The sequence below is a fragment of the Phyllobates terribilis genome, unplaced genomic scaffold, assembly GCF_046119375.1.
Source record: "Phyllobates terribilis strain yellow unplaced genomic scaffold, ASM4611937v1 Scaffold_4__5_contigs__length_816908805, whole genome shotgun sequence".
Taxonomy (NCBI): Eukaryota; Metazoa; Chordata; class Amphibia; order Anura; family Dendrobatidae; genus Phyllobates; species Phyllobates terribilis.
Window position 1 is genome coordinate 795,963,394 of NW_027362764.1, and position 133,155 is coordinate 796,096,548.

Sequence of the window (133,155 nt, forward strand, 5' to 3'; positions counted from 1 at the left end):
CCCGGGTAAGGATGGAGTGTGGACTGGGGCTCGGTAGGCTGCATGCACCACAACACACCCCATTTCCGAGGAACAGACCAACGGTGCTCCCACTAGACAGAGTGCAGGCACGACAGCATCTGTCCCTGGCTGGAGTGGGGAGGGGAAAGTACACCCAGTGGTGTAGGAGCAGATAGGGGTGGGTCTCTGGGCATAGATAGGAGCCCATTGGTTGCTAGTCACCTGGGCTCACACATAGAGGGAGGTATATAAGGTGGGCACCATCTTAGAACAGGGTTCAGTTCAGGCAGGAGGAGAAGAAGACAGGAGCTCAGCCAGAGAGGGCTGACAGGGAGCTGTGGCTCAGTCTGGGCCCAGCTCCAGAGGCAGGCCTGGAGTGGAGGCCAGAAGCAGCAGAGAGAGAGAGGAGGAGAAACAGAAAGGAAAATAAGAAAGGAACTGGAACAGAGGAGAAAGGAAGCAAGGAACACAGAGAAAGGCCCAGAGACACGAAGGCAGAAGGAACCCCATATGCCCAGAGGAGATACTGGGTGAAGGGTTGGCAGAATAGGGTACCGGAACCCAAATTGGTGGAGGCGACTAATCCTCAGCCAAAACCGGAGGTTGTTACCACATCTTGGTGTGGCCCCTCACTACATCCACCAGAAAGGCATACCGCATAGGGTCAGGGAAACCGGGAGAGGTTTCGCCAACAGAAGGCCCGAGGAAGCTGGACAAAGGTGGGTCACTAGTGGGGACGGCCAGTAGAAAGGAAGAGAGGGGAGCTCTGAGCCACGCTCTGGAATTGCCTGGGAGTTGACCGAGTCCCTCACCTGGTGGACGCAGCACGGCTTGGGCAGTCATCGCCTGCAGCATTGACCTGAATAACAACCGTGAGTAAAGCTTTGGAAACTGCAATTACAAGTCTTTGTGTTTCATCGCCGCACCAGCACCATCAGTACTGGGACACTCACACCATCACTCCCATCATCTCTCTCACATTAGCTGCCCTGAGGCAATACTCCTCCCGTGGGGAGTTATCCCATACTCGGCTGCGCAACCAACATCAGCCTCAGCGGTCGGCAGCGCAGCGGCGGTCCCCACTGACCGCAATCCATGGGTGGCGTAGTCGGACACTTATTACAATACAAATAGACTGCCACTGGTTTGACCACCCTGGGCACGGACCGGGTCACCGCCACACGGAGACTACAACCCCCAGCATCTCAGCGATCCGGTTCCGGGTATTCCCCCTGCACAGTAACTGCAGCACAGGCCCAGTGGGCGCGTCACACCCTACTGGGTTCTGTGGCACCTGTGTGTAGCATTGCGCCACATTCCCCCCTAGTACAATTCAGTACTCCAGGACTGAAGCATTTTGTAACAGGTTAACAAATAACAATTTTAGCAATTATAATAACAATAGAGTTATAGTAAGTCCCATAACCTGGTGTCCATTTCACCGAAGAATGAACATGAGTAATATGAGGAACCCGCCTGAAAACCCTCAAGGTAGGCCCTGGGCGTGGCTACAGGACACAAGTGATCCAGGTGCTGGACCACGTCTTCGGCCACGCCAAATGGGTTTTTGTTCTGTGGCCACTTACGGGGCACTCCAGGGAGTGCAACTATGTATATGGACAGTTTTTGGGCTGCTCACAATCCTCAGCCTACAAGTCTTTATACCCTGACTGGTAACTAAATAAACACATTATTGACAGTTTATATAATAAACAATACGCAATACCCTACTGGGTAACTATTTACACTGCAGGTATTTCTAACTTATTCCTTGTACCTAGCAGGGACCTGGTCTTTTGTACTGTGTGTTGACCTACGTAGTACTGGGGTGCTGTTGATGTTTGTGTTTGCACTGTCTGCTACCCAGTCAGATCTACGTGTGGGCAAATTGTAGAACTGTCTTAACCTCTCGATGGGACTGGCAAGTACACTGGTTGCTGGGCCTACTGGCTCTGCTTCTACCAGTGATCCTTCTTCCGGGGATTCTTCCTGAGCAGGCTCTTCTGGGGCACTTACAGGTCTTATTTGCAGTGGAGAGTCTTCTGGCTGCTAGTAGAAGTGCATCACGGGTATTATTACAGCTCCATCCAGGTGAGGCCAATCTGCCGGGAAATCTCCTAAGACAGTATGGAGTACACCTTCTTTGGGTTCTTCAGTCACTATAAGAGGTACTTCTTCCTGTGGCTTCAATAGACATGGGCACAACTTCAAGCGGTCTCTTGAGACTGTTACAGCTGTCTTACCTCCATCTTTACTGATTAGACAGGTTTTTCTATTGTTGAACCTGGAATCCAACACAGTGTAAGGCTCTCTTTCCCACTGGTCGTCAAGCTTGTGGTTTCTCCTCTTTCGCTTCAGCACAACTTCTCCAGGTGTCAAGGGTTCTGCGGGTGCACTCTTGTTATACTATGCTTCCTGCTTATCTCTCACCCTATTTAGACTGTCTTCGACACAGGCCTGTACTCTCTTGTACTGCTCCTGTCGGGTCGTATCCCAGTCTTCAGTGGACATATCGGCTTCTGGCTCTACCACTCCAAGCTCCAGGTCCATGTGCAACTTTCCGGGTCTTGCTCTCATGAGGTATGCTGGAGTACAACTGGTGGAACTCACAGGTTTGTGATTGTACAGATCTACCAGGTCAGGTAGTTTGTCTAGCCACTGATGCCTTTCTTCTAGAGGTAAGGTCTTCAGCAGGTCTATGACGATATTGTTCATCTTTTCACATAGACCATTAGTTTGAGGGTGGTACGGTGTAGTCCGAATCTTCTTACACCCGTACAGATGGCAAAACTCTTTGAACAGCTCGGCTTCAAAGGCAGGGCCTTGATCCGTCAGCACCTTATCCGGGTATCCATGGGGCCTGCAGAAGTATGCTTGAAATGTCCTTGCTGCAGTTTCTGCCATCAGATCCTTGACGGGGGCTACCACCAGGAACCAGGAGTAGTAATCCACCATGGTCAGGGCATAGGAGTAGTCTGACCTGCTGGGTGACAGCTTGACGTGATCCAGAGCGAGATCTCCAGGGGCTGGGTTGTCTTGATGGACTGCAAGGGTGCTTTCTGGCTGCTGTAGTCTTTTCTTCTGAGGCTACAGGGTCCACAATCTCGGCACCACCTCTCTATGGAACTCCGCTTTCCAACCCAATAAAACCGACTCTTCAGGAGGGTTTCCAGTTTCTTCCAGCCAAAGTGCCCGGCTTGATCGTGGTAGGCCTCCAACACCATCTGGATGTCTGTCCTGGGCACTACGATCTGACATACCATCTCATGGGTCCTAGGGTTAACATACCTTCGGCACAGCTTCTCCCTATAGATGAGCAGCCGACTTCTCTCATTCCACAGTTGCTTGGCTTGTGGAGGTGCGTCTTTCTCCAGGGAGGAACCTTCCTGGGTTATCAGTTCCTTGATACGGCTGACAACCGGGTCGCTGTCCTGGGTCTCCTTCCAACTCTGATGAGGTAAAGGGTTTAGTGTCTTACCATGATACCTCCTGGAGGTGCGCTGCTCGTGGACCATCCCATTTCTATGGAAGGCAGGTAGCTCAATATCCTCCAGGTCATCAACTTCTCCTTCAGTGTCCGACTGGTGAGGCATTCTGGATAGGGCATCGGCATTGGCGTTTTTGTGGCTTGCCCGATATTTGATGGTGAACTGATAGTTTGACAGTCGGGCCATCCAACGCTGTTCCTGGCTCCCAACTTGGCTGTCTCTAAATGTGTCAGGGGGTTGTTGTCAGTATAGGCCGTGAACTTAGTGGAGGCCAGGTAGTGCTTGAATCGTTCAATGATGGCCCAGACCAAGGCCAGGAGCTCCAACTTGAAGGAGCTATAGTTTTCTGGATTCTTCTCGGTAAGATGGAGTTTCCTGCTGGCATAGGCAATCACCTTCTCTTTGCCATACTGCTTCTGGCTTAACAAAGTTCCCAGTCCCTCATTGCTGGCATCAGTGTACAGCAGGAAAGGTTGGCTGTAGTCAGGGTAGGCCAGAATTTCTTTGCCAGTCAGTATCTCTTTCATCACTGCAAAGGACTCAGCCTGCTCTTTACCCCACTGTTAGGGTGGGTTTTGCCTCTGTTGGACTGTCCTACCAGGAGATTTTGCAAAGGCGCTGCCTTCTTGGTGTAGTCCTTTACAAATCTACGGTAATACCCAACCAGTCCCAGGAACTGACGTACCTCCTTGAGATTCTTTGGTTCCGGCCATTTCTGGATGGCAATGACCTTCTCTGGGTCTTGTGCTACTCCTTCTGGAGTGACGATGTGCCCCAGGTACTGAACCTTCTGTTTGAGCAGGTGGCACTTGGAAGGCTTCAATTTCATCCCATACCAGGACAATGCTTCAAATACCTCCGCCAGATGCTTCAGATAGTCCTCATACGTCTTGGAGTACACTATCATGTCATCCAGGTATAGCAACACGGTCTCAAAGTTACAGTGTCCCAAACAGCACTCCATCAATCTCTGGAACGTTCCAGAGGCGTTGCAGAGTCCGAACGGCATACTGTTGAACTCGTAGAGTCCCATCGGGGTGGTGAAGGCCGTCTTCTCCAGGTCCTCCTCAGCAACTGTTACTTGCCAGTACCCACGAGTGAGGTCAAGGGTAGAGAAGTAATTTGCAGACTTTAGTGCAGCCAGGGATTCCTCTATACGGGGCAAAGGGTATGCATCTTTACGTGTTATGAGGTTTACCTGTCTGTAATCTACACACATCCTCATGCTTCCATCTTTTTTCCTGACCAGGACCAGGGGAGCTGCCCAGGGGCTACAGCTATCTCTTATTATCCCTGCTTTCTTCATGTCATGCAACATTTCCTTCGCTTTCTGGTAGTGTGCTGGTGGTATGGGCCTGTAACGTTCTTTGATGGGTGGATGGTCACCTGTAGGTATATGGTGTTGTACCCCTTTAATCCTCCCAAAATCAAGTGGGTGTTTGCTGTATACCTGTTTGTATTCCTGGACCACCCTGTGTACACCTTGTTTTTGATGGACAGGAGTGGCGTCAGTCCCAACATGGAGCTGTTGACACCAATCCTCCAGCTGAGCTTCTGAGTCATTGTCCTCCACTGTATCTGGTGGGGTCAAGGATTCCACTGCATGTATGGCATCATCATTCACAGTACACAACCTGGCAACAGTGGCGTATCTTGGTAATTTAACTTCCTCCTCCCCACAATTTAGGAGACGTATGGGTACCCTCCCATTGCGTACATCAACTACCCCTCTAGCAGTCAAGAGTGTAGGTCTGTGCTCCAAGCTAATGTGCTCCACTACCAACCTGTAGTTCTGTCCCTTGAGACCTATTGCTGCCCTACACCAAATCAGCATTTCACTCATCAGGGGAATCACAATGGGTATCAGGTCTGTCACGCGTACATTACCAATCTCACCACCTGTTAGCTTTACCTGTTGCTGGTACAGGAGGACTCGAATCTCTCTCTGGAGCACCTTCCTCTGCCCTGGTTTGGCAGTGACAGCAATCTGTTGGAGCAAAAACAACACTTCTCCCAAACAGTTACCAACAATATTCGTACCAAGTATCATATACAAGTCTGTATCACCAGGGTTAGATTCAACTACAATCAGTCCTTGGTCCTTTAGTTCCTCTCTCCCCACCTTCACTGTCACGTCCTTAACCCCGACTAGGTTAAGAGGAAGGCCGTTAGAGGCATACACAGAGAGGTTCGGGGCTGGCGGGCGGAGTTCATCTACGGACCAGTACCTTTTGTAGAGGACATCAGGTATGATGGTTACCTGTGAGCCGGTGTCCAGTAATGCAGGTGTTGCTATCCCATCCATCACGATGGACAGGAAAGGCCTTCCTCCTACAAACCGATGGTACCAGCTTGATGGGCCTGGTTGGTTTACTCCTGGGTGTCGGCCCTCGGCCCCAGGGTTTGCTCGTTTAAAGGACAGTTCCACGCTGTGTGGCCTGCCTTGTGGCAACGGTAGCAGATGAAGTCTCCTGGAGGGCGACGTTGGTCGTTGGTCCTCCCACTAGGTGGCGTTGTCCTCCTCCGGGGTGGCGTTGTCCTCCTACGGGGTGGTTTTGTCCTCCTTCTTCTCCTGATCAGCGAGTAGAATCCTTCATTCCGGCTCGGGCTCCTCCTGTAACTGCAGGGTGCTCAGGACAGTGGCCAGGGTTTTACTTAGCTGACGCACTTCAGAGCGCAGGCTGTCCAGCTCGCTAGGGGGCATTGTTTGCATCTTTGTTTCAGCCGTCAATGAAGGAGCGATGGGTGCTGCGGGCACTGGGGTGACCCCACCCTGGTAGCGCTGGATAGCAGTCCCTGATGTTTCCAGGGGCTGAAACCCTTAATAGCCATGTCAAAGGTGGCGTCTGGATGATCTAAAGCCCAACACCAAACAGTTCTGCTCTCCTTCTGGGACCTCAACCCCCAGATGAACTGTTCCATCAGCATTTTATTTTCATCTTGTATGCTGGCTGGACTAACCTGTTTCAGGGCCTGCAGGGCTTCCTGAAAGCGTCAGGCGTAGTCCCGAATACTGTCCTCAGGTTGCTGGACACAGTGGTAGAACCTCATCTGGAGATCTGTCTCAGTGCGGTTTTCAAACACAGTTTGCAGTCTCTTAAAGATAGGGAATATTGATTCCTGGTCTGCGGCTGGCCAGGTTTCAACTTCCCGCTCTGCGGCACCAGTCAATTGTCCCAGCACAACAGCGGCTCTCTGCTTACCTGTCATAGAATACATTTCCAGTACACTGCATATTTTTCTCTTGAACCCGGACAGGGTGTCCGGTTTGCCATCATACTGGGGAAGCCATTTTGCTCCTGGGATATACGGCAGGGCCATGGGTATCAAAGGAGTCACGACCCCTGCTGGTGGGGCGGCCGCTCTGGCCTGTCCAGCGCCGGGCGCAAGTTGGGCAACAGGAGCATTAACCGGTGTTCCGGTAGCTTGCTGGTCGTCAGCCATGGTTGCGCCCCCCTAGTAAACCATAGCCTACCTTCTTCACCTCTTATCAAGTAGGGTGCAGCTCCACGGGCGACGGTCTTCTTCCAGGACCTTGCGTCACTCACGTCTGACGTCAGAGCATCCTCTGGGCTCCTTCCAGGACCTGACACTTCCTAGTTCGACGTCAGGGGCGGGACGTGTCCTGGGCTTCGCGTGCTTCCAGCGGTTACGCCCCTCTTCTTCCCGCGTGGCTAAAGGGAGCCGCCGTGGCGGAGCAGTCCTCTGAGGCAGATGGTAGGGCAGCTTGTGATGGAACGGCTCCCCACTGGAGGCCTCAGGGCAGTGTAGAAAGCGAAGGGTTGTGCTGGGCGTTGTAATACAGGGAGGGAAAGATGGCGCAGCCGAAATAATGGACAGAGGCAGTACGGTGCAGTCATCCGAGTCTTTACTCACAGTTCTTACGAAAGTTCCACTGGTGCCCTGTACGGGTGCCAGCCTCCCACGTCACACTGTGCTCACCAGGCAGGGGTTCAGCTCTTCCTCAGGCAGATTAGGAGCACCTGACGGAACCCCGCTTTCTCGTGTTCCTAGCTAGACCGCCTTCACGCTTGGTCTTCTCCCTCCTGCCCTGTGCTTCCCCACTCTCAATCCTGCTCGGGTGCTCTGAAGTCCCTCCTATCTTACTGGAGTTCCCGGACCTGCTTGACCCTCACGGGGATTAGAATAAGGCTGCGGCAACTGGTCTATGAAAGCCAGAAGCCTACGGTTTTTCTAGCCGAGACTTGAAGTTACATGACTGGTCCAGGGGCCTGTCCCCTTCTTGGTCTATGAAAGCCAGAAGCCTACAATCCCTCTGTCTTCTGACAGATTCGGGGCATACGGGTGCTGTCCTGCACTCACCGTACCCCCTGGGATCCCTTCTGTAAATTGGAGCCTTCTCCTCTGCTCCCCTCCTGGGCCTCTAGGACTGGGCCCTTCTTGTGGAGCAGAGCTCCTAAAGAGACTCTGCTCCCAGACTGTCTTCACTCTCTCCTCTCACTGACTGAACTAACTTTGGACTGAGCTGCCTGACTCCACCCTCCATATATATATCCCTAACAGGCTCCCTCTGCTGGTCTGAGGTGGTAGGGTGGAGTTGTGTGAATGTAATGAGGGCCTCTTGTGGAGAAGTCCATCCATGCACCCTACTGGGTTCTGTGGCACCTGTGCGTAGCAGGGCGCCACAGTTGATATTACCCTCTACAGTATTTACTCTTATTGCTCCCAAAGTCATTATCTACATCCTTGTTGCGTGTCGCTCATGCTTTTCTAGCCATGGCATTTCATTAGCACTTCCCTAATATCATAACAACTTTAATGTCATTTGTCCTCTGGCACCAACATGAGACTGGCACAATGATTGGTGAAGTCACTAACCACAAGTAGGTGAGATACCTGCTCAAGTATCATTTGTGCACACATTGGCAAGCATGGGAAATATGTCTGGGAGATGAAAATGAAAGAGCCACTTTATTATAGACACCAGATTTTATTATTGGATCTCTGTGGGTTTTTCTTTTGAAACTGTGTCAAGAGTAGACAAAGAATGTTGTGAAAAAGGAAGGACATCCAACAAAAGGAAATCTTGTGTGTGTAAAGAAATTTCTAAAGAAAGGGGTCCAAGAAAAAAGTCAAGAAACATCCTGAACAAACAAGAAAATTGCAGAGTACAACGCTGGTGCTCAAAAGAAGAAGAATTGTCTCGTCTATTAGAGGCGCAAACAAGCCAAAAAAAAGAAGCAAATGGGTTAACTTACTCATCTACCATATTTCTCCATTTTAACTCAAGTTTTGTAATTTTTAAAGAATTTGACTGAAATTCTGCCAATAAATTTGACACAATGTGAATGAATTAGGGTTTTCCCAATTTTTCCCTGTAAATTCTAATTCTTTAAAAAAAATTTTCATCAGTGTCTTTTTGTCACATTTTCTGGATTATTTTCTTATATTCTCATCCATATTGGGTGGCTGGATGGCAGTCGGTCACTTGGATAAGGCTCGAGGTACAGCACATATCTGGGAAGATGCAATGATTTCCACCTTGTTAAGGTTAGGATATTTCGAGTTCTGACGTTCTGTCCCCGGGGGGAGGGTGAAGGTGAATTTCTGGAGCAAAGCGGAGAAGAACATGAAGAGCTCCATGCGGTCCAGGTTCTGTCCAGGACAAGCTCTCTTCCCTAGAAGACAAAATAAAACGTATGTAATAAGGAATTATCTTATTCCTGCAGTCACTCTGTGCTTTAGTTTCCCACCATCTAAAGACCACTGCTTGCTGTCCATTTATTTATATTTTCTGGTATATTTTCAGCTGTTTGAGCAGTAGCATGCTATGATTTAATCCTTCAAAGGGAACCTGTCATGTCCCCAAACGCTATTAACCTGCAATTATAGTCTTAATTTGCAATAGTATTCCAAAGCTACCCAGCCGCCGCACTAAAAGAGCCGATACCGGGAGGAAATTAATTAAATTCCTCCCGGCAGCCTTTGGATTTCAGTCATAAAGGCAGGCCGATGCAGGTTTAGTCACTACTCCTTACTTAGTGAATGGTTGCGGCACATAAACTGCAGAGATGGCTGTCAGTCACTGTACCGCAGCGTGCTTACAGCTGCTCACGAAGTAAGGAGTAGAGACTAAAGCCACATTGGCACAACTCTATAACTGAAATCTGCAGGCTGCCGGGAGGAATACAATTAATTTCCTCTTGGTACCCGGGCTTTCAGAGTTGTGGCTGCACGGTTTTGGAAACCTGCAGATTAACCCTATATCTATAGGTGAAAAGCACATCAGGACATGACAGGTTCCCTTCACATTTATTGCTGAGACCTAGAAGATATTTTCTATGAGAATTGGCAATACCTTACACAAAAGAAAAGAATTGTAACTAAGAAAGGAGGCGGCAGTCACCACTGACATATCCAAAAATGTTTATTCGGTCATGGATGTTACAGAGACACAAACTTTAACCTGGTTTGCGTGTGTTCACACTTCTTTCGGCCCTGACAATAAACCCTCCCATGCTTAGCACGTATAATTAATTATATCCAAAAATATTTAGGGCAGACATAATATAATATAATACAATATATAGGGCAGACATAATATAATATAATACAATATATAGGGCAGACATAATAACCCAAATAAATAAAACCATTTCAAAAATATTAGTGATAGTTACAGAAAATTGCTCAAATCACTTAATTCATTTAGGCATAAGGGACCAAATGCCTCAACTTTAATTAGAGAAGAGTGGATCAGGCAAAATCAAATTCGTCTGTTCATGGGGTTTTTCCTGAGAAATTTGATTAATTGATAAGTCATTCTCTGCAAATTTAATATTCATTATTATGGTTTGGTCTCTCTAGACCCTATAGCAGAGTGCATCTTCTTACAGACACCGCTGTACTTACGAGAGCTTCAATCAGCAAGATATCTTGAGTAAACAGTATTTACTTCATACTGGTTAAACATGAGATACAATTCAGTGTCACACAGTCCGTGTGCTGCTTACATAACACATCCAGGAAAAAAAGAAAAACACAGGAAGTAAAAACAACCAACAATTGAGAGCTTTCCTCCCACACATTACAGCAAGCATATAACTTTACACACTATCGCCATCTGCAGTCTGGTTAGTATAAAGTCCTCCTTTCACTTATAATAAGTCCTAATCTGTTGTATATGCCAACACCCTTACTCAACAGTGAGGACTTATTCAATCAAACCTAACTTTTTTATTAGTCTCTGGTGTTTATCAGCATTCCACGCCTTTGTGAATATGTCTGCTGTCATTTCTTCAGTAGGACAATACTCTAACTTCAAGACTTCTTGTTCCTGATGATCTCTCAAGAAATGATATTTCACATCAATATGCTTGGTTCTTGGATTGACTCTTTCCATCTGAGCAAGAACAAGACATCCTTGATTGTCCTCTTTCAGTTTTGTTGGTTCCAACTGTGGTTGTCCTAATTCTGTCAACAATTGTCTTAACCACAGTACATCTTGACTCGCATGTGCTGCAGCAACATATTCTGCTTCTGTTGAAGACAGTGTCACAATTTACTGTTTCTTACTTGTCCAACTTATTGGTCCACCTGAGAGAAAAAAAATATGTCTGACTCGCCCCCTGGGCCGTGGGGCACTCGGAACCGGGCAGTAGTGAGACGATGGGGGTAGTAGTGGCGACCCGGTCCCACGGCTCAGGGTGGTCAGACCAGTGGTAGTCTTTCAGATGTTTTAGATAATGTCCGACTATGCCACCAGTGGATTGTGGTTATTAGGAACCGCCGCTGCAAGGCAGTCCGCTGGGGCTGATGACGTGTGCAGCTGGGATGGTGTGACTCCCCACGGGAAGAGTGCGGCCCCAGGGCAGTGTAGTGGATGTTGGGAGTGATGGTAGTGAGAGTCCCAGTGCTGATAGTGCTGGAGGAGCGAAAGAGCACACAGACAACGCACTGCAGTCCAATGTCGTTTACTCACAGTTCAGGTACTCCAGGTCACTTCTGTACATGTAGTGACCGCCCGAGCCGTGCTGCGTCCACCAGGTGTGAGGCTCGGTCAACTCCCAGGCAGTTCAGGAGCATGGCACAGGACCCCCTTTAATCCTTCCTCTGGCCTGCCTCACCAGTGACCCACTTTTGTCCAACTGCCGCGGACTAGTGCGGTTAAACGTGGGCCCCGTCCTCCGCTGTCCTATATGGTGCCTTCCTAGCAGGTTTGATGAGGTGTCGCACCAATAGATGATCACGACGACCGGTCTATGGCTGAGGGTAGTTTCTCCTCCACCAACTTGGGATCCGGTACCCTTAATCTGCCTGACCCTTCACCCTGGATTCTCGTGGGTTCTTAGGGTCCCTTCCACCTTCTTGTTCCTGAGCCCTTCTGTTTCTCTGTCTCTTCTTCTACCTTTCCGTTCCTTCCTGTTCCTTTCTGTTCCGTTCTCTTGGAGCTGAGATGAGCCAAAATCTCAGCTCCCCTTCACCTCCTCCTCGGCCTCTCACTAGGCCCTTCTGGAGTAGAGCTCCTACAGAGCCTCTACTCCCTGTCTTCTCCTCTCTGGACAGAACTGAACTTCTCCTCGAGCTAAGATGGTGCCCACCTTTTATACCTCCCTCTAACCATGAGCCCAGGTGACCAGCAACCAATGAGCTCCTATCCACACTCAGGAACCAACCCCTATCTGCTCCTACAGCACTGGGTGTTCCACCCCCCTCCCCACTCCAGGCAGGGACATAGTCGGTCGTGCCTGCACTTCTGTCTAGTGGGAGCACCGTTGAGCTGTCCCTCGGAAATGGGGTGTGTGTGCTGTATGCAGCTGACTGAGCCCTGGTCCATACTCCATCCTTACCTGGGAGTGGAATATCACACCTCTGGGCTGAGGAGCAATACCCCTGTAGCGGCCGAACCCTCGGGGCGCTACATGTCCACTGGTAGATCTTCTATCTGTTGGATCTCCAGCCCAATCTGCATCAACATATCCTGTTAAAATGCAATTATCACTTGTGGGTAATTTCAGGTTAACATTGCTAGTTCCTTTCTAATAATGCATTACTCTCTTCACGGCATTCCAATCAGCATTATTTGGTTTTGATACCTTTCTACTCAGGATTCCTACTGCTGCTGCGATGTCTGGTCTTGTAACGGTCGCTAGATACAGTAGTTTTCCCCTTGCTGTTCTGTATTCTTCATAATTTAGTAGCATATTTTTTTCACTGTTCATCTCTTTGAGATAATTAGTTTCCATTAGAGACTTTACTGTTTCTGCATCCTTTAATCCAAATTTTTCTGTTATTTCTTGAATCATGTGATTTTGATTCAGTAGGAAACTTCCGACTTCTTCTCTTTCTACCTGTATTCCTAGGTACTGTTTCACATTTCCCAAGTCTTTGATTTTGAAATGTTGCTTCAGGATTTTTAGAATGTTTTCTTTATCCCTTTCTTGTTTAAAACAAATCAAAATGTCGTCTACATATATGAGTACATAAATCCATCTATTAATCAGCCTTTTTGTGTACAAGCATGGATCAGCTTTGCTTCTTTGAAATTTTTCATTTGTAAGTACCTCCGTGATTTTGTCATTCCACGCTTTAGCTGTTTGCTTTAAACCATATATGCTTTTCTGTACTTTGCAAACTTTGTTTTAATTTCTTTCATCTTTGAATCCTGGAGGTTGTTCCATGTAAATGTCTTTTGTTAAATCTCCATTCAGAAAAGCTGTCTTATATCCAGATGTCTCAGTTCCATCTGTTTCATTGCTGCAACTGTAAGTAAAGTTCTTATTGTCGTGTGTTTGACAACTGGAGCAAATGTCTCATCATAGTCTTCTCCATATTTTTGAGAATACCCTTTAGCTACGAGTCTTGCTCGGTATCTTTCAGCTGTGCCATCTGTTTGGTATTTTACTTTAAAAATCCATTTACATCCTATGGCTTTTCTTCATTCTGGCAAATCTGTTAGTGTCCATGTATTTGAATCATGCATGGAGTTAATTTTTGTTTCTGTTGCTTCTATCCATTTATTAGCTTCTTCTTCAGGAAGTTTAGATATGTCTTCCCAAGAGGTAGGCTCATAGATTTTTCTTATGCTTGTCTTGTATGAGAGACGTTTTGGTGGTTTTCCTTTGTTCTCTCTCATTGAACGTCTTGGTTCTGTGTCTGTTTGTAGTTGTGATTTTTCACTTTCAGTATTTTTTTCTTCATTGATTTCTACTTCTTTCTCATCAGATATTTCTTCAGTTAAGTCACTATTGTTTTTCTCATTTTTTGTTTCAACAGAAATCATAATGTCTTCATTTAAATCTTCAATGAATGTCACACTGTTACTCACCGTAACTCTGTCTGTTTTGGGATCTAGGATTCTATATCCTTCGCAATTTTCACTATAACTAACGAATATTCCTTCCATGGATCTGTTTTGAAGTTTGGAACATTTTTCTGTTGGAATGAATATAAAAACTTTACATCCAAAAACTTTTAAATGATTGACACTTGGTTTCATACCTTGCCACAGTTCATATGGAGCTTTCGTCAGTTTTCTAGAAAAAAGTCAGTTCTGTAGATATGTAGCTGTCATTGCTGCCTCACCCCAATATTTCTCTGGTAGTTTGGAATCCGTCATCATACATCTTATCATTTCTGTTAGAGTTCTGTTTTTCCTTTCTGCTACTCCATTTTGTTCAGGTGTGTATGGAACAGTTTTCTGGTGTTCTATTCCATTTTGTCTTAAGTATTCTTCTATTCTGTGACCTGTAAATTCACCTCCATTATCACTTCTGATGACAATTGGCTTCCTTTGAGATTTGTTACTTGATCTTGTTACATAGTCTACAAGTTTATCAAAAACTTCACTTTTGTTCTTAATTAAGTATGTGACTGTGTATCTTAAATAGTCGTCTATAAAAGTCAACATGTATCTATTGCCTCCTGATGTAGTCACTTTCATGGGTCCACATACGTCAGTATGCACCAAATCAAGTGGTCTTTCGCTTTTCATCTCACTTTCCTTTGGAATAGATATCCTTGTGGCTTTGGATTTTATACAACATTCACATCTTACGGTAATTGAGCAATCTGATATCTTTAAATCTTTTGTCAATTCCTTTCTCTGTAGTTCCCTTATACTGTCAGGGTGTCTATGTCCTAGACGTCTATGCCACATGTGAATACAGTTTTTGTGATCATGTGTACATACCTTCATCTGTTCCTTTGGTGTGTCAAAATGATATAATTGTTCATCTGCCTTGACTTTGGTGATCACCTTGTTTCCTGCAATAATTGCACACTCATTGTCTTTGAATTTTACTGTAAGTCCTTTTGCTGTTAAACGTTTCACAGATAATAATCCGCCTTCCAATTTTGGAACATACAATACATCCTGTACAAGTATCTTTGAATCTTGTCCGAACTTGTTTGAACAATTTAGCATACCTTGTCCGATACCCTCTGTGGTTATTTTGCTTCCATCTGCAAGATAAATGGCTTCTTTCTTATCTAAATCAAGATCAGTAAAGAAATTCTTGTCACTTGTCATATGACTCGTTGCTCCTGAATCAATAAACCAACCAAGTGATGATTTCTTGTCTGTTACTTTAAATGTGCCATTCCAATTATTCTCACATGAATCGGAAAATGTGTTTTTTACTTTCTGTGTATGCTTTTTATGTTGTAATTTTTGTTGTTCTGCTTTCCATATGGTACAGTCTTTCTTTAAATGACCTTTTTTCTTACATATGAAGCATTCTCTTGTCTCTTTATTATAGGGTTTTTTTAAATTCTGTAGCTTTAAGAGCGTTTTCACTGTCCTTTTCAGTAGAAGAATCATTTCTTTGTTCTTTTCTTCTCTGATATTCATCTCTTAGTCTTGTTTTCACAAAATCTAATGTAATGTCAGTTTCTGGTCTCGTCTCAAGGGCATTTATCAAGGCTGTATACGAATCTGGTAAACTGCACAATAATATAGCTGCTACATGACTATCTTTAATGTCTTCACCAATAGATCTTAGCTGTGATATCACTTCCATCATTGAGAATATGTTCTTCTGCATGTCGTCATTTGCACTCAATCTCATGCAGTAAAGCTTTCTTAATAAAAATAACTTGTGATTCAAGCTAGGTCTTTCATACAGTTTTCTTAATTCTTCCCACATTCCTTTAGCTGTTTCTTCATTTCTTATATGTATTAATTAAGCATCATCCACTAATAAGCTAATGGTGGCTATCGCTTGTCTATTCTTCTTATCCCATGTCTGATTATATGGATCTGGTCTTTCTGTAACAATTACTTCCCATAAATCATCCTTAGATAACAACATCTCTACTTTGAATTTCCATAACTGATAATTTTCACTATTCAGTTTAGCTACTGACAATTTTAGCTCTGTGTTACTCATCATCTTTATATAGTCTTACTTGTTTAGAGAGTTGTTCTGAAGATATTCTCCTGTTTTTATCTTCTTGCTGATAGTTCCTGTATGTCCTGCTTGTGTTGAATTCTCTGTAATTATATCCAGCTCCTGGGATCATGAATTCCTCTGTCACTCTGTATCTGGATTTATTTCCTTCTGTTTACAGAGCTTATCTGTGTGCTCCGTTATCTGGGGTTATAAACCAGGATCCTCTTGTAATGCAGGCCTGTAGTGTCTGGGCTTTAGTGTCTGGGTTCCGGCCTGGGCCCATAACCTGTCGCAGAGTGCATCTTCTTACAGTCACCACGGTAATTACGAGAGCTTCAATCAGCAAGATATCTTGAGTAAATAGTATTTACTTCATACTGGTTAAACATGAGATACAATTCAGTGTCACACAGTCCGTGTGCTGCTTACATAACACATCCAGGAAAAAAAGAAAAACACAGGAAGTAAAAACAACCAACAATTGAGAACTTTCCTCCCACTCATTACAGCAAGCATATAACTTTACACACTATCGCCATCTGCTGTCTGGTTAGTATAAAGTCCTTCTTTCACTTATAATAAGTCCTAATCTGTTGTATATGCCAACAGACCCCAATTCTTCACTTTGCCCAGAATCTCAGAAGATTGCTTACTCTCCGATATTTCCATCTTTGGTTCTTACCTGCCGAGAACGGCATGAACGCCAACCTGGTGCGAAACTGCCCATCCTCATCCAGAAAATGTTGAGGGTTAAACACTTCAGGAGTTTCCCACTGAGATGGGTCTTGTAGGACTGATTTGAGGAAGGGGACCACAGTCGTTCCCTGATATCAAGAAACATTAGGTGTTACATGAATGTGTATAGATCATGAAGATCACAGTAGACCTAGAATTTCCTAACTATGTATCAATGGTCAGATATAGAGATGAGCGGATCGGTTCACAGGACTCTGGTCTATCGGCCACATCAGTAGTCGTGCCTGGCTAATCAAATGCTGTGCCTGGAAGGTCCCAGAAGGTAAGAGACTCTAGATCCTCCTGTCCAGTGGCCGGAGACTACTGACCTGGTCGATGGTGCTAATGATTGTGAATTCTGAGTGGCATCAGCTGTCTACAAGAATAGGTGGTACAAAATATTTTTGTTTATATATTTTAATTTGCTTGTATCAAAATTTGTCCCAAAACTTTTTGCGTAAGAAAATCTAGAAATTGTACATTGTAAGAAAATGCTCCGTACCTTCGGGATGGTATAACCTCTGAACTTGATGTCTTCAGTGACGGCATGGGAAAGAGCAGTTGGCGCCAGGTCAAAAACTCGCTGTGCTTCATGGATGACAGCATTGGTATATGCCAGCTGGGGCTTGTCCATGATCTCAGGGGATCGCAGGGACTAGGTCATCTCATCTATCTCCTGCTGAACTTTAGCTGTAAGACAAAGATCAGATTATTATTACCGGTGGTTATTTTAGGGCACCATCCAGAGTGCTGTATAAACGAAAAGGGATTACAGACATATAATACAATTAAAAAGCACACACAACTACAAAACCATAAATGGGCTGGTACATGGGGAACAGTACCTTAAAATCTGTAGGGTACTAGAAAAGGACACCGAAGAAGGAGGAAAGGGCAATGTTGTTATAAGCTGCAATGAGGTGATACTGGGGTCATTGCAGGCTGCAGACCTTTACAGAAGAGATGAGTTTTGAAGGTTCCAAATGTTGAAGACAATCAGATGTATTTGGGCACTGTATTCCAGAGAACGAAAGACTCAGGGAAAATCTTGGAGGTAATTGGATGAGGAACATAGGAGAGAAGAGGAGGTCTTGTGAAGAGCGGAGCTTACTTGTGGGAAGGTATTGGGAGATTAGTTTGGAGATACACAATACAGATGAGACACATTATGGATGGATTTGTTGGTCAGTGTTATGTTGAGCTAGATATGCTGGGGAATTGTGAGCCAATGAAGGGATTTGCAGAGGGGAGAAGCAGAGGAGTAGCGAGGAGATATACAGTGGGTATAAAGTACACTCTGCACCCCATCTTTACTGAAAAAAAACAGAAATGTAAAAATTTTTGAGTAGTATTGAGTAAAAGCCCCTTTTGAGCTAGTACAGCCATGAGTCTTCTTGGGAATGATGCAACAAGTTTTTCACACCTGGATTTGGGGATCCTCTGCCATTCTTCCTTGCAGATCCTCTCCAGCCATTTTCAGGTCTCTCCAGAGATGTTTAATTGGGTTTAGATCAGGGCTCTGACTGGGCCGGTCAAGAATGGTCACAGATTTGTTCTGAAGCCACTCCTTTGTTATTTTAGCTGTGTGCTTAGGGTAATTGTCTTGTTGGAAGGTGAACCTTCAGCCAAGTCTGAGGTCCAGAGTAGTGTTGAGCCACCCCCGTAGTGTTCGAGTTCGGTTCGGTTCGTCGAACACCCGTGTGTTCGCCGAACTGTTCGTCGAACTGTTCGTCGAACACCTTCGAACACCGTTAAAACCAATGGCAGGCAAACAAAAACACATAGAAACACATAGAAAACACCTTCAAAGGTGTCCAAAAGCTGACAAACTGCTCAGAAGACACAACTAACACATGGAAAAGTGACAAGTACATATAGTCATGCGAAAAGAAAAGAGGTGGAGGAGTAAAAGGAGGGGGAGACACAGATATAGGCATGTCATGCCCTTCTAAAATCCAAAAAGTGAGAAGCCGAGACGGCCAGTCCGCTCCTGCCCGTGCCACCTCCGTGTCGCCGGGTTTGTGCCAGAGCCGCGGTGAACCCTGACGGCCAGCCCCCCTCTCCCAATACTGGTGCCTGTCCGCTGGTGGGTCGAGAGAGCCCCCCTGTGGTGGAGGCAGCTCTAAGCTTTTTAATTTAAATTGTCCCTCTAATTTAAATGAATACACTTTAAATCCATTTACAAGGATCTATTGGAGGGCAAGTCTCATGCCAGCAGCCGCGTAATTCCAGCTCCAGTAGCGTCCACTAAAGCTGCTGCAGTTAAAAAGCTTTTATAAGGATCGAGCTCGGCTGTCCACCGCAAGGCATCCTAGTGCCAGTCCCAGCCCCTATGCCTTGGGGTGCCTCCTGATGCTCTTCACTAAGTATCCCGTGGTCCCGAAGCATTTCCTTTGAAAAAATTAAGTGTCCAAACTACAGGTGGTGTAGCTTGCTTAACAGCCGGGATAATCCGCTGACTAGCAGACACTGCTACTAGGCACAAAGTATTTCCTGGGCTAGATGTAGTTAAAAATTTGTAAGTAGATACTCTCGTTGGATGCTGAGAAAGCATTCCATAGAGTCTCCTGGCACGCCATATATGATTCTCTTAAAAAGCTTGGGGTAGGGGTCTAGGGGACCCTTTTATAGCCAAAATCACGGCCCTGTATCAAAATACGTCACCTAGGCTGAAGATAAATGGAACTGTAGCACCGAGGGCTCGGTTGCTACAGACGTATTGCACCTCACCCAGAGGTGTGATATCTCACTCTCAGATAAGGATGGAGTGTGGATCAGGACCCGACACCTGCATGCATTACACCACATTGCCGTGGGGCAGGGCGACCAATATGCCCCTGAGATGGGCACGACAGTCCCTGTCCCTGGCTGGAGTGGGGGGAGGGAACACTGAGGAAGGGGAACCCTGCAGTGCAGGAGCAGGGAGGAAGCAGTTGATGGGTGCATTGAGAAGGGAGTATAAAAGGTGGGCACCATCTTAGTTCAGTGCAGAGAAGTCTGAGCAGAAGTGGCAGGGAGCAGGGGCTCTGCATGAGCTCTGCTCCGGAGGCGGGCCTAGTAACAGAGGCCCAGGCCTGCAAGAGGGAGAAGGAAGGAAGAGGAGCGGAGAAGGCTCCAGGAACGAGGAATGAAGGGATCCCAGGGGTGCGGACGGGCGAGTCGCCACCGCACGCCCGAATCCACCTGCGTGGAGGGGTCAGGCCAAAGGGGGAGACCGGTCCCCGAACTAGTGGAGGCAGGAAACGACCCTCAGCTAGAAACCGGAGGCTCTGACATTTTATGTGGCGCAGCCCCTTGCTCCACCCGCTAGGAAGGCACCACATAGGGTCAGGGAAACTGGCGCCAAGTTTACCAAGAGGAGGCCCGAGGCAGCCGGACAGAAGTGTTGGTAAGAAAGGCCAGACAAAGGACACACAAAGGGGGTCCTGTGAAGCGCTCCAAAGTTATCTGGGAGTTGTCTGAGCCCCTCACCTGGTGAGCACAGTACGACGTGGGCAGCCGTTACCTGCAGACGTGGTCTGGATAATAAGAACTGTGAGTAAAGGCCCTGAACTGCATCACTGACTCCGTGTCGTTACTGCTGCTGCCCTGCACCATCACCCCCATCCTCCGCATACACTGCCCTGAGGCTATACTCCTCCGGTGGGGAGTTATGCTACGCTCTGCTGCACCCACAACACCAGCCTTAGCGGTCTGCCCTGTAGCGGCGGTTCACTCTGACCGCAATCCACGGGTGGCGTAGTCAGACATTTAAACATCAAAACCACATAAATAGTTCCGCCACTGGTTTGACCGCCCTGAGCCACGGAACCGGATCGCCGCCACGAAGACTACAACCACCAGCATCCACCAAAAAGGGTCCGGCTCTGGGTGTCCCAAGGCCCAGGGGGTGCGTCAGAACATTTTCATTACCTTTCACAATCACCAATGGGACAAGGCAGGGATGTCCTCTGTCCCCTCTCTTATACATCCTAGTGACGGAGCACCTGCTCTCATCAATTCGCCATAACCCCAATATTAGGTGGATTGAGGTGGGAGGCACCGAGTACAAGTGCTCTCTATTTGCTGATGATGTCCTAGTATATATCACTCAATCACATATATCCATCCCTGCTGTTATGGCTGAAATAGATCACTTTGTTACATGGTAAAATTTTAAAATCAATGCAGCGAAGTCTGAGGCCCTCGATGTCTCCCTCCCTAAATCCATATAGGATTCCATCCAGTCCAACTTTCCCTTTGCCTGGCCCTCACAGGGTATCAAATACTTAGGAATTCCTATTCATAGAGACCTCTCCCATCTATGTTATCTTAATTTTGGGCCCTTTATTGAACAATTCCATACAGACCACGGTTGGCAAGTTAGAACTGTAAGATTCACTACATGAACCACTGGTGTTTTGTGGAAAAGCACATGTACACCGCGTTCCAAATTATTATGCAAAAAGTGTTTAGGAGTGATAAGGGAAGAATTTGTTTGTTTGTCAGTTAAACTCATTGATGGTGATGTGTGTCAGGGCTCTTTATATCACTGTAAGCAATTGCAGACACCTGTGCTAATTAGTTTGGCAGGTGTGTCCAATGAAAGGCAAGACTACTTAAGAAGGCTCTCTCACATTATTAAGCAGCCTACATTTTCTGCCAAAATGGGAAAGAAAAAGGATGTGTCGGCTGCTGAGAAGCAACAAATTGTGGAGTGTTTAGGTCAAGGCATGACTACAATCAACATTGTGCGATGATCAGGATGAAGTGTCTTGGCAATCAAGAAGTATGTAGCTGATTCACAGTACACACGTGTGCGTGCTGATAAGGGCAAATTGAGGACTCTTTCCTACAGGCAATTACGTCAGGTTGAAACAGCAGCGGCAAAAAAGCCTTGTCATAGCAGCAGACAAGTTTTTGAAGCTGCTTGTGCCTCCAACGTCCCCCGAACAACAAGATGCAGGGTCCTTCAGAGGTTTGCAGCTGTGCATATGCCATCCTGTCGACCTCCTCTATCCACTTCACACAAGCAGAAACGGCTCCAGTGGGCCAAACATTACATGAAGACTGATTTCAAAACTGTTTTGTTCACGGATGAGTGCCGTGCAGCGCTCGATGGTCCAGATGAATGGAGTGGAGGATGGCTGGTTGATGGACACCCCACGCAAACACGGCTACAGCGCCAACAAGGAGGAGGTGGAGTAATGTTTTGGGCTGGAATCATGGGGAGAGAGATTGTCGGCCCCTTTAGGATCCCTGAAGACGCTAAAGATGAACTCCATAATGTATGTGGATTTTCTCAAACAGAACTTCCTGCCATGGTTCAAGAAGAAGAACCGTGTATTTCACAGCAAGATCATTTTTCTGCATGATAATGCACCATCTCATGCTGCACATAAAACATCTGCATCTCTGGCTGATATGGGCATAAAAGGGGACAAACTTATGGTGTGACCCCCATGCTCCCCTGACCTCTACCCCATTCAGAACCTTTGGAGCATCATTAAAAGGAGTGTCTATGATGGCGGGAGGCAGTTCACATCTAAGCAACAGCTCTGGGAGGGTATTCTGTCCTCATGCAAAACAATTGAAGCAGAAACCATCCAAAACCTGACAAATTCAATGGACGAGAGAGTTCAGAAGCTCCTTTCGAACAAGGGGTCCTATGTGAAAATGTAACATCACCTAGAATAAAGTTTTGAGTTGAAAACTGTTTGATTTCAGTTTCTAACAACCTGCTAATGCTTATAATTTCAAAAATGACCATTTTTTTGGTCTTTATTAAAATGAAAAGGTTGATCGAAAAGTTTGGGGGATCTAAGAGTGTGGCAACCCAGTAGTCATGATTACTTCGAATTCTGACAATATGAGGGTCATGCTGCAGGTAGTGCAGCAAGAAGGCACTTATGTGTCTTGCGCATCTCGGAGCCCCAAAATTATTTTCCGGGCTAGATGCAGCTAAAAATTATTTTTAATTTTAAATCTGGTGAAGCTTATTATAGATCGCCTAATAGGATCAGTGCTGCACACTGCTACAAAGCCCAAATTATTTTCCAGTCAAGATACAGATAAACATGATTAGTAATTTGAAAGCTTAAAACGGTTGGTAGGGTGATTTTAACCAATCATCAAGCTTTTACTCTCCCCAGGATGACACAGGGGTAGAAAAGTCGTTTCGGATCCATGATTTGTTCATCTTTATGAACGTGAGTCTGTCTACATTATCAGTGGAGAGCCGCGTGCGCTTATCTGTCAGCACACCACCAGCAGCGCTGAACACACGTTCAGACAGAACGCTGGCTGCGGGGCATGACAAGATCTCCAAGGCGTAAGTGGCTAGCTCCGGCCATTTATCCAGATTGGAAGCCCAAAAAGAGCAAGGGTCCAGTGACACAGTCGTGGCTTCAATGTTTACTTGGAGATACTCCTGTACCATCGTCTCTAGGCGTTGACTATGTGTCAGACTTCTTGTCTCCTGTGGCCTTGCAAAGGATGGTTCTGTTACGGTTTGAGTGCTGAACACTTGACGGTCCCACGGTTGGCAAGTTGGAACTGTGAGATTCACTACGTGCGCCACTGGTATTTTGTGGAAAAGCACATGTAAGATTCTGCAACAGTGTCTGCTGATACTCCTGCATGCGTGCATCCCTTTCTATGGCAGGAATAATTTCTGCAAATTTACTTTTGTACCGGGGATCTAACAGTGTGGCAACCCAGTAGTCAGGATTATTTCTAATTCTCACAATTCGAGGGTCATGTTGCAGGTAGTGCAGCAAGAAGGCACTCATGTGTGTTGCGCATCCAGGAGCACCAAGTCCCTGTTGTGTTGGTGGCGAGGTAGCAATCATGCTTCCTTCCTCTGTCCTCTCCCCCCAACCTCGCACAACAGAAATGTGATCAAGGTCTCCCTCATCTGATGAGTCTTCCATCAGTTCGTCCTCCACTTCTTCCTGGGCTCCTGCACCTTCCTCACTAGTTTGGCTGCTACCATGCGCCCTGGTAAAATCATCTCCCCCACCCTCACATGCCTGCCGCCTTGGTGCTGCCGACCGTATGGACCTTGCAGATGTTAGCCCTTCCGCATACAACTCCTCCTCCTCTACTTCCTCCACCTCCTCTTGTGCCACCACCTGACTCCGAATTCTGTTTAACATGTGCTCCAGCATGTAAATCACCGGAATAGTCATGCTGATAATGGCATCGTCAGCACTAAACATCTTCGTCGCCATTTCAAAACTGTGCAGAAGGGTGCATAGGTCCCTGATCTGAGACCACTCCTCCAGCGTGATTTGCCCCACCTCTGAATCTCGTTGGCCCAGGCTATACGTCAGAACGTATTGCACCAGGGCTTGTCGGTGCTGCCACAGTCGCTGCAACATGTGCAGAGTTGAATTCCACCGGGTAGGCACATCGCATTTTAGCCGGTGAAGTGGCAGGCCCAACGACTTCTGTAGAGATGTAAGTCGCTGAGCTGCGGGATGCGAACGGCGGAAGTGAGCACACAGCGACCGTGCCCTCTGCAGAAGGCCATCTAGTCTGGGATAGTGGGCTAAAAATTGCTGGACAACCAGGTTCAACACGTGAGCCATACAAGGCACGTGTGTGACATTGCCCCGGCGAAGGGCCGCACCCAGGTTTGCAGCATTGTCGCACACGGCCTTCCCTGGTTTCAGGTCCAGTGGAGACAACCATTCATGAAATTGGTTCTCCAGAGCTGACCACAACTCCTCAGCTGTGTGACTCACATTTCCCAGACATTTCAATGTAAAAACCGCCTGATGACGTTGAGCCCTACTGCCAGCATAGTAAGGAGGTGTGCAGGATCCCTTCTGCGCAGTTAGAAAGCTTGTGGCATGACCAGACAGGCTTTGGGTGCAGGTGGAAGACCGAGAGGAGGTTGAGGAGGCAGAAGCAGTGGAGGAAAAATGACATAAAGAGGATTGACGCACAACTCGTGGGGACGGCAAGACTTGGACAGCAGCCCCTTGTCCTGCTGTCACCATAGTTACCCAGTGCCCAGTCAGCGACATGTAACGCCCCTGTCCATGCCTACTCGTCCAAGTGTCTGTGGTGAAATGCACCCTGTCACACACAGAGTTTCTCAAAGAAGCGGTGATGTTGTGTGCGACATGCTGGTGGAGCGCAGGCACACCTTTCTTTGAGAAGTAGTGCCGACTGGGCATCTGGTACTGGGGCACTGCGACGGACATAAGGTCTCGAAATTCCTCTGTGTCCACCAGGCGGAAAGGCAGCATTTCTGTAGCCAAGAGCTTGCAGATGGTGAAATTCAACCTCTTAGCTTTCTCATGGCTAGGAGGAAATGGTCTTTTACTTGTCCACATCTGAGGGACCGAGGGCTGGCTATTGTGCTTAGACGGGGTTGATAAGGGTGTCCCCGGCAAACTGACGGTCTGTGAGGAAGATGCAGGCGGACATGTTAGGTTGCCTTGATCCAAAGGTGGTGCTATCGATGTCGGACAGCGCTCAAGACCAGCTGGTGATACCACCTCCAAAGAAAATGATGACCTGCCAATCACGCTGGCTGTTGCGGGTAAAGAGGTGGCAGGTCTGCGCCCCAAAACAGGTGTGACTGCTGTCCCCCCAGTCACAGAGGATGAAGAGGCCGCGGATGCACAAGATATGGCAGACGGTGGTTGGCCCGGCCGGCTAGACCGCATTGTAGCACACTGAGCTTCCCACTGCAACTTATGCTTCATGTCCATGTGCCGGTTCATGCATGAAGTACTCAAACTATGTATTTTTTGGCCTCTACTTAGCTTTTGCTGACAAATGTTACAGATAACACGAGTTGGGTCATCTTTATCGATCTGAAAAAATGCCCAGGCTATGCAAGGCTTAGCACCCATGCGACCTGAAGAGCCACCACGACTTGTGGTGAGAGGCAGAGTTGTGTTTGAGGATGCCGTTGTTGACGTGCTTCCAGTACTACATCTCTGTCCAGGAAGGCGCAACCTGACCTCGTCGTCACTAGCATCTTCCTCCACCTCCTCTGCTGACCTCATCTCTTGGCTGACTGTGGGTTGACAGTAAGTGGGATCTCCGACCTCATCATCATCACCCTGTGCGTTATCACACCCGTCGTCCTCAGAGCCAACCTGTTCCTGCCCTGACAAAAAACTAAAGTTGTCGCTCCAATCAGGTATTTGAGTCTTATCATCGTCTTCCTCATTGTCTCCACCAACAGGAGTTACAGTTTGGGAATGAGGGTCTACATTATGGTCAGAACCTTCTGCGTCTGGTCCTGGATCCGACTCATAAAGATTCTGGGCATCAGTGCAGATCATTTCCTCGTCTGGATTCACAGAAGCGCTGGAGTCGACCTCTGATTCCCAGGCTATAGTATGAGTAAACAGCTCTGCAGACTCAACCATCTGTTCTACCTCATACTCAGACGGGCAGTTGGAGATTTGGGAGCTGTGAGGAAGCAAGTGCAATTTGGGTGACACCTTTGAGGACTGGAGTATTTGTGATGTTGAAGTTGATGTGGAGGAGAGCCCACTTAAAGGAGCACTTGATATCCGTTGAAGCACCTGCTGTTTTTGTGCCTCATCTGGAATTTGTAGCGATTGGCGTGGCCGTAAGAAAGGGATCTTATCACATTGTCCGCTAAAAGAAGTAGACATTTTAGTTTGGCTGGAAGATGGTCTTTCTTCTGCACCTACCCCACGGACACAACCTTTTTTCCCCTTCCCAACACGCCTATTCCCCTTTCCACCAGCAGCAGGCCTTTTTCCACTCATTTTGGTGGTTAACTAATTCACAACTCTGGAGTTGTTTGCACAAAAAAACAATGGATGGTAACCGAGCAGAGCTGAGTGGCCAAGCTGTGGTATTAGGCCAAAACTATTGGCTGGGTTAGATGCAGAAAAAAATTATTTTTAATTTGCAACCTGATGGAGGTCAGTATAGATGGACTAATAGACCAAGTCCCACACACCGCTAGAAGCCCAAATATTTTTTCAGAGCTAGATGCATAAAATTTTTTTATTCAATTTGCAACCTGATGGAGGTCAGTATAGATGGACTAATAGACCAAGTCCCACACACTGCTAGAAGCCCAAATATTTTTTCAGAGCTAGATGCAGAAAAAAATTATTTTTAATTTGCAACCTGATGGAGGTCAGTATAGATGGACTAATAGACCAAGTCCCACACACTGCTAGAAGCCCAAATATTTTTTCAGAGCTAGATGCAGAAAAAAATTATTTTTAATTTGCAACCTGATGGAGGTCAGTATAGATGGACTAATAGACCAAGTCCCACAAACTGCTAGAAGCCCAAATATTTTTTCAGAGCTAGATGCAGAAAAAAATTATTTTTAATTTGCAACCTGATGGAGGTCAGTATAGATGGACTAATAGAACAAGTCCCACACGCTGCTAGAAGCCCAAATATTTTTTCAGAGATAAATGAAGAAAAAAATTATTTTTAATTTGCAACCTGATGGAGGTCAGTATAGATGGACTAATAGACCAAGTCCCACACACTGCTAGAAGCCCAAATATTTTTTCAGAGCTAGATGCCGAAAAAAATTATTTTTAATTTGCAACCTGATGGAGGTCAGTATAGATGGACTAATAGACCAAGTCCCACACACCGCTAGAAGCCCAAATATTTTTTCAGAGCTAGATGCAGATAAAAAATTATATTCAATTTGCAACCTGCTGGAGGTCAGTATAGAAGGACTAATAGAACAAGTCCCACACACTGCTAGAAGCCCAAATATTTTTTCAGAGCTAAATGAAGAAAAAAATTATTTTTAATTTGCAACCTGATGGAGGTCAGTATAGATGGACTAATAGACCAAGTCCCACACACTGCTAGAAGCCCAAATATTTTTTCAGAGCTAGATGCAGAAAAAAATTATATTCAGTTTGCAACCTGATGGAGGTCAGTATAGATGGACTAATGGAATGATGCTATGCCCAAAAGATTTTACTTCACTAGGTGCAGTAAAAAAATTGGTATTCTATACACAGGTGGTATATCTTGCAACACAGATAGGCTACTCCACTGACTAACACACTCTGCAATAGGCCAAAAAGGATTAGCTTTGCTAGATTCAGCCAAATGCTGTGAAAAAAACTTGCACAGCACTGGCACAGACCTGCCTGGCAAAAACTGATAGGAACTGATGTAACCTAGTCCTGAAAAGGACTCCAATTACAATTAGTCTTTACTCCCACAATCTATCTATTTAAGAGCACAGACCTGCCTGATAAAAGTCGTAGGAAATGCTGTAACCTAGTCCTTAAAAGGACTGCAATCACAACTATTCCCTACTCCCAAGCTATCTGTATATTTGTGCGAAAATTGGCTTGAAATTAACAAGGTATAGCACACACAGCAACAGCGGTGCCGTCTAACACGCAGCTGCAGCAGTGAGAAAATGGTGGCGACGGGGAAAATGGCTTGGTCTTATAGGGCAAGGACATGTGACATACACTGCCAATCACACATGCCCTTGCTTGTGTGAAAAAAAGCACTTCGCTCCGTGTGTGCGCTGCTGATAGGCTGACAGATTGCACCTCCCCACTGCAAATGCGGGAAAGAGAAAAAAAAATGGAGATCTTCATTGTTCCTGCAGAGATCCATCCCCTGCCCCTCCCCCCGCCCCGCTGTACACTCAAACTGCGTATTAACATTAATTTTCATCATTACTGAGAAAAAATCCAGTTATGATTTTGGTGCACGAACAGTTATCGAACATAACCTCGAACAGCCGAATTTTTCTCAAATTGTTCGTGTTCGCCGATCGGCTCGAACACCGCCCAAAACAGCTCGAATTTGAGATTGGCGAACAGTTCGAGTAGAACAACGCTCATCTCTAGTCCAGAGCACTCTGCAAGAGGTTTTCATCCAGGATATCTCTGTACTTGGCCGCATTCATGTTTTCTTCAATTGCAACCAGTCATCCTGTCCCTGCAGCTGAAAAACACCCCCATAGCATTATACTGCCACCACCATGTTTCACGGTTGGGATTGTATTGGGCAGGTGATGAGCAGTGCCTGGTTTTCTCCACACATACCGCTTAGAATTATCACCAAAAAGTTCTATCTTCGTCTCATCAGACCAGAGAATCTTATTTCTCATAGTCTGGGAGTCCTTTATGTGTTTTTGAGCAAACTCTTTGCAGGCTTTCATATGTCTTGCACAGAGGAGAGGCTTCCGTCGGGCCATTCTGCCATAAAGGCCCGATTGGTGGAGGGCTACAGTGATACCTGACTTTGTGGAACTTTCTCCCATCTCCCTACTGCATCTCTGGAGCTCAGCCACAGTGATCTTGGGGTTCTTCTTTACCTCTCTCACCAAGGCTCTTCTCCCATGATTGCTCAGTTTGGCCAGTTCTATGAAGACTTTTGGTGGTACCAAACTTCTTGCATTTAAGGATTATGGAGGCCACTGTGCTCTTAGGAACCTTGAGTACTGCAGAAATTGTTTTTGTAACCTTGGCCAGATCTGTGCCTTGCCACAGTTCTGTCTCTGAGCTCCTTGGGCAGTTCCTTTGAGCTCATGATTCTCATTTGGTCTGACATGCACTGTGAGCTGTGAGGTCTTATATAGACAGGTGTGTGCCTTTCCAAATAAAGTCCAATCAGTTTAATTAAACACAGCTGGACTCCAATGAAGCAGTAGAACCATCTCAAGGAGGATCACAAGTAAATGGACACCATGTGACTTAAATATGAGTGTCTGATCAAAGGGTCTGAATACTTATGACCATATGATATTTCAGTTTTTCTTTTTTAATAAATTTGCAAAAAATTCTACATTTCTGTTTTTTTTCCGTCAAGATGGGAACAGAGTGCACTTTAATGAGAAAAAAAATGAACTGTTTAGAATTTACCACATGGCTGCAATGAAGCAAAGAGTGTGAAATTTAAAGGGGTCTCAATACTTTCCGTACCCACTCTGGTCAGTATTCGGTCAGTATTTTTTCTCAGAAGTGGGAGCCAAAACCAGGTGAGGAACAATCAGAGTAAAGGTATAATAGAAAAAAGTCAAGAATTCTACATTTATCACCCACTCCTGGTGTTTGCTCCCACTCCTCAGAAAAAATACTGACCCCATACTGATAGTGGGACGGTGGCCTTAATGACAGACTGGAGAGGTGCGAGGGTGTTAGCAGGGAGGCAACACAGCAGGATACTGCAGTAGTCAAGGCGGGCAATGATGAGGGCGGCAGTAACCATTTTCTTGACTCCGGGAAGATGAAAGGGAAGATGTGTAGTTGAATCTGTAGGAGAAGGTATGATCTCGCATTTCTAGAGCTCTAGTTGCTCAGCGTCTGGTCTACGATGAGCAGTAAGTTTGATATAGTCCATCACAAGAAGGTTTAACTGGAATGTGCGGACTCAGCAATATATTTTTTGTTCTATCCACATTTTTCCAAGAGCAATAACTTTATATAACCATTAACATTGCCATATGACTGATTGTGTTTTGTGGGATAAGTTGTAGTTTTCAACGACACCATTTATTCTACCATATAATGTTCTTAAGAATAAAAAATAAATTCTAACTGTGATGAAATGGTGAGAAAAATGCAATTCTGCCATTGTTTTTTTTTTGGATTCCAGTTTGTGGTAAAAAATGATCCAGGAACATGATTCTCTGGGTCATTAAGTTTGTGTCACCATTTTCTGTGACCTGTAATTTTTTGGGTTGTTTTTCATCTATCAAGCTGAGGTTTATATTGATATTAATATTAGATACAGGGCTGCAGCAGTGGGACACGTGATTATTTCATCATCCCATGATGTCGATCACACGGAGGCGCATTATAATTCTTGTACAAAATAGAACCATTTTTTCCTGTGTACATTTATTTCTTTAACACTTCTTTCCTCAGCTCATTCAAGGGGAGGACAGATATCAATCTTTAGGAAATTGAGTCCGTATATTTGAGGGTCTTACACCACGGCTGAAAGACTTAATACTGAGAAGTCATTTCATAGCAAACATTGGGTCTGATTCAAGGATTCACGGAGTGGTTTTAATCAGAATTCTTTAACAAAAACTCCTTCAAAACTGTGCAAAAATTCTGAGGCTTTTGGCGTGAACTTTGTCTTAGCATCACCTAAATGGGCAGAGCTGGGGCAAGACAGGGCGTGAAGAATGTTGCTACTTTAGGCTTTTTTACATGATTCTCAGTCAGCTTCACCAAAATGGAGAGATCTGTGGTGGGACGGGGAGTCTGGTGTAAGATTTCTGGTGTAGCACATGGAGGTGTGCAACTATTAAGGAATCAGAGGTGTCTAAGTCCTACACGTCCTCTCATCAAGACCAGTGAGAAATTCCCTGGAGTTGATGAATAAGGGCCAAAGTGTCTACACTGATAGTGTGGCACCCTGCTACCCACAGGTACCACAGGATTCAAAAGGGTGCATGGGTGGAATTCTCCACAAGAGGCCCTCAGTACACACAGACACCTCCACCCATCCACCTCATACTACCAGAGGGAGCCCTGTTAGGGATATATATATACTGGAGGGTGGAGTTAGGTAGGAGAGTGTGCTGACACTTTAGAGCAGCGAAGAAGCAGCACATGTTAGCTGCTGTGCTGAGGGCAAGTTAAGGCCTAAAGCATGTGCTGAAGCCTGAGGGCCTAGAGCGTGGCCGGAGGCAAGGAGAGGAGAGAGAAGTGTTGGGGGGCAGAGGAGCATCTTAGGCTCACCCCAGAACACAAGCCAGACACCGGGTCTGCGCCTACAGGTCCTCTATGCCCAGTAGGAATAACCGGTATACCAGGGGATTCTAGACCCCTGGTCAACCTGAAGCTGCAACCATCCAAAGAACTAGGAACCACAAAGGCCCCAGCGTCCAGGGATAGTGGTAACCAGAAGAAAGTTCTTACCACCAAGCAGACAGGTGAGAGAGTGAGAAAGAGTACAGAAGCTAGGCCTAGTTCCAAGCAGGTCAGGAGCTTCAGAGAGAGAGAGGAAGAAACAGACAATGAGGCCTTATACCCGCTCACTGGGGTGAGTCCAGAAGTGCACCCTTCCTACCAAGTACCCTGGACCGTACCTGCCGTCTACACCAGCAAAGGTACTGAAGCGAATCCCCTGTGTGTGTGTCTGTTATTCTCCCCTGACCCGGCTGGACCACCTCTCACCTGCATCCCTTCCATCAACCCTGCCCCGGGGGCCCGCTCCACCTGTGGGAGCAGAAACATCTCAGCTGCCATCCCATCACCCCCAGAGGTCTGCAGCAGCGCTGGTACCCATTACCAGGAACCACAGGTGGCGTCACGAGAAAAAAACGTTTATCATCCCTTCAAGCAACAACCCCTTTTAAGAGTGACCCCAGGGTATGGGCCCGGGCGCCAACCGCCGTGACATCCCAATAAGGTAAAGGCCCGGGTACCGAGTCCCCCATATGCCCCTGGCCGAGTCATCTCTTCCTGGCATCACAAACAGGATTTCGTGCCCGTTGCCACTGAGTACTGTGTGCCGTGTTTGAACTGTGTATTCAGAACTGTGGTGAACATCGCCGCCATTACCGCGTCGCCACGAGGGAAGAAGAGAGGCGTAACCTCGGGAACCAGAGAGGCATGACCATTGGTAGCGCGCGAAGCCCAAGCCCCACCTCGCGCTCTGACGCAGCACCAGGAAGCGTCAGGTCCTGGAAGGAGACCGCTGTCCCAGGAAGCGCGCGCTCTGACGTCAGACGCGAGGGAAACGCAAGGTCCTGCACTGAAGTTGCTTGACGGGCAATACCTCACTTCCCGTCTGCGGGGCTGCGGCCTACCCAATCGAAGGAAAGAAGGTAGGCTACGGTTTACTAGGGGGGCGCAACCATGGCCGACGACAAGCAAAACGCCGGAGTACCGGTTAACGCTCCCGATGCTCAACCTGCGCCCGGCGCTGCTCAAGCTGGAGCAGCCGCCCCACCAGCAGGGGCCGTGACTGCAATAATACCCATGGCCCTGCCGTACGTCCCCGGAGCGAAGTGGCTTCCCCTGTATGATGGCAAACCAGACACCCTGTCTGGGTGCAAAAAAAAAATATGCAGTGCATTGGACATGTACTCAATGACAGGTAAACAGAGAGCCGCTGTTGTGCTGGGACAATTGACTGGTGCGGCAGAGCGGGAATTTGAAACCTGGCCAGCCGCAGACCAGGAATCAGTACCTATTATATTCAAGAGACTGCAAACTGTCTTTGAAAACCTCACTGAGACAGATCTCCGGATGAGGTTCTACCACTGTGCCCAGAAACCTGAGGACAGTATCCGGGACTATGCCTGGTGTCTACAAGAGGCACTGCGGGCCCTGAAACAGGTTAGTCCGGCCAGCATACATGATGAGGACAAAATGCTGACAGAACAATTCATCTGGGGGTTGAGGTCCCAGGAGGAGAGCAGAACTGTACGGTGGTGGGCCTTAGATCATCCAAATGCCACCTTTGACGCACTGAAGGACATGGCTATTAAGGGTCTGCAGCCCCTGGAAACATCAGATACTGCTATCCAGCGTTACCAGGGTGGGGCCACACCAGTGCCCGCAGCACCCACTGCTCCTTCATTAGCGGCTGAGGCAAAAGTGCAAACAGCGCCCCCTAGCGAGCTGGACAGCCTGCGCTCTGAAGTGCGTCAGCTAAGTAAAACCCTGACCATCTTCCTAAGCACCCTGCAGCTACAGACGGAGCCCAAGCCGGATGGAAGGATCCTTCTCGCTGACAGTCTCGAGGATGTCCCCTGGATGAGGAGAAGAAGAAGGACAACGCCACCCCGTGGGAGGACCAACGACCGACGTCGACAGGAGAACTCATCTGCTAACATTGCCACAAGGCAGGCCACCTCACCCGGACCTGTCCTTTAAATGGGCAAACCCTGGGGCCAAGGGCCAACACCCAGGAGTAGACCAACTAGACCCATCAGGCTGGTACGACCAGTTTGTAGGAGGAAGACCTTTCCTGTCCATCGTGCTGGATGGCATAGCAACACCTGCACTACTGGACACCGGGTCACAGGTGACCATCATACCTGATGTCCTCTACAAAACGTACTTGTCCATAGATGAACTCCGCCTGCCAGACCCAAACCTCACCGTGTATGCCTCCAATGGCCTTCCTCTTAACCTAATCGGGGTTAAGGACGTGACAGTGAAGGTGGAAGAGTGGAATTAAAGTAGAGTCTAACCCTGGTGATAAAAACCCATATATGATACGTGGTACAAATATTGTTGGTAACTGTTCGGGAGAAGTGTTGTTTTTACTCCAACAGATTGCTGATACTGCCAGACCAGTGCAGAGGAAGGTGCTCCAGAGAGAGATTCGAGCCCTCCTGTACTAGCAACAGGTAAAGCTAACAGGTGTTGAGATTGGTAATGGATGGGTGACAGACCCGATACCCATTGTGATTCCCCCAATGAGTGAAATGCTGATTTGGTGTAGGGCAGCAATAGGTCTCAAGAGACATAACTACCAGGAGGTAGTAGAGCCCATCAGCTCAGAACACAGACTTACACTCCTAACTGCTAGAGGGGTAGTTGATGTGCGCAATGGAAGGGTACCCGTATGCCTCCTAAATTGTGGGGAGGAGGAAGTCAAATTGCCAAGATACGCCACTGTTGCCAGACTGTATACTGTGAATAATAATGCCATACACACAGTGAAACCCTTGACCGCACCAGACACGGTGGAGGACAATAACTCCAAAGCCCAGCTGGAGGAATGGTGTCAACAGCTCCATGTTGGAACTGACGCCACTCCTGTCCATCAGAAACACGTTGTCTACAGAGTGGTTCAGGAATATGAACAGGTGTTTAGTAAACACTCACTTGATTTTGGAAGGGTCAAAGGGATATAACACCACATACCCACAGGTAACCATCCACCCATTAAGGAGCGTTACAGACCCATACCACCAGCACATTACCAAAAAGCCAAAGAAATGTTGCATGACATGAAAAAGGCAGGGGTATTAAGGGATAGCTGTAGCCCCTGGGCAGCTCCCCTGGTCCTGGTCAGAAAGAAGGACGGTAGCATGAGTATGTGTGTAGATTACAGACAAATTAATCGAATAACACATAAAGATACATACCCTTTGCCCCATATAGAGGAATCCCTGGCTGCACTAAAATCTGCCAATTATTTCTCTACATTGGATCTCACTAGCGGGTACTGGCAAGTCTCTGTTGCTGAGGAAGACCGGGAGAAGACAGCCTTCACCACCCCGATGGGAATATGTGAATTCAACAGCATGTCATTTGGACTCTGCAACGCAATCAGAACGTTCCAGAGGTTGATGGAGTGTTGCTTGGGACACCAGAACTTTGAGACAGTGCTACTATACCTGGATGATGTTATCGTGTACTCGAGGACGTATGAAGACCATCTAAAGCACCTGGCGGAGGTATTTGAGGCATTGTCCCGGTATGGGACGAAACTAAAACCTTCCAAGTGCCACCTGCTCAAACAGAAGGTTCAGTACCTGGGACACGTGGCCAGCTCAGAGGGAGTAGCACCAGACCCGGAGAAGATCACTGCCATCCAGAAGTGGCCTGAACCAAAGAACATCAAAGAAGTACGTCAATTCCTGGGACTGGTCTGGAACTACAGGAGATTCATTAAGTACTACAACAAAAAGGCAGAAACTTTACAAGATCTTCTAGTAGGACAGTCCAAAACAGGTAAAAGTCCCCCATTCCAGTGCGACAAAGAACAGGCTGAGTCCTTTGCATTAATGAAGGAAGCCCTAACCGGTGAGGAAATCCTGGCTTACCCCGACTACAGCCAACCTTTCCTGTTATACACAGACGCCAGCAATGAGGGACTGGGAGCTGTGTTGTCCCAGAAGCAAAACGGCAGAGAAAAGGTAATTGCCTATGCCAGTAGAAAGCTTCGCCCTACTGAGAGGAACCCGGAGAATTACAGTTCCTTCAAGCTGGAGTTCCTGGCCTTGTTCTGGGCTATCACCGAAAGATTCAAACATTACCTAGCCTCAACTAAATTTACAGCCTTTACCGACAATAACCCCTTGACACACCTGGAGACAGCCAGGTTGGGAGCCATGGAAAAGCGTTGGGTGGCCAGATTGTTGAATTACCAGTTCACAATCAAGTACCGGCCAGGTCACAAAAACACCAATGCTGATGCCCTGTCAAGAATGCCCCACCAGTCGGACACCGAGGATGAAGTGGATGACCTAGAAGAAATTGAATTACCTGCTTTCCACAGAAATGGAATGGTCCAAGAGCAACAAACCTCCAGAAGACATCATGGTAAGACACTAAACCCTTTACCTCATCACAGCTGGAAGGAGACCAAGGACAGGGACCCGGTTGTCAGCCTCATCAAAGGACTGATAACCCAAGAAGGTTCTCACCTGGAGAAGGATGCTCCCCCACAAGCCAAACACCTGTGCAATGAGAGAAGCCAGCTGTTCATCTACAGAGAAAAGCTGTGCAGAAGGTAAGTCAACCCCAGAACCCATGACATGGTGTCGCAGATTGTAGTACCCAGGAAAGATATCCAGATGGTGCTAGAGGCCTACCATGACCAAGCGGGTCTTTTTGGCTGGAAGATGTTGGAAACCCTGCTGAAGGATCGGTTCTATTGGGTTGGAATGCAGAGTTCCATAGAAAGGTGGTGCTGGAATTGTGGGCCCTGTAGCCTTAGAAGGAAAGACTACGGCAGCCAGAAAGCACCCTTGCAGTCCATCAAAACAACCCAACCCCTGGAGATTGTCGCTCTGGATCACGTCAAACTGTCACCCAGCAGATCAGGCTATTCCTATGCCCTGACCATGGTGGATCACTATTCCCGGTTCCTGGTGGTAGCCCCCGTCAAGGACCTGACAGCAGAAACTGCAGCAAGAACATTCCAAACATACTTCTGCAGGCCCCATGGATACCCGGACAAAGTGTTGACGGATCAAGGCCCTGCCTTTGAGGCTGAGCTGTTTAAAGAATTCTGCCACCTGTATGGATGTAAGAAGATCCGGACTACACCATATCATCCTCAAACTAAAGGAAGAAAAAGAATAACATCGTCATTGACCTGTTAACACATTAATTGCCAAATTAGAAATTTTCATTTTTTGTTTTTTTGGACCTAATTGGACCTAATTAGAAAATCTTAGTTGCTAGATGCAAAAAAATAAGGCATCCCAAAAAAAGGACATTGGTAGATAATGGGTTAAAAACCCTACCTTTAGATGAGAGGAACCAGTGGCCAGACAAACTACCTGACCTGGTGGACCTGTATAACCACATACCTGTGAGTTCTACTAATTGTACCCCAGCGTACCTCATGAGAGCAAGACCCGGAAAATTGCCCATGGACCTGGAACTCGGAGTGGTAGAACCTGCTGCAGATATGTCCACTGAAGATTGTGACACAAATCGGCAAGAGCAATACAGGTAAGTACAGGCCTGTGTTGAAGAAAGCCTAAACAAAGTAAGAGAAAGACAAGACCAGTATAACAAGCATGCACCAGCAGAACCCTTGGCACCCAGAGAAATAGTGCTATAGCGGAAAAGAAGAGGTCACAAGCTCGATGACCAGTGGGAAAGAGAGCCCTACACAGTGTTAAATTCCCGATATGACAACGCCAAAACCTGCCTGATCAGCAAGGATGGAGGTAGGATAACCACAACAGTCTCAAGAGACCACTTGAAATTGTGCCCAGGTCTACTGAAGACACAGGAGGAAGAAGTACCTCTTATAATACCGGAAAAACCCAAGGAAGATGTAGTTTATATAGTTCTAGGAGACTTCCCCGCGGACTGGCCTCAACTCGATGGAGCAGTTATCATACTAGTGATACACTTCTGTCAGCCACCAGAAGAACCTCCACCACAAGAAGAACCTGTGAGCGCCCTGGAATAACCTGCTCAGGAACAGGAAGAGTCGCCAGTAAGAGGAGGATCACCAGTTGAAGCAGAGCCTGAAGGTCCATTAAACAGTGCACTTGCCAGCCCTATAGAGATGTTGAGGCAGTTCTATAACTTACCCACACGTACACCTGATTGGTTAGCGGATAGTGCATGCACGTCAGAGACAGACACCAGTATCACCCCAGTGCTACGTAGATCCACACGCAGCACACAAGGTCAAATCCCTACCAGGTATAGGGAATAAAGTACAAAAGCATAAAGTGAAAAAATGTGTCAAACTTGTACACAGTTACCCAGTTCGGGTATTGCCTATTGTTATTTATTGTGTGCCTTTGATATGTGTTTTTTTTATAACAAGCCTTTATTTATTTCCAGCATTTATTCCAAAAACAAGAGACTTGGAGGTCAACAAAAGTGAGTGGCCCAGGACTGTCCGATGTAGATAGTTACCCAGTTGATTTTTGTTACATTTTTTAATTTTTCAAAGCTTGAACATATATTATCTATGTGTTATTGTTATTATAATTGTAATTGTTGTTGTTACATGGCTACAAAAATGCTTCAGTCCAGGAGTACTGAATTGTACTAGGGGGGAATGAGGCACCTTGCTACCCACAGGTACCACAGGACCCAAAAGGGTGCATGGACAGACTTCTTCACAAGAGGCCCTCAGTACACACAGACACCTCCACCCTTCCACCTCATACCACCAGAGGGAGCCCTGTTAGGGATATATATATACTGGAGGGTGGAGTTAGGTAGGGAGAGTGTACTGACACTTTAGAGCAGCGAAGAAGCAGCACATGTTAGCTGCTGTGCTGAGGGAAAGTTAAGGCCTAAAGCATGTGCTGAAGCCTGAGGGCCTAGAGCGTGGCTGGAGGCAAGGAGAGGAGAGAGAAGTGTTGGGGGGCAGAGGAGCATCTTAGGCTCACCGCAGAACACAAGCCGGACACCGGGTCCGCCCCTACAGGGTCCTCTGTACGGTATATCAAGGGGATTCTAGACCCCTGGTCAACCTGAATCTGCAACCATCCAAAGAACGAGGAACCAAGAAGGCCCCAGCGTCCAGTGATAGTGGTAACCAGAGGAAAGTTCTTACCACCAAGCAGACAGGTGAGAGTGTGAGAAAGAGTACAGAAGCTAGGCCTAGTTCCAAGCAGGTCAGGAGCTTCAGAGAGAGAGAGGAAGAAACAGACAAGGAGGCCTTATACACACTCACTGGGGAGAGTCCAGAAGTGCACCCTTCCTACCAAGTACCCTGGACCGTACCTACCGTCTATACCAGTAAAGGTACTGAAGCGAATCCCCTGTGTGCATGTCTGTTAATCTCCCCTGACCCGGCTGGGTCACCACTCACCTGCATCCCTTCCATAAACCCTGCCCCGGGGGCCCGCTCCTCCTGTGGGGAGCAGAAACATCTCTGCTGCCATCCCATCACCCCTGGATGTCTGCAGCAGCGCGTCGTACCCATTACCAGTAGTGTTGAGCCACCCCCGTAGTGTTCGAGTTCGGTTCGGTTCGTCGAACACCCTTGTGTTCGCCGAACTGTTCGTCGAACTGTTCGTCGAACACCTTCGAACACCGTTAAAACCAATGGCAGGCAAACAAAAACACATAGAAACACATAGAAAACACCTTCAAAGGTGTCCAAAAGCTGACAAACTGCTCAGAAGACATAACTAACACATGGAAAAGTGACAAGTACATATAGTAATGCGAAAAGAAAACAGGTGGAGGAGTAAAAGGAGGGGGAGACACAGATATAGGCATGTCATGCCCTTCTAAAATCCAAAAAGTGAGAAGCCGACACGGCCAGTCCGTTCCTGCCCGTGCCACCTCCGTGTCGCCGGGTTTGTGCCAGAGCCGCGGTGGACCCTGACGGCCAGCGCCCCTCTCCCAATACTGGTGCCTGTCCGCTGGTGGGTCAAGTTCCCCCGTGGTGGGGGGGAGTAACATCTGCAGAAGAAAGACCATCTTCCAGCCAAACTAACATGTCGACTTCTTTTCGTGGGCAATGTGATACGATCCCTTTGTTACAGACACGCCTATCGCTACAAATTCCAGATGAGGCACAAAAACAGCAGGTGCTTCAGCGCATATCAAGTGCTCCTTCAAGTGGGCTCTCCTCCACCTCAATTTCAACATCACAAATACTCCAGTCCTCAGAGGTGTCACCCCAATCGCACTTGCTTCCTCACAGCTCCCAAGTCTCCAGCTGCCCGTCTGAGTATGGGGTAACACAGATGGTTGAGTCTGCAGAGCTGTTTACTCATACTATAGCCTGGGAAATGGAGGTCTGCTCCAGAGCTTCTGTTAATCCAGATGAGAAAATGATCTGCACTGATAACCAGAATCTTTATAAGTCGGGTCCAGGACCAGATGAAGAAGGTTCTGAGCATAATGTAGACCCTCGTTCCCAAACTGTAACTCCTGTTGGTGGAGACAATGATGAAGACGATGGTGAGACTCAAATACCTGATTGGAGCGACAACTTGACTTTTCGGTCAGGGCAGGAAGAGGTTGGCTTTGAGGACGACGGGTGTGATAACACACAGGGTGATGATGACAAGGTTGGAGATCCCACTTACTGTCAACCCACAGTCAGCCAGTCGATGAGGTCACCTGGGCCTTTGCCTGGCCTTGGGGATGTCGCGGTGGTCGGCTCCCTGGCCCGTACCCTGGGGTCACTCTTTAAAAGGGGGGATAATTGTTAATTTTATAAGAGTTCATGACGCCACCTGTAGTATCTGGTGAGAAGCACCAGCGCTGCAGCAGTCCACTGAGGCCCGTGATAAGGCAGCTCGATGGTATAGCTCCCCACAGGTGGAGCTAGGTCTCAGGGCAGCGTATGCAGGGGGAATGCAGGACAGGCGAGACCCAGCTGGGTCAGAGCAAGAACGGGAATGGACACGGTAGTCACTTCAGTACCTTTTACTGGAGGAAATTCAGGCACATCTCAGAGCACTGTAGGATGAAGGGTGCATATCAGGATCCTCCCCAATGAGCGGGTGTAGGGCCTCCTGTTTCTTGCCTCTGCGTCGTAAGTTTCTGACCTGCCTGGAGCTAGGCCTAACTTTGTCTCTGTCCTGCGCTGGCTGACCTTGTGGTAGGGACTTCTCTTGGAGTTCACGCTCCCAGTATGCGGGGCCTAAGCGTCTCCTGGCTCTGTTACGTATCAGCACCTTAGCGATCCTGGGACTTGTAGTTCTCCAGGGATTCCGGTTAAGCCTTACTGGGTCATAGAGATCCCGGTAAGCTCGGATCCGGTGTCCGGTAAATGCTTCGGGGTGCGCTGGTTAAGCTCCTCTGCCCCTTATGTACTAACTCGCCACTCGCCTTCGGCCTACTCGGGCCCTCACTAGGCTATGCACACTAACGGCAGCTTGCCGCGCTTCACCGATCTTATGGTGCCGGCACACCTTAAGCTCTATCTGGGCTCCCTGAATCTAGTTAGCAGGAGCCTTGTGCTCCACTGCTGAACTATTAACTGAGTTCTCTAGACTAGACTGAGCTCCACTGCAGACTGACCTCTCTTAGGCTTCTCTACTGCAGGAACTCTTCAGAGGAACTGAACTGCCTAGCTCCACCTTACCTATTTATATCCCTAATGGGCTCCCTCTGCTGGTCTGAGGTGGAAGGTGGAGATGTGTGAATGTTTATGGGGGCCTCTTGTGGAGGATTCCATCAATACACTCTTCTAGGATCTGTGATACCAAGCGCAGCGGGGCGTCACAGATGCTATTGACGACGAGGTTAGGTTGCGCCTTCCTGGACAGAGACGGAGTACTGGAAGCATGTCAACAACTGCATCCTCAACCACAACTCTGCCTCTGACCACAAGTCGTAGTGGCTCTTCAGGTCGCATGGGCTCTAAGCCTTGCATAGCCTGGGCATTTATTCAGATCAATAAGGATGACCCAACTCGTGTTATCTGTAATATTTGTCACCCAAAGCTAAGTAGAGGCAAAAAAATCCATAGTTTGAGTACTTCATGCATGTACCGTCACATGGATATGAAGCATAAGTTGCAGTGGGAAGCTCACTGTGCTACAATGCGGCCAAGCAGGCTGGGCCAACCACCGTCTGCCCCATCTTGTGCATCCGCGGCCTCTTCATCCTCTGTGACTGGGGGGACAGCAGTCACACATGTTTTTGGACGCAGACCTGCCACCTCTTTGCCTGCAACAGCCAGTGTGATTGGCAGGTCGTCAGTTCAGTGGGAAGTGGAAACACCTGCTGGGGTTGAGCGCTCTCTGACATCGAGAGCACCACCTTTGGATCAAGGCAACCTAACATGTCCGCCTGCATCTTCCTCACAGACCGGCAGTTTGTCGGGGACACCCTACTCAACCCCGTCAAAGCACAAAAGCCAGCCCTCGGTCCCTCAGATGTGGAAAAGTAAAAGACCATTTCCTCCTAGCCATGAGAAAGCTAAGAGGTTGAATTTCACCATCTGCAAGCTGTTGGCTACAGAAATGCTGCCTTTCCGCTTGGAGGACACAGTGGATTTTCGAGACCTTATGTCCTTCGCAGTGCCCCAGTACCAGATGCCCAGTCGGCACTACTTCTCAAAGAAAGGTGTGCCTGCGCTCCACCAGCATGTCGCACACAACATCACCGCTTCTTTGAGAAACTCTGTGTGTGACAGGGTGCATTTCACCACAGACACTTGGACGAGTAGGCATGGACAGGGGCGTTACATGTCGCTGACTGGGCACTGGGTAACTATGGTGACAGCAGGACAACGGGCTGCTGTCCATGTCTTACCGTCCCCACGAGTTTTGCGTCAATCCTCTTTATCTCGAAGTTCCTCCACTGCTTCTGCCTCCTCAACCTCCTCTCGGTCCTCCACCTGCACCCAAAGCCTGTCTGGTAATGCTACCTGCTTTCTAACTGTGCAGAAGGAATCCTGCTCACCTCCTTACTATGCTGGCAGCAGGGCTCAATGGCGTCAGTGTTTACTTTGAAATGTCTGGGAAATGTAAGTTACACAGCTGAGGACTTGTGGTCAGCTCTGGAGACGCAGTGTAGCGCTGGCGTCCCTGCCCTCTGCTAGGCAGGGACGCTGCTCCCCTCACCGCTCTGCTCCGTGCCCGGCGTCCTCTCCCCGCTCTGCTGTCAGCGCGCGCTCCTTCCCGGCGTCCTCCTCCCGCTCTGCTCTCAGCGCGCGTCCCTTCCCGGCCCCTGTGCTTAGGGCGCGCGCGCGCGCGCTCCCCTCCTCTTAAAGGGGCCGCGCGCGCCGCCCTAAGGAGTCCCCGGCCAATGGCCGGAGGACTTCATCATATATAAGGCACCTCCTCCAAAATGGAGGTGCCCGAGCAATGTTGTTTGCACCTGTGTCTCACCTGTGCTTCAGCCCTCAGGTCCCGTTGCCAGTTACCTGCCAGTTACCTGCCTGATTCCTGCCTGAATACTTGTTACCTGTCTGCCAGTCTGAGGTCCGACGGTCTGCCTTACTACTCCTGTCAGTCTGTCTAAGGACCAGCCTGCCCGCTCACCTGGGAGCGCATATCAGTTACCTGCCTGCTTGCCTGAGGTCCGACGGTCTGCCTTACTACTCCGGTCAGTCTGTCTATGGACCAGCTTGCCCGCTCACCTGGGAGCGCTTCTCCGTTATCTGCCTGCTTGCCAGCCCGGAGGCTCCGTTGTCACGTGCTGTGACCACCAGCTATCTCAGAGACTCTTGCCCGCTCACCTGGGAGCGCATCTCCGTTACCTGCCTGCTTGCCAGCCCGGAGGTCCCGTTGTCACGTGCGGTGACCACCAGCTATTCCAGAGACTCTTGCCCGCTCACCTGGGAGCGCTTCTCCGTTACCTGCCTGCCTGCCAGCCCGGAGACTCCGCCGTCACGTGCCGTGACCACCTGCTTTTCCAGAGACTCTCGCTTGCTCACCTGGGAGCACCAATCTACCATCTGCCTGCTAGCCTACCCGGAGGCTCTGCCATCACAGGTCGTACCTACCCCTTACCCAGAGACTGCCCTGATCACTTGCCGTATCTCCCTGTCCGTTCATCCAGAGACTGCCACCCGCTCCCTTACAAGGGCCGCCCCCTTGTATAGTAGCTCTGAGGTTCCGCCTCCCGGACCCGTTACAGTTTGCTCGGGCCATGGATCCCGGTGGCACCCAAGCTCCCTCGCTCTCGGACCTCTGTCTAGAACTGTCCCGTCAGAGGTCCCAACAGGAGGCCATCCTGGGTCACCTGCGGAATGTTAATACTCGCCTGAACACTCTGTCTGATCCACCAACAACCTCCGCCAGTGCCATATCTTGCAATCCGGCAGCTCCGCTGCCCACCAATACTATGGTATCCTACCCCGGACCCCGGCTTTCTGCACCTCCTCGCTTCGGAGGCGACCCCGTCCAGGCTCGGGGCTTCTTAAATCAGTGCACCCTGCATTTTGAACTTTTGTCCTACCAGTTTAACTCCGACCGGGCCAAAATTGCCTTCATCATGTCCCATCTCACCGGGGAGGCCCTGGCCTGGCTGAATCCTCTATGGGAGAGAGGAGACCCCCTGGTGTCCAACTTGCCTGCTTTTCTCACGGCTTTCCGGAAAGTCTTCGACGAACCCGGACGGAAGACCTCATCTGCATCATCGTTGCTACGCCTCCGTCAGGGGAGTCTCACCGTGGGCCAATATGCCATACGGTTCCGTACCCTTGCCTCGGAGCTGGCCTGGGATAACGACGCTCTGGTTTCCGTCTTCTGGGAGGGTCTGTCCGGCCGTATTAAAGATGAACTTGCCGGTCGGGACATTCCTACCACTCTCGATGACTTAATAACTCTTGCCACCCGGATTGACCTACGGTTCCAGGAGCGTGCCAAAGAGGTCACCCGTGAGAGAAGGATTCCACGTTTAGCTCCTACTTTCCAGAAACCCGTCATTCCCTCCATTTCTCCCCAGGTACACTCTCCTGAGCCTATGCAGGTCGACCAGACCAAGATGGTCAAAACCCGTCAGGACTCACGCCGTGCCGAGGGGAGCTGCTTCTACTGTGGCAGTAAGGAGCACCGGATCCGTGCCTGCCCGGAGAGGTCGGGAAACGCCTGTGTCTAGGTTCGCTCAGAGAGGTCCACCTAGACAAGAATAAATCCTCTCCATCCCTGCTGTTGTCAGTTTCGATCATCTACGGGGAGAACCGTTATTTCGAACTAGCCCAACTTGACTCTGGAGCAGCCGGGAACCTTATTTCACAGTCCCTGGTTGAGAAATACCGCATCCCCACCAAACCTCTGGCTGTACCCTTGTCTGTCGCTGCCGTGGATGGGGGCCTCTTACCTCGCCCCATTCAACTCATCACCGAATCCATTACCCTGCAGGTGGGAATGCTGCATTCTGAAAGTATCTCCTTTCATGTTCTACCTGGACTCTCTCACGCCCTCTTGCTAGGTCTGCCCTGGCTCCAGAGACATGCACCCGTGCTAGACTGGCAAACCGGAGAGGTCCTTCGCTGGGGACAAGACTGTCATAAAACCTGCCTGGTTCCCGTCCATCCCGTCCGTCCCTCTCCTACCCCAGCTAATCTACCTGGACTTCCGATTCCTTATTGGTCTTATGCAGATGTCTTTAATAAAAAGGAGGCAGAGACATTACCACCACATAGACCATACGACTGTCCCATCGATCTGCTACCCGGTACTACTCCTCCCCGTGGGCGTATCTATCCTTTATCCGCTGCTGAGACCCGGTCAATGTCCGAATATATTGAGGAGAATCTGGCCAGAGGATTCATCCGGAAATCTACCTCCCCGGCGGGAGCAGGCTTCTTTTTCGTCAAAAAGAAGGACGGCTCTCTCCGTCCCTGTATAGACTATAGAGGCCTAAACCTGATCACGGTGAAGAATAAGTACCCCCTTCCGCTCATTCCAGAATTATTTGATCGTCTGAGGGGGGCTAGGATCTTCACCAAACTAGACCTTCGTGGGGCGTACAACCTGGTTCGTATTCGTCAGGGGGATGAATGGAAGACGGCATTCAACACCCGGGACGGCCACTATGAATACCTGGTAATGCCCTTTGGTCTCTGTAACGCTCCTGCCGTCTTTCAAGAGTTGGTCAATGACATCTTCCGGGACCTTCTCTACTCCTGCGTAGTGGTGTACCTGGACGACATCTTGGTCTTCTCTCCGGATCTCCAGACTCACCGGAGGGACGTTCGTCAGGTCCTGCTCAGGCTAAGGCAGAACCATCTCTACGCTAAATTTGAGAAGTGCCTCTTTGAGCAGACCTCGCTTCCGTTTCTGGGCTACATTATCTCTCTGACCGGCCTACAAATGGATCCTGAGAAACTGTCTGCCATCGAGAAATGGCCCCGACCGGAGGGGTTGAAGGCCATTCAGCGATTCCTGGGCTTCGCCAACTACTACCGCCTCTTCATACCACACTTCTCTTCCCGGACGGCCCCAATTTCTGCGCTCACCCGTAAAGGTACTAATCCCAAAGAGTGGCCACCCGAAGCAGAGGAGGCCTTTCTTTCCCTTAAACAGGCCTTCTCTTCCGCCCCGGTGCTGCATCGCCCAGATGGCAACAAGCAGTTCTTCCTGGAAGTTGACGCCTCCTCCTCTGGAGCCGGAGCGGTACTTACTCAAAAATCATCTTCCGGGAGGATGGTAACTTGTGGCTTCTTCTCTAAACTCTTCTCCTCCTCTGAGCGCAACTATTCCATAGGAGACCGAGAGTTATTGGCCATCAAACTGGCATTGGAGGAGTGGCGTTACCTGCTCGAGGGGGCTCTTCACCCGGTAATAATTTACACTGACCACAAGAACTTGGCTTACCTCCAGCATGCCCAGAGACTTAACCCGCGCCAAGCCCGGTGGTCCTTGTTTTTTGCTCGTTTTGATTTTGTCCTTCATTTTCGCCCGGCTGACAAAAACGTCAAGGCGGACGCCTTGTCTCGATCCTTTCTGGTGTCTGATCTCGAGGAGGATCCGAAACATATCATCGATCCCGCCAGAGTAATGCAGGTGGCTCCCGTGAGTCTAAATCGTCTTCCTCCTGGTAAGACGTTCGTACCAGTACCTGATCGGGAGAAGATCCTACACTGGGGTCATTCGTCTAAACTAGCTGGCCACGCCGGTCAGAAAAAGACCCTCCAGCTTATTACCCGGCACTACTGGTGGCCTAACCTGCACAAGGATGTAATAGACTTTGTTTCTGCCTGTGTGTCCTGCGCCCGCAACAAAGTTCCGAGACACCTGCCGGCCGGCCGCCTCCTACCTCTGCCAGTACCTGCTGCCCCCTGGCAGCATATAGCGATGGACTTCATTATTGATCTGCCTGTCTCTGCCGGTTGTACGGTCATTTGGGTGGTCGCTGACCGCTTCTCCAAGATGGCTCACTTCATTCCACTGCCAGGTCTTCCGTCTGCACCCGAGCTGGCTAAAGACTTTATCCGCCACATCTTCCGTCTTCATGGCCTGCCCCGTCACATCGTGTCGGATCGTGGGGTACAGTTCACTTCCCGTTTCTGGAGAGCCACTTGTAAATTGCTGGACGTCACCCTGGACTTCTCCTCCGCTTACCACCCACAGTCTAATGGTCAAGTGGAGCGGATCAATCAGAACCTGACCAGTTACCTTCGGCACTTCGTTAATGCCCACCATTCTGACTGGGTGGATCTCCTGCCATGGGCCGAATTCTCGTACAACAATCACGAGAGCGAGTCTTCCTCCAAATCCCCGTTTTTTGTAGTCTACGGTCAGCATCCTCGGATCCCGTTTCCCGTCTCCACCTCGGCGGACAATCCGGCTGCGGAATCTCTTGTTAACAAATTTTCCTCCATATGGGAGAGTACCCGGTCCGCACTCCTTCTGTCATCCGAGCGTATGAAAAGACACGCTGACAAAAAATGTCTGGACCCTCCTCAATTCCGCCCTGGGGATGAAGTCTGGCTCTCGTCCAAATATGTCCGGCTCAAGATCCCTTCCTATAAGTTAGGGCCTCGGTTCATCGGCCCACTGGAGGTCATCAGTCAGATCAACCCGGTGGCCTATAAATTGAAACTCCCGGCCAACTTACGGATCCCTAACTCCTTCCATGTATCTCTCCTCAAACCTGTGGTACTTAACTCTTTTTCCAAGTCTACAGGTACGCCTCCTGCTCCGGTTTCTGCTGAGGACGAGTTTGAGGTAGAGAACATTCTTGCCACCAAAAGGGTAAGAGGAAAGACCTTTTTTCTGGTAGATTGGAAGGGGTTTGGTCCTGAGGAGAGAACGTGGGAGCCCCGGGAGAACATCCATGCCCCTCTCATCCTAGCTAAATTTCTGTCTGGCCTAAAAAAGGGGGGGCCTAAAGGGGGGGGTACTGTAGCGCTGGCGTCCCTGCCCTCTGCTAGGCAGGGACGCTGCTCCCCTCACCGCTCTGCTCCGTGCCCGGCGTCCTCTCCCCGCTCTGCTGTCAGCGCGCGCTCCTTCCCGGCGTCCTCCTCCCGCTCTGCTCTCAGCGCGCGTCCCTTCCCGGCCCCTGTGCTTAGGGCGCGCGCGCGCGCGCTCCCCTCCTCTTAAAGGGGCCGCGCGCGCCGCCCTAAGGAGTCCCCGGCCAATGGCCGGAGGACTTCATCATATATAAGGCACCTCCTCCAAAATGGAGGTGCCCGAGCAATGTTGTTTGCACCTGTGTCTCACCTGTGCTTCAGCCCTCAGGTCCCGTTGCCAGTTACCTGCCAGTTACCTGCCTGATTCCTGCCTGAATACTTGTTACCTGTCTGCCAGTCTGAGGTCCGACGGTCTGCCTTACTACTCCTGTCAGTCTGTCTAAGGACCAGCCTGCCCGCTCACCTGGGAGCGCATATCAGTTACCTGCCTGCTTGCCTGAGGTCCGACGGTCTGCCTTACTACTCCGGTCAGTCTGTCTATGGACCAGCTTGCCCGCTCACCTGGGAGCGCTTCTCCGTTATCTGCCTGCTTGCCAGCCCGGAGGCTCCGTTGTCACGTGCTGTGACCACCAGCTATCTCAGAGACTCTTGCCCGCTCACCTGGGAGCGCATCTCCGTTACCTGCCTGCTTGCCAGCCCGGAGGTCCCGTTGTCACGTGCGGTGACCACCAGCTATTCCAGAGACTCTTGCCCGCTCACCTGGGAGCGCTTCTCCGTTACCTGCCTGCCTGCCAGCCCGGAGACTCCGCCGTCACGTGCCGTGACCACCTGCTTTTCCAGAGACTCTCGCTTGCTCACCTGGGAGCACCAATCTACCATCTGCCTGCTAGCCTACCCGGAGGCTCTGCCATCACAGGTTGTACCTACCCCTTACCCAGAGACTGCCCTGATCACTTGCCGTATCTCCCTGTCCGTTCATCCAGAGACTGCCACCCGCTCCCTTACAAGGGCCGCCCCCTTGTATAGTAGCTCTGAGGTTCCGCCTCCCGGACCCGTTACACGCAGTTTCTTAAATGGTTGTCTCCACTGGACCTGCAACCAGGGAAGGCCGTGTGTAGAGATGAGCGTTGTTCTACTCGAACTGTTCGCCAATCTCAAATTCAAGCTGTTTTGGGCGGTGTTCGAGCCGGTCGGCGAACACGAACAATTTGAGAAAAATTCGGCTGTTCGAGGTTATGTTCGATAACTGTTCGTGCACCAAAATCATAACTGGATTTTTTCTCAGTAATGATGAAAATTAATGTTAATACGCAGTTTGAGTGTACAGCGGGGCGGGGGGAAGGGCAGGGGATGGATCTCTGCAGGAACAATGAAGATCTCCATTTTTTTTTCTCTTTCCCGCATTTGCAGTGGGGAGGTGCAATCTGTCAGCCTATCAGCAGCGCACACACGGAGCGAAGTGCTTTTTTTCACACAAGCAAGGGCATGTGTGATTGGCAGTGTATGTCACATGTCCTTGCCCTATAAGACCAAGCCATTTTCCCCGTCGCCACCATTTTCTCACTGCTGCAGCTGCGTGTTAGACGGCACCGCTGTTGCTGTGTGCGCTATACCTTGTTAATTTCAAGCCAATTTTCGCACAAATATACAGATAGCTTGGGAGTAGGGAATAGTTGTGATTGCAGTCCTTTTAAGGACTAGGTTACAGCATTTCCTACGACTTTTATCAGGCAGGTCTGTGCTCTTAAATAGATAGATTGTGGGAGTAAAGACTAATTGTAATTGGAGTCCTTTTCAGGACTAGGTTACATCAGTTCCTATCAGTTTTTGCCAGGCAGGTCTGTGCCAGTGCTGTGCAAGTTTTTTTCACAGCATTAGGCTGAATCTAGCAAAGCTAATCCTTTTTGGCCTATTGCAGAGTGTGTTAGTCAGTGGAGTAGCCTATCTGTGTTGCAAGATATACCACCTGTGTATAGAATACCAATTTTTTTACTGCACCTAGTGAAGTAAAATCTTTTGGGCATAGCATCATTCTATTAGTCCATCTATACTGACCTCCATCAGGTTGCAAACTGAATATAATTTTTTTCTGCATCTAGCTCTGAAAAAATATTTGGGCTTCTAGCAGTGTGTGGGACTTGGTCTATTAGTCCATCTATACTGACCTCCATCAGGTTGCAAATTAAAAATATTTTTTTTCTTCATTTAGCTCTGAAAAAATATTTGGGCTTCTAGCAGTGTGTGGGACTTGTTCTATTAGTCCTTCTATACTGACCTCCTGCAGGTTGCAAATTGAATATAATTTTTTTCTGCATCTAGCTCTGAAAAAATATTTGGGCTTCTAGCGGTGTGTGGGACTTGGTCTATTAGTCCATCTATACTGACCTCCATCAGGTTGCAAATTAAAAATAATTTTTTTCTGCATCTAGCTCTGAAAAAATATTTGGGCTTCTAGCAGTGTGTGGGACTTGGTCTATTAGTCCATCTATACTGACCTCCATCAGGTTGCAAATTAAAAATAATTTTTTTCATCATTTATCTCTGAAAAAATATTTGGGCTTCTAGCAGCGTGTGGGACTTGTTCTATTAGCCATCTATACTGACCTCCATCAGGTTGCAAATTAAAAATATTTTTTTTCTGCATCTAGCTCTGAAAAAATATTTGGGCTTCTAGCAGTGTGTGGGACTTGGTCTATTAGTCCATCTATACTGACCTCCATCAGGTTGCAAATTAAAAATAATTTTTTTCTGCATCTAGCTCTGAAAAAATAGTTGGGCTTCTAGCAGTGTGTGGGACTTGGTCTATTAGTCCATCTATACTGACCTCCATCAGGTTGCAAATTGAATAAAAAAATTTTCTGCATCTAGCTCTGAAAAAATGTTTGGGCTTCTAGCGGTGTGTGGGACTTGGTCTATTAGTCCATCTATACTGACCTCCATCAGGTTGCAAATTAAAAATAATTTTTTTCTGCATCTAGCTCTGAAAAAATATTTGGGCTTCTAGCAGTGTGTGGGACTTGGTCTATTAGTCCATCTATACTGACCTCCATCAGGTTGCAAATTAAAAATAATTTTTTTCTTCATTTAGCTCTGAAAAAATGTTTGGGCTTCTAGCAGTGTGTGGGACTTGTTCTATTAGTCATTCTATACTGACGTCCAGCAGGTTGCAAATTGAATATAATTTTTTTCTGCATCTAGCTCTGAAAAAATATTTGGGCTTCTAGCGGTGTGTGGGACTTGGTCTATTAGTCCATCTATACTGACCTCCATCAGGTTGCAAATTAAAAATAATTTTTTTCTGCATCTAGCTCTGAAAAAATATTTGGGCTTCTAGCAGTGTGTGGGACTTGGTCTATTAGTCCATCTATACTGACCTCCATCAGGTTGCAAATTAAAAATAATTTTTTTCTGCATCTAGCTCTGAAAAAATATTTGGGCTTCTAGCAGTGTGTGGGACTTGGTCTATTAGTCCATCTATACTGACCTCCATCAGGTTGCAAATTAAAAATAATTTTTTTCTTCATTTAGCTCTGAAAAAATATTTGGGCTTCTAGCAGTGTGTGGGACTTGTTCTATTAGTCCTTCTATACTGACCTCCAGCAGGTTGCAAATTGAATATAATTTTTTTCTGCATCTAGCTCTGAAAAAATATTTGGGCTTCTAGCGGTGTGTGGGACTTGGTCTATTAGTCCATCTATACTGACCTCCATCAGGTTGCAAATTAAAAATAATTTTTTTCTGCATCTAGCTCTGAAAAAATATTTGGGCTTCTAGCAGTGTGTGGGACTTGGTCTATTAGTCCATCTATACTGACCTCCATCAGGTTGCAAATTAAAAATAATTTTTTTCTTCATTTAGCTCTGAAAAAATATTTGGGCTTCTAGCAGTGTGTGGGACTTGTTCTATTAGTCCTTCTATACTGACGTCCAGCAGGTTGCAAATTGAATATAATTTTTTTCTGCATCTAGCTCTGAAAAAATATTTGGGCTTCTAGCGGTGTGTGGGACTTGGTCTATTAGTCCATCTATACTGACCTCCATCAGGTTGCAAATTAAAAATAATTTTTTTCTGCATCTAGCTCTGAAAAAATATTTGGGCTTCTAGCAGTGTGTGGGACTTGGTCTATTAGTCCATCTATACTGACCTCCATCAGGTTGCAAATTAAAAATAATTTTTTTCTGCATCTAGCTCTGAAAAAATATTTGGGCTTCTAGCAGTGTGTGGGACTTGGTCTATTAGTCCATCTATACTGACCTCCATCAGGTTGCAAATTAAAAATAATTTTTTTCTTCATTTAGCTCTGAAAAAATATTTGGGCTTCTAGCAGTGTGTGGGACTTGTTCTATTAGTCCTTCTATACTGACCTCCAGCAGGTTGCAAATTGAATATAATTTTTTTCTGCATCTAGCTCTGAAAAAATATTTGGGCTTCTAGCGGTGTGTGGGACTTGGTCTATTAGTCCATCTATACTGACCTCCATCAGGTTGCAAATTAAAAATATTTTTTTTCTGCATCTAGCTCTGAAAAAATATTTGGGCTTCTAGCGGTGTGTGGGACTTGGTCTATTAGTCCATCTATACTGACCTCCATCAGGTTGCAAATTAAAAATAATTTTTTTCTGCATCTAGCTCTGAAAAAATATTTGGGCTTCTAGCAGTGTGTGGGACTTGGTCTATTAGTCCATCTATACTGACCTCCATCAGGTTGCAAATTAAAAATATTTTTTTTCTGCATCTAGCTCTGAAAAAATATTTGGGCTTCTAGCAGTGTGTGGGACTTGGTCTATTAGTCCATCTATACTGACCTCCATCAGGTTGCAAATTAAAAATAATTTTTTTCTTCATTTAGCTCTGAAAAAATATTTGGGCTTCTAGCAGTGTGTGGGACTTGTTCTATTAGTCCTTCTATACTGACCTCCAGCAGGTTGCAAATTAAAAATAATTTTTTTCTGCATCTAGCTCTGAAAAAATATTTGGGCTTCTAGCAGTGTGTGGGACTTGGTCTATTAGTCCATCTATACTGACCTCCATCAGGTTGCAAATTAAAAATAATTTTTTTCTTCATTTAGCTCTGAAAAAATATTTGGGCTTCTAGCAGTGTGTGGGACTTGTTCTATTAGTCCTTCTATACTGACGTCCAGCAGGTTGCAAATTGAATATAATTTTTTTCTGCATCTAGCTCTGAAAAAATATTTGGGCTTCTAGCGGTGTGTGGGACTTGGTCTATTAGTCCATCTATACTGACCTCCATCAGGTTGCAAATTAAAAATAATTTTTTTCTGCATCTAGCTCTGAAAAAATATTTGGGCTTCTAGCAGTGTGTGGGACTTGGTCTATTAGTCCATCTATACTGACCTCCATCAGGTTGCAAATTAAAAATAATTTTTTTCTGCATCTAGCTCTGAAAAAATATTTGGGCTTCTAGCAGTGTGTGGGACTTGGTCTATTAGTCCATCTATACTGACCTCCATCAGGTTGCAAATTAAAAATAATTTTTTTCTTCATTTAGCTCTGAAAAAATATTTGGGCTTCTAGCAGTGTGTGGGACTTGTTCTATTAGTCCTTGTATACTGACCTCCAGCAGGTTGCAAATTGAATATAATTTTTTTCTGCATCTAGCTCTGAAAAAATATTTGGGCTTCTAGCGGTGTGTGGGACTTGGTCTATTAGTCCATCTATACTGACCTCCATCAGGTTGCAAATTAAAAATAATTTTTTTCTGCATCTAGCTCTGAAAAAATATTTGGGCTTCTAGCGGTGTGTGGGACTTGGTCTATTAGTCCATCTATACTGACCTCCATCAGGTTGCAAATTAAAAATAAATTTTTTCTGCATCTAGCTCTGAAAAAATATTTGGGCTTCTAGCAGTGTGTGGGACTTGGTCTATTAGTCCATCTATACTGACCTCCATCAGGTTGCAAATTGAATAAAAAATTTTTCTGCATCTAGCTGTGAAAAAATATTTGGGCTTCTAGCAGTGTGTGGGACTTGGTCTATTAGTCCATCTATACTGACCTCCATCAGGTTGTAAATTAAAAATAATTTTTTTCTGCATCTAACCCAGCCAATAGTTTTGGCCTAATACCACAGTTTGGCCACTCAGCTCTGCTCGGTTACCATCCATTGTTTTTTTGTGCAAACAACTCCAGAGTTGTGAATTAGTTAACCACCAAAATGAGTGGAAAAAGGCCTGCTGCTGGTGGAAAGGGGAATAGGCGTGTTGGGAAGGGGAAAAAAGGTTGTGTCCGTGGGGTAGGTGCAGAAGAAAGACCATCTTCCAGCCAAACTAAAATGTCTACTTCTTTTAGCGGACAATGTGATAAGATCCCTTTCTTACGGCCACGCCAATCGCTACAAATTCCAGATGAGGCACAAAAACAGCAGGTGCTTCAACGGATATCAAGTGCTCCTTTAAGTGGGCTCTCCTCCACATCAACTTCAACATCACAAATACTCCAGTCCTCAAAGGTGTCACCCAAATCGCACTTGCTTCCTCACAGCTCCCAAATCTCCAGCTGCCCGTCTGAGTATGAGGTAGAACAGATGGTTGAGTCTGCAGAGCTGTTTACTCATACTATAGCCTGGGAATCAGAGGTCGACTCCAGCGCTTCTGTGAATCCAGACGAGGAAATGATCTGCACTGATGCCCAGAATCTTTATGAGTCGGATCCAGGACCAGACGCAGAAGGTTCTGACCATAATGTAGACCCTCATTCCCAAACTGTAACTCCTGTTGGTGGAGACAATGAGGAAGACGATGATAAGACTCAAATACCTGATTGGAGCGACAACTTTAGTTTTTTGTCAGGGCAGGAACAGGTTGGCTCTGAGGACGACGGGTGTGATAACGCACAGGGTGATGATGATGAGGTCGGAGATCCCACTTACTGTCAACCCACAGTCAGCCAAGAGATGAGGTCAGCAGAGGAGGTGGAGGAAGATGCTAGTGACGACGAGGTCAGGTTGCGCCTTCCTGGACAGAGACGTAGTACTGGAAGCACGTCAACAACTGCATCCTCAAACACAACTCTGCCTCTCACCACAAGTCGTGGTGGCTCTTCAGGTCGCATGGGTGCTAAGCCTTGCATAGCCTGGGCATTTTTTCAGATCGATAAAGATGACCCAACTCGTGTTATCTGTAACATTTGTCAGCAAAAGCTAAGTAGAGGCCAAAAAATACATAGTTTGAGTTCTTCATGCATGAACCGGCACATGGACATGAAGCATAAGTTGCAGTCGGAAGCTCAGTGTGCTACAATGCGGTCTAGCCGGCCGGGCCAACCACCGTCTGCCATATCTTGTGCATCCGCGGCCTCTTCATCCTCTGTGACTGGGGGGACAGCAGTCACACCTGTTTTGGGGCGCAGACCTGCCACCTCTTTACCCGCAACAGCCAGCGTGATTGGCAGGTCATCATTTTCTTTGGAGGTGGTAACACCAGCTGGTCTTGAGCGCTGTCTGACATCGATAGCACCACCTTTGGATCAAGGCAACCTAACATGTCCGCCTGCATCTTCCTCACAGACCGGCAGTTTGCCGGGGACACCCTTATCAACCCCGTCTAAGCACAATAGCCAGCCCTCGGTCCCTCAGATGTGGACAAGTAAAAGACCATTTCCTCCTAGCCATGAGAAAGCTAAGAGGATGAATTTCACCATCTGCAAGCTCTTGGCTACAGAAATGCTGCCTTTCCGCCTGGTGGACACAGAGGATTTTCGAGACCTTATGTCCGTCGCAGTGCCCCAGTACCAGATGCCCAGTCGGCACTACTTCTCAAAGAAAGGTGTGCCTGCGCTCCACCAGCATGTCGCACACAACATCACCGCTTCTTTGAGAAACTCTGTGTGTGACAGGGTGCATTTCACCACAGACACTTGGACGAGTAGGCATGGACAGGGGCGTTACATGTCGCTGACTGGGTACTGGGTAACTATGGTGACAGCAGGACAAGGGGCTGCTGTCCAAGTCTTGCCGTCCCCACGAGTTGTGCGTCAATCCTCTTTATGTCATTTTTCCTCCACTGCTTCTGCCTCCTCAACCTCCTCTCGGTCTTCCACCTGCACCCAAAGCCTGTCTGGTCATGCCACAAGCTTTCTAACTGCGCAGAAGGGATCCTGCACACCTCCTTACTATGCTGGCAGTAGGGCTCAACGTCATCAGGCGGTTTTTACATTGAAATGTCTGGGAAATGTGAGTCACACAGCTGAGGAGTTGTGGTCAGCTCTGGAGAACCAATTTCATGAATGGTTGTCTCCACTGGACCTGAAACCAGGGAAGGCCGTGTGCGACAATGCTGCAAACCTGGGTGCGGCCCTTCGCCGGGGCAATGTCACACACGTGCCTTGTATGGCTCACGTGTTGAACCTGGTTGTCCAGCAATTTTTAGCCCACTATCCCAGACTAGATGGCCTTCTGCAGAGGGCACGGTCGCTGTGTGCTCACTTCCGCCGTTCGCATCCCGCAGCTCAGCGACTTACATCTCTACAGAAGTCGTTGGGCCTGCCACTTCACCGGCTAAAATGCGATGTGCCTACCCGGTGGAATTCAACTCTGCACATGTTGCAGCGACTGTGGCAGCACCGACAAGCCCTGGTGCAATACGTTCTGACGTATAGCGTGGGCCAACGAGATTCAGAGGTGGGGCAAATCACGCTGGAGGAGTGGTCTCAGATCAGGGACCTATGCACCCTTCTGCACAGTTTTGAAATGGCGACGAAGATGTTTAGTGCTGACGATGCCATTATCAGCATGACTATTCCGGTGATTTACATGCTGGAGCACATGTTAAACAGAATTCGGAGTCAGGTGGTGGCACAAGAGGAGGTGGAGGAAGTAGAGGAGGAGGAGTTGTATGCGGAAGGGCTAACATCTGCAAGGTCCAGACGGTCGGCAGCACCAGGGCGGCAGGCATGTGAGGGTGGGGGAGATGATTTTACCAGGGCGCATGGTAGCAGCCAAACTAGTGAGGAAGGTGCAGGAGCCCAGGAAGAAGTGGAGGACGAACTGATGGAAGACTCATCAGATGAGGGAGACCTTGATCACATTTCTGTTGTGCGAGGTTGGGGGGAGAGGACAGAGGAAGGAAGCATGATTGTTACCTCGCCACCAACACAACAGGGACTTGGTGCTCCTGGATGCGCAACACACATGAGTGCCTTCTTGCTGCACTACCTGCAACATGACCCTCGAATTGTGAGAATTAGAAATAATCCTGACTACTGGGTTGCCACACTGTTAGATCCCCGGTACAAAAGTAAATTTGCAGAAATTATTCCTGCCATAGAAAGGGATGCACGCATGCAGGAGTATCAGCAGAGACTGTTGCAGAATCTTACATGTGCTTTTCCACAAAATACCAGTGGTGCACGTAGTGAATCTCACAGTTCCAACTTGCCAACCGTGGTCTGTATGGAATTGTTCAATAAAGGGCCCAAAATTAAGATAACATAGATGGGAGAGGTCTCTATGAATAGGAATTCCTAAGTATTTGATACCCTGTGAGGGCCAGGCAAAGGGAAAGTTGGACTGGATGGAATCCTATATGGATTTAGGGAGGGAGACATCGAGGGCCTCAGACTTCGCTGCATTGATTTTAAAATTTTACCATGTAACAAAGTGATCTATTTCAGCCATAACAGCAGGGATGGATATATGTGATTGAGTGATATATACTAGGACATCATCAGCAAATAGAGAGCACTTGTACTCGGTGCCTCCCACCTCAATCCACCTAATATTGGGGTTATGGCGAATTGATGAGAGCAGGTGCTCCGTCACTAGGATGTATAAGAGAGGGGACAGAGGACATCCCTGCCTTGTCCCATTGGTGATTGTGAAAGGTGATGAAAATGTTCTGACGCACCCCCTGGGCCTTGGGACACCCGGAGCCGGACCCTTTTTGGTGGATGCTGGTGGTTGTAGTCTTCGTGGCGGCGATCCGGTTCCGTGGCTCAGGGCGGTCAAACCAGTGGCGGAACTATTTATGTGGTTTTGATGTTTAAATGTCCGACTACGCCACCCGTGGATTGCGGTCAGAGTGAACCGCCGCTACAGGGCAGACCGCTAAGGCTGGTGTTGTGGGTGCAGCAGAGCGTAGCATAACTCCCCACGGGAGGAGTATAGCCTCAGGGCAGTGTATGCGGAGGATGGGGGTGATGGTGCAGGGCAGCAGCAGTAACGACACGGAGTCAGTGATGCAGTTCAGGGCCTTTACTCACAGTTCTTATTATCCAGACCACGTCTGCAGGTAACGGCTGCCCATGTCGTACTGTGCTCACCAGGTGAGGGGCTCAGACAACTCCCAGATAACTTTGGAGCGCTTCACAGGACCCCCTTTGTGTGTCCTTTGTCTGGCCTTTCTTACCAACACTTCTGTCCGGCTGCCTCGGGCCTCCTCTTGGTAAACTTGGCGCCAGTTTCCCTGACCCTATGTGGTGCCTTCCTAGCGGGTGGAGCAAGGGGCTGCGCCACATAAAATGTCAGAGCCTCCGGTTTCTAGCTGAGGGTCGTTTCCTGCCTCCACTAGTTCGGGGACCGGTCTACCCCTTTGGCCTGACCCCTCCACGCAGGTGGATTCGGGCGTGCGGTGGCGACTCGCCCGTCCGCACCCCTGGGATCCCTTCATTCCTCGTTCCTGGAGCCTTCTCCGCTCCTCTTCCTTCCTTCTCCCTCTTGCAGGCCTGGGCCTCTGTTACTAGGCCCGCCTCCGGAGCAGAGCTCATGCAGAGCCCCTGCTCCCTGCCACTTCTGCTCAGACTTCTCTGCACTGAACTAAGATGGTGCCCACCTTTTATACTCCCTTCTCAATGCACCCAGGAACTGCTTCCTCCCTGCTCCTGCACTGCAGGGTTCCCCTTCCTCAGTGTTCCCTCCCCCCACTCCAGCCAGGGACAGGGACTGTCGTGCCCATCTCAGGGGCATATTGGTCGCCCTGCCCCACGGCAATGTGGTGTAATGCATGCAGGTGTCGGGTCCTGATCCACACTCCATCCTTATCTGAGAGTGAGATATCACACCTCTGGGTGAGGTGCAATACGTCTGTAGCAACCGAGCCCTCGGTGCTACAGTTCCATTTATCTTCAGCCTAGGTGACGTATTGTGATACAGGGCCGTGATTTTGGCTATAAAAGGGTCCCCTAGACCCCTACCCCAGGCTTTTTAAGAGAATCATATATGGCGTGCCAGGAGACTCTATGGAATGCTTTCTCAGCATCCAACGAGAGTATCTACTTACAAATTTTTAACTGCATCTAGCCCAGGAAATACTTTGTGCCTAGTAGCAGTGTCTGCTAGTCAGCGGATTATCCCGGCTGTTAAGCAAGCTACACCACCTGTAGTTTGGACACTTAATTTTTTCAAAGGAAATGCTTCGGGACCACGGGATACTTAGTGAAGAGCATCAGGAGGCACCCCAAGGCATAGGGGCTGGGACTGGCACTAGGATGCCTTGCGGTGGACAGCCGAGCTCGATCCTTATAAAAGCTTTTTAACTGCAGCAGCTTTAGTGGACGCTACTGGAGCTGGAATTACGCGGCTGCTGGCATGAGACTTGCCCTCCAATAGATCCTTGTAAATGGATTTAAAGTGTATTCATTCAAATTAGAGGGACAATTTAAATTAAAAAGCTTAGAGCTGCCTCCACCACAGGGGGGCTCTCTCGACCCACCAGCGGACAGGCACCAGTATTGGGAGAGGGGGGCTGGCCGTCAGGGTTCACCGCGGCTCTGGCACAAACCCGGCGACACGGAGGTGGCACGGGCAGGAGCGGACTGGCCGTCTCGGCTTCTCACTTTTTGGATTTTAGAAGGGCATGACATGCCTATACCTGTTTCTCCCCCTCCTTTTACTCCTCCACCTCTTTTCTTTTCGCATGACTATATGTACTTGTCACTTTTCCATGTGTTAGTTGTGTCTTCTGAGCAGTTTGTCAGCTTTTGGACACCTTTGAAGGTGTTTTCTATGTGTTTCTATGTGTTTTTGTTTGCCTGCCATTGGTTTTAACGGTGTTCGAAGGTGTTCGACGAACAGTTCGACGAACAGTTCGGCGAACACACAGGTGTTCGACGAACCGAACCGAACTCGAACACTACGGGGGTGGCTCAACACTAGCCGTGTGCGACAATGCTGCAAATTTGGGTGCGGCCCTTCGCCGGGGCAATGTCACACACATGCCTTGTATGGCTCACGTGTTGAACCTGGTTGTCCAGAAATTTTTAGCCCACTATCCCGGACTAGATGGCCTTCTGCAGAGGGCACGGTCGCTGTGTGCTCACTTCCGCCGTTCGCATCCCGCAGCTCAACGACTTACATCTCTACAGAAGTCGTTGGGCCTGCCAGTTCACCGGCTGAAATGCGATGTGCCGACACGGTGGAATTCAACTCTGCACATGTTGCAGCGACTGAGGCAGCACCGACAAGCCCTGGTGCAATACGTTCTGACGTATAGCCTGGGCCAACGAGATCCAGAGGTGGGGCAAATCACGCTGCAGGAGTGGTCTCAGATCAGGGACCTATGAAGTTGACGCGCCCCCTGGGCCGTGGGGTATCCTGAGCCGGGCCGGTAGACGCTGGGGGTTGTAGTCACTGTGGCGGTGACCCGGTCTGTGACCCAGGGCGGTCAATCCAAAGGTAATTTGTATATATGTATTTTATAATGTCCGACTACGCCACCTGTGGAGTGCGGCCAAAGGGGCCGCCGCTGCAGAACAGTCCTCTGAAGCTGGTGGTTTTGCAGCAATGGTATTATTACTCACCACAGGAAGAGTGTAGCTTCAGGGCAGTGTGGGTGGATGATGGTGGTTGTAGTGCAGGGAGTCAGTAATGAACACAGAGTCCGTGTGATGCAGTCCCAAGATCTTTACTCACAGTTGTTGCAGTCCAGATTACAGGTACCAGAGCAATCTCACCCGTCGTGCTGTGAGTACTCAGTGAGGGGCTCAGTCCACCCCCAGATAGCTCCGGAGTACTTAGCAGGACCCCGTTCTGTGTGTCCTTTCTCTGGCCTTCTTCCTGCACCTCACACCCAGTGACACTTCTATCCGGTATCCTCGGGCCTTGGCGGGCGACTTGTGTTCCGTCCCCTGGGTCCTATGTGGCTACCTTCTTAGTGAGACTGGTGTGGACTTTTGCTTGCAGTACATGAAATGCTGCAGCCTCCGGTTTCTAGTTGAGCCTTGCTGTTTCTCCTCTAGTTGAGGGACCACTTCCCCTTATCTGGCCTGACCCCTCTACCTCCTGGTAGCAGCGGGAGTACGGGTGGCCTTCTGCACGGCCCGTAGCCCTAGGGTCCCTTCGGTTCCTGGAGCCTTCCTGCTCCCACTCCTCTCTTCTCTCCTTCAGTCCAAGGCCTTCCAGGCTAGGCCCGCCTCCGGAGCAGAGCTCATGCCGAGCCTCTGCTCCTGTCACTTTTCCTCCTCTGACTGGCTTGCTCTTTCTAAGATGGCTTCCTAGTTATACTCTCCCTGTCAAGTGCTCCCCTAAGCTGCTCCCCTAAGCACCCACTACATAGGACCCTCCCACCAGCTAGGGACCTGGGACTGTGCTCTCCCTTAGGAGCAATCTCGCCCTACCCCCACTGCGGGTATGTGTTGGATGCAGGTGTTAGGGTCCCGAGCCATACGCCTTCCTTACCTGAGGGTGAGATACCACACCTCTGGGTGAGATGCAGTAACTCTGTAGCGACTGAACCCTCAAGGGCGCCACACACCCTTCTGCACAGTTTTGAAATGGCGACGAAGATGTTTAGTGCTGACGACGATGCCATTATCAGCATGACTATTCCGGTGATTTACATGCTGGAGCACACATTAAACAGAATTCAGAGTCAGGTGGTGGGACAAGAGGAGGTGGAGGAAGTAGAGGAGGAGTCATATGCGGAAGGGATAACATCTCCAAGGTCCAGACGGTTGGCAGCACCAAGGCGGCAGGCATGGGAGGGTGGGGGAGAGGGATTAACCAGGGTGCATGGTAGCAGCCAAACTGTTGAGGAAGGTGCAGGAGCCGAGGAAGAAGTGGAGGATGAACTGGCGATGGGCATGGAAGACTCATCAGATGAGGGAGACCTTGATCACATTTCTGTTGTGCGAGGTTGGGGGGAGAGGGCAGAGGAAGGAAGCATGATTCTTACCTCGCTACCAACACAACAAGGACTTGGTCCTCCTGGATGCGCAAGACACATGAGTTCCTTCTTGCTGCACTACCTGCAACATGACCCTCAGATTGCAGAATTCAAAGTAATCCCGACTACTGGGTTACCACACTCTTAGATCCCCGGTACAAAAGCAAATTTGCCGAAATAATTCCTGCCATAAAAAGGGATTGACGCATGCAGGAGTATCTGCAGACGCTGTTGCAGAATCTTACATGTGCTTTTCCACAAAAGACCAGTGGCGCACGAAGTGAATCTCACAGTTCTAACTTGCCAACCGTGGGACTGTCGAGTCTTCATCACTCAAACCGTAACAGTAACACAGTATCTGCTGGTAACAGCAATTTTGTGGAATCGTTTCACCACTTTTTTAGACCATCCTTTGCAAGGCCACAGGAGACAAGAAGTCTGACACATAGTCAATGCCTAGAGAGGATGGTGCAGGAGTATCTCCAAGTGAACATCGAAGCCATGACTGTGTCACTGGACCCTTGCTCATTTTGGTATTCCAATCTGGAAAAATGGCCAGAGCTCGAGACTCACGCCTTGGAGATCTTGTCATGCCCTGCAGCGAGTGTTCTCTCAGAACGTGTGTTCAGCGCTGCTGATGGTGTGCTGACAGATAAGCGCACGCGGCTGTCCACTGAGAATGTAGACAGACTCACGTTCATAAAGATGAACAAATCATGGATTCGCAAGGACTTTTCTAACCCTGTGTTATCCTTGGGAGACTAAAAGCTTGAGAATTTGGTAATATCACCTCACCAACCGTTTTAAGCAACTGTGGGGCAATTGATGCCACTTAACCCTAGAACGCATGACCATAAAAATCTACACTTTCATATACCTGGGGCCTTTTAGGCCCGTGTGCAAATAACATGGAATAACTCAAACTCAAATGACAAACAACTATATACATGAAGAATACCTAGAGTTTCAAAATTCTAACTAAAGTAATCTTGCAGAAAATAGAAAACAATTAACAGGGCGGGACTGAGAGGCCCCAGGTATGCGTTCTAGGGTTAAGTGGTGTCTGTGCCACAATTTTGGGAAAAAATGGAGACTCTTTTTGGAGTCCCCTTGCTGTGTCTTACGTGACGATGGCATCGTCAATTCCAGGTGGGTTGGGTCGCCTCCCCCCCCTTTTAAAGGTAAGAAACTACATACATTATGGCTTGGGGTAACACAGATGGTTGAGTCTGAAGAGCTGTTTACTCAGAGGTCTGCTCCAAATCTTCAGTGTCTGCTAGTCAGCGTAGAATTTTTAACTGCATCTAGCCTAGGCAATACTTTGGGCGTAGTAGCCCAGCTGCGAAGCAAGCTGCACCGCCTGTGTATCTAATAAGAATTTTTAAATGCATCTAGCCTAGGCAGACTGTGGGGACCTCCAACCAAACCCAGACGCTCAGCCCCCCTACCGCCCCCCTTTCCTTGACAATACAATATTGTAACTCTTACAACTGGATGGGTGAGGATCGGTCACAGCTTTATTAACTCTTTATACTCATTCCATTAGGAAGGCATTTTATTTCTAAAATAATTCAGCTTGTTGCAGCATGCCCTGGGTCTCCACTCCGGCAACTTGGTCAACAAGTGTAACTCTCCAACATGTCCTTTCTATTTCCAGGCCACGGAGGATCCTGCGTACTCTGACCCCCACCCATCACTCTTAACGCTTGTTCCACTCCGTCCTGGAGTCCTGACAGGAATATGTCCAGTACAATATCCATTAAGTGAACACCGTCGGGCCGTATGAGGCCTGCTTTATCTCCTTCCAGTTGTCGGTGTCGTACCACTACACCGCCTCTGTCTCTTCTAAATTTTGCCATCCGAATATTTATTACCCGCCTTGTCCGTTCGATGGCCGTGATGTCTCGCGCACCTTGCCATACCGCTATCGGCACAATCTCTGACCATACTATAGCTAGCTTTGTGAAAAATTCTCTGAAGCGCTCAGTGTCTAGTTTCATTATTGCCATTAGCTATGCGCTCTTGTGATGACCTAGGTTGTTTCCCCCGGCCTGTATAACTAAGATGACCGGACATCTTGCCTCTCTCCCTACCTTGATTACCTCCATTAGTACCTGTGGCCATAGCAGGCCTCTAATACCTCTCCAGTTGAAATATGTGTTATGAAACTCTAATTTCCTCCCGCCTGGGCGGACTTTCGTCCTTTTTTCTGCCCAATATATATACGAGTGGCCTATCACCCACACTGTTGGCTTAGCGTCACCTGTAAAAGAAACAAACCACATTAGGATAACAAGTCCGGTCTTATGTATCTTGCCAAACACGTGGATCGCCATCTCCCTATCCTCTGAACTTCCGTTTCTGACAGTCCTGCTCTTGCTGCTTCTGTGGCCGCGCCTTTGCGGAATGAGTGTGTCCCGTAATCTTTGGGGTGGTTCCCTGCTGATGTTATGCATTTATTAAATATAGCTTGTAACTGGTATCTTGATAATGGCGTTCCATCAATGTGTGATAGGAAGAAATTACTTTGTGATCTGTTGTTAGATATGTTTTTACTATTGTTACCCGACTCAGTGTACCGTTTGTGGGTTGTAGAAGTACCCAAGTGCCCCTGCCCGCTGGAACCGTTTTCGATTTGTGTATGCGTAGACGTATTGCATTATTGGCTATGACTACGTCCTGGTGTAATAAGCCTCCACTGGTGGTAACTTTGGATTGAGGGACTAATTCGCTTATGCATAGCGCCCCGAAGAAGGCGATCACAAATGCAGTAGACAATAGTGTTGCTTCAAATTGTGAGTGTCATGTTAATGGTGTTAGGGATATGATGTGAGAAATCAGTTTTAGTGACACGGGACGGGACGTCTACACTCCTGACTTGGCTGACCCCTTTTCCACCCTTTTATGGATTGTCTGATGATGAATCTTTTTCACATCTCCCCAATTCAGTAGTTGGAAGGGAAATGCTACTCCGGTCAGACACTGCTGCGCTGACGCCCCTGATGTGCCCCTCATCATTAGCTGGTGGAGAAATTCTATGGTGACTTGTGATCTGGCTTGTTCACATTGGTCAACCCGTCTGCCTGCTACTAGTCGTGTCCACTCTTCCCATGCCTTACCGTATGCTTGCCACGTCGACGGGGCAACTGACGCTCTGATTAATGGCATCAACTATTCGCCACTAGATCCCATAGGGAAGGTGGGCAACTGTTGCCCGATGGGTGGGCGTTGTGGAAGAGCTCTGTGAAAATCTGCCAATTGAATTGTTATAAAGCGTTAGCAGCAGCTTTAGACCCCTCAGCATAGTGGCTAGCGCGGACCCATACATTGTGTTTTAGGCACAGGAATGCAAGCCTGTGTAGTAGGCCTAGCACTGGGAGAGAAGATGATGCCATCTTATTAATGCAGTGCGCTAGGCTGGTGTTTTTTGTTTTGAAGCGTATATTTTTGTAAGCCAGGAGCGCGCCCCATATTTCTATTGCTACCACTATTGGGAAGAAAAATTATTTTCAGGGCTAGATGCAGCTAAAAATTATTACTAATTTAAAAGCTGGTGGAGCTTGGTATAGATGGCCTAATACAATGAGTCCCGCACACTGCTAGAAGGCCAAATATTTTTTCAGAGCTAGATGCAGATAAAAATTATTTTTAATTTGCAACCTGATGGAGGTCAGTATAGATGGACTAATAGAACAAGTCCCACACACTGCTAGAAGGCCAAATATTTTTTCAGAGCTAGATGCAGATAAAAATTATTTTTAATTTGCAACCTGATGGAGGTCAGTATAGATGGACTAATAGAACAAGTCCCACACACTGCTAGAAGCCCAAATATTTTTTCAGAGATAGATGCAGATAAAAATTATTTTTAATTTGCAACCTGATGGAGGTCAGTATAGATGGACTAATAGAACAAGTCCCACACACTGCTAGAAGGCCAAATATTTTTTCAGAGCTAGATGCATATAAAAAATTTTTTTAATTTGCAACCTGATGGAGGTCAGTATAGATGGACTAATAGAACAAGTCCCACACACTGCTAGAAGGCCAAATATTTTTTCAGAGCTAGATGAAGAAAAAAATTATATTCAATTTGAAACCTGATGGAGGTCAGTATAGATGGACTAATAGAACAAGGCCCACACACTGCTAGAAGACCATATATTTTTTCAGAGCTAGATGCAGATAAAAATTATTTTTAATTTGCAACCTGATGGGGGTCAGTATAGATGGACTAATAGAACAAGTCCCACACACAGCTAGATGCCCAAATATTTTTTCAGAGGTAGATGCAGAAAAAAATTAAATTCAGTGTGCAACCTGATGGAGGTCAGTATAGATGGACTAATAGAACAAGTCCCACACACTGCTAGAAGGCCAAATATTTTTTCAGAGCTAGATGCAGATAAAAATTATTTTGAATTTGCAACCTGATGGAGGTCAGTATAGATGGACTAATAGAACAAGTCCCACACACTGCTAGAAGGCCAAATATTTTTTCAGAGCTAGATGCAGAAAAAAATTATATTCAATTTGCAACCTGATGGAGGTCAGTATAGATGGACTAATAGAACAAGTCCCACACACTGTTAGAAGCCCAAATATTTTTTCAGAGCTAGATGCAGAAAAAAATTATATTCAATTTGCAACCTGATGGAGGTCAGTATAGATGGACTAATAGAATGATGCTATGCCCAAAAGGTTTTACTTCACTAGGTGCAGAAAAAAATTGGTATTCTATACACAGGTGGTGTAGCTTGCAACACAGATAGGCTACTCCACTGACTAACACACTCTGCAATAGGCCAAAAAGGATTAGCTTTGCTAGATTTAGCCAAATGCTGTGAAAAAAACTTGCACAGCATTGGCACAGACCTGCCTGGCAAAAACTGATAGGAACTGATGTAACTTAGTCCTGAAAAGGACTGCAATTACAATTAGTCTTTACTCCCAACCTATCTATTTAAGAGCACAGACCTGCCTGATAAAAGTCGTAGGAAATGCTGTAACCTAGTCCTTAAAAAGACTGCAATCACAACTATTCCCTACTCCCAAGCTATCTGTAGATTTGTGCGAAAATTGGCTTGAAATTAACAAGGTATAGCGCACACAGCAACAGCGGTGACGTCTAACATGCAGCTGCAGCAGTGAGAAAATGGTGGCGTCGGGGAAAATGGCTGGGTCTTATAGGGCAAGGACATGTGACATACACTGCCAAAGACCCATGCCCTTGCTTGTGTGAAAAAACGCACTTCGCTCCGTGTGTGCGCTGCTGATAGGCTGACAGATTGCACCTCCCCACTGTAAATGCAGGAAAGAGAAAAAAAAAATGGAGATCTTCATTATTCCTGCAGAGATCCATCCCCTGCCCCTCCCCCCGTCCCGCTGTACACTCAAACTGCGTATTAACATTAATTTTTATCATTACTGAGAAAAAATCCAGTTATGATTTTGGTGCACGAACAGTTATCGAACATAACCTCGAACAGCCGAATTTTTTTCAAATCGTTCGTGTTCGCCGAACGGCTCGAACACCGGCCAAACCAGCTCGAATTTGAGATTGGCGAACAGTTCGAGTCGAACAACGCTCATCTCTAATTACCAGGAACCACAGGTGGCGTCACGAGTAGTGTTGAGCCACCCCCGTAGTGTTCGAGTTCGGTTCGGTTCGTCGAACACCCTTGTGTTCGCAGAACTGTTCGTCGAACTGTTCGTCGAACACCTTCGAACACCGTTAAAACCAGTGGCAGACAAACAAAAACACATAGAAACACATAGAAAACACCTTCAAAGGTGTCCAAAAGCTGACAAACTGCTCAGAAGACATAACTAACACATGGAAAAGTGACAAGTACATATAGTCATGCGAAAATAAAAGAGGTGGAGGAGTAAAAGGAGGGGGAGACACAGATATAGGCATGTCATGCCCTTCTATAATCCAAAAAGTGAGAAGCCGACATGGCCAGTCCGTTCCTGCCCGTGCCACCTCTGTGTCGCCGGGTTTGTGTCAGAGCCGCGGTGGACCCTGACGGCCAGCCCCCTCTCCCAATACTGGTGCCTGTCCACTGGTAGGACGAGCGAGCCCCCTGTGGTGGAGGCAGGTCTAAGCTTTTTAATTTAAATTGTCTCTCTAATTTGAATGAGTACACTTTAAATCCTTTTACAAGGATCTATTGGAGGGCAAGTCTCATGCCAGCAGCCGCGTAATTCCAGCTCCAGTAGCGTCCACTAAAGCTGCTGCAGTTAAAAAGCTTTTATAAGTATCGAGCACGGCGGTCCACCGCAAGGCGTCCTACCGCCAGTCCCAGGCCCTATGCATTGGGGTGCCTCCTGATGCTCTTCACTGAGTATCCCAGGGTCCCGAAGCATTTCCTTTGAAAAAATTAAGTGTCCAAACTACAGGTGGTATAGCTTGCTTAACAGCTGGGATAATCCGCTGACTAGCAGACACTGCTACTAGGCACAAAGTATTTCCTGGGCTAGATGCAGTTAAAAATTTGTAATTAGATACTCTCGTTGGATGCTGAGAAAGCATTCCATAGAGTTTCCTGGCATGCCATATATTATTCTCTTAAAAAGCTTGGGGTAGGGGTCCAGGGGATCCTTTTATAGCCAAACTCACGGCCCTGTATCGCAATACGTCACCTAGGCTGAAGATGAATGGAACTGTAGCACCCCGAGGGCTTGGCTGCTACAGAGGTATTGCACCTCACCCAGAGGTGTGATATCTCACTCTCAGGTAAGGATGGAGTGTGAATCAGGACCCCGACACCTGCATGCATTACACCACATTGCCTTGGGGCAGGGCGACCAATATGCCTCTGAGATGGGCACGACAGTCCCTGTCCCTGGCTGGAGTGGGGGGAGGGAACACTGAGGAAGGGGAACCCTGTAGTGCAGGAGCAGGGAGGAAGCAGTTCCTGGGTGCATTGAGAAGGAAGTATAAAAGGTGGGCACCATCTTAGTTCAGTGCAGAGAAGTCTGAGCAGAAGTGACAGGGAGCAGGGGCTCTGGATGAGCTCTGCTCCGGAGGCGGGCCTAGTAACAGAGGCCCAGGCCTGGAAGAGGGAGAAGGAAGGAAGAGGAGCAGAGAAGGCTCCAGGAACGAGCAACGAAGGGATCCCAGGGGTGCGGATGGGCGAGTCGCCACCGCACGCCCGAATCCACCTGCGTGGAGGGGTCAGGCCAAAGGGGGAGACCGGTCCCCAAAACTAGTGGAGGCGGGAAACGACCCTCAGCTAGAAACCGGAGGCTGTGGCATTTTATTTAAGTCCCTCGCTACACCCGCTAGGAAGGCACCACATAGGGTCAGGGAAACTGGCGCCAAGTTTACCAAGAGGAGGCCCGAGGCAGCCGGACAGAAGCTTTGGTAGGAAAGGCCAGACAAAGGACACACAAAGGGGGTCCTGTGAAGAGCTCCAAAGTTATCTGGGAGTTGTCTGAGCCCCTCACCTGGTAAGCACAGTACGACGTGGGCAGCCATTACCTGCAGAAGTGGTCTGGATAATAAGAACTGTGAGTAAAGGCCCTGGACTGCATTTCTGACTCCGTGTCATTACTGCTGCTGCCCTGCACCATCACCCCCATCCTCCGCATACACTGCCCTGAGGCTATACTCCTCCCGTGGGGAGTTATGCTACGCTCTGCTGCACCCACAACACCAGCCTCAGCGGTCTGCCCTGCAGCGGCGGTTCACTCTGACCGCAATCCACGGGTGTCGTAGTCGGACATTTAAACATCAAAACCACATAAATAGTTCCGCCACTGGTTTGACCGCCCTGAGCCACGGAACCGGGTCGCCACCACGGAGACTACAACCACCAGCATCCACCAAAAAGGGTCCGGCTCCAGGTGTCCCAAGGCCCAGGGGGCGCGTCAGAACATTTTCATCACCTTTCATAATCACCAATGAGACAAGGCAGAGATGTCCTCTGTCCCCTCTCTTATACATCCTAGTGATGGAGCACCTGCTCTCGTCAATTCGCCATAACCCCAATATTAGGTGGATTGAGGTGGGAGGCACCGAGTACAAGTGCTCTCTATTTGCTGATGATGTCCTAGTATATATCACTCAATCACATATATCCATCCCTGCTGTTATGGCTGAAATAGATCACTTTGTTACATGGTCAAATTTTAAAATCAATGCAGCGAAGTCTGAGGCCCTCGATGCCTCCCTCCCACAATCCATACAGGATTCCATCCAGTCCAACTTTCCCTTTGCCTGGCCCTCACAGGGTATCAAATACTTAGGAATTCCTATTAATAGAGACCTCTTCCGTCTATGTTATCTTAATTTTGGGCCCTTTATTGAACAACTCCATACAGACCACGGTTGGCAAGTTAGAACTGTAAGATTCACTACGTGAACCACTGGTGTTTTGTGGAAAAGCACATGTACACTGTGTTCCAAATTATTATGCAAAAAGTGTTTAGGAGTGGTAAGGGAAGAATTTGTTTGTTTGTCAGTTAAACTCATTGATGGTGATGTGTGTCAGGGCTCTTTATATCACTGTAAGCAATTGCAGACACCTGTGCTAATTAGTTTGGCAGGTGTGTCCAATGAAAGGCAAGACTACTTAAGAAGGCTGTCCCACATTATTAAGCAGCCTACATTTTCTGCCAAAATGGGAAAGAAAAAGGATGTGTCGGCTGCTGAGAAGCAACAAATTGTGGAGTGTTTAGGTCAAGGCATGACTACAATCAACATTGTGCGATGATCAGGATGAAGTGTCTTGGCAATCAAGAAGTATGTAGCTGATTCACAGTACACACGTGTGCGTGCTGATAAGAGCAAATTGAGGACTCTTTCCTACAGGCAATTACGTCAGGTTAAAAGAGCAGCGGCAAAAAAGCCTTGTCATAGCAGCAGACAAGTTTTTGAAGGTGCTGGTGCCTCCAACGTCCTTGGAACAACAAGATGCAGGGTCCTTCAGAGGTTTGCAGCTGTGCGTACGCCATCCTGTCGCCCTCCTCTATCCACTTCACACAAGCAGAAACGGCTCCAGTGGGCCAAACATTACATGAAGACTGATTTCAAAACTGTTTTGTTCACGGATGAGTGAAGTGCAATGCTCGATGGTCCAGATGGATGGAGTGGAGGATGGCTGGTTGATGGACACCCCACGCAAGCACGGCTACAGCGCCAACAAGGAGGAGGTGGAGTAATGTTTTGGGCTGGAATCATGGAGAGAGAGATTGTCGGCCCCTTTAGGATCCCTGAAGGGGTAAAGATGAACTCCATAATGTATGCAGCACTTCCTGCCATGGTTCAAGAAGAAGAACCATGTATTCCACAGCAAGATCATTTTTATGCATGATAATGCACCTTCTCGTGCTGCACATAACACATCTGCATCTCTGGCTGATATTTGCATAAAAGGGGACAAACTTATGCTGTGACCCCTATGCTCCCCTGACCTCTACCCCATTCAGAACCTCTGGAGCATCATCAAAAGGAGTGTCTATGATGGCGGGAGGCAGTTCACATCTAAGCAACAGCTCTGGGAGGGAATTCTGTCCTCATGCAAAACAATTGAAGCAGAAACCATCCAAAACCTGACAAATTCAATGGACGAGAGCGTTCAGCAGCTCCTTTCAAACAAGGGGTCCTATGTGCAAATGTAACATCACCTAGAATAAAGTTTTGAGCTGAAAACTGTTTGATTTCAGTTTCTAATAACCTGCTAATGCTTATAATTTCAAAAATGACCATTTTTTTGGTCTTTATTAAAATTAAAAGGTTAATCGAAGAGTGTGGGGGATCTAAGAGTGTGGCAACCCAGTAGTCAGGATTACTTCGAATTCTGACAATCTGAGGGTCATGTTGCAGGTAGTGCAGCAAGAAGGCACTTATGTGTCTTGCGCATCTCGGAGCCCCAAAATTATTTTCCGGGTTAGATGCTGCTAAAAATTATTATTAATTTTAAATCTGGTGGAGCTTAGTATAGATGGCCTAATAGAATCAGTACTGCACACTGCTACAAAGCCCAAATTATTTTCCAGCCAAGATACAGATAAACATTATTAGTAATTTTAAATCTGGTGGAGCTTAGTATAGATGGCCTATTAGAATCAGTGCTGCACACTGCTTCAAAGCCGAAATTATTTTCCAGCCAAGATACAGATAAGCATGATTAGTAATTTGAAAGCTTAAAACGGTTGGTGAGGTGATTTTAACCAATCATCAAGCTTTTACTCTCCCCAGGATGACACAGGGGTAGAAAAGTCGTTTCGGATCCATGATTTGTTCATCTTTATGAACGTGAGTCTGTCTACATTACCAGTGGAGAGCCGCGTGCGCTTATCTGTCAGCACACCAACAGCAGCGCTGAACACACGTTTAGACAGAACGCTGGCTGCGGGGCATGACAAGATCTCCAAGGCGTAAGTGGCGAGCTCCGGCCATTTATCCAGATTGGAAGCCCAAAAAGAGCAAGGGTCCAGTGACACAGTCATGGCTTCAATGTTTACTTGGAGATACTCCTGTACCATCGTCTCTAGGCGTTGACTATGTGTCAGACTTCTTTTCTCCTGTGGCCTTGCAAAGGATGGGCTAAAAAAGTGGTGAAATGATTCCGCAAAATTGATGTTACCAGCAGATACTGTGTTTCTGTTACGGTTTGAGTGCTGAACACTCGACGGTCCCACGGTTGGCAAGTTGGAACTGTGAGATTCAGTACGTGCACCACTGGTGTTTTGTGGAAAAGCACATGTAAGATTCTGCAACAGTCTCTGCCTATACTCCTGCATGCGTGCATCCCTTTCTATGGCAGGAATAATTTCTGCAAATTTACTTTTGTACCAGGGATCTAACAGTGTGGTAACCCAGTAGTCAGGATTATTTCTAATTCTCACAATTCGAGGGTCATGTTGCAGGTAGTGCAGCAAGAAGGCACTCATGTGTCTTGCACATCCAGGAGCACCAAGTCCCTGTTGTGTTGGTGGCGAGGTAACAATCATGCTTCCTTCCTCTGTCCTCTCCCCCCAACCTCGCACAACAGAAATGTGATCAAGGTCTCCCTCATCTGATGAGTCTTCCATCAGTTCGTCCTCCACTTCTTCCTTGGCTCCTGCACCTTCCTCACTAGTTTGGCTGCTACCATGCGCCGTGGTAAAACCATCTCCCCCACCCTCACATGCCTGCCGCCTTGGTGCTGCCGATCGTCTGGACGTTGCAGATGTTAGCCCTTCCGCATACAACTCCTCCTCCTCTACTTCCTCCACCTCCTCTTGTGCCACCACCTGACTCCGAATTCTGTTTAACATGTGCTCCAGCATGTAAATCACCGGAATAGTCATGCTGATAATGGCATCGTCAGCACTAAACATCTTTGTCGCCATTTCAAAACTGTGCAGAAGGGTGCATAGGTCCCTGATCTGAGACCACTCCTCCAGCGTGAATTGCCCCACCTCTGGATCTCGATGGCCCAGGCTATACGTCAGAACGTATTGCACCAGGGCTTGTCGGTGCTGCCACAGTCGCTGCAACATGTGCAGAGTTGAATTCCACCGGGTAGGCACATCGCATTTTAGCCGGTAAAGTGGCAGGCCCAACGACTTCTGTAGAGATGTAAGTCGCTGAGCTGCGGGATGCGAACGGCGGAAGTGAGCACACAGCGACCGTGCCCTCTGCAGAAGGCCATCTGGTCCGGGATAGTGGGCTAAAAATTGCTGGACAACCAGGTTCAACACGTGAGCCATACAAGGCACATGTGTGACATTGCCCCGGCGAAGGGCCGCACCCAGGTTTGCAGCATTGTCGCACACGGCCTTCCCTGGTTTCAGGTCCAGTGGAGACAACCATTCATGAAATTGGTTCTCCAGAGCTGACCACAACTCCTCAGCTGTGTGACTCACATTTCCCAGACATTTCAAAGTAAAAACCGCCTGATGACGTTGAGCCCTACTGCCAGCATAGTAAGGAGGTGTGCAGGATCCATTCTGCGCAGTTAGAAAGCTTGTGGCATGACCAGACAGGCTTTGGGTGCAGGTGGAGGACTGAGAGGAGGTTGAGGAGGCAGAAGCAGTGGAGGAACTTTGAGATAAAGAGGATTGACGCACAATTCGTGGGCGACGGCAAGACTTGGACAGCAGCTCCTTGTCCTGCTGTCACCATAGTTACCCAGTGCCCAGTCAGCGACATGTAACGCCCCTGTCCAGAGTTGTGTTTGAGGATGCAGTTGTTGACGTGCTTCCAGTACTTCGTCTCTGTCCAGGAAGGCGCTACCTGACCTCGTCGTCACTAGCATTCTCCTCCACCTCCTCTGCTGACCTCATCTCTTGGCTGACTGTGGGTTGACAGTAAGTGGGATCTCCAACCTCATCCTCATCACCCTGTGCGTTATCACACCCGTCGTCCTCAGAGCCAACCTGTTCCTGCCCTGACAAAAAACTAAAGTTGTCGCTCCAATCAGGTATCTGAGTCTCATCATCGTCTTCCTCATTGTCTCCACCAACATGAGTTACAGTTTGGGAAAGAGGGTCTACATTATGGTCAGAACCTTCAGCGTCTGGTCCTGGATCCGACTCATAAAGATTCTGGGCATCAGTGCAGATCATTTCCTCGTCTGGATTCACAGAAGCGCTGGAGCCGACCTCTGATTCCCAGGCTATAGTATGAGTAAACAGCTCTGCAGACTCAACCATCTGTTCTACCTCATACTCAGACGGGCAGCTGGAGATTTGGGAGCTGTGAGGAAGCAAGTGCGATTGGGGTGACACCTTTGAGGACTGTAATATTTGTGATGTTGAAGTTGATGTGGAGGAGAACCCACTTAAAGGAGCACCTGATATCCGTTGAAGCACCTGCTGTTTTTGTGCCTCATCTGGAATTTGTAGCGATTGGCGTGGCCGTAAGAAAGGGATCTTATCACATTGTCCGCTAAAAGAAGTAGACATTTTAGTTTGGCTGGAAGATGGTCTTTCTTCTGCAGATGTTACTGTTGCTTTAACACCTACCCCACGGACACAACCTTTTTTCCCCTTCCGAACACGCCTATTCCCCTTTCCACCAGCAGCAGGCCTTTTTCCACTCATTTTGGTGGTTAACTAATTCACAACTCTGGAGTTGTTTGCACAAAAAAACAATGGATGGGAACCGAGCAGAGCTGAGTGGCCAAACTGTGGTATTAGGCCAAAACTTGGCTGGGTTAGATGCAGAAAAAAATTATATTCAATTTGCAACCTGATGGAGGTCAGTATAGATGGACTAATAGACCAAGTCCCACACACTGCTAGAAGCCCAAATATTTTTTCAGAGCTAGATGCAGAAAAAAATTATATTCAATTTACAACCTGATGGAGGTCAGTATAGATGGACTAATAGGACAAGTCCCACACACTGCTAGAAGCCCAAATATTTTTTCAGAGCTAGATGCAGAAAAAAATTATATTCAATTTGCAAGCTGATGGAGGTCAGTATAGATGGACTAATAGAACAAGTCCCACACACTGCTAGAAGCCCAAATATCTTTTCAGAGCTAGATGCAGAAAAAAATTATATTCAATTTGCAACCTGATGGAGGTCAGTATAGATGGACTCAGAGAACAAGTCCCACACACTGCTAGAAGCCCAAATATTTTTTCAGAGCTAGATGAAGAAAAAAAATATTTTTAATTTGCAACCTGATGGAGGTCAGTATAGATGGAAAAATAGACCAAGTCCCACACACTGCTAGAAGCCCAAATATTTTTCCAGAGCTAGATGCAAAAAAAAATTATATTCAATTTGCAACCTGATGGAGGTCAGTATAGATGGACTAATAGAACAAGTCCCACACACTGCTAGAAGCCTAAATATTTTTTTCACAGCTAGATGCAGAAAAAAATGATATTGAATTTGCAACCTGATGGAGGTCAGTATAGATGGACTAATAGAACAAGTCCCACACACTGCTAGAAGCCCAAATATTTTTTCAGAGCTAGATGCAGAAAAAAATTATATTCAATTTGCAACCTGATGGAGGTCAGTATAGATGGACTATTAGAACAAGTCCCACAGACTGCTAGAAGCCCAAATTTTTTTTCAGAGCTAGATGCAGATAAAAATTATATTCAATTTGCAACCTGATGGAGGTCAGTATAGATGGACTAATAGAACAAGTCCCACACACTGCTAGAAGCCCAAATATTTTTTCAGAGCTAGATGCAGAAAAAATTTATATTCAATTTGCAACCTGATGGAGGTCAGTATAGATGGACTAATAGACCAAGTCCCACACACTGCTAGAAGCCCAAATATTTTTTCAGAGCTAGATGCAGAAAAAAATTAGATTCAATTTGCAACCTGATGGAGGTCAGTATAGATGGACTAATAGAATGATGCTATGCCCAAAAGGTTTTAGGTGCAGTAAATAAATTGGTATTCTATACACAGGTGGTGTAGCTTGAATCACACATAGGCTACTCCACTGACTAACACACTCTGCAATAGGCCAAAAAGGATTAGCTTTGCTAGATTTAGCCAAATGCTGTGAAAAAAGCTTGCACAGCATTGGCACAGACCTGCCTGGCAAAAACTGATAGGAACGGATGTAACTTTGTCCTGAAAAGGACTCCAATTACAATTAGTCTTTACTCCCACAACCTATCTATTTAAGAGCACAGACCTGCCTGATAAAAGTCATAGGAAATGCTGTAACCTAGTCCTTAAAAGGACTGCAATCACAACTATTCCCTACTCCCAAGCTATCTGTAGATTTGTGCGAAAATTGGCTTTAAATTAACAAGGTATAGCGCACACAGCAACAGCGGTGCCGTCTAACACGCAGCTGCAGCAGTGAGAAAATGGTGGCGACGGGGAAAATGGCTTGGTCTTATAGGGCAAGGACATGTGACATACACTGCCAATGACACATGCCCTTGCTTGTGTGAAAAAAAGCACTTCGCTCCGTGTGTGCGCTGCTGATAGGCTGACAGATTGCACCTCCCCACTGTAAATGCGGGAAAGAGAAAAAAAAATGGAGATCTTCATTATTCCTGCAGAGATCCATCCCGTGCCCCTCCCCCCGCCCCGCTGTACACTCAAACTGTGTATTAACATTAATTTTCATCATTACTGATAAAAAATCCAGTTATGATTTTGGTGCACGAACAGTTATCGAACATAACCTCGAACAGCCGAATTTTTTTCAAATCGTTCGTGTTCGCCGAACGGCTCAAACACCGCCCAAAACAGCTCGAATTTGAGATTGGCGAACAGTTCGAGTCGAACAACGCTCATCTCTAGTCACGAGACAAAACAGTTTATCATCCCTTCAAGCAACAACCCCTTTTAAGAGTGACCCCAGGGTACGCGCCCGGGAGCCGACCGCCGTGACATCCCAAGAACTTAAAGGCCCGGGTACCGAGTCTCTCCCTTATTCCCCCTTGGCGATTCAATAGCATCAGTACACAAAGAAAAACCTCTATGAAGCCTTTAAGTGCCGACCATGAAATCAGTGATATGGCAGCAACTCATTGCTTCACAATGGTCACATGTTCCAGGCATGACGGAATACATATCCCACCCTCAGTGTAGCTGTAATGTATATGCACAGTGACTGCACCAGCAGAATAGTGAGTGCAGCTCTGGAGTATAATACAGGATGTAACTCAGGATCAGTAATGTAATGTGTTAGGAGGGCGGTTGCAAACAACTTTAATATAATGGAACGCAACCGACCCCGGGGTCCGTGATGCAGCCTGGTGGACTGCTGCCGAACACTTTCCGGGTGGAAAGGAAAGCAACAAACTAAAATGTTAAACCCTTCCGTGTTTCTGCACACAGGATCGGGTATAGCGGTTCGCTCTATCTTTGTTAACAGCACGGGAAATGTGCGACTGGGAAACTATCTGTAGCCCTGTTACTGCACAGGGACTACACTGGCGGCGCTAGGATGCGTGTGTGACTACGCCGACGGGTACACGTGCCTCCAGCCGGCTTGCTACCGAACTGAAGGGTAATACTCCACGTGGCTGACAGGCGATAGCCGTGGATAGGACGCCTGTAGTCTGCTCGGGGTGTTAGGCGACCCCTTTGGCAGAGCCAGACTGCTAGGCGAAGCTACCTTCCTACTTTCACTACACCTGCCTACTTTCACTACGTGGAGCACAGTCGTCCACACACAGCAACACTTGCTCAATGATCAGAGCGCGCCGCCATGTTTGTGGGCCGGCCTTTTAAAGACTAAGCCCTGTCCACCGACGCGCCATTGGTGACGCCACCCGTGGACCAATCAGGCGGTGCCAGGTCACAGGGTCAGGTGGGTGCCAAACCACCAATCATGATCCGCCAGGTCACGGGCATCCTCAGTGCGGCGAATCCTGGACTTAGACTCTGAAAGCCCTGTCTCCCTCCGCAACCTATGCTTAACATTGCTAGACACTAATACCCGGGAGACAATCTGTACAGCTTGTGGACCAGCTAGGCGTTGGGGCTGATGACGATGCTGAGCAGCATCAGCCCTGGCTGGACCAAAATGGAAGAGCAACAGACTGACGCCTAACATTATCCCCCCTCCTAACATTCCCCTCCTCTTGATGCTCATTTTCCTCCATGAGCAGGGGGGCATGAATGTGGTCCACCGGTTCACAGGGAAGATCCTCAGATCTGTTACCTCTCTGGTGTACATGGCACCCTTTTTTAAAGCAGGGGGCAAACTTAGTAGACTCCCCGCGTACTTTAGTATTGTGAGCCGTGAGCCACATTCTGTCACCCGGATAGGATACGGGAGCAGGACGACGAGAAGTGACAACCGACTCTCTAAGTGTGGAGTCCGTCACGGGTAACAGATGGGGAAGACCAGCCAGACTTTGGAGGAAAGATTTATCTCTCGCACAGACGGGACATGCGAGAACATAGTCCTTGACGTCCTGGCACCACCGGGGACACCAATAGGACCGTTGAAGGGACTTAGCGGTAAGTTTGACCCCCAAATGAGCTCCAATCTTAGGGGCATGAGCCCAGGAGAGCACCATCTTCTGTAGATTAGGGGAAACAAACGTCCTCCCCGACGGAACCTGGTTAGAGGACACTGGAGCCACCCTCTCTACCTGAGAGTTCTTTTTGACGTAGTCTGACAAGACCGGGGTCTTGGGGATAGACAAAGAATCTGTACCGGAAGCCACGATGGTAGAGGGATCAGAAACTACCCTCCGGGTGACAGTAACCATACACTGAGACACACAATTCTTACTCCTGGAAGAAATTCTCCCCGTATTCCAGTCAATGTCTGGAGTGTGACAACGTAACCAGGGGAGACCCAATAACACCTCATCTAATCCACCGGGAATAATAAGAAAGGAGATAACCTCCCGGTGACCCTGAGGAAATGATATGGAGAGGGGAATCGACTGGTGGGTGATTTGCATGTCCAGGAGTGAACCATTGACTACTCTAATATTCATGGGTCTAGGCAGTAACTCCACAGGGATGGCGTGCCTCTGAGCAAACGTAGATGACAAAAAATTGCCATCAGCACCAGAGTCCACCCACGCCTTGGCAGTAACTGCAGACGTGCCAAAGGATAATTTCACCTCATACGATAATCTGGAGGAAGAAGCCCCCGAATCTAGCACATCTCCTCCAATGGTGGTAAGACCTACTCGTTTTCCTGACTGCCTGTAACCCTTAATAACGGGGTACTCCAAGAGATGTGCAGGTCGGGAACGAGAGGGACTAGACTCCGTCCGGGATATATCCATAGCCTCAGGCTCCGGGTCAGGAGTCGCGGGTTTGGAAACTGGTCTAGAAAAGGAGATTGCCAACCGACACTGGGGTCTGGGGACCTCCAGTTCTAATTTGTGTTCAGCATGACACAAATCAATTTGGTTAGCGAGAGATATTAACCCCTCCAGGGAGGTTGAAATCTCTCTGGTCGATAGAGCATTTTTAATATGCCCAGCCAGACCCTTCCAGAACACCGGGATAAGCGACCGCTCAGACCAATCCAGTTCAGCCACTAGGATTCTAAACTGGATGGCATAGTGGCTGGTGTTGGCCGAACCCTGGATCAACGTAAGAAGCTTAAGAGCCGTATCATGCGTGACCTGAGGACCTAGACCCGCATTTGCTACAACCGGATCATTCCGCACCCATAGAGGAGTAACCCACTCCAGAGCCCTGTGGGAGAGTAATGAGATGACATAACCTACTTTGGCTCTTTCGGAGTGGAACCGTGCCTCCATCATCTCCAAGTGAATGGAGCATACATTAATAAAACCCCTGCAGGATTTACTGTCTCCAGAAAATTTTTCTGGGAGAGCAAAACGGGTTAATGGGGCAGTTGCAGCATTTATCGCAGCCGAGTTAACCAGATTGGCTGCTAGCGAAGCCGCCTAGGTAGCTACTGCAGTGATATCAGCGGCCAGAGCTTGTTCCAGAGACCTAAGTCTGGTCTCCAGTTGCTGTATGTAACGCTGCAGTTGCTGGTTGTCGGCCATGTTCGGCAAGACCCTGGCGCTCTGAAGAAACCAGCAACTGGCCTGCACATACGAGGAATCGGGTTTGTGGAGACTCCTAGAAGCAGCAAGGCTTCTAACATGGAGGAAAAGCCTGACAGCGTGCATGATGGTGCTCCTTCCGGAGGAAAGCTGAGTGCTCACGGAGGTGAGGCCGACCTCACTGAGGGGGGTTGGGGGCTGCAGGGACCCTGGAAGTCAGTGTCCACCTATGCCCCCCAGGTCATGATCCACCTCCGTGAGTATGAAGATGCGAGTAAGCTCGTCGGGAGGAGCTGCGCTGCACAAGCGCCAAAGCTGTAGGTGCCTCCAAATCGAGGAAGGCTAAACTCCAGGCAGAGGTAAAGAGGCTCACCAGCGAGATTCATCTGCTGGAACTAAGGAAAGCTGTCATCAGAGAGGAGAGTGGTCCTTTTAAGGAAAAGCTAGTTAATGAAGACTAGTGTTGAGTGAGCATGCTCGGGCCGACCTCCGAGTATTTATAGCTGCTCGGTGATAAGGTTAAATTGCTCCCGTGTGCATGATTTGCGACTGTTTGACAGTTTTATTACATGTGAGGAATGTCTATTTCTTACACATTCCTCCCATGTAATAAAGCTGTCAAACAGTTGCAAATCATGCAGGGAGCGATTTAACCTTATCACCGAGCAGCTATAAATACTCGGAGCTCAGCCTGAGCATACTCGGACAGAACATACTCGCTCAACCCTAATGAAGACCGCTTCAGAGAAATGGCTGATAACAGAGAGCAAAGACAGATGTGGCTGTAGCCTGAGAGCCAGGTGGATGATGAGAGTGATGATGACTAGTGTTGAGCCACCCCCGTAGTGTTCGGGTTCGGTTCGGTTCGTCGAACACCGAACACCGGGATGTTCGTGGAACTGTTCGTCGAACACCGCCAAACACCGTCAAACACCGCTTAAACCAATGGCAGGAAAACAAAAACACATAGAAACACATAGAAAACACCTTCATGGTGTCCAAAAGCTGACAAACTGCTCAGAAGACACTCTCTTTAAAAAAGCCGGCCGGCAATTCAGCAGCTGCATACACCGGTACCCGACAATTTAGACAAGAAGGAATAGAGCATCACACATAGATTGGATAGATAGAAACATGTCAGTCACATATAAAATAAGTACCGTGACAGTGTTGCTTACTGTACTTCTCATTTAGTGTTAAAGGATTTATTAAAAAAAATAATAGTGTTTTCATGCACCGTCTCTTTAAAAAAGCCGGCCGGCAATTCAGCATCTGTACCCAAAAATTTAGAATAGAAAGAATAGAGCATCACACATAGATTAGATACATAGAAACATGCCAGTCACATATATAATAAGTACAGTGATAGTGTTGATTACTGTACTTGTCATTTAGTGTTAAAATAAAGGATTTAGTAAAAAAAAAAATTGGTGTGGGGTTCCCCGTAATTTTAGTCTCTAGCTGAGGTTAAGCAGACGGCTGGGGCCGATGTTTGAAGCCTGGGAAGAGGATAATTCCCACGGAGCTTCCCGTGCTACTAATATCAGCCCCCAGCTGAATACCAAGCCTTTACTAGCTATTAAAATGGGGGACCCCCAAAAAATTACGTGGGGTCCCCCCTATTTTAATAGCTAGCAAAGGCTAGGCAGACAGCTGGGGGCTGATATTAATAGCCCAGGAAGGGTGTCATGAATATTGGCCCCCTCCCAGGCTAGAAACACCAGCCGTCAGCCATCCCAGAAATGGCGCATCCATAGGATGCGCCAATTCTGGCACTTAGCCTCGTTCTTCCCACTGCCCTGTAGCGGTGGCAGTGGGGTAATAGGGCTGGGGTTGATGTCAGCTTATAATGCCAGCTGACATCAAGCCCAGGTTAGTAATGGAGAGGCGTCTATAAGACACCCCCATTACTAACCCCATAGTCAAAGTTAAAAAAAACACAAACACCCAGAATAAAGTCCTTTAATTGAAATAAATACACAATTCTTTATTGTTCTAACTTAAACCATACTTACCATCACGCCCATTCCAGCTGAAGCCAGTGTCTTCTGCAATAAAAGTAAAATAATAAAGTAACATCATCCTTACCTTTCCATGGTTCCCACGACAGCTTCAGCTCTGCTACATTCACATGACAGGCTGGACCGCAGCAGAACGCTGCCATCCAACTTGCCATGCCGCAGACACTGAGAAGCGCAGGCATGCTTGCTCTTCTCAGTGTCTGGCTGTGACGGCATAAAGATGAGCAGAGGTCATGTCCAATGAACTCGGCTCACCTCATGCATGTCACTGACAGCGTGGGAGAATTCTCCTGCGCATGCGGTGAGTGCAGGAGAATCTTCCCACGCTGTCAGTGACATGCATGAGGTGAGCTCTTGTCCAATGAACTCAGCTCACCTCATGCACGTCACTGACAGCGTGGGAAAATTCTCAGCGCTCAGCGCTTCAGCAGGACAATTCTCCCACGCTGGGATGGCATTGAGATGACAGGCTGGATGGCAGCTGAGAGCTGCCATCCAGCTTGTCATCCTTAAGAGACACTGCAGAGCGCAAGCATGCCTGCGCTTCTCAGTGTCTGCGGCATGACTAGCTGGATGGCAGCTTTGGGCTGCCATCCAGTCTGTCATGTCAATGTAGCAGAGCTGAAGCTGTCGTGGGAACCATGGAAAGGTAAGGATGAGGTTGCTTGAGGCTGCGTGCCCACATAGCGTTTTTCAAGCGTTTATGCTGCGGAATTTCCGCAGCATAAACGCTTGTGAAACGCTAGGTAATCCGCACCCCATGGTCCCCAAGGGGATTCCGCATGTTCTATGCACATGCTGCGGATTTTTCCGCAGCATTTATGCTGCGTACAAAAATCCGCAGCATGTTCATTAATTTTGTGGAAGCGCAGCGGTAGCCCCGCCATTGACTTGCATTGAGATGCATAGAATGCACGTCTGTACATTTGTACAAGCGGATTCTATGCGTCCCTATGTGCGGATGGTACCCAGGTTTTGAGAAGAGGAGACTCTCATCCAGATCTGGGTACCATTGTACCTGTAAAAAAGAATAAAATAAAAAATAAAGTTTATACTCACCTTTCCGAAGGCTTCTCTGCATGTCGGCAGTGCTGAAGGACCTTCGGTGATGTCACAGTCATGTGACCGTAGGCCCTTCACCGCTCTGTCTCGCGATATGCCGGCAGCCAGGAATCAGCAAGGAAGCAGCGCTGCAGCACACGCCGGGACATCGCGGGTAAGTATAGCTTTATTTTTTTATTTTTACGGTCACACTATATACAGTAAATCCATGCCGTTTGCATGGATTTATATAGTGTGACCTAGTTGTCAAGCACTTTCCAAGTGATGCTATCGCCTGGAAAGCGCTTATCAATCTGCATACGGAAACGCATGTGGATACGCATGTGAATCCGCATGTATTCTGCAGGAAAAACGCATGCACAATCTGCATGCGTTTTTTTCTGCCAGGGAGATGCAGAAATGCTGCAGAAATTTTCTGCTTCATTTCTGCATCGTGGGCACATAGCCTTATTATTTTACTTTTATTGCAGGAGATCGTTGGCTTCAGCTGGAATGGGCGTGACAGTAAGTATGGTTTAATTTAGAACATTAAAAAATTGTGTGTTTATTTCAATTAAAGGACTTTATTCTGGGTGTTGTGTTTTTTTAAATACTTTACTAGAAATTCATGGTGGTCATGACTAATATTGGCGTGACCCCATGAATTTTGGGCTTGGGGCCAGCTGATAATTCCAAGCTGGCCCTAATCCCTTTATTACCCAGTGAGCCACCGCACCAGGGCCCTGGATGAGTTGGGTACAGCGCCAGAAGATGGCGATTCTATGAACGCGCCATTTTCTGGGGTGGCTGCGGACTGCAATTTGCAGCGGGGGGGGCCCCAGAAAGCTTGGGTCTCCCTGCGCTGCGGATTCCAGCCCCCAGCTGCCTAGTTGTACCTGGCTGAACACAAAAATAGGGCGAAGCCCCATGTATTTTTTTTTTGTAATTATTTCATGAAATTCATGAAATAATTAAAAAAAGGGCTTCCCTGTATTTTTGTTTCCAGCCAGGTACAAATAGACATCTGGGGGTTGGGGGCAGCCCGTTCCTGCCTGCTGTACCTGGCTGGACACAAAAATATGGCGAAGGCCACGTCAAATTTTTGGTGAAAAATTCAATAAATTAAAAAAAAAAAAACACATTTAGGGACTGCATCTTTATTAACCCCTCCACGTGAGGGGTTAATAAAGATGCAGTCCCTAAATTATTATTATTTTTTATTATTTTTTAATTAATTTTTCCCAAAAATTTTGTCGTGGGCTTCGCCATATTTTTATATGCCAGCCAGGTACAGCATCCAGGAATGGGCTGCCCCCAACCACCAGATGCCTATTTGTACCTGGCAGGACACAACAATATAGGTAAACCTTTTTTTTTTTATTATTTCATGAATTTCATGAAATAATTAAAAAAAAAAATACGTGGGGCTTCGCCCTATTTTTATGTCCAGCCAGGTATAACTAGGCAGGGAGGCTGACTGACCTTAATTTCTTAAAGTAATGATGGCCACTCGTTTTTCTTTACTTAGCTGCTTTTTTCTTGCCATAATACAAATTCTAACAGTCTATTCAGTAGGACTATCAGCTGTGTATCCACCAGACTTCTGCACAACACAACTGATGGTCCCAACCCCATTTATAAGGCAAGAAATCCCACTTATTAAACCTGACAGAGCACACCTGTGAAGTGAAGACCATTTCCGGTGACTACCTCTTGAAGCTCATCAAGAGAACGCCAAGAGTGTGCAAAGCAGTCATCAAAACAAAAGGTGGCTACTGTGAAGACCCTAGAATATAAGACATATTTTCAGTTGTTTCACACTTTTTTGTTAAGTATATAATTCCACATGTGATAATTCATAGTTTTGATGGCTTCAGTGTGAATGTACAATTTTCATAGTCATGAAAACACAGAAAAATCTTTAAATGAGAAGGTGTGTCCAAACTTTTGGTCTGTACTGTACATAGTGACTGTACCAGCAGAATAGTGAGTGCAGCTCTGGAGTATAATACAGGATGAAACTCAGGATCAGTAATGTAATGTATGTACACAATGACTACACCAGCAGAATAGTGAGTGCAGCTCTGGAGTATAATACAGGATGTAGCTCAGGATCAGTAATGTAATGTATGTACACAGTGACTGCACCAGCAGAATAGTGAGTGCAGCTCTGGAGTATAATACAGGAGGTAACTCAGGATCAGTAATGTAATGTATGTACACAGTGACTCCACCAGCAGAATAGTGAGTGCAGCTCTGGTGTATAATACAGGAGGTAACTCAGGATCAGTACAGGATAAGTAATGTATGTACAAAGTGACTGCACCAGCAGAATAGTGAGTGCAGCTCTGAAGTATAACTGATTCATACCTTGGACATCTGGATAATGGGCCATCAGCACCAGGCAGAACTTCAGTGTGGAAGCTGTGGTTTCCGTTCCTGCTGTTAAGAGTCCTATAACCACCATGTGGAGACTGATGTCACAGATATCGGGGTCAATCTCATGTTCAACCTGAGGGTGAGCAGAAGTGTGATTATTATACAGGACTTCTCTTTATTATGCTTTTGGGTTCAGAGGACTAACTGCGATCTGGGTAAACAGGCTCCTCTGCATGGTAGCTGGGGTAAGCTATTAGGGGCATCTGTGCCTAAGCGTGTTAGACAGTGAGCAGAATAGTGAGTTCAGCTCTGGAATATCCTACAAGCAGTTAGTTTGATTGCACAGTGTCAGGTGTAAGGATCACTCTTCTCAGAGTGAAAATCATTATAGAAAGGTCAAGCAGAGAAAGCAAAAAATGTATACTTTAAAGCCTGAACAACTGTGAATGCAGCACTGAAGTACATTGAATGACCACAGTATTAAATTCCAGAAGCACATTGGGCCTCCTTTACTATTTAGCACAGTATGAATTGGAGGCATAGATTACATCAGGCATTAAACATTTTCCTGATGGAATATTGGCTCCAGTGGACAGGATAATAGTAATAGTAATAATAATAATTTATATTTTTATGGCTCCAGCACACTCGTCAGCACTTTACATTATAGAGGAGACTTATACAGACAATAAAGACTTCATAGATTACCACATAATTCATCAGATAGAGGAGGAGTGAGGGTCCTGATCACAAGCTACAATCGATGAGGAAATAGGGGGCACATGAAAGGTGGATGGTAATAAGAGCTTGTATTGAGCGGTCCGGGATTCACATAACGCTGCATGAACCGGTCACCAACCAGTGTGCAGTACAGTTACAGAGGGCTAATAAGTGCATGGGGAGTGTGAACAGAAGCTACGAGAGTCCTGATTTTGAAGAAAATGTTGTATGGGAAAAACGGGGACAGTTAGATAAATGAGGTGAGGTGATAGGCCAGTCTAAAGAAATACATTTTTAGGTCACCCTTAAAAACTGTAGGCATTGGGAACTAATTGAATTGTCCTGGGAAGTGCATTCCAAAGAATTGGTGCAGAACACGAGGAGTCTTGGAGACGAGAGTGGGAGGTTTGGATTCTTCAGGATGTTAGTCTTAGGTCATGAGAGGAACGGAGGGCACGGGTAAGGTGATAAACAGGTATGAGGGAGAAGATGTAGGGCAGTGCTGAAGCATAGAGCGCTTTGTGGCTGAGAGTGATGATTTTATATTGAACTCTATAGTGGATGGGTAACCAGTGTAATAACTGGCACAGGGTGGAGGCATCGGTGTAGTCGTTGAAGAGGAATATGATCCTGGCTGCTGCATTCAGGACAGATTGGAGAGGGGAGAGTTTAGTAAGCGGGAGACCGATTAGTAGAGAATTGAAATAGCCCAGACATGAATGAATAAGAGCTACAGTAAGAGTTTTTGCACGTAAAGTAAGAAAAGGTCGAATTCTAGAGTTTTTGAGGTGTAGGTGACATGAGCGAGCGAGTGATTGGATGTAGGGGGTGAAGGAAATATCTGAGTCAAATATGATCCCAAGACAGTGAGTATGCTGCTGGGGAGTAATGGTAGAACCACATATGGAAATGTCAATATCGGGCATAGGTAGGTGAGTGGAGGGAGGAAACATAAACATAAACGTAAATAGTTTGCACTTATTAAAGTGCCTCTTATTGGTTTTATATATAAAGACCTCAGAACAAAAACCCGTTTGGCGTGGCCGAAGATGTGGATCATCTATGCCCTGCAGCCACGCCCAGGGCCTACGTTGAGGGTTTTCGGACGGGTCCCTCATGTTTATCAGAATTGCACCTTCTCCAGTGGAATGGACACCCGGTTACAGATCTCGCTGTAGCCTGCTAAAAATGTTTTATATGTGTGGAGAAAAATGTTCTTTAAAAAGTTTTATAATGTTTTATAAGCTAATAAGTAACCTGTAACGTTTAAGTAATGTGCCTCCCATAAAGAGAAGAAAATGTTTGTTTCTGATCTTATATGCGAATGCATTCTAAAAACATTGTATGTCTAAAACCTTGTTTTACTCTGTTCCAGCCCGGGGACGTGCTGTGTTTTACCAGGGGGGTATGTGGCGCCTCTGCGGGTTCAGTTGCCACAAAGGTACTGCATCTCACTCAGAGGTGTGGTATCTCACTCTCAGGTAAGGAAGGAGTACTGCCCGGGACCCTAACACCTGCATCCAACACTACACTACTCCTGGATGGGCAACATGGGCTGCTCCTCTGCTGAGCCCTGTCCCTGGCTGGAGTGGGGGGAACCAAAGTAAGGGGAACCATGTAGTGGGTGTGGGTGGAGGAAGAAGTTCAGGGGAGCTCTGTAAGAAGTGATATAAAAAGGGATGGAACCATCTAGAAGGGTTCCAGTCAGAGGAAGAGTTGGGAGCAGGAGCTCTGCAGGAGCTCTGCTCAGGGAAGCTCGGGCCTCAGTGAGGAGGCCCAGGAGAAGGAGAGGAAGTAGGAACAGGAGCAGAGAGAAGGCTCCAGGAGTGAAGAAAGGATCCCAGGGGTATGGGCAGTGCTGGAGGCCACCCGTATGCCCGAATCTACCAGGCGGTGGGGATATCGGGTCGCGGAGGGGACCGGCCCCTAACTAGTGAGAATTTCAACGTTCAACTAGGTAACCGGAGGGTGCAGCATTTCAGGTGCTGCAGCCACAAGCCACATCTATCTCACCGAGAAGGTGGCCATAGAGGACCCAGGGGACAGAGAAGACGTCGCCCGACAAGGTCCGCGGTCACTAGATTGGGACACTGGGTGTGAGGTGCAGGGAGACGGCCAGAAGGAACACACAGAAGGGGGTCCCGTTACGTACTCTGGAGGTACCTGAGGGTTGGCTGAACCCCTCCCTGAGTAAGCACAGGACGACATGGGAAGTTATGATCTGCAGTTGAAACCAGGAGCAAAGTGAGAACTGTGAGTAAATCCGGAAGACTTCACCCCACTGTCTCTGTGAATTATTACGGCTGCGCCATCATCCCCAGCACTACACTGCACCACAACCGCACAGCAACATCTATAATATCACCATTTCCTGCCCTGGAGCAAACTCTGCCTGTGGAGAGCTGAACCAACTCTGCTACACTAACATCAGCTCCAGAGGACCTGCTCCGCAGCGGCGGCTCACTTTAGCCGTCACGAACTGTATATAAGAACTTTAATTCCCCTGTAAATATCCCCTTGTATTGACCGCCCTGGGTCACAGACCGGGTCACCGCTACTGTGACATCTCCCCTAGCAGTGACCGGCCCGGCACTGAGTACCCCACAGCCCAGGGGGTGCGTCAGAAGACTAAATCCATCTAGTTCAACCCAAAGAGAAACATTTTGATCCAGAGGAAGGCAAAAAAAAACATGTGGCAAACACTAAGCTCCACATTGGTAAAAAAAATTCCTTCCTGACTCCACATATGGCAATCAGACTAGTTCCCTGGATCAACGCCCTATCAAGGAATCTAGTATATATAACCTGTAATATTATACTTTTCCAGAAAGGCATCCAGGCTAGTGATGAGCGAGCATGCTCGACACTGCTCGGTACTCGCCCGAGCATCTCAGTACTCGAGATGCTCGGAGCTCGCCGAGCACTTGCGCGATGCTCGGGCGGGAGCTCGGGTCCCCGTCCTGCATGTTTGGCGCTATTTAGAGCACCAATCATGCAGGGATTGTCTGCCACTCACTGTAAAGTCACAGCCATGGTGGTTGTGGCATTACAGTGATTGCCCAAATCGATGGGAACAGTGCTCACAGTGAAACATGAAAAGCCGGCAGTTCATCAGCGGCATACACCGGTACCCGACAATTTAGAACAGAAAGAATAGAGCATCACACATAGATTAGATAGATAGAAACATGTCAGTCACATATATAATAAGTACAGTGACAGTGTTGGTTAGTGTACTTGTTATTTAGTGTTAAAATAAAGGATTTATTAAAAAAAAATAGTAGTGTTTTCATGCACCCGTCTCTTTAAAAAAGCCGGCAATTCATCAGTGGCATACATCGGTACCAGACAATTTAGAACAGAAATAATAGATCATCACACATAGATTAGATAGATAGAAACATGTTAGTCACATATATAATAAGTACAGTGATAGTGTTGGTTACTGTACTTGTCATTTAGTGTTAAAATAAAGGATTTATTAAAAAAAAAATTGGAGTAGGGTTCCCCGTAATTTTAGTCTCTAACGGAGGTTAAGCAGACGGCTGGGGCAGATGTTTGAAGCCTGGGAAGGGTATAATACCCACTGAGCTTCCCAGGCTTCTAATATCAGCCCCCAGCTGAATACCTAGCCTTTACCAGCTATTAAAATGGGCGACCCCCCAAAAAAATGATGTGAGGTCCCCCCTATTTTAATAGCTAGCAAAGGCTAACCCCACTGTTAACTGTGACCCAGTTTGAGTGTTTTCCATTAATAACCACCCTTTGTTTCCTATCACTGAGCCAGTTCTTAACCCACTTACATATATTTTCCCCTATCCCCATTGTTCTCATTTTATGTATCAGCCTTTTGTGTGGAACCGTATCAAAAGCTTTTGAAATGTCCACATACACAACGTCCACTGCATTTCCTTGGTCCAGTCCGGAACTTGCCTCCTCATAAAAGCTGATCAGATTAGTTTGACAGGAACGGTCCCTCGTAAACCCATGTTGGGTCATGAGGTTCTTCTTCTTCAGATACTCTAGTATAGCATCTCTTAGGAAACCCTCCAGGATTTTACCCACAGTAGAGGTTAAGCTTACCGGCCTATAATTTCCAAGTTCAGTTTTTGTCCCCTTTTTGAATATTGGCACCACATTTGCTATACGCCAGTTCTGTGGTACAGACCCTGTTATTATGGAATCTTTAAAGATTAAAATAATGGTCTATCTATGACGTTACTTAATTCCTGCAGTACTCGCGGGTGTATCCCATCCGGGCCCGGGGATTTGTCACCTTTAGTGGTTTTTAGATGTCGCTGCACTTCCTGCTGGGTTGAGCAAGGGACATTTAATGGAGAATTTTTGTTATCACTGATCATGTTTTCTGCGATTTTCTTTTGTAAATACTGTTAAAAAAAATCATTTAGCATATTGGCTTTTTCCTCATCCTCATCCACCATTTCACCCAGACTATTTTTAAGGGGGCCAACACTATAATTTTCTAGTTTTTTACTATTTATGTAGTTAAAGAATATTTTGGGATTTTTTTTACTTTCTCTGGCAATGAGTCTCTCTGTCTCAATCTTTGCTGCCTTGATTTGTTTTTTACAGAATTTATGTAATTTTCTGTATTTATTTAATAATAAATACCTACCTACTTGCTTTAGTTCTCTAAATGCTTTCTTTTTGTCACTTATTACTCCGCTTACAGCTCTATTTAGCCATAGTGGTTTCCTTCTATTTCTAGCATGCTTATTCTCATAGGGTATATATTGTGCTCAGGTCCTATTCAGGATGCTAATAAATGTCTCCCATTTGCTTTGTGTAGCTTTATGTCTCAGGATATCGTCCCAGTTTATTGCACTAAGATCATCTCTCAACCGTTGGAAATGTGCCTTCCTGAAGTTTAGTGTCCTTGTAGCCCCTCTACTACACATCTTATTAAAGGATACATGAAAACGTATTATTTTGTGATCACTATTACCCAAGTGACCCCCTACTCGTATATTTGATATGCAGTCTGGCCTGTTGGTTAATATTAGGTCTAGCAGTGCCCCCCTTCTTGTTGGGTCCTGAAACAGTTGTGAAAGGTAATTGTCTCTCATAGTTGTCAGTAACCTATTACCTTTGCTTGAACTACAGGTTTCTGTCCCCCAATGTATTTCAGGGTAGTTAAAGTCCCCCATAATAATGACTTCTCCTTGAGTCGCTGCTTCATCTATTTGCTTTATGAGGATATTCTCCGCTGCTTCCATTATTCTTGGAGACTTATAACAAACCCCTATCAGTAATTTATCAGTAATGACTCTGGCTGCAGCATTAAGGATGGACTTGAAAGGGGAGAGTTGAGTGAGGAGGACGCCAATTAATAGAGAGCTACAGTAGTCAAGGCGGGAGTGAATCAGGGCAACAGTGAGGGTTTTTGTTGTTTCCAAGGTGAGAAAGGGGCGGATTCTAGAGATGTTCTTCAGGTGCAAGCGACAAGAGCGGGCAAGAGATTGTATTTGGAAGGTGAAGGAAAGATTGATGTCGAACACAACACCCAGACAGCGAGCCTGCTGGATAGGTGTTATTGTGGTGCCACACACTGAGAGGGAGATGTCAGATTTAGGGAGGTGAGTAGACGGCGGGAGCAGAAGAAGTTCAGTTTTGGAAAGGTTGCGTTTCAGATAGAGAGTGGACATGATGTGAGAAACTGCGGCCAGACAGTCACTGGTGTTCTATAGTACAGTGGGGGTGAGGTCAGGGGATGAGGTGTATAGTTGTGTGTCATCAGCATAAACATGGTATTGAAAGCCAAATTTACTAATGGTCTGTCCAATTGGGCCATGTAGAGAGAGAAGAGGGCCAAGGACTGAACCCTGAGGAACCCTAATAGTGAGAGGAAGGGGGGAAGAAGTGGAGCCAGCAAACGATACACTGAAAGAACGGTCAGATAGGTAGGAGGAGAACCAAGAGAGAGCAGTGTCCATTATGCCAATTGAATGGAGCGTAGAGAGTAGGAGGTGGTGGTCAATGGTGTCAAAAGCTGCAGAAAGGTCAAGAAGAATGAGAAGAGAGTAGTCACCATTACGTTTTGCTGTCAGAAGGTCATTAGTTACTTTGATATTACTTTGACAAGTATTTTTGTACTCGCTTCGCTATATTTGGATGTCCCGCCCTGCAGTTTTGGCGCCTCCTTCGCAGCCACTAAACATGCTGGCCTTCTTAACCAATCCCAGTAATGCTGCAGACATCTTGGTTGTGGCACTACTGTGATTGGTTTGCCGCCCAGCGTCATAGGGTCTATTTAAGCCCTGCTGTCGCCATCTTGTGCACATTGCGTCCTGAGCCTGCGTTCTATGAGCATAGGGAGAGATCGCTGAGCTGCTAGGGAGAGATCGCTGAGCTGCTAGGGAGAGATCGCTGAGCTGCTAGGGAGAGATCGCTGAGCTGCTAGGGAGAGATCACTGAGCTGCTAGGGAGAGATCGCTGAGCTGCTAGGGAGAGATCGCTGAGCTGCTAGGGAGAGATCACTGAGCTGCTAGGGAGAGATCGCTGAGCTGCTAGGGAGAGATCGCTGAGCTGCTAGGGAGAGATCACTGAGCTGCTAGGGAGAGATCGCTGAGCTGCTAGGGAGAGATCGCTGAGCTGCTAGGGAGAGATCGCTGAGCTGCTAGGGAGAGATCGCTGAGCTGCTAGGGAGAGATCGCTGAGCTGCTAGGGAGAGATTGCTAACCTGCTAGGGAGAGATCGCTGAGCTGCTAGGGAGAGATCGCTGAGTTGCTAGGGAGAGATCACTGAGCTGCTAGGGAGAGATTGCTCAGCTGCTAGGGAGAGATCGCTGAGCTGCTAGGGAGAGATCACTGAGCTGCTAGGGAGAGATCGCTGAGCTGCTAGGGAGAGATCGCTGAGCTGCTAGGGAGAGATCACTGAGCTGCTAGGGAGAGATCGCTGAGCTGCTAGGGAGAGATCCCTGAGCTGCTAGGGAGAGATCACTGAGCTGCTAGGGAGAGATCACTGAGCTGCTAGGGAGAGTGTTTAGGCCTCTAGATAAAACAAAAGCCCTTTTAAGGGCTACCTGCAGTGTGTACTAGTTCAGTGCTTAAAGGAGCCGCTCACTAGCTCCATAATAGCACCAAAAAATAGCTATTTTCAGAGCTAAAGACGCACAACAAAGTCAGAGTACAGGGAGGGAGAGATTGTGGATTAGGTAGGGAGAGGATAAAGTGTTCTTCCAGTGTCCATCTTAAATCAGCTCTTGTCAGAGGCAAAGCAATATTTTTCCAGCACACAGAGTAGTAGCATTTTGTGCTGCCTTTTTTTTAAAAGCACCGGTCTATTTTCCCCGCTGTTTTAGGGGTCAGAGCCTGCCTTCTGCTGCCACATTAGTCCACATAAAAAGGCGTTTAGTGCCCTAAACAAAGCAGTAGTCCAAACATTTCCTACTGCTTGATACCAAGCACGCACCAGGCCATTTTCCCCGCTGTTTTTGGGGTGACAGCCTGCCTTCTGTCAACATCAGTTCCCTTAACCCTTTCGCAACCCTGGGATTTTCCGTTTTTGCGTTTTTTGCTCCCCTTGTTCCCAGAGCCATAGCGTTTTTATTTTTTGTTCAATATGGCCGTGTGAGGGCTTATATTTTGCGGGACGAATCGTACTTTTCAACGCCCTTACTAGTTTTACCATATCGTGTATGAGAAAACGGGAAAAAAATTCCAAGTGCGGTGAAATTGCAAAAAAGTGCAATCCCACCAAAGTTTTTTTTAAATTTTTTTTACCACGTTCACTGAATGCTAAAACTAACCTGCCATTATTATTCTCCAGGTCATTACGAGTTCGTAGACACCAAACATGTATAGGTTCTTTTCTATTTAAGTGGTGAAAAAAAAATCCAAATTTTGCTAAAAAAAAAAATAGCGCCATTTTTCAAGACTCTTAGCGTCTCCATTTTTTGGAATCTGGGTCAGCGTGAGGGCTTATCTTTTGCGCGCCGAGCTGAAGTTTTTATTGATACCATATTGGGGTAGATCCGATGTTTTGATCGCCCGTTATTGCATTTTATTGCAATGTTGAGGCAACCAAAAAATGTAATTCTGGCGTTTAGAATTTTTTTCTCGTTACGCCATTTACCGATCGAATTAATTCTTTTTTATATTGATAGATCGAAAGATTCTGAACCCGACGATACCAAATATGTGTATGTTGGGCTTTTTTTTATTAGTTTATTTTGAATGGGGTGAAAGAGGGGTGATTTAAACTTTTATATTTTTTTATTTTTTTTAATATTTTTAAAAACATTTTTTTTTTCACTTTATGATTGCTTCTATTGTCTCCATAGGAGCCTAGAAGCAGCACTTGTCTGATCGCCTCTGGTACATAGAGGTGATGAGCAGATCACCTCTACGTAGCAGAAATGGTCCTGTGCTATGAGCGCCGACCACTAGGTCTGTCGAACCCGACAGTAACATGAATGTACAGTAAGTAATACATCCATTTACGGGGTTTGTACTGGAGACTAGGCGTCCAGTTACGAACTCCGAACTTTACAGTTTGGGTTCGGACATCCTCCTCTGTCCTATTTTGTCGGCCACAGTATCGTCCGTCTATAGATGGGTCTTCTCCTAGATCACATCATTCTTCATATACTGTTCATTTTGTTGTATAAGAAAAGCCTACAGAGTTGTCAGATTATGAAATATTGACGCTGGATGATCTAGTATCTACGACCATTTCTTGATCAAAGTCACTCAGATCGCTCATTTTTTTTTCATTTTAATGTGGATTCACATGAAAACCAGATAACGGTAAACTCATCCCTTGACCTTATATCTGGGGACACCTGTCTAATATTCAGCCTGGTAAGCTCCAATCTTGAAATGGCAGGTGTCTCTAATAAAGTGGCCATTCAGTGTATAATACACATAATTAACAGGGTTTTCAATTTTCAGTAAACTCATCCCCCAACTGCAGTTTGTTTTAGGAAAAACAGTCTGGATTTTACTCGCTGCCCCTGGGTCTAATGCTGAGTATCTGCCGCTGCTTCCATATCTGTTATTGTCTGCAGCGCTGATGTCACATCACCAATGCTCTAGTCAATCAACGAAACCAGCGACTCTGCCCCAATAGACAGCATGAGCTGCTGATGTCACTAATTGGCTGCAAGTTCTGTTAACGTGACGTCAATAAAAGACACCGGAACATCAATCAGTTGTGCTTCCATACTGGACCCGGGGAGGGTGTGTAAAGTACAGGTTTTTTTAAACAGCATCTGGGGACAGAAGTGTTCTAACCTCTGTAAGCATCAAGTTGAGGTAGAGTAGTGTAACGGGTCTGGGAGGTGGAACCACAGAGCAACTATACAAAGGGCAGTCCTTGTAAGGAAGCGGGTGACACCCAGGGAAGGCAGGCAGTCACGGCTAGTGACGGGGACAGTCTCTGGGTAAGAGGGCAGGAGGTCACAGCAAGTGACGGGGACAGTCTCTGGGTAAGAGGGCAGGAGTTTACGGCAAGTGACGGGACAGTCTCTGGGTAAGAGGGCAGGAGGTCACGGCAAGTGATGGCTAAGCCTCCAGGTAGGCCAGCAGGCAGGTAGCAGGTGGACGCTCACAGGTGAGCGGGCGAGAGTCTCTGGACAAGCGGGTGGTCACAGCAAGTGACGGCTGAGCCTCCAGGTAGGCAAGCAGGCAGGTAGCAGGTGGATGCTCCCAGGTGAGCGGGCGAGAGTCTCTGGACAAGCGGGTGGTCCCAGCAAGTGACGGCAGAGCCTTCAGGTAGGCTAACAGGCAGGTAACAGGTGGACGCTCCCAGGTGAGCGTGTAAGAGTCTCTGGATGGGCAGGTGGTCACAGCACGTGACGGCAGAGCCTCCAGGTAGGCTAGCAGGCAGGTAGCAGGTGAGCGCTCACAGGTGAGCAGGCAGACGGATCCATAGACAGACTGGCAGGGCTGGTTGGCAGACTGTCGGACCGCAGGAATAACAGCAGATAGACACGAGTCAGGCAGGTATCAGACAGGAAACTGGCAGGTAGCTGGCAGGTAACTGGCAGGTAACTGGAAACGGGACCTGAGGGCTGAAGCAGAGTGATGAACTATGCTACAACATTGCTCGGGCACCTCCCTTTTGGAGGAGGTGCCTTATATATGGAGAGGTCCTCCGGCCATTGGCCGGGGACTCCTTAGGACGGCGCGCGCGGCCCCTTTAAGAGAGGGGGAGCGCACGCACGCGCGCCCTAAGCACAGTGACCGGGGAGGAGCGCGCGCTGCCAGCAGAGCGGGAGGAAGACGCCGGGCACGGAGCGGAGAGGTGAGGGGAACAGCATCCCTGCCTAGCAGGAGGCAGGGACACCGACGCTACAAGTAGTTTATGTCTATGATTAAGCTTTTTGATCTTCTAGTGCCTCACATCACACAAGCAAATGGTCACAGACTGAATGGTTGTTTCCATTCTCAGCCTTTATAGACTTTATAGGATAAATAGGTCTTTAAAGCAGAACAGCTCTGTTGCAATGGCTGTCCACTGGTACTTATAGTCTACCAGTGCAGGTTAACAAAAATCTTAATTTCAGTCATGCTATTCCAAAAAATTTTTTATAACCTGCAAGGACTACAATAACAGTAGACAACCATTGCAACAGGCAGTTCTGCTTATACAAAGTTGGTGAGTGGAAACTGCTTTTCAGACTGTGACCATTGGCTTGTGCAATGTTGTAAGAGGGTGTGCAGTAGAAAATGAGATTCTCCAGCGATGTGCTGCATTTGTGTATGGAGACTGCTACCTACTGCCCAAGCAAAATCCTGTGGAACCAGCATGAAGCGGAAGAGTTTCGGGAAGGACGTCTAGATGGAGCACTGGGTCAGATGACCTTTGTGACACACTTCCCCGATATACGAGGTTGGAGCAGCAAGGTGGGGAGAGATTTGGCGCCATCCAGTGAGACGAACAGGGCGTGCACTACAAGGGACGCTCAGACTGAGACACCGGAATGCACCAGGCGGCTCAAATCAGTGGGTTGTTGTGTGCCTGCCAGAGAGGTTTATATGATGCCAGTCAAGATCCGTGAAACAGACCACGCCGGTCAAGACCTGAGACTCACACTCGCACCAGTCAAGCTTGTGAGGATCAGAGGTTGCGTGCAGTTAAGTACCGGGAGACTAGATCACACATGTATGGAGGAGAGAGGTTGTGGGTGGCTTTGTATGCCATGGTTAGGGTTTTGAACTGGAGTCTCAGGGCAATGAGGAGCCAGTGAAGGGATTGGCAGAGAGGAGAAGCCGGGAAATAGTGGGGGGACAGGTGGATTAGTCAGGCTGCAGAGTTTAGGATAAATTGGAGAGGTGTGAGATTGTTAGAAGAGAGGACACAGAGCAGGAGGTTGCAGTAGTCAAGGTGGGAGATGATGATGGCGTGCCCAAGGGTTTTCGCAGATTCTTGATAAAAGAATGTACAGATCCAGAAGATATTTTTGAGTTGGTAGCAGCCCAAGAATCAGGAGAGGAACCCAAACCCACTCAGATCCTGGGAAGTCCAAGGAACAAATGGGTGCAACTGCAGTTAGTTTTCTCCACAAGTACTTTACAAATCTTGGGGCACTGGGAAGGACTCTTCTTGAAAAACGGAGAGAGCTCAGTGTCACCTGACAAGTGGTGGTTCCAGAGGGGATGGTGGTAAGCCTAGCTAAAGAATTTAAGAGAAAGGAGCCCACTTCGGTACTGAGAAGACCTTCCAATGGTTGCAGTGGCTGGTGTATTGGCCTCAACTACGGCAAACAGTGGAAGAGGCCTGCTGAAGATGTCGACAGTGCGAGTTGACTAAACCCCCAGAGCAGAGAGCCCCTACCCAAGTTAACCGAACCTCCGTGCTCTTAGAATTATTAGTAGACGACTATCTGATGATCAGGATGTCTCATAATGGCTATGAATATTGCTTGGTGATGACCAACCACTTCACTAAGTTCACAGTAGTGACCCCAATCAGTGACAAGATGAAGGCGGAGGCCTGAGCCAACTGTTGGGATTTAATTTGTGTATATTGATGCCCGAAGAGAATACATTCGAATCAAGGGGCCTGCTTCCAAGAGAAGGTAATGGAAGAGTTGCAACATCTCTACTGGATTGATAAGTCCCGGACCACACCATACCACCTCCAAGGGAAAGGAGCTTGTTAGCAATTCTGCAAATATTGCAATCATTGGAAGAAAACAGGAAGATGACGTGGCACGCATTCAGCTCAGTACTGCTGTGGGTCTACAATAATTGAGTCCATGCAACTACTGGTGGACTCAATTATGCAAACCTCCTTTCATCAGCAAGGGCATTGAAGATGAAACGTGGCTGTGTCTTTTAGCATGACAATGATCCCAAGCACACTGCCAACACAACGAAGGAGTGGCTTCATAAGAAGCATTTCAAGGTCCTTGAGTGGCCTAGCCAGTCTCCAGATTTAAACCCTATAGAAAACCTTTGGAGGGAGTTGAAAGTCCGTGTTGCCCAGCGACAGCCCCAAAACATCACTGCTCTAGAGGAGATCTGCATGGAGGAATGGGCCATCATACCAGCAATAGTGTGTACTAACCTTGTGAAGACTTACAGAAAACGTTTGATCTCTGTCATTGGCAACAAAGGATATATAACAAAGTATTGAGATGAATTTTTGTAATTGACCAAATACTTATTTTCCACCAAAATTTAGAAAAAAATTCTTTCCAAATCAGACAATGTGATTTTCAGGATTTGTTTTCTCATTTTATCTCTCATAGTTGAGGTCGACCTATTATGTCAATTACAGGCCTCTCTCATATTTTTAAGAGGGAGAGCTTGCACAATTGGTGGCTGACTAAATACATTTTTCCCCACTGTACCATACATGCTGCTATTCGGTTGGAGTGATCAAGAAAATACAGAATTACTGTCACGGGTGTGTCGCCACGAAGATCGTCACGATTACACAGCCTGACTTCTCGCACTGACTTTTTGGTGCTTTGTGTTTTCGGCAGTGAGGGAGTTAATTCTCTCTCTCTCTGTGCTAGACAAGGTCCAGCCTCGCCCAGCTGCAATCAATGCTGCTGTAGTGAGTCTCCTTCAAATGCCTGCTGGTCTGTTTGGGAAGTGTCGGTGAAAGCATTTCATTCAGACTAACAGAGCGGATCGTGGTGTTTGGAGTTTCTGAGATAAGTGTATTTTGGAGTGTTTTTTCCCTTCCTCGCTTTATCATTTATCTCCTTTCCCGTTGGTGTTCCCTCTGTTGTAGTTGTGTAGTTGTTGTATGCAAGGTGGTTTTGGTTTTTCCCTTGTACTGTCTCGTTCGTCTAAGTACTGTGTGTGGGCATATTATTACTTGTCCCCTTTTGTTGTGATCGGGGTCCTTCTCGGGACTAGATTACTTAGGTGCAGGGATCCTCAGGAGGTAGGGGTTACGCTGGCGGCCTGGACCTCTGTACCTTTAACAGTACCTCCAGGTTGAGGGACTAGTCAGGGCCCCAGCTTAGGGTCAGCTTAGGCCCCCTACCTCCAGTATACAGAGACAGCGTGACATTTTCACCGACCCACTTAGTTTTTCTCCAGCTACCATGGATCCAGTAGCCGGTCTAGCTCGGCAGTTGCAGAGTTTGTCCATGGAGCTGGCGGACGTTAGGTCCAAGGTTTTGCATCCTCAGGAGCAAGCCGGACCAGAACCTAAAGTAGCTCTCCCTGACAGGTTCACTGGGGGGCGGGACAAGTTTTTTGTTTTCCGGGAGGCATGCAAGTTGTACTTTCGGCTGCGGCCTCGGTCATCAGGGAGTGAAGAACAAAGGGTGGGAATTGTCATCTCGCTCCTACAAGGGGACCCACAATCTTGGGCGTTCTCTCGTCCCCCGGGCTCCCCGACTCTCCAGTCAGTGGATAGGTTTTTCGCTGCTCTGGGACTCGTATATGATGACCCAGATCGGATCTCCCTTGCTGAGTCTAAGTTACGTAGGATCCAGCAGGGAGATCGTCCGGCGGAGGAATTCTGTTCGGAGTTCCGTAGGTGGGCCACGGACACCCAGTGGAATGACCCGGCTCTTAGGAGCCAGTTTTGTCATGGTTTATCCGACAAATTACAGGATGTGTTGGCACAGTATGACTCTCCCGCGTCACTGGAAGCCGCTATGGCCCTTGCTATTCGCGTTGACAGACGGCTTCGGGAGAGGTGCGGGATAACTCTACCCCCTGTGATGACTCCACCTCCTACAAGGTCCCCTCATATGGTGGTTCCCCTGGTCAGTCCAGAGGAGCCTATGCAATTAGGAGGGACATCATTTCGGGGGAGGGGACCGGTGGTGCGCCATAAGACAGGAAGGTGTTTCTTCTGCGGGAGAAAGGGACATTTTATTGGGGGGTGTCAATCCCGTCCCTTGCAGAGTGAAGAGTCGTCGGAAAACTGTTGATCCCAGGTTGTGTGGTGGACGGCAATCTGGGAGTAGGTATTTCGTCCCTAGGTTCGTCTCAGTTTCTCGTACCGGCGGAGGTGGTGGTGGGTACGAGAACTGAGAGGATATCTGTTCTTCTGGATAGTGGGGCCGGGGCTAATCTGGTTGATGCTCGGTTTGCCCGGGTTCAAGGTATGCGATTGAGTGAGTTGGCTAAACCCATCCCCATATTCTCGATCGATGCCAGGCCTCTCGGTCAGGGAAGTTTTTTGCAAGCTGTGCATGACGTAAAACTTCAAGTGGGGGCGATACATAAAGAACTGTTGTCTTGCTACGTGTTGGAGGGTCTTCCCACTCCTATAGTGTTGGGCCTTCCTTGGTTTACTAAGCATAACCCGGTTATTAATTGGCAAACCAGAGAGATAAGCCAATGGAGTAAATTCTGTAATAAAAACTGCATGAACACGGTCATCAGTGCGGTTACTCCTTGGGTCTTACCTCCATTTCTGGCGGACTTTGAGGATGTATTCTCGGAGAAAGTGTGTCAGGAACTACCTCCTCATCGCGAGTATGACTGTTCTGTAAAACTGCTCCCTGAGGCCAAGTTACCTAAAGCTAGGTTGTATAACCTTTCTGGTCCTGAGAGGCAGGCCATGAAGGATTATATTTCAGAAAGTCTGGCTAAGGGGCATATTAGACCTTCATCTTCACCGGTGGCTGCGGGGTTCTTCTTTGTTAAGAAGAAAGATGGAGGCCTACGCCCTTGCCTGGATTTCCGTGAACTTAATCGGATTACGGTCCGAGATCCGTATCCGCTCCCACTTATTCCCGATCTCTTTAATCAGATCGTGGGCGCCAAATGGTTCTCTAAGTTGGATCTCAGGGGGGCGTACAATCTGATTAGGATGAAGGAGGGGGATGAGTGGAAGACGGCGTTTAACACTCCGGAGGGGCATTATGAGAACCTTGTCATGCCATTCGGTCTGACTAATGCCCCGGCGGTGTTCCAACACTTTGTTAATGACATTTTTCGCCGCCTGGTGGGACAGTTTGTTGTCATATATCTGGATGATATCTTAATTTACTCGCCGGATCTGGTGTCTCATCAGGAGCACGTTAGGCAGGTGTTACAGATCTTGCGGGATAATAAACTGTATGCCAAATGGGAAAAGTGTGTGTTCGCCGTACAGGAACTCCAGTTTTTAGGCTTCCTGGTTTCAGCGTCCGGTTTTCGTATGGACCCTGGGAAAGTGCGGGCAGTTCTTGAGTGGGATCGGCCAGAGAATCTTAAGGCACTACAACGTTTCCTGGGGTTTGCTAATTATTACCGGAAGTTCATTCGTAATTTCTCGTCCATGGTTAAGCCTCTCACAGACATGACTAAAAAGGGGACGGATTTTTCTAGGTGGTCTGACAAGGCTTGTCAAGCATTCTCCTGCTTGAAAAAATGTTTTGCCTCGGCACCCATACTCATTCAACCTGATGCGTCACAGCCATTCATTGTAGAGGTAGACGCTTCCGAGGTAGGGGTGGGAGCAGTATTGTCACAAGGTTCGTCCCCTGGTAAGTGGCATCCGTGCGCCTTTTTCTCTAAAAAATTGTCGTCCGCTGAGAGGAATTACGATGTCGCCAATAGGGAACTCTTGGCCATTAAGTTAGCTTTTGAGGAGTGGCGCCATTTTTTGGAGGGGGCAGTCCATCCGGTCACCGTCATCACCGATCACAAGAACCTGCTATATCTGGAGTCCGCGAAACGTCTGAATCCCAGACAAGCTAGGTGGTCATTGTTTTTTACCAGGTTTAATTTTGTCGTTACATATCGTCCTGGGTCAAAAAATGTAAAGGCGGTTGCATTATCTCGCAGTTTCCCTGGGGCCGGGAATACGGACGACCCGATTCCTATCCTTCAGGAGGGGGTGGTGGTTTCGGCAGTATGCTCTGAGCTGGAGGAGGAGGTATTGGAGGCTCAGGGGGACGCCCCTGTTGGACCTCCGGGGAGACTGTTTGTTCCAGATCAGTTGCGACAAAAGGTGATCGAGGCACACCATAACTCAGTTTTGGCAGGACACCCGGGGAGTAAAGCAACTGTGGATCTCCTCTCGCGTCGGTTTTGGTGGCCTAACTTACATAAGGAGGTGGTAACTGTTGTCGCGTCCTGTGGGGTTTGTGCGCGCTCTAAGACCTCACATACCCGTCCGTCTGGGGCCCTCTTACCTTTGAAGATCCCGGAGCGTCCTTGGACTCATCTGTCTATGGACTTTATTACGGACCTCCCTCCATCTTCGGGTAAAACGGTCATACTCGTTGTAGTGGACAGGTTCAGCAAGATGGCACATTTTATCGCTCTTCCGGCTCTCCCTAATGCTAAAACTCTTGCGCAGGTGTTCATTGGGGAGATTGTGAGGCTTCACGGGGTACCCTCCGATGTGGTGTCTGATCGGGGGTCCCAGTTTGTGTCCAAGTTCTGGAAGGCGTTTTGTGCACGGCGGGGGATGCATTTGTCATTCTCATCGGCTTTTCACCCTCAGACCAATGGTCAGACGGAACGTATGAACCAGAGCTTGGAGACATATCTCCGGTGTTTTGTGTCAGAGAACCAGGAGGACTGGGCTTCTTTCTTACCTCTGGCAGAGTTTGCTCTTAATAATAGGCGGAGCGAGTCCACTGGTAAGTCCCCGTTTTTTGGGGCATATGGTTTTCACCCCCAGTTTTGTACTTTCAGTAGGGGGGGCTCTTCGGGGGTTCCTGAGGAGGAACGATTTTCCTCATCACTCGCTTCAGTATGGAGAGGGGTGCTGAAGAATCTGAATACTATGGGGAACCGATACAAACGTATGGCTGATCTTAGGAGAGTGTCTGGTCCGGACCTAAGTGTGAACGATCGGGTATGGTTGTCTACCAGGAATATTAAACTTAAGGTTCCCTCCTGGAAACTGGGTCCCAGGTTCATCGGGCCGTACAGGATCAGTTCTATAATTAATCCGGTGGCATTCCGTCTTGACCTCCCCCCTACGTTTAAAATTCACAACGTGTTCCACAGATCGTTACTTAAGAGGTATGTGGCGCCGGTGGTACCGTCACCTTTACCTCCCCCTCCAGTGGTGGTCAATGGTAACTTGGAGTTCCAGGTATCAAGGGTCATCGATTCACGTTTTAATCGCCGGTCCCTTCAGTACCTGGTTCATTGGAAAGGGTATGGTCCTGAGGAGAGGATGTGGGTTCCTGCGTCGGATATTAACGCAGACCGATTAGTTCGGGCCTTCCACACGACTCACCCGGATAAACCTGGCCCTGAGGGTCCGGAGGCCCCTCGTAGAAGGGGGGGTACTGTCACGGGTGTGTCGCCACGAAGATCGTCACGATTACACAGCCTGACTTCTCGCAGCTGACTTTTTGGTGCTTTGTGTTTTCGGCAGTGAGGGAGTTAATTCTCTCTCTCTCTGTGCTAGACGAGGTCCAGCCTCACCCAGCTGCAATCAATGCTGCTGTAGTGAGTCTCCTTCAAATGCCTGCTGGTCTGTTTGGGAAGTGTCGGTGAAAGCATTTCATTCAGACTAACAGAGCGGATCGTGGTGTTTGGAGTTTCTGAGATAAGTGTATTTTGGAGTGTTTTTTCCCTTCCTCGCTTTATCATTTATCTCCTTTCCCGTTGGTGTTCCCTCTGTTGTAGTTGTGCAGTTGTTGTATGCAAGGTGGTTTTGTTTTTTCCCTTGTACTGTCTCGTTCGTCTAAGTACTGTGTGTGGGCATATTATTACTTGTCCCCTTTTGTTGTGATCGGGGTCCTTCTCAGGACTAGATTACTTAGGTGCAGGGATCCTCAGGAGGTAGGGGTTACGCTGGCGGCCTGGACCTCTGTACCTTTAACAGTACCTCCAGGTTGAGGGACTAGTCAGGGCCCCAGCTTAGGGTCAGCTTAGGCCCCCTACCTCCAGTATACAGAGACAGCGTGACAATTACAGTGGGATCTGGAGGACAACTATCCAGGGAGCAGTCTGAATACTTGGGTCCGAAAGCATAGGCACCAACTTCAGATGACAGATGGACCAGAAATTTGGAGAATAGATCACTCTATCATGTCCCCAACACAAGAAGAAAAAATCTAGCCAGAAGACCGTGTGTCCATACGGGCAAAACTGCCGAGAAACAAACTGAACTATCACTGGCAGACAAAGAGAGAACATCTCAACAAGCCAGTCTCTGAAGTCTGGCCTGAAGGGGACGAAGAAACTCTGGTCCAAGTGTTGCATCGGAACATGCTGTGAAACAGAAAGGATCAGAAGGATGAAGTCTCTGGAGGAACCACATGACACCACTTTGGTCAATCAGCGATACGGGATTTCAGAAAAAGGTGGCGGCCATTAGCGGCTCATCTGCCGCACGGAGGTCAGAGGCGATGCAGCCGGGAGATGACCTCGCAGCAGAAGTACCCCGACCGGCGGTGCCGCTGATCTCCCGACGGCAAGTGTGAAGGGACGACCGGGGAGCGGCGCCGCCGGTCGGGATGCTTCTGCTGCGAGCAGCCGGTCGCGACCAATCAGCGATATTGGCGCCAAATTTAAACACCGCTCTGCTGATTGCGCCCGGTCGGCCGCATACATATTCTAGAATACCCGATGCGTTACAATCGGGCCACCATCTAGTTGCTCATGTAAGGGATTGTGGACTTTCCTCTCTTTCTTCTGTTTCTTCTCCATTGCACCTGTAATTTTTGGCTTGTAATATTCCCCCACGTCACATTGATATAGTTAAAAAGACATTTCAGCAGCCTCATCTGATTCCCGTTACCTCCTTTATCTTCAGCAGGAAATAGTCTATGAAGTCCCGGGGTGACTCCGGATTCAGAGTCTTTTTGTGCTGCTCTATGTACTTTGCCACAAATTTTAGTAGATATTCGTTTTCTTTAAACATTTTCTTCTTGATGATCGTAAACTTCAGAAGAATTGGGACATTATTGCAGACCTGTAGAGGACAAAATATATCAGGAATACAAGCAAGAAGAATGGAGACGAGATAGATTTGTTCCCTCTAAGCCTTTTGTAAATTAGGAGCCGGGGGGCCATTTGGACTAATCTGGACAATCTATAAAGGTGGCCCCAACACTCCCAAATACAGGAGTGATTATTCGGGTGTGTTAATTCCGTGAGACAATACAAATGGCAGTCCGAAATCGGGCATACGATCGATATGTTCTCCTATAATAAATTGTCCTGGGCTTCTATATACAGTAGGTACGGAAAGTATTCAGACCCCTTTAAATTTTTCACTCTTTGTTTCATTGCAGCCATTTAGTAAATTCTAAAAAGTTCATTTTTTTCTCGTTAAAGTACACTCTGCACCCCATCTTGACTGAAAAAAACAGAAATGTAGAAATTTTTGCAAACTTATTAAAAAAGAAAAACTGAAATACCTATGGTCATAAGTATTCAGACCCTTTGCTCAGACACTCATATTTAAGTCACATGCTGTCCATTTCTTTGTGATGCTCCTTGAGATGGTTCTACTCCTTCATTGGAGTTCAGCTGTGTTTAATTAAACTGATAGGACTTGATTTGGAAAGGCACACACCTGTCTATATAAGACCTCACAGCTCACAGTGCATGTCAGACAAAATGAGAATCATGAGCTCAAAGGAACTGCCCAAGGATCTCAGAGACAGAATTTTGGCAAGGCACAGATTTGGCCAAGGTTACAAAAGAATGTCTGCAGTACTCAAGGTTCCTAAGAGCACAGTGGCCTCCATAATCAATGGAAGAAGTTTGGGACCACCAGAAGTCTTGCTAGACCTGGCCGTCCAGCCAAATTGAGCAATCGTGGGAGAAGAGACTTCGTGAAAGAGGTAAAGAAGAACCCTAAGATCACTGTGGCTGAGCTCCAGAGATGCAGTAGGGAGATGGGAGAAAGTTCCACAAAGTCAACTATCATTGTAGCCCTCCACCAGTCGGGCCTTTATGGCAGAGTGGCCCGACGGAAGCCTCTCCTCTGGGCAAGACATGTGAAAGCCCGCATAGAGTTTGCTCAAAAACAGATGAAGGACTCCCAGACTATGAGAAATAAGATTCTCTGGTCTGATGAGACGAAGCTAGAACTTTTTGGTGATAATTCTAAGTGGTATGTGTGAATGTGTGGAGAAAACCAGGCACTGCTCATCACCTGCCTAATACAATCCCAACCGTGAAACATGGTGGTGGAAGTACAATGCTATGGGGTTGTTTTTCAGCTGCAGGGACAGGACGACTGGTTGCAATTGAAGGAAACATGAATGCAGCCAAGTACAGAAATATCCTGGATGGAAACCTCTTCCAGAGTGCTCTGGACCTCAGACTTGGCCAAAGGTTCACCTTCCAACAAGACAATAACCCTAAGCACACAGCTAAAATAACAAAGGAGTGGCTTCAGAACAACTCTGTGACCATTCTTGACTGACCCAGACAGAGCCCTGACCTAAACCCAATTGAACATCTCTGGAGAGACCTGAAAATGGCTGTCCACCAACGCTCACCATCCAACCTGACGGAACTGGAGAGGATCTGCAAGGAAGAATGGCAGAGGATCCCCAAATCCAGGTGTGAAAAACTTGTTGCATCATTCCCAAGAAGACTCATGGCTGTACTAGCTCAAAAGGGGCTTCTACTCAATACTGAGAAAAGGGTCTGAATACTTATGACCATGTGAGATTTCAGTTTTTCTTTTTTAATAAATTTGCAGAAATGTCTACATTTCTGTTTTTTTTCAGTAAAGATGGGGTGCAGAGTGTACTTTAATGAGAAAAAAAATGAACTTTTTAGAATTTACCAAATGGCTGCTATGAATCAAAGAGTGAAAAATTTAAAGGGGTCAGAATACTTTCCGCACCCACTGTACATTAGACTGTCGGCCAAAGCTATCGATTTTAGATGGTTCAGCCAACACTAGTCAAATGTGTGTGGGGGGTTTAAGTAATGGATTTATGCTGACATCTCTGGTGGTTCTAAGACAGTGAAAAAGATGAAGACTTTATTGCTGGAGTTCTGAGGGACTAAAGAGCTGGAGGCAAGTAGAAACTAATTGATCATTTGAAATTAGAATTTACTGGCTATGTTGAACTTTCCTCCAATACTATAAAAGCATGAAAGCTTTTACTGCCAGAAAATCGAGGTATACCTCCCTGATGTCATGTCCAAGTGATCTTAAACTATCTAACTAGTGTAAAACGAATGGTAACTGGAGACAACAAACAGTGGTATTCTGTTGAAGTGTATGGATATAATATTCGACTATTATGACAAGAAAGTGTGCAAAAACACAAAACAAAACATTTTTTACAACACGCACAATTTGTGAGATAAAGTTGTGTTTATCCTCCGATGACACACTATAGAGTATCCGGGAACCATCACACAGACTTTTCTTAGCCAGGGCTGCTTCTCAGCAGGGTTGGACGGGCCCACCAGAGAACCAGAGGCTCCTCCGGTGGACCCTGGCTTCTCCATCAGGAGAGTTCATAGCGCAAATCTTGCAGGTTGTGATTATGATGAGGCCATCCATCTCCTTAGTTTTCTGTTACTTGGAATGCAAGCGCAAGTATGCAGCAAGCCACCCACCCACAGTCCGCAATACTAAACTGACACATTTCTGGACAGCTGCTTCACTTGAAATTATTATTATTATTATTTATTATTATAGCGCCATTAATTCCATGGCGCTTTGCATGTGAAAAAGGGGCTATACATAGCAAAAACACTGACAATAATCTACACAAAATGAGTCAGCGACTGGTACAGGAGGAGAGAGGAGCCTGCCCGCAAGGGCTCACAATCTACGAGGAATGGGTGAGGATACAGTAGGTGAGGGTAGAGCTCGTCGTGCAGCAATGTCGTGGAGCAGTGGTTACTGCAGGTTGTAGGCTTGTCGGAAGAGGTGGGTCTTCAGGTTTCTTTTGAAGGTTTCCGTGGTAGGCGAGAGTCTGATATGTTGGGGTAGAGAGATCCAGAGTAGGGGGATACACGGGAGAAATCTTGTATGCAATTGTGGGAAGAGGTGATAAGAGGGGAGTAGAGCAGGAGATCTTGTGAGGATCGAAGTTTGCGTGCAGGTAAGTACCGGAGACTAGGTCACAGATGTATGGAGGAGACAGGTTGTGGATGGCTTTGTATGCCAGGGTTAGGGTTTTGAACTGGATTCCCTGGGCAATGGGGAGCCAGTGAAGGGATTGACAGAGGGGAGAGGCCGGGGAATAGCGGGGGGGACAGGTGGATTAGTCGGGCAGAAGAGTTTAGGATAGATTGGAGGGGGGCGCAAGTGTTGGAAGGGAGGCCACAGAGCAGGAGGTTGCAGTAGTCGATGCGGGAGATGGTGAAGGCATGAACTAGTGTTTTTGCAGAGTCTATGCAAGAAAGGTCAGAGTCCAGGATTACCCCGAGGCAGTGAGCTTGTGGGACTGGGGAGAGTGGGCAGCCATTGACGTTGATGGATAGGTCAGATGGGGGGATGAATGAGAAGGTTGGAAAGATGATGAATTCTGTTTTATCCATGTTAAGTTTTAGAAATCTGGCAGAGAAGAAGGATGAGATAGCAGACAGACATTGTGGGATTCTGGTTAGTAGGGAGGAGATACTGGGTCCAGAGGGGTAGATCTGTGTGTCGTCTGCATAGAGGTGATACTGAAAGCCATGAGACTCTGTGAGCTGTCCAAGGCGAAAGGTGTAGATGGAGAAGAGCAGAGGTCCTAGGACTGAACCTTTGGGGACACCGACAGATAGGGAGCGAGATGAGGAGGTGGTGTGCAAGTGGGAGACGCTGAAAGTCCTGTCTGTTAGGTATGAGGAGATCGAAGATAGGGCCAAGTCCATGATACTAAGAGATGAGAGGGTCTGTAGTAGGAGGGAATGGTCGACTGTGTCAAAGGCAGATTACAGGTCCAGGAGGAGGAGGACGGACTAGTGTTGCTTGGATTTGGCGGTTAGTAGGTCATTGGTGACTTTGGTCAGGGCAGTTTCAGTCCAGTGATGTAGTCGGAAGCCAGATTGTAAGTGGTCGAAGAGGGAACATGAGGAGAGGTGGGAGGACAGTTCAAGGTGGACATGTTTTTCCAGTTGTTTTGAGGCATAGGGGAGAAGTGATATGGGGTGGTAGCTGGTCAGAGAGGATGGGTCAAGGGAGGGCTTTTTGAAGATGGGTGTGATTGAGGCATGTTTGAAACATGAGGGGAAGACACCAGTTGTTAGTGACAGGTTGCAGGTTGAAGAGATGGGTTAGGGTTGGGATGAAGACTGTGATAAGGTTAGGGATGAGGTGGAGCGGGATTGGATCAAGTTCGCAGGTGGTGAGGTGTGACCTGGAGAGTAAAGAAGAGACTTAGTCTTCTGTAATGGTGGAGAAGTGGGGTTTGGAGGAGGAAGGTTGAGTAGATATGAGGAGGGGCTGTGGAGACTTTAGGGAAAAGCTTTGTCTGATGGTGTCAATCTTCTGCTTGAAGAATGAGGCAAAGTCTTCCTCTGAGAGGAGAAAGAGGAGGCGCTGGGGGATGGAGTAGAAATTGAAAGTGTTAAATAGCGGTTTAGGGTATTGAGACAGGGAGGATATGAGAGATAAGAAGTAGGTTTGCTTTGCTGCAGTGAGTGGGAACTTGAAAAGAGTGAGGGATTGTTTGAATGCGATGAAGTGCTCGATGGAGTGGGACCTTTTCCATCTCCGCTCAACAACCCTGGAGGCCCATCACAGTTCTTTAGTAAGGTTGGTGTGCCAGGGTTGCCTATTGATTGTGTGAGCTTTGGTATGTGTGAGAGGAGCGACTGAGTCGAGAACTGAGGCTGTTGTGGTATTATATAAAGCCGCTGCAACATCTGCATCGTGTAAGGAATTTATGTCTGCAAGAGGGAGGACGGATTCAGAGAGTGAGTGTAGGTTGAGGTGTTTGAGGTTTCTGCGAGGGTGTGCAAGTTTTTGGAGTGGTGATTGTGGACCTGGAGAGGAGAGGGCAGAGAATGTAAGTAGGTTGTGGTCTGAGAGAGGGAGAGGAGAGTTAGAGAGGTTAGATAGGGAACAGAGGCAGGTGAAGATTAGGTCCAGTGTGTGGCCATCTTTATGAGTGGTTGCGAAAGACCATTGAGCAAGGCCAAAGGAGGAAGTAAGGGATAGGACCTTAGAGACAGATGAGTGGGAAGTGTCGATGGGGATGTTGAAGTCACCCATTATGATCGTGGGGATGTCAGTGGAAAGGAGGTGAAGCAGCCTGGTAGTGAAGTGGTCTAAGAAAGTGGTGGCTTGCCCTGGGGGTCGGTAAATGATGGCCAGTTGGATGTTGGAGGCGGAGTAGATGCGCACGGAGTGCACCTCAAAAGATAGGAGTGTAACAAAGGGCGGCAGTGGGATTTTGGTGAAGGCGCAGGTATCTGACAGGAGAAAACCTACGCCTCCACCATGTTTGCCATTGGGGCGGGGGGTGTGGGAAAGGTGGAATCCGCCATACGAAAGTGCAGCTGGGGAGACTGTGTCAGAGGGGGTGAGCCAGGTTTCGGAGATGGCGAGGAAGGAAAGTTTGTTAGTAATGAAAAGGTCGTGGATGTAGGAAAGATTGTTGCAGACGGGGCGAGCATTCCATAGAGCTCCTGTTAGTGCAACTGGGGAAACGTGGATTAGGTGGATGGGTATGAGGTTAGATAGGCTGTGAGAGTTTGTGTTAGGTTGTGGATAGGAGGTAGAAGTGACTGTGGGGATGTGATGAGGAGGACCAGGATTTGGAGAGATGTCGCCGAAAGTGAGGAGGAGCAGAGAAAGTGTTAGCAGGTGGGAGTAGGAGATGGCATGGGATGGCTTTCTGTGTTTGGAGATACAGGATTGAATGTTGATGAATAGTTCTGAGGAGGAGGTGAGATGAATGGGGAGGATGGAGGGAGAGATGAAGAGTTCCTTATTAGGTGTAGGGGTTAGAGGGGTTAGTAGAAAGTGGAGGACTATAGGGGAAAAGGTGAAAGCTAACAAAAACATAGTTGAAAGCATGTAAGCGGTCAAAGTGTGGGTTACCTGACTCCTGCCCTGACTAACTGCCTCTGAAATAATTGTCACTTAGCTCCAAAGCCACTTTGCACAAGACGCGTGCACAACCCCACATGTGTGCACCCCTTAGGCAGCTTCTGATTTTATAGGGCACACTATAGCATTAGGTGAGGGGCATTGTGGGAGCTGTTTGTGGCTAAATTGCCAGCAGCTCTGATCACCAGGAGATGGCTGGGTGATCAAAGACAGAGCTAGGACTCTTGGCTCTGCAGTTTGGCACCTCTAAACATCAGATAAAGTCTAAAGTGGGGAAAGGACAGACATATGTGAGTATTGAATGGAATGTGACAGATAAAGCAGAAATATAGAGCAGAGCATGTATCAGTGAGATGATTCAGGGAAGCAGAGCAATAGATGACCACACATACAGCGAGCAGAGGAATTATGGAGGAGCAGAGCATGTACCAGTGAGATGATTCAGGGAAGCAGAGCAATAGATGGCCACATATACAGCGAGCAGAGGAATTATGGAGGAGCAGAGCATGTACCAGTGAGATGATTCAGGAAGCAGAGCAATAGATGACCACTAGTGTTGAGCGATACCTTCCGATATCGGGAAATATCGGATTGGATTGGATCGGACTGATACCGAAAAAGTATCGGATATCGCCGATTCCGATACCGGAAACCAATGCAAGTCAATGGGACAGAAATATCGGAATGAAAATAAACCCTTTCTTTCCTTGTAGGTTAATTCTACATGAAGGAAAACAACTAAGAATAATGTAGAATGTATTGGGGGAGGTGGAGGAGACAATAAAGGCATACAGGTTTAGCCCAATCAAATGGAATAGCAGGAATTAATATTTTTTTTAAGACGTTCTGAGTTGCGGAAATATTGACTGTGTTAAGTATTTTTATATTTTGTCAGATATTTATGTTTCACTACTTCCATGCTCTTCACCTTCTTTTTTATTTCTCCCACACTTTCTCCTTCATCATCCTCAGCATCTTTTTCATCCTCTTCTTCTTCACCTCCTTCATCTTCTTCTTCTTCACCTTCTTCGTATTATTCTTTTTTTTTACATTCTTCATATTCTACTTCTTCAGCTTCTTCATATTCTTCTTCTTCATCATATTCTTATTTGTGACAGGCATTCCTGTAGTTGTTATCTATAAAAGGTTGGACATTACACCTTTCGTTCTGCCCGTCACAAAAGATTTACAACAGGATTTGTCCGCGTTCAGTTTGGCCTGCAGCAGCAGGTCTTTTCCAGGGGCACCACGAGGAGGAACGGACTCACCCCCATACACTGCTTAGTCATCTTCTGCTTATAATTTAGATATTATCTTTTGCTCTGATTTTTAGTCTTATGCTTAATGTTCTTCCGCTTTTTGTTCTGCAGCTTCTTGTATTTCTGCTTCTTGGTTTTCTGTCTCTTGTTCTTCTGTATCTTGGTGCTTGTCTTCTCTTCTTTGTCCTCTTGGTCAACTTCTTCAGGGTCATCTAATTGGTCTTCTTCGGGGTGGTCTTCAGGGTCGACGTCTTCGGGGGTCCTCGTCTTCGGGGTCCTCGTCTTCTTCGGGTTGGTCTTCTGGGTCCTCGTCTTCGGGGTCCTCGTCTTCTTCGGGGTGGTCTTCAGGGTCCTCGTCTTCTTCGGGGTGGTCTTCAGGGTCCTCGTCTTCTTCGGGGTGGTCTTCAGGGTCCTCGTCTTCAGGGTCGTTGTCTTCGGGGTCCTCGTCTTCTTAGGGTTGGTCTTCAGGGTCCTCGTCTTCAGGGTCCTCGTCAGGGAGATCCAGAGTGATTACCAAGAACCATTTCAAAAAGCTTGAACTTGGAAATGTAGCAGAAGGTACAAGAAAGCTGAGGAACTACCGAGAACCAGCTGATGGTACTGGAACCCGGATGGGTAGCAGAAGGTACAAGAGCCAATGGAACTGCCGAAGACCAGCTGACAGTACTGGAACTCGGTTACTAAGCAGGAGGTACCTGTGCTAGAAAGCACTACCAAGGACAAGCAGACGTTGGTGGAACTTGGATACCGAGAAGGAGGCACCTAATCCAAAGGCATTGCTGAGAACCAGCTGAAGGTACTGGAAACCGGATGGGTAGCAGAAGGTACCCATGTAAAAAAAAGTTCAAGGCCGCGAGCCGGCCGCAGTTACCAAAACCCACAGTCCTACAGGGGGTGCTTGTCCTATTGGCACTATGGAACCATCCTTCATTGCCAGATCCCGCAGCCCACATAGGAGTCACCTAAACTGCAGGCACCATAGAGTCGGCTAACCCGACCGCAACACGACAGGACAACGCATTGGAGGCAAAGTGACGTTAACACTACCCGGAAACAGCTGGCGTGCTGGAACCAGGCTGGGCAGGAGGGAGTACCCATGCCAAAGTCACTGCCGAGAACCAGCTGACGGTACTGGAACCCGGATGGGTAGTAGAAGGTACAAGAGCAAATGAAACTACCGAGGACCAGCTGACGGTACTGGAACCCGGATGGGTAGCAGAAGGTACAAGAGCCAATGGAACTGCCGAAGACCAGCTGACGGTACTGGAACTCGGTTACTAAGGAGGAGGTACCTGTGCCAGAAAGCACTACCAAGGACCAGCAGACATTGGTGGAACTTGGATACAGAGAAGGAGGCACCTAATCCAAAGGCACTGCCGAGAACCAGCTGACGGTACTGGAACCCGGATGGGTAGCAGAAGGTACCCATGTAAAAAAAAGTTCAAGGCCGCGAGCCGGCCGCAGTTACCAAAACCCACAGTCCTACAGGGGGTGCTTGTCCTATAGGCACTATGGAACCATCCTTCATTGCCAGATCCCGCAGCCCACATAGGAGTCACCTAAACTGCAGGCACCATAGAGTCGGCTAACCCGACCGCAACACGACAGGACAAAGCATTGGAGGCAAAGTGTCGTTGACACTACCCGGAAACAGCTGGCGTGCTGGAACCAGGCTGGGCAGGAGGGAGTACCCGTGCCAAAGACACTGCCGAGAACCAGCTGACGGTACTGGAACCCGAATGGGTAGTAGAAGGTACAAGAGCCAATGGAACTACCGAAGACCAGCTGACGGTACTGGAACTCGGTTACTAAGGAGGAGGTACCTGTGCCAGAAAGCACTACCAAGGACCAGCAGATGTTGGTGGAACTTGGATAACGAGAAGGAGGCACCTAATCCAAAGGCACTGCCGAGAACCAGCTGACGGTACTGGAACCCGGATGGGTAGCAGAAGGTACCCATGTAAAAAAAAGTTGAAGGCCGCGAGCCGGCCGCAGTTACCAAAACCCACAGTCCTACAGGGGGTGCTTGTCCTATTGGCACTATGGAACTAGCCTTCATTGCCAGATCCCGCAGCCCACATAGGAGTCACCTAAACTGCAGGCACCATAGAGTCGGCTAACCCGACCGCAACACAACAGGACAACGCATTGGAGGCAAAGTGACGTTGACACTACCCGGAAACAGCTGGCGTGCTGGAACCAGGCTGGGCAGGAGGGAGTACCCGTGCCAAAGTCACTGCCGAGAACCAGCTGACGGTACTGGAACCCGGATGGGTAGTAGAAGGTACAAGAGCAAATTGAACTACCGAGGACCAGCTGACGGTACTGGAACACGGATGGGTAGCAGAAGGTACAAGAGCCAATGGAACTGCCGAAGACCAGCTGACGGTACTGGAACTCGGTTACTAAGCAGGAGGTAGATGTGCCAGAAAGGACTACCAAGAACCAGCAGACGTTGGTGGAACTTGGATACCGAGAAGGAGGCACCTAATCCAAAGGCACTGCCGAGAACCAGCTGAGGGTACTGGAACCCGGATGGGTAGTAGAAGGTACCCATGTAAAAAAAAGTTGAAGGCCGCGAGCCGGCCGCAGTTACCAAAACCCACAGTCCTACAGGGGGTGTTTGTCCTATTGGCACTATGGAACTAGCCTTCATTGCCAGATCCCGCAGCCCACATAGGAGTCACCTAAACTGCAGGCACCATAGAGTCGGCTAACCCGACCGCAACACGACAGGACAACGCATTGGAGGCAAAGTGACGTTGACACTACCCGGAAACAGCTGGCGTGCTGGAACCAGGCTGGGCAGGAGGGAGTACCCGTGCCAAAGTCACTGCCGAGAACCAGCTGACGGTACTGGAACCCGGATGGGTAGTAGAAGGTACAAGAGCAAATTGAACTACCGAGGACCAGCTGACGGTACTGGAACCCGGATGGGTAGCAGAAGGTACAAGAGCCAATGGAACTGCCGAAGACCAGCTGACGGTACTGGAACTCGGTTACTAAGCAGGAGGTAGATGTGCCAGAAAGGACTACCAAGAACCAGCAGACGTTGGTGGAACTTGGATACCGAGAAGGAGGCACCTAATCCAAAGGCACTGCCGAGAACCAGCTGACGGTACTGGAACCCGGATGGGTAGTAGAAGGTACAAGAGCAAATGGAACTACCGAGAACCAGCTGGCGGTGCTGGAACCCAGGGTAGATACTAAAAACAGAGTGGAGCCAGAGGTGTAATTGGAGCAAGTTTTAAATCAGTAGTACAGTGGATGTGGACAAAGCAGGAGAATTTGCCGGACACACAGCAGGGGAACAGCTGACGTTACTGAACCCCAATAACACTGGAGCAAGCGTTGACTGTGCAGACGGCACTTCTGAGCAGCAACTAGCGGTATTGGAGACCAGGGTAAATACTAAACACAGAGGAGCCAGAGGTGTATTTGGAGGAGGTTTTAAATCAGTAGTACAGTGGATGTGGACAAAGCAGGAGAAATTGCCGTCCGCACAGCAGGGGAACAGCTGACGTTACTGAACCCCAATAACACGGCAGCAAGTGTTGACTGTGCAGACGGCACTTCCGAGCGCCAACTGGTGGTGTTGGAGCTCAGGTATAATACTGAAAACAGAGGAGCCAGAGGTGTAATTGGAGCAACTTTAAAATCTGTAGTAGTGAGAATGTGGACAGAGCAGGAGAAATTGCCGTCCGCACAGCATGGGAACAGCTGACGTTACTGAACCCCAATAACACGGCAGCAAGTGTTGACTGTGCAGACGGCACTTCCGAGCGCCAACTGGCGGTGTTGGAGCTCAGGGATAATACTGAAAACAGCGGAGCCAGAGGTGTAATTGGAGCAACTTTAAAATCTGTAGTAGTGAGAATGTGGACAGAGCAGGAGAAATTGCCGTCCGCACAGCAGGGGAACAGCTGACGTTACTGAACGCCAATGACATGGCAGCAAGTGTTGACTATGCAGACGGCACTTCCGAGCGCCAACTGGCGGTGTTGGAGCTCAGGGATAATACTGAAAACAGAGGAGCCAGAGGTGTATTTGGAGGAGGTTTTAAATCAGTAGTACAGTGGATGTGGACAGAGCAGGAGAAATTGCCGTCCGCACAGCAGGGGAACAGCTGACGTTACTGAACCCCAATAACACGGCAGCAAGTGTTGACTGTGCAGACGGCACTTCCGAGCGCCAACTGGCGGTGTTGGAGCTCAGGGATAATACTGAAAACAGAGGAGCCAGAGGTGTAATTGGAGCAACTTTAAAATTTGTAGTAGTGAGAATGTGGACAGAGCAGGAGAAATTGCCGTCCGCACAGCAGGGGAACAGCTGACGTTACTGAACCCCAATAACACGGCAGCAAGTGTTGACTGTGCAGACGGCACTTCCGAGCGCCAACTGGCGGTGTTGGAGCTCAGGGATAATACTGAAAACAGAGGAGCCAGAGGTGTAATTGGAGCAACTTTAAAATCTGTAGTAGTGAGAATGTGGACAGAGCAGGAGAAATTGCCGTCCGCACAGCAGGGGAACAGCTGACGTTACTGAACGCCAATGACATGGCAGCAAGTGTTGACTATGCAGACGGCACTTCCGAGCGCCAACTGGCGGTGTTGGAGCTCAGGGATAATACTGAAAACAGAGGAGCCAGAGGTGTATTTGGAGGAGGTTTTAAATCAGTAGTACAGTGGATGTGGACAGAGCAGGAGAAATTGCCGTCCGCACAGCAGGGGAACAGCTGACGTTACTGAACCCCAATAACACGGCAGCAAGTGTTGACTGTGCAGACGGCACTTCCGAGCGCCAACTGGTGGTGTTGGAGCTCAGGTATAATACTGAAAACAGAGGAGCCAGAGGTGTAATTGGAGCAACTTTAAAATCTGTAGTAGTGAGAATGTGGACAGAGCAGGAGAAATTGCCGTCCGCACAGCAGGGGAACAGCTGACGTTACTGAACCCCAATGACACGGCAGCAAGTGTTGACTGTGCAGACGGCACTTCCGAGCGCCAACTGGCGGTGTTGGAGCTCAGGGATAATACTGAAAACAGAGGAGCAAGATGTGTATTTGAAGGAGGTTTTAAATCAGTAGTACAGTGGATGTGGACAGAGCAGGAGAAATTACCGTCCGCACAGCAGGGGAACAGCTGACGTTACTGAACCCCAATAACACGGCAGCAAATGTTGACTGTGCAGACGGCACTTCCGAGCGCCAACTGGTGGTGTTGGAGCTCAGGGATAATACTGAAAACAGAGGAGCCAGAGGTGTAATTGGAGCAACTTTAAAATCTGTAGTAGTGAGAATGTGGACAGAGCAGGAGAAATTGCCGTCCGCACAGCAGGGGAACAGCTGATGTTACCGAACCCCAATAACATGGCAGCAAGTGTTTACTGTGCAGACGGCACTTCCGAGCGCCAACTGGCGGTGTTGGAGCTCAGGGATAATACTGAAAACAGAGGAGCCAGAGGTGTAATTGGAGCAACTTTAAAATCTGTAGTAGTGAGAATGTGGACAGAGCAGGAGAGATTGCCGTCCGCACAGCAGGGGAACAGCTGACGTTACTGAACCCCAATGACACGGCAGCAAGTGTTGACTGTGCAGACGGCACTTCCGAGCGCCAACTGGCGGTGTTCGAGCTCAGGGATAATACTGAAAACAGAGGAGCCAGAGGTGTAATTGGAGCAACTTTAAAATCTGTAGTAGTGAGAATGTGGACAGAGCAGGAGAAATTGCAGTCCACACAGCAGGGGAACAGCTGACGTTACTGAACCCCAATGACACGGCAGCAAGTGTTGACTGTGCAGACGGCACTTCCGAGCGCCAACTGGCGGTGTTGGAGCTCAGGGATAATAGTGAAAACAGAGGAGCCAGAGGTGTAATTGGAACAACTTTAAAATCTGTAGTAGTGAGAATGTGGACAGAGCAGGAGAAATTGCCGTCCGCACAGCAGGGGAACAGCTGACGTTACTGAACCCCAATGACATGGCAGCAAGTGTTGACTGTGCAGACGGCACTTCCGAGCGCCAACTGGCGGTGTTGGAGCTCAGGGATAATACTGAAAACAGAGGAGCCAGAAGTGTATTTGGAGGAGGTTTTAAATCAGTAGTACAGTGGATGTCGACAGAGCAGGAGAAATTGCCGTCCGCACAGCAGGGGAACAGCTGACGTTACTGAACCCCAATGACACGGCAGCAAGTGTTGACTGTGCAGACGGCACTTCCGAGCGCCAACTGGCGGTGTTGGAGCTCAGGGATAATACTGAAAACAGAGGAGCCAGAGGTGTAATTGGAGCAACTTTAAAATCTGTAGTAGTGATAATGTGGACAGAGCAGGAGAAATTGCCGTCCGCACAGCAGGGGAACAGCTAACGTTACTGAACCCCAATAACACGGCAGCAAGTGTTGACTGTGCAGACCGCACTTCCGAGTGCCAACTTGCGGTGTTGGAGCTCAGGGATAATACTGAAAACAGAGGAGCCAGACGTGTATTTGGAGGAGGTTTTAAATCAGTAGTACAGTGGATGTGGACAGAGCAGGAGAAAGTGCCGTCCGCACAGTAGGAGAACAGCTGACGTTACTGAACCCCAATAACACGGCAGCAAGTGTTGACTGTGCAGATGGCACTTCCGAGCGTCAACTGGCGGTGTTGGAGCTCAGGGATAATGCTGAAAACAGAGGAGCCAGAGGTGTAATTGGAGCAACTTTAAAATCAGTAGAAGTGAGAATGTGGACAGAGCAGGAGAAATTGCCGTCCGCACAGCAGGGGAACAGCTGACGTTACTGACCCCCAATAACACGGCAGCAAGTGTTGACTGTGCAGACGGCACTTCCGAGCACCAACTGGCGGTGTTGGAGCTCAGGGATAATACTGAAAACAGAGGAGCCAGAGGTGTAATTGGAGCAACTTTAAAATCTTTGGAGTGAGAATGTGGACAGAGCAGGAGAAATTGCCGTCCGCACAGCAGGGGAACAGCTGACGTTACTGAACCCCAATGACATGGCAGCAAGTGTTGACTGTGCAGACGGCACTTCGGAGCGCCAACTGGCGGTGTTGGAGCTCAGGGATAATACTGAAAACAGAGGAGCCAGATGTGTATTTGAAGGAGGTTTTAAATCAGTAGTACAGTGGATGTGGACAGAGCAGGAGAAATTGCCGTCCGCACAGCAGGGGAACAGCTGACGTTACTGAACCCCAATAACACGGCAGCAAGTGTTGACTGTGCAGACGGCACTTCCGAGCGCCAACTGGCGGTGTTGAAGCTCAGGGATTACAGTTCAGGTGGTAGAAACATGAACAGAACAGGAGACCTGGATACTTTTGCCAACAATTATTTATTCTGGAAGAGGACTGGCAAATTCATGAGAGATCCAGGCCTTGTTCATTTTGAGAAAAGTAAGCCGGTCAACGTTATCGGAGGATAGTCGCATGCCACGGTCTGTTAGTACACCACCTGCGGCACTAAAGACGCGTTCCGATAATACACTAGCAGCAGGGCAAACTAGCACCTCCAATGCATACTGACTTAGCTCTGGCCATGTATCTAGCTTACAGACCCAAAACTTGAAGGGAGAAGAGCCGTCTGGGAGTACACTAAGAGGGCAAGGCATGTAGTCTGTCACCATCTGACGGAAACGTTGCCTCCTGCTGACTGGAGCCGTCTGTGATGGTGTAGACATTTGTGGCGGCGGGGACACAAAACTTTGCCACATTTCGGCCATACTGGTCTTGCCTTGTGCTGAGGCGCTGCTTCTGCTCCCTCTTTGTGCAGAGCTTCCTCCACTGCCTCAACGCACTGAGCTGCTTTGTAAAGCACTAGCAGCACTGCTCTCGGTTGGAATGGAGAACATGATGGAATGCACCAGTGCGTCTTGGTACTCCCGCATTTTACGCTCCGGGTTCAATGGTGTTATGAGGCTTTCTAAGTTGTCCCGGTAGCGAGGATCTAGGAGGGTGGACACCCAATAATCAGCCGTGTTGAGAATGTGGGCGATGCGGCGGTCGTTTCTCAGGCACTGCAGCATGAAATCAACCATGTGCTGCAGACTGCCAACTGGCCAAGAAACGCTGTCCCCTGCTTGAGGCGTGATCTCTGCCTGCTCTGCAACACCCCACCCTCGCTCTAGATACTGACTACTAGAGCATTGTGTACCTCCCTCCTCTGGACAGATGTCTTCCTCATCCATTGACTCCTCCTCATCCTCCTCACAAAGTGTCCCCTGCCTAGGCCTTTGTGAGGAACCACGTTGCGCAGACTGTAGAGAAGCAGATGGCATTTGTGACTCCTCATCCTCCACCTCTTCCAAAACCTCGTCCCTTAGTGCTTGCAGTGTTTTTTCAAGCAGGCAGATAAGGGGGATAGTCATGCTGACTAGTGCATCATCTGCACTCGCCATCCGCGTGGAATAATCGAAGGCATGCAAAACGTGGCAAATGTCCTTCATAGAGGCCCACTCAGTGGTGGTGAAGTGTGAACGGCGCGCACTGCGACTTCTTTGCGCCTGCTGCAGCTGGTACTCCATTACTGCTGCCTGCTGCTCACACAACCTCTCCAACATATGTAACGTTGAATTCCACCTGGTGGGTAGGTCACATATGATGCGATGTTCCGGAAGACGTAATCGGCGCTGCAGAGCTGCAATGTGTGATCTTGCATTGCTGGAACCCCGCAAGTGAGCGCACTCTATGCGGACCTTGTGAAGCAGTGCATCAAGATCCGGATAGTCCGTCAAAAAACTCTGCACGACCAAGTTGAGCACATGTGCCAGACATGGGATGTGAGTGAGGTTGCCTAGGCCCAGAGCTGCCACCAGATTTCGGCCATTGTCACACACTACCATGCCTGGCTGGAGATTCGCTGGCACAAACCACACGTTGCTCTGCTGCTTGATGGCATTCCAGAGCTCCTGCGCTGTGTGGCTTCGATTCCCCAAAGAAATTAATTTTAATACGGCCTGTTGACGTTTGGCCACGGCTGTGCTCATATTGGTCACCATAACAGGTAACCGTTCACGGGTCAATGTGGAGGTAGACCGTGACGGCTCCTGCAGTGCTGATTCAGAGGAACTGGAGTATGAGGAGGAGTCAATGTGAACAGACTGCATTCCTGCAATCCTTGGAGTTGGCAGAACACGTACAGCGCCACTCTCAAGATCTGTACCCGGCTCCACAACATTTACCCAATGGGCAGTGAGGGAAAGGTATCGTCCCTGTCCATGCTTACTGGTCCACGCATCGGTGGTCAGGTGGACCTTGCTACTGACGGCGTTTTGTAGCGCATGTTTAATTTTTCCCTCCACATGATGTTGCAGGGCAGGGACGGCTTGCCTGCTGAAATAAAATCGGCTGGGCAAGTTGTATTGTGGGACTGCCAATGCCATAAAGTTAAGGAATGTGTCAGTCTCCACCAGCCTGAATGATAGCATTTCAAGGGCCAGTAGTTTAGCAATGCCAGCATTCAGAGCCTGTGCTCGGGGGTGGTTTGCCGAGTATGGGCGCCTTTTCTCCCATGCCTGTGTTAACGATGGCTGTAGACTGGCCTGGGAGTGTGAGGATGACTGGGAAAGTGGTGCTGTGGGTGGAATTACACTGTGTCTCTGTACAACAGTGCCAGAGATTCTTCCATGGCGATCCTGTGAGGAATCCGAACCAGCTGTGTGTGAGCTGGAGGAAGAGGCTACAACACGAGCTGAAGAGGTGGTAGGTGGCGCTGTAGGTTGGCCTAGGTCTTCAGTGTGTTTTTGTAACTCCACCACGTGCTTGGTCCGCACATGTTTCCACATATTTGTGGTATTGAGGTTGCTGACACTTTTCCCTCTTTTCACCTTCTGATTACACAGCTTGCATTTGACAAAGCAAATGTCATCTGCAACTTTGTCAAAAAAGGACCAGGCACTGCAAGTCTTGGGAGCGCCCGCTTTGGATTTTGGAAGAGCCATGCTCCTAATGGGTGCCGAAGTGGAGGCTACAGGCAACCAAGTCTGCCCCCTCCCTCTCCCTCCTTTTTGGGCTGTTCGGGGAATCTTTTCCTCAGAGCTGCTCCCACCACCTTCCTGTCCCTCACGCCATGATGGGTCAAGGACCTCATCATCTACACCACCCTCTTCAAACAACTGCTTCTCCTGGGTAGTCTTGACAGCACAGTACGCACCAGAAAGTGGCACCTGAGTCTCATCATCAGATGCGTACTGAGGTGTGCTGCTGACCATAGGCACTGGCCCACCCGCCTCTTCAGATTCAGAGAGACAAAACGGTTGCGCATCACTGCATACTACCTCTTCTTCAAATTCTCGAATTCTGCTTGGCTGGCCCCCTCTTTCCAAGCCAAGAGATTCAGAGAACAGAAGTAGAGATGGCTCCTGTCCAGGGCTCTCTGACTGCCTGGGCAATTTGGCAGGTGGTGAAGAGACAGATGGGTGCTCTTCAGTGCTCAGGACCTGAGAGGATCTGGAACTAATTGAAGTCGATGCATTAGCTGCCATCCATCCGACAACGGCTTCAATTTGGTCCTCCCTCAGCAGTGGGGTACGGCTAGCATCTACAAAGCTGCGCATAAAGGACTGTTCCCTGGTAAAACTGGGGGATGCTGAGTCACTGGTGCCCGCAGCAGGCACAGAATCCCCACGTCCTCTCCCTGCAGGCACAGAATCCTCACGTCCTCTCCCTGCAGAAACTCCACGCCCACGCCCACGCCCATGACGACATGCCTTACTCCCTGCCTTCTTCATCTTGGTAGACTGATAAAGATAGGCAGAAAAGTACTAAGGGCTTAGTGTGCTTATTCCTGAACAGCTGCTAACAGGTATAAGAAACACTAATTTTATAAAGTGTGGACTAGACTTTAATATGAGCTAATGTGGCCTACACAACTGTAAAGTGGAGTGTTTGGTGAACTTTATTTAGGTTTTTTTTGTCACAAAAAGACACTGGATGTGCCTAAAGATGTAATAACGATAGTATCACAAACTTTTTGTAGCTATTACAATGTAGGAAGGTAACCTACAATGCAATAGATGAGGCTGCAAAAAATAGGCTAATACTAATCTGGCTGGGGCTGCAGGGCCCAATGCTGCAGAAAGGCTCCTCTAACTACTCCTATATAGTGTGTTTGGAACCAATTTAGCTGAATACGGATGGAACCACCACACTAATAGGAGAAATCAGGAAAAATTATGAATTGGCAAAAAAGGACAATGTATGAGGCAGTGACACACACTGAGTGCACTATAACCAGACGTGGCTGAAGCACACACTACAGGGTGAGCTGCACTCACACACAGAGACCTTGCAGAAAGCGGTGAACAGCACAGAGAACTGTGCACTAGCGCTGCAAGGCACAGCGATTTATAAAGTAGCTTGGGTAAAGCAGAATAGACCAAATAGGTAGCTAAAACTGTCCCTCAGAACAACAGCATCCTATCCCTAACTGAATTCACAGCAGAGTGAGCTCAAAATGGCGGCGGCGGCTTTTATAGTGCATCATGACATCATTTCAGCAGCCAATCACAGCCATGCCATTAGTTAAGATGCCTAACAGGATGTGCCCACACTTCTTAGGATCCTCATTGGCTGAATAAAATGAAAATGGCTCATTGCATTATGGGAACTTCCGATTCCGGTATACGATATTGCAAAAGTATCGGAATTAAGTATCGGAATTCCGATAACGCGAATATCGGCCGATACCCGATATTTCAGTATCGGAATGCTCAACACTAATTATCACTTGTCACTTACACCTCTACGTCAAAGTAATAGTATCTTCTGCCCTCTCTCTAGAACTGTGCACTAGAGATGAGCGTTGTTCTACTCGAACTGTTCGCCAATCTCAAATTCGAGCTGTTTTGGGCGGTGTTCGAGCCGTTCGGCGAACACGAACGATTTGAGAAAAATTTGGCTGTTCGAGGTTATGTTCGATAACTGTTCGTGCACCAAAATCATAACTGGATTTTTTCTCAGTAATGATGAAAATTAATGTTAATACGCAGTTTGAGTGTACAGCGGGGTGGGGGGAGGGGCAGGGGATGGATCTCTGCAGGAATAATGAAGATCTCCATTTTTTTTTTTCTTTCCCGCATTTACAGTGGGGAGGTGCAATCTGTCAGCCTATCAGCAGCGCACACACGGAGCGAAGTGCTTTTTTTCACACAAGCAAGGGCATGTGTCATTGGCAGTGTATGTCACATGTCCTTGCCCTATAAGACCCAGCCATTTTCCCCATCGCCACCATTTTCTCACTGCTGCAGCTGCGTGTTAGACGGCACCGCTGTTGCTGTGTGCGCTATACCTTGTTAATTTCAAGCCAATTTTCGCACAAATCTACAGATAGCTTGGGAGTAGGGAATAGTTGTGATTGCAGTCCTTTTAAGGACTAGGTTACAGCATTTCCTACGACTTTTATCAGGCAGGTCTGTGCTCTTAAATAGATAGATTGTGGGAGTAAAGACTAATTGTAATTGCAGTCCTTTTCAGGACTAGGTTACATCAGTTCCTATCAGTTTTTGCCAGGCAGGTCTGTGCCAGTGCTGTGCAAGATTTTTTCACAGCATTTGGCTGAATCTAGCAAAGCTAATCCTTTTTGGCCTATTGCAGAGTGTGTTAGTCAGTGGAGTAGCCTATCTGTGTTGCAAGACATAGCACCTGTGTATAGAATACCAATTTTTTTACTGCACCTAGTGAAGTAAAATCTTTTGGGCATAGCATCATTCTATTAGTCCATCTATACAGACCTCCATCAGGTTGCAAATTGAATATAATTTTTTTCTGCATCTACTTCTGAAAAAATGTTTGGGCTTCTAGCAGTCTGTGGGACTTGGTCTATTAGTCCATCTATACTGATCTCCATCAGGTTGCAAATTAAAAATAATTTTTATCTGCATCTAGCTCTGAAAAAATATTTGGGCTTCTAGCTGTGTGTGGGACTTGTTCTATTAGTCCATCTATACTGACCTCCATCAGGTTGCAAACTGAATATCATTTTTTTCTGCATCTACCTCAGAAAAAAAATTTGGGCTTCTAGCAGTGTGTGGGACTTGTTCTATTAGTCCATCTATATTGACCTCAATCAGGTTGCAAATTGAATATAATTTTTTTCTGCATCTACTTCTGAAAAAATGTTTGGGCTTCTAGCAGTGTGTGGGACTTGGTCTATTAGTCCATCTATACTTATCTCCATCAGGTTGCAAATTAAAAATAATTTTTATCTGCATCTAGCTCTGAAAAAATATTTGGGCTTCCAGCATTGTGTGGGACTTGGTCTATTAGTCCACCTATACTGATCTCCATCAGGTTGCAAATTAAAAATAATTTTTATCTGCATCTAGCTCTGAAAAAGTATTTGGGCTTCTAGCAGTGTGTGGGACTTTCTCTATTAGTCCATCTACACTGACCTCCATCAGGTTGCAAATTAAAAATAATTTTTATCTGCATCTAGGTCTGAAAAAATATTTGGGCTTCCAGCATTGTGTGGGACTTGGTCTATTAGTCCATCTATACTGACCTCCATCAGGTTGCAAATTGAATATCATTTTTTTCTGCATTTTGCTCTGAAAAAATATTTGGGCTTCTAGCAGTGTGTGGGACTTGTTTTATTAGTCCATCTATACTAACCTACACCAGGTTGCAAATTCAATATAATTTTATTCTGCATCTAGCTCTGAAAAAATATTTGGGCTTCTAGCAGTGTGTGGGACTTGTTCTATTAGTCCATCTATACTGACCTCCATCAGGTTGCAAATTGAATATCATTTTTTTCTGCATCTACTTCTGAAAAAATGTTTGGTCTTCTAGCAGTGTGTGGGACTTGGTCTATTAGTCCATCTACACTGACCTCCATCAGGTTGCAAATTAAAAATAATTTTTATCTGCATCTAGCTCTGAAAAAATATTTAGGCTTCTAGCAGTGTGTGGGACTTGGTCTATTAGTCCATCTATACTGATCTCCATCAGGTTGCAAATTAAAAATAATTTTTATCTGCATCTAGCTCTGAAAAAGTATTTGGGCTTCTAGCAGTGTGTGGGACTTGGTCTATTAGTCCATCTATACTGACCTCCATCAGGTTGCAAATTGAATATCATTTTTTTCTGCATCTAGCTCTGAAAAATTATTTGGGCTTCTAGCAGTTTGTGGGACTTGTTCTATTAGTCTATCTATACTAACCTACACAAGGTTGCAAATTGAATATCATTTTTTTCTGCATCTACTTCTGAAAAAATGTTTGGGCTTCTAGCAGTGTGTGGGACTTGGTCTATTAGTCCATCTATACTGACCTCCATCAGGTTGCAAACTGAATATCATTTTTTTCTGCATCTACCTCAGAAAAAAAAATTGGGCTTCTAGCAGTGTGTGGGACTTGTTCTATTAGTCCATCTATACTGATCTCCATCAGGTTGCAAATAAAAATAATTTTTATCTACATCTAGCTCTGAAAAAATATTTGGGCTTCTAGCTGTGTGTGGGACTTGTTCTATTAGTCCATCTATACTGACCTCCATCAGGTTGCAAACTGAATATCATTTTTTTCTGCATCTACCTCAGAAAAAAAATTTGGGCTTCTAGCAGTGTGTGGGACTTGTTCTATTAGTCCATCTATACTGACCTCCATCAGGTTGCAAATTGAATATAATTTTTTTCTGTATCTACTTCTGAAAAAATATTTAGGCTTCTAGCAGTGTGTGGGACTTGGTCTATTAGTCCATCTACACTGACCTCCATCAGGTTGCAAATTAAAAATAATTTTTATCTGCATCTAGCTCTGAAAAAATATTTGGCCTTCTAGCTGTGTGTGGGACTTGGTCTATTAGTCCATCTATACTGATCTCCATCAGGTTGCAAATTAAAAATAATTTTTATCTGCATCTAGCTCTGAAAAAATATTTGGGCTTCTAGCAGTGTGTGGGACTTGGTCTATTAGTCCATCTATACTGACCTCCATCAGGTTGCAAATTGAATATCATTTTTTTCTGCATCTAGCTCTGAAAAAATATTTGGGCTTTTAGCAGTGAGTGGGACTTTTTCTATTAGTCCATCTATACTGACCTCCATCATGCTGCAAATTGAATATAATTTTTTTCTGCATCTAGCTCTGAAAAAATATTTGGGCTTCTAGCATTGTGTGGGACTTGGTCTATTAGTCCATCTATACTGTTCTCCATCAGGTTGCAAATTAAAAATAATTTTTATCTGCATCTTGCTCTGAAAAAATATTTGGGCTTCTAGCTGTGTGTGGGACTTGTTCTATTAGTCCATCTATACTGACCTCCATCAGGTTGCAAACTGAATATCATTTTTTTCTGCATCTACCTCAGAAAAAAAATTTGGGCTTCTAGCAGTGTGTGGGACTTGTTCTATTAGTCCATCTATATTGACCTCCATCAGGTTGCAAATTAAATATAATTTTTTTCTGCATCTACTTCTGAAAAAATATTTGGGCTTCTAGCAGTGTGTGGGACTTGGTCTATTAGTCCATCTATACTGACCTCCATCAGGTTGCAAATTAAAAATAATTTTTATCTGCATCTAGCTCTGAAAAAATATTTGGGCTTCTAGCAGTGTGTGGGACTTGGTCTATTAGTCCATCTATACTGATCTCCATCAGGTTGCAAATTAAAAATAATTTTTATCTGCATCTAGCTCTGAAAAAGTATTTGGGCTTCTAGCAGTGTGTGGGACTTGGTCTATTAGTCCATCTATACTGACCTCCATCAGGTTGCAAATTGAATATCATTTTTTTCTGCATCTAGCTCTGAAAAAATATTTGGGCTTCTAGCAGTGTGTGGGACTTGTTCTATTAGTCCATCTATACTGACCTCCATCAGGTTGCAAATTGAATATCATTTCTTTCTGCATCTACTTCTGAAAAAATGTTTGGGCTTCTAGCAGTGTGTGGGACTTGGTCTATTAGTCCATCTATACTTATCTCCATCAGGTTGCAAATTAAAAATAATTTTTATCTGCATCTAGCTCTGAAAAAATATTTGGGCTTCCAGCATTGTGTGGGACTTGGTCTATTAGTCCACCTATACTGATCTCCATCAGGTTGCAAATTAAAAATAATTTTTATCTGCATTTAGCTCTGAAAAAGTATTTGGGCTTCTAGCAGTGTGTGGGACTTTCTCTATTAGTCCATCTACACTGACCTCCATCAGGTTGCAAATTAAAAATAATTTTTATCTGCATCTAGGTCTGAAAAAATATTTGGGCTTCCAGCATTGTGTGGGACTTGGTCTATTAGTCCATCTATACTGACCTCCATCAGGTTGCAAATTGAATATCATTTTTTTCTGCATTTTGCTCTGAAAAAATATTTGGGCTTCTAGCAGTGTGTGGGACTTGTTTTATTAGTCCATCTATACTAACCTACACCAGGTTGCAAATTCAATATAATTTTATTCTGCATCTAGCTCTGAAAAAATATTTGGGCTTCTAGCAGTGTGTGGGACTTGTTCTATTAGTCCATCTATACTGACCTCCATCAGGTTGCAAATTGAATATCATTTTTTTCTGCATCTACTTCTGAAAAAATGTTTGGTCTTCTAGCAGTGTGTGGGACTTGGTCTATTAGTCCATCTACACTGACCTCCATCAGGTTGCAAATTAAAAATAATTTTTATCTGCATCTAGCTCTGAAAAAATATTTAGGCTTCTAGCAGTGTGTGGGACTTGGTCTATTAGTCCATCTATACTGATCTCCATCAGGTTGCAAATTAAAAATAATTTTTATCTGCATCTAGCTCTGAAAAAGTATTTGGGCTTCTAGCAGTGTGTGGGACTTGGTCTATTAGTCCATCTATACTGACCTCCATCAGGTTGCAAATTGAATATCATTTTTTTCTGCATCTAGCTCTGAAAAATTATTTGGGCTTCTAGCAGTTTGTGGGACTTGTTCTATTAGTCTATCTATACTAACCTACACAAGGTTGCAAATTCAATATAATTTTATTCTGCATCTAGCTCTGAAAAAATATTTGAGCTTCTAGCAGTGTGTGGGACTTGTTCTATTAGTCCATCTATACTGACCTCCATCAGGTTGCAAATTGAATATCATTTTTTTCTGCCTCTACTTCTGAAAAAATGTTTGGGCTTCTAGCAGTGTGTGGGACTTGGTCTATTAGTCCATCTATACTGACCTCCATCAGGTTGCAAACTGAATATCATTTTTTTCTGCATCTACCTCAGAAAAAAAAAATGGGCTTCTAGCAGTGTGTGGGACTTGTTCTATTAGTCCATCTATACTGATCTCCATCAGGTTGCAAATAAAAATAATTTTTATCTACATCTAGCTCTGAAAAAATATTTGGGCTTCTAGCTGTGTGTGGGACTTGTTCTATTAGTCCATCTATACTGACCTCCATCAGGTTGCAAACTGAATATCATTTTTTTCTGCATCTACCTCAGAAAAAAAATTTGGGCTTCTAGCAGTGTGTGGGACTTGTTCTATTAGTCCATCTATACTGACCTCCATCAGGTTGCAAATTGAATATAATTTTTTTCTGTATCTACTTCTGAAAAAATATTTGGGCTTCTAGCAGTGTGTGGGACTTGGTCTATTAGTCCATCTACACTGACCTCCATCAGGTTGCAAATTAAAAATAATTTTTATCTGCATCTAACTCTGAAAAAATATTTGGCCTTCTAGCTGTGTGTGGGACTTGGTCTATTAGTCCATCTATACTGATCTCCATCAGGTTGCAAATTAAAAATAATTTTTATCTGCATCTAGCTCTGAAAAAATATTTGGGCTTCTAGCAGTGTGTGGGACTTGGTCTATTAGTCCATCTATACTGACCTCCATCAGGTTGCAAATTGAATATCATTTTTTTCTGCATCTAGCTCTGAAAAAATATTTGGGCTTTTAGCAGTGAGTGGGACTTGTTCTATTAGTCCATCTATACTGACCTCCATCATGCTGCAAATTGAATAGAATTTTTTTCTGCATCTAGCTCTGAAAAAATATTTGGGCTTCAAGCAGTGTGTGGGACTTGGTCTATTAGTCCATCTATACTGTTCTCCATCAGGTTGCAAATTAAAAATAATTTTTATCTGCATCTTGCTCTGAAAAAATATTTGGGCTTCTAGCTGTGTGTGGGACTTGTTCTATTAGTCCATCTATACTGACCTCCATCAGGTTGCAAACTGAATATCATTTTTTTCTGCATCTACCTCAGAAAAAAAATTTGGGCTTCTAGCAGTGTGTGGGACTTGTTCTATTAGTCCATCTATATTGACCTCAATCAGGTTGCAAATTAAATATAATTTTTTTCTGCATCTACTTCTGAAAAATTATTTGGGCTTCTAGCAGTGTGTGGGACTTGGTCTATTAGTCCATCTATACTGACCTCCATCAGGTTGCAAATTAAAAATAATTTTTATCTGCATCTAGCTCTGAAAAAATATTTGGGCTTCTAGCAGTGTGTGGGACTTGGTCTATTAGTCCATCTATACTGATCTCCATCAGGTTGCAAATTAAAAATAATTTTTATCTGCATCTAGCTCTGAAAAAGTATTTGGGCTTCTAGCAGTGTGTGGTACTTGGTCTATTAGTCAATCTATACTGACCTCCATCAGGTTGCAAATTGAATATCATTTTTTTCTGCATCTAGCTCTGAAAAAATATTTGGGCTTCTAGCAGTGTGTGGGACTTGTTCTATTAGTCCATCTATACTGACCTCCATCAGGTTGCAAATTGAATATCATTTCTTTCTGCATCTACTTCTGAAAAAATGTTTGGGCTTCTAGCAGTGTGTGGGACTTGGTCTATTAGTCCATCTATACTTATCTCCATCAGGTTGCAAATTAAAAATAATTTTTATCTGCATCTAGCTCTGAAAAAATATTTAAGCTTCTAGCTGTGTGTGGGACTTGTTCTATTAGTCCATCTATACTGACCTCCATCAGGTTGCAAATTGAATATAATTTTTTTCTGCATCTACTTCTGAAAAAATATTTGGGCTTCTAGCAGTGTGTGGGACTTGGTCTATTAGTCCATCTACACTGACCTCCATCAGGTTGCAAATTAAAAATAATTTTTATCTGCATCTAGCTCTGAAAAAATATTTGGACTTCCAGCAGTGTGTGGGACTTGGTCTATTAGTCCATCTATACTGATCTCCATCAGGTTGCAAATTAAAAATAATTTTTATCTGCATCTAGCTCTGAAAAAGTATTTGGGCTTCTAGCAGTGTGTGGGACTTGTTCTATTAGTCCATCTATACTGACCTCCATCAGGTTGCAAATTGAATATCATTTTTTTCTGCATCTAGCTCTGAAAAAATATTTGGGCTTCTAGCAGTGTGTGGGACTTGTTCTATTAGTCCATCTATACTAACCTACACCAGGTTGCAAATTCAATATAATTTTATTCTGCATCTAGCTCTGAAAAAATATTTGGGCTTCTAGCAGTGTGTGGGACTTGTTCTATAAGTCCATCTATACTGACCTCCATCAGGTTGCAAATTAAAAATAATTTTTATCTGCATCTAGCTCTGAAAAAATATTTGGGCTTCTAGCAGTGTGTGGGACTTGGTCTATTAGTCCATCTATACTGATCTCCATCAGTTTGCAAATTAAAAATAATTTTTATCTGCATCTAGCTCTGAAAAAGTATTTGGGCTTCTAGAAGTGTGTGGGACTTGGTCTATTAGTCCATCTATACTGACCTCCATCAGGTTGCAAATTGAATATCATTTTTTTCTGCATCTAGCTCTGAAAAAATATTTGGACTTCTAGCAGTGTGTGGGACTTGTTCTATTAGTCCATCTATACTAACCTACACAAGGTTGCAAATTCAATATAATTTTATTCTGCATCTAGCTCTGAAAAAATATTTGGGCTTCTAGCAGTGTGTGGGACTTGTTCTATTAGTCCATCTATACCGACCTCCATCAGGTTGCAAATTGAATATCATTTTTTTCTGCATCTACTTCTAAAAAATTTTTGGGCTTCTAGCAGTGTGTGGGACTTGGTCTATTAGTCCATCTATACTGATCTCCATCAGGTTGCAAATTAAAAATAATTTTTATCTGCATCTAGCTCTGAAAAAATATTTGGGCTTCCAGCATTGTGTGGGACTTGGTCTATTAGTCCACCTATACTGATCTCCATCA

The 133,155-nt window shown here is 47.3% G+C and overlaps 1 pseudogene; it reads right to left on the reverse strand.

Annotated features, from left to right (window-relative positions):
* Positions 1-8,871: 8,871 nt before the first annotated feature.
* On the reverse strand, positions 8,872-105,966 carry LOC141264728 (cytochrome P450 2C25-like; annotated as a pseudogene).
* Between the last annotated feature and the right edge of the window lie 27,189 nt (positions 105,967-133,155).